Consider the following 122,392-nt stretch of genomic DNA (forward strand, 5'->3'; position numbering starts at 1 on the left):
ATATAAAAGTGGTAGCTTTCACCGCGGAAGCGGTCACGGCAGCCCTCGTCTGAAGCCTCCTCGTGTGAAGACCGACGAATGTAAAGACCATCGACTCTACCTGTGTGACTCCACCGAGCAAGAACACCGACAAGGCTCTTGAGTATTGCTGTTCTCCCCTTTCTTTACTTTTTGTATAGCTTGTTCTCCAATACTTATTTAGGTCACTTGTACTCACTATGTGCTTTCAGATCTCTACTATCACTACTAACACTCGGCGAGCACGCAATGTACGTCGAAGGAAAGCCTATCCAACAAATCTATGGCCTGTCCCTCTGACCTCTACTACTACGCTCTCTATTCCAGTTGGCCTCTGGAACTGCCAGTCTGCTGTTAACAAAGCAGACTTAATTTCTTCTATTGGTACTCATTCCGGTCTCAACCTCATGGCACTAACTGAGACTTGGATCAAACCTGAAGACACTGCCACTCCTGCAGCCCTCTCCACTTATTTCACTTGTTCCCACACTCTTCGTACGACTGGGAGGGGTGGAGGTACTGGTCTCCTAATATTTTGATCTTCAACCATCACCTACAGGTAACGGTTCATTTGAATCACATGCAATTACTGTAACCCACCCTGTTAAAATCCACTTTGTGGTCATTTATTGCCCCCTAGGTAAATTGGGAAACTTCTTGGAGGAGTTGGATGTGCTGCTATCAAACTTTCCAGAAGATGGTATTCCTCTGGTACTGCTTGGTGACTTCAACATCCACCTAGATAAACCCCAGGCTGCTTCAACACTCTGCTGGCCTCATTTGATCTCAAGCGAGTGTCTACTACAGCGACTCACAAATCAGGCAACCAACTGGACCTCATATTCACACGCTGTTGCCCCATGGACAACTCTTTAGTTGATCCACTGCACACCTCAGACCACTTCCTCATTACTGCTAACCTAGAACTTACTCCTGAAGCAGCACACACTCCAACGTAGGTTCCGTCGAAAGGTGACCTGCTCACTCTCTCCATCTCGCCTATTCTCTGTGGTTTCATCCTCACTTCCTTCACTCTCGCAGTTTTCAGCTCTGGACACGAACAGTGCTACTGACACTCTTTGCTCCACTGTAACCTCTTGCTTGGACAACTTTTGCCCACTGTCGTCTAGACCAGCACGCACCACCCCATCTGCCCCCTGGCTGTCCGAAGTTCTCCATGAACATCCCTCTAAACTCAGGGCTGCAGAGAGGAAATGGCATAAATCAAGACACTCTACCGACCTCAGTGTGTGTCAGTCTCTTCTCTCTTCCTTCTCTGCAAATGTCTTCACTGCTAAAACATCATACTACCACAACAAAATTAACAACTGTTGTGATGCTCGCACACTCTTCAAAACTTTCTCTTCTCTTCTTAATCCACCTCCACCTCCTCCTCCATCGACTCTTACCACTGACGACTTTGCAGTTTACAAATAAGACAAGAACCATCAGTGACCAATTCTCCACACCACAGACTGAAGATAACTTTACAACAACTAATGCACACTCTCTCTCCTCCTTCTCTCCACTCTCAGAGACAGATGTTTCCAAACTTATCCTGTCCAGTCATCCTACTACTAGTCCACTTGATCCGATCCCCACTCACCTCCTTCAAGCGATTTCTTCTTCAGCCATATCTTCACTTACTCACATTATCAACTCCTCTCTTCACTCTGGAAGATTTCCCTTAGCATTTAAGCAGGCTCGGGTAAGCCCACTGCTGAAGAAACCATCTCTAAATCCAGCACTTCTAGAAAACTACAGACCAGTATCCCTTCTTCCATTAATTGCAAAGACACTTGAACGAGTTGTGTTCAACCAACTCTCTATGTTTCTTGTACAGAACAACCTCCTGGACAGCAACCAATCTGGCTTCAAAAGTGGCCACTCAACTGAGACTGCCCTGCTCTCGGTTACTGAAGCCCTGCGACTGGCAAGAGCAGCTTCCAAATCCTCAGTACTCATCTTGCTGGACCTGTCCGCAGCTTTTGACACCATTAATCACCAGATTCTCCTGTCCACCCTCAGAAAGATGGGCATCTCTGGAACCACACTACTGTGGTTTAAGTCCTACCTTTCTGATAGATCCTTCAGGGTGTCTTGGAGGGGTGAAGTTTCTAAGTCACAACAACTTGCTACTGGGGTTCCTCAAGGCTCAATACTTGGACCACTTCTCTTCTCCATCTACATGACGTCATTAGGATCTTTCATTCAGAAGCATGGCTTTTCTTATCACTGCTACGCTGATGACACTCAACTCTACTTCTCATTCCAACCAGATGACCTGACGGTAGTTGCTCGCATTTCTGCCTGTCTGAGTGACATTTCTAGCTGGATGAATGACCATCACCTTCAGCTCAACCTTACTAAGATAGAACTACTGGTGGTTCCAACTAACCCATCGTTTCATCACAACTTCAGAGCAAGCCACCCAACTTCTTGTCCAAACTCTTGTTCTCTCCAGACTGGACTATTGTAATGCTCTCCTGGAGGGCCTTCCTGCATGTACTATCAAGCCTCTGCAACTGATCCAGAATGCAGCAGCGAGGGTTGTCTTCAATGAGCCAAAACCAGCTCATGTTACTCCTCTCCTCATCAGGTTACACTGGCTACCAGTAGCCGCTCGCATCAAATTCAAGGTACTGATGCTTGCCTACAAGACTACCATTGGCACGGCACCAACATACCTAAGCTCACTAGTTCAATCTTATGTGCCCTCCAGAAGTTTGCACTCTGCAAGTGAACGACGATTTGTGGTGCCATCCTAAAGAGGTTCAAAATCACCCTCACAGACCTTTTCCTGGACTGTGCCCAGCTGGTGGAATGACCTCCCGATCTCAATTCGAACAGCTGAGTCTTTACTCATTTTCAAAAAACATCTAAAGACTCATCTTTTTTGCCAGCACTTAACCAACTAATACTAGCACTTACCTTTTCTTTTCTTGTGTAGCATATTCTTAAAAATAAAAAAATTAAAAAAAAACCTGGCTATGTGTTCTGTACTAGACGAACTGAGACTTGTCATGGCACTTGTATACTGTTGTTGTTCTCTTGCTGGTCTGATTGCTTCTATTGTTCTCATTTGTAAGTCTGCTAAATGATTAAATGTAAATGTAAGGGACCAAGCAGGATGCCAGCCATTGCAGAATAGCCCAATACCTGTGTGACTCGTTATATACATAAAGAGAGTGAAGTTGCTTCGGCTACAATGTTCTTCCGTAAGACACATGCTGTTTTATTAACATAGAGCGCTAAAAGTTAAACAGTGTACCCTTAATGTGATGGATCATGTTCACAACCAGGCATAACATACTGCACTATAAAAAATTCTGGGTTGTTTTAACCCAACTTTGGGTCAAATACTAACCAAACTTTTGGGATAAAAAATTTTATTTAAAAATTTAACCCAACAGCTGGGTTAGTCCATATTTGGCCCAAAGTTGGGTGGAAACAACTCAGCATTTTTAGATTGTGTAACATTCTCATGTTTTAAGGGATAAGGAGAAACTACAATAAATTACTTGCCTTTATGCATCCTAATTTTTTAACTTTAGTTAATTACATAGAAATCTCAAAGAAACAGTGTTGGGTCAACTAGTCATGAGGAAACTTAAGCTCAGACATTGTAACAGTTAATAGATATGGGAAAAGTATGTCTGCAAATGTGATTTCAGACTAGATATGGTCTAAACGGGATCCAAAAAACAAACAAACAGAACAAAAAAAGTTTTTAATGAATTTAGTAATTGGTTTTATCATAATTCATTTTTGATATTAAGGTGTCAAAGCTTGTGGGAGAGGGAGGATCACAGGTGCGCTTTAGTAATTGCCTTGAGGTGTCAGTCAAAATAAAAATCCAAAGGTACGAATCAGATTAAACATCTTTACTGGGAATTCTTATTTGTCTGCAACACTTTATAATAACTTACATTAATAAATCATTCAGTATTGTATAATGCTTAACAGATCATTATTTATTAAAAATTCACATATCTAGAAAGATGAGATAATGTCTGCTTGGAAATGTTTACTGATGGTCTACTTATTCTTATTATTCTTAATATTTATAAATCATTAACTTTTTTTTCAGATTTTTGCAGTACCCAGTCTAAAGTTGAAACATTTCATCGTTTGTAAATGTTTATAAACATTTACTAATCTTTTATTATCTTTATGGGCATTGGACTTTTAGCTGCTGTAACAAAGTTTGTGTAAAAGGTGGTTAGTTAAGTTTAGCTAAATGCTTGCTAAAGACATAACACACATTGTAATTTGGGTGCAAAACATATTTTTATTGCCTTAACAATTATGTAAGTATACTAATGTATATCATTAAACAGGATATTCCTTGAATCATACATCAACAGGATTTTTCAAGAAAATACTTTATCAAAACAATTGAATATAATCAGATTGAACTGTGTTCACTTATAGTAGCTATAATCAAATTGACCCCTGTATACTTCTGACCACTTAACCAACCCTTAAACCTACCCATACCACCAAACCTGTCCCTAACCTTACCTGTATCACACCTCAATTGCAGCAAAAGCATTGTATATCAAAAGCTTTTAATCACTGTATAAAATAATTTGTAGATTTATCAAGAATGACTAAGCATTTTGAACAATGACACAAGGACTTCAGGACTTCATTCTGATGGCACCGATATGTTCACCGACACAAATACTTTTGAGAGATGAACTAAAGATTTTGAGTAAGTTACAAGCTTTTGTGGGAAATCCATTGTGTGGTGCTATTTGTATGAATTGTTTTGAGAAATGCACATACTTCTTTGCAAATATTAAGAACGATTCGAGAAATGCACCAAAGTGACTGAGGAAAAATAAATTCAGTTAGCTTGTCTTTCACAAAGAGTAAGAGCATGTTCTACTTCTTCTTTATTACAGTAACTCTGTTTATAAAACTCCCTTTCATCATTTGCAGTTATGTTACTGTAGTAACTGTGTGTGTGTTGGGCTTTATTATCTTCTCAAAGGTGCTCTGTTAGAAGAGGTCAAAGAGGAACAGAGAGTTTATGGCTCTTATGCACAAAAGTGCCTTTGATAGTTTTTCTGTGTTTTCCTTGTGGTCTCTTTTCTCACTGTCTTAACTTCCTCAAGGTGGCTAGTTTGAATGCTGTTGCCATGGCAGCGGATAGTAGAATTACCAGTTTGTCTTTAAGTCTGAGGTCAAGTCCAGTAGATAAGAGCTCAATCAAATCAAACACTAATTGTTTTATTCATTCTTCAGTAAGTGTCCTATTATTAAAGACTTTGGAGCAGATTTATTTTGGCAAAATCATGACTGATTACATAAAGCACAAATCTGACAACATTTCATCAACATCACAAGTGTCATCTTTTGAACAGAAGCCCATGCAGATTAAGTTTTAAAACTAGAACACTTCCAGTCTATTGAAAGTAGTCTAAATCATCTAATTTTCATCAAACATGAGGTTAGTCAAATGCTCTCATAAATCCTTTGATCTCCAGGTGAACTGCAACAAGTGAAGTTCATATGAACAGTGATTAATGTTTTCAGAAGGCCAGTCACTAAGATCTGGGTCAAATTCATGACATCAACAAACTCTGCCGATGAAAAGAAATAAAAAGGTAACTCATAAATCTAATATGCTCAAACTTGTAGATAAATGCAATAAAACAGTAATAAACCTGAATTGTAGTGACTCTGATTTTAATCAAAGATCATCTATCTGTCTATCTGTCTATCTGTCTGTCTGTCTGTCTGTCTGTCTGTCTGTCTGTCTGTGTGTCTATGTGTCTGTCTGGTACAATCTAAATTAAATCTAAATTTAAATGTAAATCATTGAATCAGCCTAAATACATTACAGTTTTTCTCAGTCACTTTAGTGCATATTTGCAAAGAAGTATGTACATTTCTCAAAACAATTCGTACAAACAGCACCACACAATGGATTACCTGCAAAAGCCTGTAACTTACTCAAAATCTTTAGTTCATCTCTCAAAAGTAAGTATTTGTGTCAATGAACATATCAGTGCCATCAGAATAAAAAGTCTTTGTGTCATTGTTCACAAACAAAATACTCAAAATGCTTAGTCATGTTGTCAATATAACGGTGCCTTTTGACTGTTTGTAGGCTATTGATTGAAAGAGACTGGATAGGATTCACAGTTACACTTTACTAGTGGTCTGACAAAAAACAAAAACAAAAAGCATTACAATGTCATTGTGATATAGAAAAGAAATATGGGCACAGAGGCGAAAATACAAAATTAGAAAAGCAAACACCCTTAGGCAGAACTTTGCTTTTGCGTGCAGCACTGTATGAGAAATTGTAGTACAGTCTGTCTACATCTCCTGACCATCAACCATCTCACAACTTCATGTATGTAGATGAGGCTGGCTTCAACCTGACCAAAAGCAGAAGGCGTGGTTGAAATGTCATCGGCCGCAGAGCTACTGTTGATTTACCAGGCCAATGGGGAGGAAATATCCATTGTCAGAATTTGTAACTTTTATGTTGTTCTCTGTCTATGCAGTATATGCTTTCCAATTGAAGGTCCATGAGATGCACCTTTGAGCTATTTCAGAGAACTGGTTTATCATTGATTTATCTACATTCTCTTCATTAGTGAAAGTCAAGATTCACCTGCACAATTCATGGCAAATTTACAAATGTCTAATAGAAATGTGTAGAAAATATGCTTGACAGTTTATGACAAAGATCAACCATTTTGCATTTAATGACTTGTATGATTAAACTAATGACTAGATGTTTTGAGGGGTAAGACTATTGCACAGAGAACTATTTAATACATTTTGAGCAACATGACATTATCAACTGATAATGTAGGAAACCGAAGACAAATGTACATAATCAATTGCATGAATGTACCAAAGCAATCACATACTTTCTTTAAATGTTTTTTGATGTGACTAGATGATGTGGAGGTTGAACAAGTAGTTTTGAGAATTTATTTCTGAACCGAGAAATGCACCAAAGCAACTGAGAAAAACTGTAATATATACCAACAAAAATAATTTATGTCTGTTTACAGTAATTGTGTAGAAATATCTTATTAATTGTCTCATATATATATATATATATATATATATATATATATATATATATATATATATATATATATATATATATATATATATATATACTGCAGAAGTATCACTGCAGAAAGGCAATTTTTTTGTTGGCTGTAGTCCACTCTGCCCTTTCAAAATGAAAGTATGTCCATTCCTTACTTCTCCTTCAGTGTCTAATTTTGTAGAACAAGACGAAATCCGCCCACTGTTAAATTCTACAAACTGTTCTGATCTGAAGAGGTGACATTTTCTTGTAAATAAGAGCCTCTAAGTGCAGTGCCTGTAAGAAATCACCCTCAAAACAACTCCCTTCAGTAGAGCTGATTTTTATTGTTGCCTTTAAAGCAGGAAGTGTGCTTGGAGTGAATTGATTGCATTTCCTGTTTTGCTGAGCATTCTTTGGCAGCTGAACAGTGATACCGTTCTTATCCCCCCCAACACCCCTCCTGCTAAGTTGTGAGGTGAGGCTGAGATGAAAGAGGTTTGTGTAACTGTTTCAGCCATAAATTGTGTGGGACTGTGAGGTTTTAATTAAGACATGTTTGATATGCTAACAAATCTGTTGTGGAGTTGCCAATATTTTCAGTGTATTTTTCACACACACACACACACACACACACACACACACACACACACACACACACACACACACACACACACACACACACACACACACACACACACACACACACACACACACACACACAGACACACACACACACACACACACACACACACACACACACACACTTACTTATGAACACGTTTTATTGGACTTTGGCCAGAAGCAACGGTTTCAAGTTAAATATGTCTTAATGATGGATTTGTTTCTTACAAACATGCAACTGTTCACTTCATAAGACATTAACTGATAGACTGGAGTCATGTGGATTACTTGTGGATTATTGTGATGTTGTTGCATTCTCGTTCTGATGGCATGGTGATGTGTTGCAAGTGTTGAAATGCTAAATTCCGCAAACAAGCTCATCTTAGATAGCCTGAGGGCAAGGACATTATATTCAACAAATATTCATTTTTGATTCATATTTACCTAATTGATTTAACAATAATGTTACATTAAAGATTATTTTTAATATATAAAAAAATGCATTACTGTTCAAATGGTTGATTTAAAAAATGACAAAGTAAGCATTAAGCTACTTTTATTTGGTCTGACCTGTAACAATTTTGTCTGTTTTAAATGGTATATAGGTATTGTTTATGATGTAGAATAAATAACAAAAGAACCTAAACAGCAGTTAATTAGGAAATTAACTAATTCAGCTGCAACGTAGAAACTAGAATTTCCATTATTTTGTTCATAAACTCACAATGTAGCTGAGTACAATCAGAACAGAAATTAAAAAAATAAAAAAATAAATAGATTAAGAGACATGCATACAGGGGAATCCATTTCAGTGCATACAAATAGTGTGTATATATGTATTCTGTCAAAACAAATTAATAAAACAATCTGACAATAATTTTAATGATAGATTAAATGGACATTTGAAGACTTTTTGCTCAGACAGAAACTCCAAAAGGAAATACCAATGTATTATGAGAGAATGACTAGTGAACTAATGAACTAGTGGACCCTCTCCAAAACCTCTACAGCAGTCTTTTCTTGCCCTCAGCACGGGTCAAATTTAAGACTCTTTTCTAGAGTTTTTCAACTTTTCTGGTTTCAAAAAAAATCTTCATAACATCCAGCTACTCTCGTTGGTCATGTGTCACTTTGGTTTCTGTTTATATCCTTACATGACTCGTACTTTATCTTGGTGAGCGAAGTATCAAAATAATATTTATACTGCCAGTAATTCAGGTCACCTGAAATCAGGTCAAAAGTTACACCCATACAATGTTAAAGGAAGGGTTGACAATCCTGTGGTTGACAGTTGTTGAGAAGTTTTATGGTTTTGTTTGTTTTTCTGACCATGTGTGAATCTTTTATTTCCAGACTGCACTGGGTGTGGTATGAGGTCAAATTCCCATCACTCATGACTTATTGAATGTAATTGTTAACCTCTTTCCTGGCCTTGCTTCTATGAGAGTATTTGCAAACTCATTCTAAAATATAAACCTATTTGTAACTCATTTTGTGGTACTAGAAAGCATTAAAAAGGAAGTTCCAAAACAACTCAGCATATTTAGTCCAGGCGCAGTCATTAAGTGTCCTGCTACAGGGCGTAATTATGATAAGGGATCTCATCCCGTTCATGAATTTTCCTCTCTGGGGTTTGAATTACTGAGCTATAGATCTTTCGCCACACCCCACATCTTTAACCACATTTTAAAGATATTATGAAAACATTGCATAAGTAACATTACAACATTAATCTAGATACATTATTTGGAGTGAGACTGACCAACTTTTCAACACCAATTTGTGTCTGTAGGGTTTTTTTTTTTTTTTTTTTTACAATAGACATGCTGAAAGCTGAGGCTCCATCTCTGGAAATGACTCATCCACATCTTCATGACATCACCATAATGTAATACTGATCTTTAAAGCACTTGAATATGGTATTATCAGAAGGCAAAGCATTATGTTACAGCTCTCTTCATAAAGCTGTTAAGTGCTTGGTAAGTCCCACTGAGCAAACTGGCAAAATGTATAAATATATATATACATAACAGTTGCAGGTTACCACTTTTTGCAAAACATATACTGGTTAGCTTTACTGACTACAGAAATTAATGTGGATTTAAAAAAAAAAAATTATAAAGTATTGGACTTATGAAGTATTTCTTATACTGACCTGCATTAAGTAACATTTTGGTTTATATCTAAATAAAATATATACTGTATATTAAATATTATAATATATTATATTAATCATATATTATATTATGGTAGGCCATGCATTAGCTGTATTGTTGTAGCTATAGAAATATCAAGTTAGATTAGAATGAAATCAGTTTGAATAGGGTGTGAAAAGGCTATTGAAAATGTGATCAGTCAGTGTTACATTCTTGGAGCTTCATTCAAATAAGCCTTTATTACTGCTGAAGTTAATTGTAGTTTTGTTTGCATCCATGTATCAAGAAGGTAATAGCAACTAATCAACATTTATAGCTTGCTTGTCTTAAAGATGATATGGCTATACATTGTTATGGGGATAAACATGATGATCTCACCCTTAAGAATTGCATATAGATTCTCTAACACACACAGAAAGTACTGCTGATAGGCTTTACTGCTTTCTTGCCTCATCCTGATTTGATCCTGTCATCACACAGTGAGATTGCATAAGTGTGTGTGTGTGTGTGTGTGTGTGTGTGTGTGTGTGTGTGTGTGTGCGTAATAGTGTTTTGCTGAAACAGGCAGAGGCAGAGCCTCCAGGCCCATCATTCCTGTTCTGCAGATCTTGACTAAGGTTGACATGATTTGGTTATGCAATAATCACAACAGATTCAAAAATCCTTGCAGGCTCATTTCACACACACACACACACACACACACACACACACCCCCCTCACACACCCACCCACCAAATACACAAGCTATTTCAAAACATATCAAACCACTTTCTAGCCCTAACTTACACCCAGAGGGGCAACTTTGCATTTGACAGCCTTTAAGAAAGTAAGAAAGAAAGAGAAAGAATTGTGACACCTGCAACACTTTTCACTTTTTGGTTATATGCCGTGTATTTTACGGATTTGTTGTTCACGTGACAATGTGTAATTAAAAATAAATACTCGCAAAACAGGTGTGTTATTGTAATTAATTAATTAATTAATTGATTGATTAATTTCCTTCATCACAAGACTGCAATTACCAAATTGCAAATACCAAACAGCAAGCTATTATAAAACATATCAAAGGACTTTCCAACCCTTTCAAAGAAACCCTGCAATAATAATTGTTACAATGCAAAACTTTAATGCACTCAAGAAACTTAAGTTCTTCTGAACAACCACCTTTATCAAGCAATGGATTTATTATTTATTATTCAGGCTTTATTATTTATTTATTTGTTTGCTTTATTTTATTTTATTATTTTATTTTTATTTGTGAAGAGCCCTGAACAGTAAAATAACAGCTCTGACATGCTAATATACTTGACATCAGATCCAAACGTTGACCTACTATATGTGGGATTATAAACACACTCAGGTAGGCTATAAATAACAGAGCTGTGTATTTGCTCATATATCCCATTAGATTGCTTTTAACATGTAACAACAGATCCAATAAATTAGTCTGCATTTGGTAATTTATGAATGCTGTAATTCCCCTAAAGAGAAGAGCAAGCAAAAACAAGTCTAATGGAAAGGTAGTTTTCTCTTGTCCAGGCTTGAGAATCCAGTTTTATGTGGAAGCTTTGGAAATATTATACATCTGTCGTTAAAGAGCACTAGAATCTTTACAGTCACAGGAAAGGAACTACCAGCCATATTCCATAATAATGATCAAAACCTCTGTGCAAAATCTCCCATTGTCTTTAGATTATTGTAAATGGAAGAAACAAGATGTTGTCTCCTTGCAAAAGTGCAGAAATAACATTTTTCTTACCTTTATTTATATAGCGCTTTAAACTAAAAAGATTGCATCAAAGCAACTGAACAACATTAATTAGGAAAACAGTGTGTCAATAATGCAAAATGACAAAGGCAGTTCATCATTGAATTCAGTGATGTCATCATGTAGCTCAGTTCAGTTTAAATCGTATCTGATTACGATTTAAACTGAACCAGAGGCGACAGCGGTAAGTACCCAAAACTCCATCTGTGACAGAATGGAGAAAAAACCTTGGGAGAAACCAGGCTCAGTCGGGGGGCCAGTTCTCCTCTGACCAGACGAAACCAGCAGTTCAATTCCAGGCTGCAGCAAAGTCACATTGTGCAGAAGAATCATCTGTTTCCTGTGGTCTTGTCCCAGTGGTCGTCTGAAACAAGGTCTTTACAGGGGATCTGTCTCTGGGGCTCTAGTTGTCCTGGTCTCCGCTGTCTTTCAGGGCTGTAGAGGTCCTTTCTAGGTGCTGATCCACCATCTGGGCTGGATACGTACTGGATCTAGTTGACTGCAGTGACCATCTGATCTGGATACAGACTGGATATGGTGGCTATGGTGACCTCAGAATAAGAGAGAAACAGACTAATATTAGCGTAGATGCCATTCTTCTAATGATGTTACAAGTACATCGGGTGTTATGGGAAGTGTTCCCGGTTCCGGTTTACCTAATTAATGCAGCCTAAAAATCCTTTAACGGATTTGGATATTAGAAGCGTATTATGTGTAAGCCAGGTTACAGAGATGGGTCTTTAATCTAGATTTAAACTGCAAGAGTGTGTCTGCCTCCCGAACAATGTTAGGTAGGTTATTCCAGAGTTTGGATGCTAAATAGGAAAATTCTGCCGCTCGCAGTTAATTTTGATATTCTAGGTATTATCAAATTGCCAGAGTTTTGAGAACGGAGCGGACGTGGAGGACTATAATGTAACAAGAGCTCGTTCAAATACTGGGGTGCTAAACCATTCAGGGCTTTATAAGTAACAAGCAAGATTTTAAAATCTATACGATGTTTGATAGGGAGCCAGTGCAGTGTTGACAGGACCGGGCTAATACGGTCATACTTCCTGGTTCTAGTAAGAACTCTAGCTGCTGCATTTTGGACTAACTGGAGTTTGTTTACTAAGCGTGCAGAACAACCACCAAATAAAGCATTACAATAATCTAAGCATTTATTATTTATGCATGTACAAATTAATCTTCCTTCTGTGGTTTAAGTGCCACATATCTGCAATATATTATGTAACCATGTAACAAGATATTTTGGTGCAAAATGTTTTGTACTTGCTAAATGTACTAGTACTTAGCACTTGTTTCGTACTTAAAATACTAAACACAGTGTAAGTTAAAACACGGAGGAAACTGCAGTGTGATAACGAGTGTGTCTATTCAAAGACTAACAAAAAACCCTTTAAAAGTCCTACACACTGATGCTCAGGAATCTACACCCACAAAAACTACACACAAATATGCTCAGACTTGTCCTTTGTAATCTCCCACTTTGTTTTGACATGCAAAAAATGCCAGCAATGCTGAGAGCTGTATGGGCCATAATACTGTACTGCAAAGACTGTCATAAGATCAGAACTGACGCATTAGACAAACATTATTCAGAATTAGGTGTATTTAGCCTGGGTTATGAGTGGATTAAGATTAATGCCTGTATAGTGGAATGAAATCCGTAGGAAGAAACCAGTGCATAGTCTGTGCAATCTGAAAATTAGAGATTTTGCTGTGAGTTTTTTTTCAGTGATGCTGTCACTGAATGCACTTCAAGTCACTTGGAAACACAGATTGAAATAATGTTTTGACCATAAGAAAAAAAATAAATAAATAAAATGTACTGCACTATTAATTTGTGAATAAATGCATAAACACTCACTTGTGCTTTTTCCTTCAAAGACATTATTTAAATAATGCAATGTAGAATGCAAATATACAAAAAATGCTTGTTATATGTGGTCAGTCTGTTTGTGATATGAATTTTAGTACTCCATGTATTGAGGTCTATAAGAATGATGTATGTTTTAAAACACTAAGATGTTCATCTTGTTCTGGCAGGCTTACCCAAAAACAACATACACAGATACACCCACTTTCCCTGAATTATCGCTGCTGACCTGACAAGCTGTTACTACGGCCTATAAACAGATCTTAAGCCATGGAGCTCATGCCAGAGTAAAAGAGCAGATGCTAGAGAAACTACTTGAAAAGTAGGAAGAAAAGAGGAAGAAAAACTACTTGGTGAATAAAATACTACACACCAAAATATCTTTATTCTTTATACGAAATATCCATCAACAACCATTTTACGTGCTGATGTCAAATTGACCAATAGGATGTTTGCAAGGAAATGTTTTCGTTACATATGCTGGAACACATTCTTAGAGGAACCACTGACATCCTCCCCAAATACTCCAATTCCTTGATCACAATCGTTTTGGCCAAAAAGATGCTGTGTGACACTTACTGCATGCAGGCTTGAAAGTTAAACCAACAGTCAAATCTGTGGTTACACAATAGAGGCCCCTAGATATCATGCAAAAAAACGTTCAAAATGTTCAAATCCAAAACAGAGCAGCAGCCAGAAGTGAGGTTAGAACCAGTGCTTGCTATAATTACAAACATTGCTCAAGTGAGTCCTATATATTAGAGACAGAGATTCCATTGACGTCCACTCTATTACCCTCTCTCTTGTTCTCACCCAGCAGTGTGTGAGTGGAGTCTTACAATCTTCTGCGCACTTATGTCACAAAACTGAGTCTCCAGCATAGTGTTATGCATGTTTATAGAGATTATGATCCAGTAATCCTTTCATTACAACAAAATGCCAGTAGAACTAGGTTGTAATTTTCAAACAAATATAGAGCCATTCACTGGAGTTTGTGATTAATCTTTATGTCCTGTAGGCGATTCTGCCCATATGCTTGTCTTTTCAAATGGAAATTTGTTGTCCTGTTTCTAAAGCCTTATGATTTTCCATCGCTTTCTACTTTTCCCTGCTGCTGTTCAGAAAACAGGAATGTTTTACAACAGGGTTGAATTCATTAGCATTGAATATCATGAACTTAAAATAATAATTAGATCATTTGTTAATCTAGGCTACTGCTAATTTATACATATACTATTTTCACTATTTTTCAAAACACACTTATAATTTAAAATTAACATAGATTAATAAATACTTTAAAAGTATTATTCATTGTAAGTTCATGATATCTAATGCATTAGCTAATGTTAACAACTTGAACTTGTTGTAAAGTGTTACCACCACTTGGTCACTCATTCAACAAAATGAATGCAAATTAAAGCAAAAGCTTAAATATAGCTGGCATCCCAATTCTGCCTTAATTAGCACTTGTATTTACAGTGCCACTTTCTGAAAATTAAAAAAAAAATAAAAAAAAAAAACATTCTCGTAAAACATGCAAACTTCAACATTTAGTGTGATGATTTTGGAAATAAATGTGAAAATGTATTTCTGTTCTCACTTAAGCACTTCCTTTTAAAATGTGAACATGTATATACCAGTTTTACCTTATTAATCCCTTCTGAAGAGTGAGAAATATTATGTGTGCAGTGAAATTACTGCTGCTTGATTGTTTTGACAGTATATTTAATATATATCAATTTAAAATACATACATTTGCATTTGGTGATCTTGTGATAACTAATGCATTAATTAATTTTAAGAAATTGAACCTTAGTGTAAAGTGTTACTGACAAAAGTTTAAAGTTTAAAGTTAGAAAATTCACATCTATATTTGTGAATTTCAAGGAGAGAGAGGGAGAAAGCAAGGTGTGAACAAGAAAAAAAAGAAAAGAAACTGACTGAAGAGAGCAGATGTCTATAAATGTCTTGGCAAAAATGCAAAGCTCCTTTTGGCGCCATCCTGGCAAACACAAAACTCAAAGTATGCAACAGATGGGCTATACACAGAGAACACACATTTAATAAATTCAGCTTCTCAGCGTTCTTTCAGCATTAACAATGCTGCTGGGGGCCCTGCGCTCCCTCAATGGTGAGACGTGAAAGTAGGAGAGCTAAAAATGGATTCCTGTCTGTGGGAGGTCCTCTTTGCCTGCTCATACAGTAACTTGCATGTTCACAAACAGTGACCTTACATTAGTAGTGTCTTTTCCTCATTGCTAGATCAGTACTTTATAAGGATGTGAGAAACCATGAAGTTTTTCTCATGCTGAAATTCCCCTATTCAGTCTTATCAAATGCACTCACGCAAATCTGCTGAAAACAAACCCCTATTGGTATTTCTCTACGTGACAGCTAGACACAAGTGTGCATTTGTGTATGTGTGTGTTTGCATGTTTGCTCAGCTCAAGAAACAGAATGTTATGTGTTTTGGTTGTGATTACAAAGTGAGATCATGGTCAAATCTAAGTCAGGCTCCTGAAAAACCACTCATACACAATGAGGTTTGTTGTCTGATCATTAGTTTTGAAGAGGATCTTCCACAGAATAGATCCTCTCACTGACTCATCCAAAACCACTGAATGTGTGTTAAGTTATGGAGCTTTTAATCATCAAAAGTAGCAAAACTCCATCAAAACTTCATCAGCTTTCTTACTATGCTTTCATTAATATAAGCAACACTACAGTATCACAGTATCTCTCAAACAATACTTAAATCAAAAGTTGAACAACTGGGGAGAAATATAAACTGGAGAAAAGCATTATGATGTTACAATGCTAATAATAGCATAATAATAGCTTATACACAGTGCATTAAAATCAGTAGTATGTAATTTTAAAGGGAAAAAAATCCAAACTAACTTACTAACTGACTCAAGCATTTGTCTTGTTTTTATTAAAAATGTGACTTCAGTAACAAAGATCGCTGGTATCATTTAGTCACACTGGTTATTTTCTCTTTGATTTCGGGCAGACCAGAGACATATTATTGCCACAGCCTATGAATATCATTAAGTTACTGCATGTAAAACAGTGTCAGTACTGTAACAGTGCAAGTTGAAGCAACAGAAGAGGAAGAAAGACACACAGTTCCACAAGAGTTCTTCTTCTACTGAGTCAAGTTCCCTACAGTCATAAGGTTTGCTGAGAGTCGAGCACTTCTCCAATCATCTCTTGTAAAAGGGAAGTGCAAGAGTATGTATACCATTGGCTAAACTGTTTCAGCACTGATATGAATAAAACCTATTTAAAATGGTTAAGAAGACAAGTGAAAAGAGGGACCTCTTTCACCCTCATTTAAATTATGATAATTTAGGCTTGATCTAAGTAAAGATCTCTAGCTGTTAAAATGAATGCACAATCAAGTTTTTATTTACTTGTTTTGGCATGTGTTTGTGCACATGGATAAAAATATGACTACAAATCTAGGTTTAATTAATGAAACTAATTCTAGCATTTTGTTTTACTTTCTTGGAGACATTCTTGTTTCTTTTAAACACTTTCATTTTATCTGTATAAATCTCTGTCTTTTTCCTTCATACATTCAAACAGGCACAGTAGAGGTCATGGCTGGTATTCTCATGATTCAGCCTCACCTTTATCAAAAACCATCTGTGGAATTTGGCCATGTATTTCTGCCCTGCTCCCATATGGAAAGCATCTCACTACATCAGCTAAACCTGACTTAAGGTGTTTTCCATTGTTTATATGAAAATGCACTGTTACAGTAATTTTGCATGTTCTCTGAAATGTTTGTGTAATGCAAGGTGTTTAATCAAAACTCCTAGAAATTACATAATCTCTCTTTCTTCCTGTTTGTTTCTTTCTCCCTTTTTTGTTCCTCCCATTTCCCACCCCCATTAACTGAAAGAAATTCAGGCAGGTCAACCAACAGAGAATCTGTTACTATGAAGGTGGAAAGAGTTACTTTCTCTAAAACTCTGCTAGACAATACATACATTATGATTTTTTATGTTTGTACATTTATTTGCATTTATTTGATCAAAAGTACAGTAAAAACAGCAGCCATGAAGCCTTTAGAAATTCTAATATGCTGATTTGCTGCTCAAGTAATGTTTCAGATTATTCTGAAAAAAATAAAAACACATTAAAAAAACCTTCACTACCAAACTTTAGAATATTTGACTTCTAAGATCCACATGATGACCTTTCACCTGATGATCTCATCTGGGATGATCCCATCCCTCACGTTCTTGTATTTTACAAGAACGACGTAAAGAGAGCATGCACAGCTGTTTATATTGCTGCGTGTATCCTGTGGAAGTAACAGTTAGCTGCAGCGAGGGGCTATAATATATATATTTTTTTCTATATAAATATATATATATTTATATAGTTGCTATACTAAATGATATGTCAATCAGTACTGCATTATTCATATAGTTTATTTATTTACAGGTGCATTTCAATAAATTATAATATCGTGGAAAAGTTCATTTATTTCAGTAATTCAACTCAAATTGTGAAACTTGTGTATTAAATAAATTCAGTGCACACAGACTGAAGTAGTTTTAGTCTTTGGTTCTTTTAATTGTGATGATTTTGGCACATTTAACAAAAACCCACCAATTCACTATCTCAACAAATTAGAATATGGTGACATGCTAATCAGCTAATCAACACAAAACACCTGCAAAGGTTTCCTGAGCCTTAAAAATGGTCTCTCAGTTTGGTTCACTAGGCTACACAATCATGGGGAAGACTGCTGATCTGACAGTTATCCAGAAGACAATCATTGACACCCTTCACAAGGAGGGTAAGCCACAAACATTCATTGCCAAAGAAGCTGGCTGTTCGCAGAGTGCTGTATCCAAGCATGTTAACAGAAAGTTGAGTGGAAGGAAAAAGTGTGGAAGAAAAAGATGCACAACCAACTGAGAGAACTGCAGCCTTATGAGGATTGTCAAGCAAAATCGATTCAAGAATTTGAGTGAACTTCACAAGGAATGGACTGAGACTGGGGTCAAGGCATCAAGTGTCACCACACACAGTCGTGTTAAGGAATTTGGCTACAGCTGTCGTATTCCTCTTGTTAAGCCACTCCTGAACCACAGACACCGTCAGAGGCTTCTTACCTGGGCTAAGGAGAAGAACTGGACTGTTGCCCAGAGGTCCAAAGTCCTCTTTTCAGATGAAAGCAAGTTTTGTATTTCATTTGGAAACCAAGGTCCTAGAGTCTGGAGGAAGGGTGGAGAAGCTCATAGCCCAAGTTGCTTGAAGTCCAGTGTTAAGTTTCCACAGTCTGTGATGATTTGGGGTGCAATGTCATCTGCTAGTGTTGGTCCATTGTGTTTTTTGAAAACCAAAGTCACTGCACCCGTTTTACCAAGAAATTTTGAAGCACTTCATGCTTCCTTCTGCTGACCAGCTTTTTGAAGATGCTGATTTCATTTTCCAGCAGGATTTGGCACCTGCCCACACTGCCAAACGCACCAAAAATAATCTATGGGATATTGTCAAGAGGAATAAAAAAAAATTAATTACACTTCCAATACAATATTCAGAAAGATGTTTTTTGTCATCAAAAGTAAAATGAGAAACAAGAGACCAAAAATTACAGATGAGCTGAAGGCCACTGTCAAAGAAACCTGGGCTTCCATACCACCTCAGCAGTGCCACAAACTGATCACCTCCATGCCACGCTGAATTGAGGCAGTAATTAAAGCAAAAGGAGCCCCTACCAGTATTGAGTACATGTACAGTAAATTAACATACTTCCAGAAGGCCAACAATTCACTAAAAATGTTTTTTTTTTTTTGGTCTTATGAAGTAATCTAATTTGTTGAGATGAATTAGTAGGTTTTTGTGAAATGTGAGCCAAAATCATCACAATTAAAAGAACCAAAGACTTCAGTCTGTGTGCATTGAATTTATTTAATACAGGAGTTTCACAATTTGAGTGGAATTACTAAAACTTTTCCACAACATTCTAATTTATTGAGATGCTGTTTTGTTTTATAGTACGGTGTCCTTGTGCATCTTGAAGGGTGCCTATAAATAAAAGGTATTATTATTATTATTATTATTATTATTATTATTATTATTATTATTATTACCTGGAGATAACTTGAAAAACACACATAAACCTTTTTTTTTTTTTTCAGAAACTCGAAGTAAATTACATATTTTGTTTGGTTGTCTGTTTTGTTTTCAGAATCGTGGGAGAATCATAGCTTAAAAATACATAGGCTAATATATGTGGCATCTAACTAATACCATTAGTACTGTTAATATTAACTTTTTTCTGCACCACACGCATCAGCAAGGATAAGCCATGTGCCCCTCCAAAGGTCTCTGCATGGCCCAGTGCATACAGTATAAACATATAAATATCTAGTCTCTCTCTCTCTCTCTCTCTCTCTCTCTCACACACACACACACACACACACACACACACACACACACACACACACACACACACACACTCTCTCATTAGAATGTTTCCTTCACACTCATAGCTGCACATTCTCTCACTGTCTCTCTTTCCTTTTCTCCCTATTTCACTCTTTTACTCTCAGAGCAGAGTAACTAATTCTGACATGTCTAATGACTCACTGATCAAACTAGATAAAGACGAGGGAGGGGAAAAGGAGACTTCCAGACTGTTGTGAAATCTTGAGGAGGCGGCGAGACATCGCCATGTTCTGAGAACAAAGTACAGTCAGAGAACATAAGATTTGCCACTTGTTGTTTTTTTGCCTTGTATTGAGTCAGAACCACTCGCAGTTTATTGTTAGAGTAATATTAAATAGTAATGAAATTCTGAAACATTATGAATAAATACAGAATCTAAAAAAAAAAAAAAAAAAAAAACAATTTAGACCAATATAAATAAAATTTTTATTCTGACCCAGAGCTTAAAAACAACCTCATTTTCTGAACTTTGCTATCAGTGCACATGTTTACAGTGTTTTACTACCAGGGTAAATAACCCAGTTCTAGAAACATTTTACTGTGTTTTGTAATTATTTGTTAGTGGAGGACTTTTTCATTTTGTGCATGATGTGTTTATGTGTGAGTGTTTAGTAATTTTATTTTTTGTATATGTTGAAAACTGTGTGTGGTTAGTCTGCACAGATTAAATGTTAAGATGATGTGTTTATGTACATAATAGCCATAAACAATAATTGTTTTACGTTATATAAATAACCTCATAAATAAATGAAGTACCTACACAAGGTGAGAAAGGTGAGAAACAATTCTAAAGATTACAGAACCTACTTAAAAATATGATTTTAGATGGAAGACCCCTGACAAAATGTAAACAAAATAAAAATGTACTTTTTCTACACTGACAGCCCTAAAAGAGAAATAATGGAAAACATGCTAAATAATGACAACAAGAGTGGGATTATCATGAAATATTTGCACCAAATTTCATTTCCCTATCAACCCTAAACAAGACTTTGTCTAGTCAAAATAAACAGGGTTATCCTTTGGTGTGGGTTTAGACTGGATGTTCATGTGGAAGTGTTTATGTTTTTTGCAGATGTTTCGTTTTTCTGCAGGGTAAACAGTATAGATAAGCATGGAAAATCATTTGAGACCTTTGTAGAGGGTGGAAAAAACATTATAAACCATACAACTGCAGATCTCGAGCTTACAGTAGCCTACAGAAATAATCATTGTCATAAACTAGGCTCAAAGCACGAGCAATGTGTTGAGTAACTTTCGGCAATGTCTCTTTCTTTTTTTTCTTTCACTCAAGGTCACACTCATAGCAGCAGGGCTTCAGCTCCCCCCTCTGCCTGTCTTACTATGTTTCTGCCTGTGAGAGTCTATCCTCATCTCACTCTGTCTGCCTGTAGGACCAGAAGCCTGTCTCACTGCATCTGCCTGTGGAGACTGAAACCTCATTGTCTTCCGTCTGGCCCTGTCTTGCTCTCACTTAAAGGGATAGTTCACCCAAAAATAAACATTCTCTCATAATTACATTTTTTTTCTCTTTCTTACAATTACACTTAATTTATTCATATGTTTTTCATTATATTTCATTTATTCATTACATGTTATTCTTTTTACAGTGTAATTACACAAATAAGTAATATTAATTAACATAATGTAAATAGGGTTAGAGTTTGGTTTAAGGTTAGCTGCTTGAAATGATGGATATTACTACTATAGTAAGTACATGTAATATGTGTAACATGGATGCAGTAAAATAACAAAAGAACATGTTTTGTGGAAGAAAAGAAGACATTTTGAAGAATTTTATTTACAAGTTCTTAATCACCCCAGTCCTTTTTATTAAAGCATTGTAAAGACATCACATTCATAAATGGATTAAGCTTACAGTAAGTGTACTTAGCTAAATATGTGATAAGTCTTGCGTATCGAGAAAGAGAAAGACTACAGTAGTAGACTGAAAAATGGGAGGACACTCAGTATGGTGGCAGTAGGAATACAGATTCTGTCTTCCAGTTAAATGAGCCAATCATTTCTGGACCAGCCAGAAAAATGGCATTTTAACATGATCTGGATAGACGGTTTTGCCATTTGGAATAGAAGCTGTGGATTGTCAGAGTTGTCAGAGTAACTGAATCTATCAGTTAAAGTGTGTATGCCTATTCCTGTTCTCACACTTATTACCATCATCATCAACAACAATGGATTTACCCATGTCTTAATCTGGGACAAAATATTGGGCTAACCACATGATAACCTAGTTAGATTGTCTTATCTAACTTAATAAGGCTAAAGTCCACAGCATTTTTCCACTACATAGATGTGTAAGCACACCCTTACAATCATTTGGAAACCCAATTACCTCCGGATGGGGCCATGAAATACAGAACTACTAATTTGTTATATGTGATGTCATATTTAAAATGATGATGACAGGACAAGGGTGGTGTTTACAATACAGTGGAATAAACACACTGATAATGTGAGAATCCAAGTAGTGCAAGTAGCCAGTGCACAATATACTGTAACAGAATAAATAACAAACAGCAGTGTTCTTACATTTCTCATAACACTTGTAGCTAATGTGTTTAAATATAATCCTAAAATGTATGTCAAAGACCCAGAGCTGGACTCAGGAGGAAATGAAAGTATTGTAAAAAAAAAAAAAAAAAAAAAACTACAGGAAATAAATGTTGTGCCATTCTGTGCACTGTTATCTGAACAGGCTGCGGAATGTTACTGAAGGGGAAAGGTCATGCAGTTTCATGCACTGACAAAAATGGTAAAATCTGAATGAACTTGTTTAATATTGTTGAATCAATCTACATTCATTCATTTATTTATTACACCAAATCTACTTTATATGGATTAAATGATGTAGAAATATCTCTTTAAAGTAACAGATGCAGGTTAGCACATTTTTCAGTGCAGCTGTATGACAATATGTCCTTCTGCAAGAGCCGGCATGTAGATACATGTTACACTTTGTAGTGGAATGAACAACAGCTTTGTTAACGTCTGAGTAAAATCTAGTTTGTAGACATCTGGTCGTAGATCAGTGCCTGTGAACCAATCTCCTACCACATGTGGGCAAGCCGGAAATGACAGTATTTGTTTTATTTCCTCATGGTCTGAAAACAGAACTATGAATTAAAAACTATGGTTGGATCCCCCTCTTGTGGTAATGTGAACTAAATAACAGTACAAAGCCCTGTAAATTTCCATTCAGTCTCAAAGTTGACAGTAAGCAAATAAATACCAACAACAGTGGGACCCCATTGAGAACCCAATATATATATATATAAACTCTTTGTAGGGAGAGCTGGAATACATGGGAGTTGGTGCAGCTCCACCCAAAAGTCTAAAGAGATGGAGCACTGAGTTGGAAGTAACAAAGAAAACAAGTTTGAAAGACTTAAAATTCTTTGTTTTAACGCATGGCACTCTCAGGTTACACCTGTTATAGAAAAAAAAAACAAGAATAGAATAGAACGTACTGTTCTATTATGTGAGGACCCATACAGCTACAATGAGCCATTCCGGATATGACAAAACCCCCTGTGAGAGTTTTCATTACTTTTTATTTCAAAATGGAAAATAGTGCACCTGTGTCTGTGCAAGAAAAAGTAAATATGAATGCATATATATAAGAAAAAGTATACATGAATGTATATATATATATATATATATATATATATATATATATATATATATATATATATATATATATATATATATACACAAACCCGATTCCAAAAAAGTTGGGACACTGTCCAAATTGTGAATAAAAATTCAATGAGAATGCAATGATGTGGAAGTTTCAAATTTCAATATTTTATTCAGAATACAACATATATGACATATCAAATGTTTAAACTGAGAAAATGTATCATTTTAAGGGAAAAATAAGTTGATTTTAAATTTCATGGCATCAACACATTTCAAAAAAGTTGGGACAAGGCCATGTTTTACCACTGTGTGGCATCCCCTCTTCTTTTTATAACAGTCTGCAAACGTCTGGGGACTGAGGAGACAAGTTGCTCAAGTTTAGGAATAGGAATGTTGTCCCATTCTTGTCTAATACAGGCTTCAAGTTGCTCAACTGTCTTAGGTCTTCTTTGTTGCATCTTCCTCTTTATGATGCGCCAAATGTTTTCTATGGGTGAAAGATCTGGACTGTTGGCCATTTCAGTACCCGGATCCTTCTTCTACACAGCCATGAAGTTGTAATTGATGCAGTATATGGTCTGGCATTGTCATGTTGGAAAATGCAAGGTCTTCCCTGAAAGAGACAACGTCTGGATGGGAGCATATGTTGTTCTAGAACTTGGATATACCTTTCAGCAATGATGGTGCCTTTCCAGATGTGTAAGCTGCCCATGCCACACGCACTCATGCAACCCCATACCATCAGAGATGCAGGCTTCTGAACTGAGCGCTGATAACAACTTGGGTTGTCCTTGTCCTCTTTAGTCCGGACGACATGGTGTCCCAGTTTTCCAAAAAGAACTTCAAATTTTGATTTGTCTGACCACAGAACAGTTTTCCACTTTGCCACAGTCCATTTTAAATGAGCCTTGGCCCAGAGAAAACGCCTGCACTTCTGGATCATGTTTAGATATGGCTTCTTTTTTGATAGAGTTTTAGCCGGCAACGGCAAATGGCACGGTGGATTGTGTTCACCGACAATGTTTTCTGGAAGTATTCCTGAGCCCATGTTGTGATTTCCATTACAGTAGCATCAGCCGTCTAAGGGCCCGAAGATCACAGGCATCCAGTATGGTTTTCCTGCCTTGACCCTTACGCACAGAGATTGTTCCAGATTTTCTGAATTTTGGATGATATTATGCACTGTAGATGATGATAACTTCAAACTCTTTGCAATTTTTCTCTGATCCACTATTTTTTGCCGCAGCATTGGGGGAATTGGTGATCCTCTGCCCATCTTGACTTCTGAGAGACACTGCCACTCTGAGAGGCTCTTTTTATACCCAATCATGTTGCCAATTGACCTAATAAGTTGCAAATTGGTCCTCCAGCTGTTCCTTATATCTACATTTAACTTTTCCGGCCTCTTATTGCTACCTGTCCCAACTTTTTTGGAATGTGTAACTCTCATGAAATCCAAAACGAGCCAATATTTGGCATGACATTTCAAAATGTCTCACTTTCAACATTTGATATGTTATCTATATTCTATTGTGAATAAAATATAAGTTTATGAGATTTATAAATTATTCCATTCCTTTTTTACTCACAATTTGTACAGTGTTCCAACTTTTTTGGAATCGGTTTTGTATATATATATATATATATATATATGCATTCATGTATACTTTTTCTTGCACAAACAGACACAGGTGCACTATTTTCCACTATTTTCTATATACACATGGAAAATAGTGCACCTATGTCTGTTTGTAAACTAAATAAAATAAATATGTGTGTGTGTGTGTGTGTGTGTGTGTGTGTGTGTGTATCAGGCTGACCTCAGTTATGAAACTAACTTTCATTTCAGTGTTGTTTTATTAACATGATTTCACGTTACATATACATACAAACCCCGCTGTAAGAGTTTTCATGTATGAATGAAACAGAGAGAGAGAGAGAGAGAGAGAGAGAGAGAGAGAGAGAGGAAAAAATAAAGATTGATTAGCTACTTTATAAGTTAATCTTCCTTAAACAAATGTTTAGACAAATGTAATTACATCGACAGTTAACAGAAGTTAACTATTATTACTTTTGAATTTAATAACTATGTTCATAATATAACACAAAGTAATGTTGTACATTATGATTTTTAGTGAAAATATATAAACGTTGCTAAGATGTTAATAGAAGACGCACTACGCCCTCTATAGGACGGATGTGCTATGTGTAAGCAATATGTAAAAGTATCAGACATTGCGGAAGGATTATCATTATCATAGACATGGCGAGTTATCTCTTTCATAAAGGGTTGTACTGTTGAATGTTTTAGCAAGAAGAGACGTCTTTGTTTGAAGGCAAAGGTGTTGTGTTAGTCTGCAATTTATAAATTATTTATTTTATTCATATTTTGCAGCCGTTTCTTTTCTCATAAATGCATGTCTGCATGGTTTGGCTGTAAACGCCGCTACAGCCAACGACAACATATTTTTTTCTTGGAAATGTTGGTTTAATGTTGAAGAGGTCATGAATACTAAAGAGATCATTCATTATGCTACAAATAGAAAAGCTGCAGCATGATGGCAGCTATGAAGATATTATATCATTGTTGACAGACCTGAACAAAACATGTCACATTAGAGCAGATGCAGACTACATTGTTAAGGTCCTTTATAAGCTACTTAAGTTCTTTCCAGGTCTGAGTGATAGAACAATACCAAAGGACTTGCTGTCAAAATGGGAAAAGATGTACAAGTTGTCATCTGTGCTGAAAAACAATAATAAAGACATGTAGGAGGACAAGGAACGATTCACACATGACCTGCCTGATGTTGAGGTGCCCTTGAAAATTCCATCTGTAACCAATGGATCTCAGCACTTAAATGAAAAGGGGAATGAGAATCAAGAATTTATATGCATCACAGAGCAACAAGAAAGAACAAAGTAAACTAGGACAAATGTGATGTATGCTCAAATAAGCAGTCTTCTGAAAGGCCTTGCCCAGAAAAAGAAGCTGCAGTATCTGTTCAATGTGAGAAAAAGATCTTCGCTCTAGCCTCAACATCACATAGCTCTGATACAGAGAAAGATTCTCAAACCTCAGTTCCTCAAAACACCAATCAGTCCAGCACTTCCTTTGATGCTATGGCATTGAGATCCAAATGTTTCAATCTGATTCTCCAGGCTCTTACTTTAAATCAGCAAATAGCTCTTCACGGACGAAACCAGCTGAAGTAAAAGTATCTGTATCAGGAGTAAGGTGGCCAACCTAAAGAACCCAAAGAACCCTCACCTGCACCATCAGGACACCTGACTCCAGATGCATTTGCCCGGATGTCTATGAAAGAATTTGCAGGGGATGAACTGCAACAGCTCAGGGAAGGTTACACCACTATGGGCATCAGTGAGCATCAGTTACCAGATGCGTTGGAAGGGACACCCACCAATAAAGTTTGCTGCAGCCGCTGTGAGGGTTTGGACTGCAGGGTAAAACAGATCTCACGAGAGACACTCTTCTTGCCATCCTGGGTACAGAGTGGCAGTGCAGATGATGATTCAATGATAACTGTAATAAAGATGAATAATTGTTCAGTACAATTCAACCTTTTTGTGCACTGTTAAACCACGTTAAGATTTTTCACTCAGTTGAACTTTCTTGTGGCCTTCAGTTTGGTAGAGTGTACCCTCACAATGCATATGGGTCCATTTTGACTCAGAAGAGATACATACTAAAATTAATTAGATACATACTTAAAATTAAGGGACATCCTATAAAAAATTTACTTGGTTTCTGGTTTTCCAAAAAAAAAAAAATACTTGAAACTTGAAACATGAAACTAATGAAAATGAAAATTACATGAAAAGTGTTGATTGCTGTAATAAATTTAAACTTGCACATGTCACATCACAATTTTTTACGCTTTTTACAGCGCTTCACATTATAACCAATTACACATGATTCTGTAGAGTTTATGAACACAATGAATCAATCAGAGGCATCCACATTAGTCATCGCTGAATTTATTTTGCATGCGCGTGCTAAAGCAATCTCGCAAATTTTCTCATTATAAGCAACAAAGTGCAGATGTATGAATTACGTAAGTAAGAGATTAATGTATCATACAGTGTATGGATAACTTAAATTGATTATAACAGGAATTTTGAGTGCTAAATCTCTGGCTGTCTGAAGTCAGTGATAATATTTTTTAATGCTAATGTTCTTTGCTTGCTTTCTCCATAATTTACTCGCTTTTTGAATAACTATATAAATTAAAGTTGTTATCATTTGTAACTTAAAATGTGTTTATTGAGTCATATTAAAATATTTCCTGACATCATATCAGGTACTTGTCTAAACAGGCGGGTTTACGATTTGTGTAGTTTATAGCCTACATTACACTAACATTAGGCAACTTTTAGCCTTACTCTGCAGTTGGTTGTCACACTGCCTATGGGTAGATATTTAATTCTTCTTTGCTTAATGATAGTTTGGTACACCAAATTAACAGATATTGAATAAGCTTTTGTCTTAGAACCGACAAACAGGTTGTTAGGTTTTTAACGAGGAAGAAAAAAAAAAGATTAATATTTAATTTAAACAAACCCAGAAATAAAAACATAAAAACGTGCTAAGTTTGCTATTACATTAATTTTTGTGGGGAAATATATAGTTTTTATTTCTTAATAATTTATTTCGTTATTTTTGAAGGGGGCATGGGGGGGTCTGGTTAGGGCGACCCCCCAAGAGGTTTGACACAATTCGAACACCACACTTTGCAAATGCCCCAGGACTATCAAAACACTTAATTTTTTTAAAAGAGATATAACTATTAAAAATGAGAGATCATTCAGGTTTATTTTAACCTGGGTATTACCTGAGGCTTTACACATGATGTTATGCAGATTTCTTTTTGATCTATGAGTTAGATTATCAAAAATACTTTTTTAAAATATATAGCTTCTTTTTTCATATCTTACAAGCACGCTTTTGGGACCAAATAATGTTGATTCAACATGAATTAAAATGCCTATTAATGAACCACTGCACGAAAAACGTATCATCTTTTTCATCTGAAAGTGAACATTTATGCAATTAAATGTATCTTGCTCTAGAACCATTCTAGAGTAATATTTATGATGTTGTCTTGTTAGAAAAATATTATGTATATTTTATAAATATATTAAATTTGTTTTGAGTAGTTGTGAGTTACATCAAGTTTAAAGCACAACCATTGCATATGACACAGTGCTGCCCACATGGCTATTGCTCCTATAACAGCTCATTTTTATCAGTTATTTTGTCTTTATCAGTTATTCTGTCTCTGTTCGTTCTAAATCAGATAATGTTACACATAAAGTAGCACAGTAAAGATTACATTCATATGAACGCATTAGTGAGAGCGATTACGTGCGTGAATTAATTCTACCTGTCAGCATCTCTCTACTAGTAGTGAAGCTGTGGAATTTAGTTATTAAGAAATAAATTATAGAACTTTTCAGTTTCTAAGCTATTTTATTGAGAAATCACAGAACAGTGTTGACAATACATTTCCGCGCTGAATGATTCTGTGTGGGCGCGATCTGTGCGTGATGTACCAGCTACTGTCTGTAGCCTATGTGTGTGCGTTACAGTGAAGCAGCGCATTAGATTACAACATAGACTGTATAAAAAGATTAGAATGGCGATTTACTTAGCTGTACAATAAGCGGTTTAAAACGTACATTCTCCCGTACAATTTCGAGCATCCAGTAATATAATCACACACGTCTTGTGGAGTGCTTTCGGAGTATGTATTTATTTGTAATTTTAACTGTTTGGAAACAGAGCATAAATGTGGAAGTCACAAAGAAGTCATAAATGTGACAAAGATTTTTTATCCTGTTGCGCCCTCTATAGGACCAGCGACTAGTCAACGTCAAGTTTAAAGCGTCACGGCAGCTCATTGAAGTCGACCAGTCGACTAATCGATTAGTTGGTGCAACCCCTACTCACAGTATGATAATAACTACTGTATTACTGGTAATTTCTAACTCCACATTCTCTGACATCTCTTTCAGAGATCATGAGTTTGGTTTTTGCTACTCTATTTATGACTCTGACCACAGTTTAAACTAAATGAATGCATGAGAACCAGTAATGTTACTTTCAGATCACCCAAAAATGGGGAAGCACAACCCATGCAGCATAAGCCAAATGTGATCTTTTGTCTAGGCTCAGCAAACATGTGACAGAAAGTGTGCCACATGCAGAGAGCATGTGACCTGGTAATCCGCCCAAAATGGGGTCCAAAGGCTGATTTCTTTGGATGCCTCAGTCCAAAGAATGTATTTTATGCACACAGATACTGTATCTCACTCAACAATGTTGAGCATGAACACATTTGTAATGAAAAAGACAGGTCTTCAATGTGGAATGGTCCACATGGGAAAATAAATTTTATGTCATGTTGTTATGACATATTATCTCTTGGTATGTTTAGAATAATTACAGGTTTAACCTCACCTTGAACCTTATGTTTGATTCAGTGCTTTCAGGCAAGCTATAGCCTACAAAAAAATACACTTAAACAGTTTTATTACTATGGTATTTGTATAGCTGCTCAAAACAACATTCCACGTTTTAGATATGATGAGGCAAACATTATTGTAATCTTTAAGATTACATTATGTCCTCTTGCACAAGTTCTAACAAGCATAAGCTTTATGATGTAATGACATGTTGATATAATCTTGTGTACACGAGAGAATTTGTGCAACCAGCAGGGAAAACATTTGGTTAGTGACTCGCTCATAATGGCATCCTCAGTCAGATACGGTTAATAATTAATATCAAATGGCAACCAAATATTAAGGGGAAAGACACTTAAAAGAGAACATATTTAATTTACAATGAACCTTTCAGCTATTGTTTTCTGTATCAGGCTGACCTAACTTCATTCATTTCAGTGTTGTTTTATTAACCTGATTTCACGTTACATGTCTTATATATGAGTATTGGGTCATAAGAGCTTCAGTAGCTGTTTGGCCAGCCCAGGGCGCCATGTCTTGGACACGCTCCATACGGGTTTAGATGCTTGCACTTTACGGAATGGCGCTGCTAGCAAAGCACTTCGATACTCATTGCGGAATTCTTAACGGTAATGTACTATTTTTAAGCTAGCGCAACAAACGTTTGACATGTACATAGCCTAATTCAATGTATAGAAATTACCTCTAAATATCTGCCGGTTTGATCATGTGATTGAATGGAATGCAGCCACTGAAGCCATGTCTTGCCACAACATTACATTTACATTTGACGATTTGCTTAACGACGAGAAAACAGTCGCATTGTAACAGTTGTTCAGCTTGTCATTGATTAACTATCAAGTAAAAATGGGCTCGTCTTCAGCCTACGTCGCACTCCAATATGTTTTCTGCTGTAATGGCATGAACAGCGCTGTCTGGTTGTTAAATGTTTGCTATAAAATAGCAGCCCAGGCTTACATTTCATCTAGCTTTACATCGTAAATCTATCATTTCCTACAGTTCTTAAACATGTTCGGACTGGCTCGTTGTCAGTGTGATTCTGTAGTGAAAATGTTAGGGGACGTAATAAGTCCAACTTTGATTACACTGTGATTGCTTAAATTGTAAGTTTTATTATTTATTATCATATACAAGTTATGAGGACAGGACGATCTGTCAAGATGTGTCTCACATGATCAGCGCTTCCGGCTCCAGTGAATGGACTCCTGTCACAGGACATTACTAAACACAATTATTACTATCTCTGTGATGAGCAATGTTTGGAGACAAAGGGTGTATCAGAACTCCATTATAAAGATACCAGTAACTTTAACCCGAGCCATGCTGATTTTATGTCACGCTGGCATTAAAAGGTATTTTAGGCTAGTAGGTTACTCTGAAAATCACCATGAGGCATATTTTCTAGAAACAGCCTCTTTTACCTCAGCGCTCACAAAAATCCTACTTTAACACTTTTCTATGGTTGGCCTACATTTAGTTCAATTCAAAGTGAATAGTCGTGCGTTTCAAAGCTTGTTAATTCTGTTTAATTTTCATTTCAGGTCTGTAGGTGAGGTAATCTATGAAAGTTCTTGATCATGACCACCAAGTCGTCTTTGTTAAAGGTGATTCTGCTGGGGGATGGTGGTGTGGGAAAGTCCTCCCTCATGAACCGGTATGTCTCCAACAAGTTTGATTCCCATCTATTCCACACGATTGGCGTAGAGTTCTTAAACAAAGAGCTGGAGGTGGATGGTCACACGGTCACTCTACAAATCTGGGACACAGCAGGCCAGGAGAGGTTCAGAAGTCTCCGAACGCCTTTTTACCGTGGTTCTGACTGCTGTCTGCTTACGTTTAGTGTGGATGATAATCAAAGTTTCTTGAACCTCAACAACTGGAAGAAAGAGTTTGCATTCTATGCAAATGTCAGGGACCCAGAGAAATTTCCGCTTGTCGTTCTAGGAAACAAAGTAGATGTGACAGAGCGTCAGGTGTCAATGGAAGATGCTCAAAGGTGGTGTCAAGAGAATGGTGGATATCCATACTTTGAAACAAGCGCAAAGGATGCCACGAATGTCTCAGCTGCATTTGAGGAAGCAGTTAGACGTGTGCTTTCATCTGAAGATCGTGCAGAACACCTGCTGCCCACAGACACTGTTGACTTGTGCAGGAAGCCACGGGCGAATGGCTCATGCTGTTGATGTTGTGTAGTGATATGAACACAACTGAAACACTCATTTGTTAGTGAAAAAAAAAAAGCAAACTCATAAGTTCTCAACAGCAGATGCCAGAAAAAGTTATTGTGTGCAGTGTGCAAATTTTGGTACATAATTTTTGTCATTGCAGAGTTACAACATCTCAGACACTTGCTCTGAACAATGAAAATGCAAGAGATCACTGAGATGCTTTAGTTTTAGCACTCTCACTAGTTTTAATGTTAACACAGTGGAGAAATAAAAGTCAGCTGTTACACTCATGAACACTAGAACATATTCAAATGTGTTTTGTCTCATTTTCTAATGTTGTGCTACTTTAAGTGCCTTTAGCACTGGTTTCTTTGTTTGCCTTATTTAACAACCTTGCATTATAAGATCATTTTTGGAATGTCTTTGAGTCATGAAGTGTGGTTTTGTAGCATATTTGTAAATATATTTTGTATTAATTACCACTTTAATTTCAACAGGCTTTGAATCCCTTATTGGGGTAACAGTTTATTTTTTAAATATATAAAAACTGAGTACTGAATTTATACCATTCTAAGACATTTAAGGGTTAATTTTATTTTACATGGACATAATTTCAGTGTCACAAAATGATTCTTATAATAATCCTGCATGCTAATCTGAAATTGCTACATTTGTTTGTATTAAATATTTAATTGAAATATTGCTGAATTAAAAGAATTTGATTATTAATTATCCTCTTCAATGTTTTTATTTATAGTTAAACTAACCACAATTTTATTTCGGTGCAATGAAAAGATAAATTTGCTGAAAAGATGTACTGTAGATGAGTTTGTTCATAGGAACAGATTTGGAGTTATTAAGCATTACAACTTCGGTGCATGTCTCCTTAATCAAAGAAACCTGATACAGCTCATCAGCTCATGATGGGGTGCCCAGTCCTGTACCTGGAGATATACCTTCCTGCAAAATTCCTGCAGGTAGGTATATCTCCAGGTACAGGATTATGCAGCCCTGCTCTGTCCATTATATTGCTTTATCCAGTGAAAATGTCTTGTCTGAATCAGGAGAGAAATATGCACAGATCAAGCACCGTTCACAAGTGAATACAGTCCAAAACATGTGAGAGGACAACAGGGACTGTTTCACTGGAGGAAGTGTTATTATGGATTAAGTACTATATTAGTCAGAAGCAACGAATTTTAAGTTAAAATGTCTTGATCAACACTGAACAATTCCTTTAAGGACAAAAATATGACATCATGTTCTCATTCCTACACCAGGTGGCGCAACTAGAAAAAAAAATACACATTTTAAATGCGCAAGCTGCAGAAGGATTCAAAATAGAAATGATGACGTTACCTTGCAGTGCAGTTAAGTTGTAAGTCCATATTGCCAAGATATGAAAATTAATCTCTTGCACAGGTGATTTTTAAAAAAATAATAATACATACAAAAGTCAATCAATCATATAGATCATAGAAAATATTTTACTAGAGAAGGTTACAAAAATCACTATACAGGATTCATAAAACATCTGACTTAAAATCGACTATGAAACATCTAAGAGTACAATTTCCAATAACATACAGTGGTTTGTTTGTTTTTCGGGGAGGTGGGACACTGTCAATTGTAGTTCATTAGAACAATGGACTACACATCACTTACAGTACTTTAAAACAAAATGAAATATCTCTCCTTCATGCAATAATCAATGAACAATAGAACATCCAGGCACACATCTTCTTTTCCAAAAACAAGGGTAATCAACATCTTACACATCCCTCTAAGCTCCTTTTAACAGAATTGAACATACAGCAAGAAACAGCATATAACTGGTATTAAACAATTGTATATGTGGACAATACTAACATGCTTATACAATATTTACAGAGACATTACAGAGAAGAATTATTTTAGTTAAAAGACAGATTAATAAAAAGTCATATTGTAAAAGTAGTAATAGAAAGAGAGAGAGACCAGTTAGGAAAAAGATACACTGCAAAAACAAGGCTGCATTATTTGACTGTAAATTCGAACCATTTTCAGTTTCACGTCCACATAGCAATGTCACAATCATCTCATTAAACTCGTGGTAAACATCAATCTTGCCATAAGAACAAATTCTAAAAGACTGAAAAATATCTAGATTTATCAACAAAACTGATGGAAAGTATAGCTTTGAAGGTAGTTTCTATTAGACATTATTAGTAGTAATTAATTTAGCATTAGATAATTTTTTTTCATTAAACATCTAAATTGTTCTGCCTTCATTGTTCAATTAAATTATTCAGATACTATTTTCAGAATATTATTTTGAAGGTTGAGTACTTGATAATACTTGACAGCTTTGAGAAAACGTCCTTCCACTGTATGTGCATATGTGTTTGTGTGTGTTAATATACCTGCTTATTATTACAAGATTAGTGCAATTCGTCAATAACCGGTTTTGTCCCCCACTCCCTCCAAAAATAAAGTAATAAAGAGAACTGGAAAAAGAGGTGAATTCAGACATCTAATATAGCCATAGAGACCAGAGAAAGGTTTTAGATAAACAGGCATTTTCAATACACAACCTGGCACCCATAAGAAAAAGAAAAAAAAAACATTCATTCACTTTCACACATTTCTATATATTTATATAGTATAAAACACCAAAAAAAGGAAGTTCCTGCAAAATGTCTGAGAAGTTAGTGCACAAAGTCTATCAAGTAAGCAGCGCTTCACCAAGACAATGCATCATAAAACCAAACATAACCTAGTTATAACCATGACTCTACACTGTACATACACTTTCTACCAATTCAAAAATACTTGCAAAATGACAGTACAATACTAGAATACATACACTTTTATACCAGTGGTAATTTCTACCAAGAAGTAGACGAGCAAAACACTTCATTAATTGCATGATTCCACTCATCATTTGTTACAGATGTTCAATAACTTGTCTGACATGTTTCATCATGATTATAACCAACTTATACCACTATTATGATGTATAGTCAGGATAGCGCAGCGCTTAGCAGTGTTAGTTTGCGTAGTGTTTCATTTGAGGGTGGCAGGTGTGTGTGTGTGGTCTAGAGCAGGTTAGATATACAGTAGGTGGGGTAGATCAGAATTGGGAGAACTGTTTATGAGTAGGAGGAGTTCAGACCCTCCTTGGAGCGTGACTGCACATCCTGCAGCTCTTGATCATCTCTGGTTTTGATGTCCTGGTAGGCATGAGTCTGCTGACACAGTCCCTTGAGATAGGCCCAGTTTGCTGCCAGGATCATCAGGTAGTGGATCTGTGGACCGCAGAGAAGGGGAGGAGACAGACAAAATAGACAGAGAGGGATAAAGACAGAGGAAGAAACAGTTGGAGGGAAGGATTAGTCATCAGTGGGTTAGTTAGCCAAAGCCAAGTATAAGAGTTAAGACAGTATTAATTAGTTATTATTTAGAATCACTAAAGAAACTAAATCTAAGTGAATTGTTATACCTGCACCACACAGAAATCAATATAAGTTGATCGGAATACATTGAAAAAAAATGGACCAACTTTATATTATTTATTTATTATTTATTTACATTTTAATTAAATAATATATATGGTTCACTGTATATCTTTAGACATAAGGTATAATATAATATTTATTGTGATGTCTTTTAAAAATATGCGTTATATGTTCTATTATAAACTTTTGTGTCTTAAACTTGAACTAAAACGATATGTGTATATATTAGGGGTGTAACGGTACACAAACATGATGGTTTGGTATGTACCTCGGTTTTGACGTCACGGTTTGCTATGGTTTCGGTACAGCAGGGGGAAAAAAACTAAACATAAAATTGCTTTAAAAAAAAAAAAAAAGTAAACAGTGGTTCAATAAAACAAAATTTAAATAGCTCTTTCTTTAAATAAATTCTATTATAATTAAAGTTTTCTTAGGGATAAAAATCTACCTTAGATTAACTATAGAGAGCTCTTTTACATTACTATAAGGTTAACTATAACAATTACTATAAGGTTACAATTACCAACAGAGCCCAAACTTTAGTTTAATTACTATTTATTTTTAAATATAATAATTAACACTCAACTTAAAAAAAATATATATGCAAACATGTAAATTGCACATAATGCAGTTTTTGAATTAAATTCTAAATTATAAAAATTGTATTTGTTGTTGAAATATACATAATATAAACAGTGGGTGTCTTGACTTGATTCATAATAAATTTATTTAAACATAAATAATTAAGACATCACTAACAGGTAAAATTAAATGAGTATATAGTCTAATATTTCACAAAATAAATAAAATAGATTTAATTTCTCTGGTGAACTAACGCGCTGTGGACACTGATGACTTGCCTGAGGTAAATGAAATGCTACGTAACATTTCGTTTACAAGCTGTTTTACTGAAGTCTTTCTGTGGTTAAAATACTGTAACATGTACTGTTACACCCCTATTATATTTTATATATAAAACCTTATTTTTTTATTTCAGCTAGTTGCCATAGGGCAATATTTCTCATTTTCATTTAGTTTATCTTGATGTACTAAAATAACTAAAATTAAACTGAAAAAAAAATGTATGAAAACTACATTTAAGAAAACAAACAAACAAGAAACCAAAACAAAAGAGCAATGACAACTAAGAAAAACACAAAACAAAATTACTAAAACTAATTAAAATACAGAAAATATATATATAAAAAAATTTAACTAATTCCAAGTATTAATTAAAAACTACAATAGTATCTCAATGACACCACAATAACCCTGGTGTCAAGCAAAAAAACTGTTTAAACAAAATAAATAAATAAATAAAAATAAAAATTCTACGCAAGTACTATTTGGTTTTATACAAACTGAACAAAAAAGGTTTTTTGATTTCTGATTAGAACAAGATAAAAATGTACGTTAAATTACATGGTCGTTGTACTTTTTTCAGTGTATCTGTCATCACATGAAATCTGGTTATTTCATAAATTAGCAAATAAAAGATGAAGTAAAAACTATTGATATCCAAAGGAATGTAAAAACTAAAAACTATCAAATAAAGAGAAACAAACTTCTCCACAATTATTTTTTTATTTCTGAAAACAGGAACTATACTGCACTGAGAATAATACAAAATGCAAAAACTATATGCTGTCTGTATATAATAGTATATTTAGTATATTCAATATTAAACAATATTAAACTAAATAGTAGTTGGACGTATCTAAAAACAAAGGCTCTGAAAGACAATGGCATTTTTAGAGTCAATTCTATTACTCCAAAACATCTCATAAGGAGTTAAAAAGTACAGTCACACCCTTCACAGGTACATGTAGCATAGAGTAAAAGTTTATGAGCACAAACACAACATTCCTAATATCCTTCATAACAGCAACAACTATGCCCTTCTCATCTACTGTACTTGACTTGCATTTTCTATCTGACTGGATTCTGGACTACGGGTGCCTCAGGGTGGATATGATCCAATGGAGAGACATCATTACCAAATAGTACTATTTTTATTTAATTTTAATCCTGTCCATTAGGTGTTGTTAGACTGTCAAAGAGTTACATTCTCACTACTAAAGTCATTTTCTGATAAACTGTAAATAAACTACATTATTCTGGATTGTGCATATGCTATACTTTATTTGAATTTGTACCTAGATAAAAAAGTATATAAAACACTGAGTATGATGTAATGTGCTTGTTTTGTTAAGAGATCACACCATGTCAAATTAGTACAGAAACACAAACATACAAATGATTTGAACATTAGACAATACAGTTAATATGCACTACACTGTCTATACATTAAGGCCCGTGCTATGAACTAATAGCTCTCAATTTATTTCTCTCCTTTGCCTATTTCTTGACCTCTTTCACTCACTCAGTTCATCCTTCTCTCACTTTCTCTCTCTGTCTCTGAGAGCAACAAAAGCTCAAAACTTAGTGGTGCCACTGTGGTCGTAGCTCTTAAACTTCAACACTGCAAAGTTATACGTTGTGGCCATCACATAGATGAGCTGAATGGAAGAGAGACAAACCAGTGGGTGAGACCAAACATAGATGTACAACCACATCTCTCGAAAACAGAAATTACAGTTGTTCAATCTGTGCCTAAAAAGAGTCTAAACTGATGACAGGATTTAAGAATATAGCATTATATTGTACCAATTTCTTTTCATAGAGCAATTCTTTCCTAAGCTAATTTTCAACATCAATGATTCTAGATATGAAATAGCTAAGAAAGCAATAATGAAATGAACAAGTGAACAAATGAACATCACAAACTCTTACCAGTGCAATCACAGTGGCTCCAGCTCCAGCACAAGCAACGATATAAAGATGGTAGGATAAATAGAACTGTAATGAAAAGAGTTTAAGAAGTCCGTTAAACATAACTAACACAGAGCTACACAACGTGCCTCACAAAAATGTAATATATTTCTCATTCAAAATAAAATGTACCTGTCATACCTTAAAAAAGTATATTTTCTGAAGTAAACATGTTTTACATTGCTCTGGTCTGTCAAGATTATACAAGTCAACGCTCCTTAAAAGTCTGTCTTTAACCCTAAAAAGCCTACTGTATCATAAGTGATACGCAGGGCATGATCAAAATTTGCTGTCAAAGCTGTTGCAAACAATCTAATACTTGCCTTCTGTTGTCTAACTGATAATTGATAATTGTACAAACATTCACTTACAGTTTTGTTTTCTTTTATATTAGCTGAGAAATCTTTACTATATTATCCATCAGCCTTCTGAGGAATGTTTAATCTTCACTGTATTGCATTGCCTTATATGTTTTGAAACTACAGAGCTTTGATTATTAAAAAACAAACAAACAAAAAAAAAATCATTCTTTCAGGCATATTATTGGATTTAGCATATAGAGACATCTGATATTCATATTTTTTAAATTTAAATAGTCTGCTATCAGTGTATCATACCATATGAGCCATAAAAGCCATTTTGTCCAACGTTTCAACAAACTGTTCCATAAAAAACTATTATTTCATGTGTCAGGCTTTACAGATATAAACATGAAAAATAATAGATCTTCCTGACAGTGCATATGTGGTGATCTTCAGGGACAAATGAGGTTTCTGTACCTCACTAGTATTGCAGATGTCGCTTAGCGTGGAGCCACAGGCTTTACCAGGAGTAGCGTTCCATGGGATGATTCCTGAAAATGATTATATGCATTTCATACATTAATCTAAAAGATACAAGGACTACTAAAGCAATGAATAATTACAGATTATTAAATCTATATACACATTCATTTTCCCACTAGTAGGGATTTCAGTAAATGCCAGAAAAGGAAACATCTGATTGTACTTGTAAAAGGAAGTGTACACTAGTTAGCTTTGACAGATTTATCTCAACAGCTACATTCCATTTGAATAACTCACTCCCTACACTGTAAAGTGATGTTAATTTTGCAACTAAATATAAACAAATATTATCCACTGGTTCACGATTAAAGATGGTCAAAATTTTTACCATACTGCCGCACATCAACACAGATGTTGTCCACAGAGGTGAGATTGGCAATAGGGGACTTCATGGCTCCACATGTGGTCCACATGTTATAAAACAGGAAAACGGGCACCGCAGAAAAGCCAAAAATGCCCAGCCATCCCAATCCCAGAATGTAGGTGAGGAACACGAACTTTAAAAAAAAAGAGAGAGAGACAGAAGGTTGTGGCAGTTAGCTCCTCATTCTCACATATCCATTCAATATCCATATCTCTAATTTCATGATGACTAGAATAATCCCGTAGTTTTTAAATCCTGCAGTGCATACAGTATGAATGTGACCCAGAATCATGACCTATTTACCGCCAGATCACCTTAGATGTGTTGCCACTTGATTATCACAGTCACTCTTGTGAACATATGTTTTTCCAGAATAACACATGACACATGCATATATGGCCTAAAGGCTTAAAAGATGGATGCTACTGGACAGCTGCAGCTATTAAAGCAATGAGGCACACAGCACTGATCGTGCCAGATCTGTCCTCAAGGGTTGGGGTTGGCCTATGTATGTGTAGTGGGCGTATGTGTGTGTGAATGTGCCAAGTGCCATGTTTATGGTTGGGAGGAAATGCATTTGCAGAGCATAAATGTTTATATAATTATGTGTAAGAGTATGTCAAACGCACTTGGGGTGATATTTCTGCAAATGCATTTTACAAGTTTCATTCGCAACAGTTCGCAAAGTGAGTGGCCCTAAAGAGCTTATGTTCAATCACATTTGAAAATAATGTACCATCTACACTAAACCCTACCGTAAATATAACTGCAAACGTGAGATAAAAACACATTTGCTGAAGCAATGATGTCATTTTAGCTTACTTCTACAAGTCTTTGAGCAGGATTCATAATTGAGCTCTATAAATCACAAGTACAAAGTCATACAAGTGATGCAAACATCAAAATGTGTTTTTACAAATCGTGCGTTATGGTAAAAATGTCTGAAGTCATAATAGCAGTACTGTGCAAGGAACTGTGTGAAAACAAGCGTTTATAAATCAGTAACCTACCATCATACTTTAATCATATTTTGTGTGAAAAGGAATAAAAGTTGTCTGTGTATTAATGCCTCTAGTGTCATTTTAGCTGGAAACTTGAACTGAAATGTATGTGTTGGTACGTTTTTGGAGTTGCAGAAACCTAGGTAGAGAAATTATTATATATATTTTTTTAAATAGCCTGGTGTATTTGTATGTCCATGCTTGTCTGTGCGCCCTGGCCTCACCATGGCACTGATGCAGCGTCCACACACAGTGGTCTTGAACTCGCTGTGCATCTCTTTGACAGCACTGGTTGTGTAGAAGCCCTCGGCCAACAGGATGATGCCGTACAAGAAGAAGAAACAGGCAATTCCATAGATGATGTACTGCAAAATCTGAACCCTGTATAACAAAACGTTTAGCTATAGTGAACATATTGATGTGAGAGATAGGCATAAATCTCTTAACATTATCCAATACTTCTATAGAGAAACAGAGATAATAACATTTTTGATTTTCTGATTCTTCTGGCTCTTGATCCTTTCAAATTCACATGCATGACAGGTCCAAGTTTAGATGAAATGATACCAAAGTAAAGTCATAGTTTATTTCAAAACAAATTTACCAGAGTTCATGCTCAGTAAACAATGGTGGTAGTGATTAATTTTAATTTTATGTGGGGATACAGATGTACTCCTGGCAGATTTTTACAGTGGTAATGTGTATATGGCACAGGGCCACTGACAGTAAAATGTACACAGGAAATAAAAGGTAATTTCCTAGTAAAGCTCCAGATGAAATGATGGAACAGAAAGTACTGCCACTTATTTGCTGGCCTTCTAGAGGTCATTACTCACCACATACTTATCCCTCGTACATGTCGTGGACAGAAAACGATTAACTCAAAATTAACTTTTTTCCCTTTCATCTCCAAAAGTATGCCTCTAATAATCATCGTAACTCACAGTAGTAATCTAAATAAAGAACAACTATCACTGGAAAGTTATTATTTATGGTATTTGGTGTATTTTAATGGCTGTTTATACAAACACACTTACACATCAGTGAGAGTAGCGTGGTCAGAGGTGATGCGAGAAAAGTGGTTTTCCACCATGGTCACAGTGCCTGTAAGTGCCACATGGCCACAGCCGCAGAACAGAGCCACACCCGAAAAGCACAAGATGGTGGCCACCAAAGAGGCGTAGGGGACGCCACCCAGACACTTGATGCAACACTCGAGGCAGCCTGTAGGGGGAGAAAGTAAGATTACATGTTTTGTCGTAATTCACTATAGTAACTGCTAGTTTCTCTTACTTTGATTTTTTAATTCTTTGATCACACACACACACACACACACACACACACACACACACATATATATATATATATATATATATATATATAAATATATATATATATATTTTTTTTTTTTTCATTACATGTCTGTTGGATTAAATAGATAAATCTGTCCTTCAATGCGCAGCAGTTCTCACTTTCCCTCACCAAAGATTGCATGATCATGTGAAGAACTGATACACACAAGGTTGGCTCAAAGTTTAATGGACATACATACAGTTCAAATGCTCTTCTTATCATGCCTATTCATATGTGACCCTGGAACACAAAACCAGTCAATTTAACCAAATAAGTCTCAATTTGTTGAGATTTATAGATCATCTGAAAGCTGAATAAATAAGCTTTCCATTAAGGTACAGTATGGTTTATTAGGATCGTAAATAATTTGGTCGAGATACAACTATTTGAATATCTGGAATCTGAGGGTGCAAAAAAATCTAAATACTGAGAAAATCGCCTTTGAATTTGCCCAAATTAATTCTTAACAATGCATATTACTAATCAAAAATTAAGTTTTTATATATTTACAGTAGAAATTTACAAAATATCTTCATGGAACATGATCTTTAACTTAATATCCTAATGATTTTTGGCATAAAAGAAAAATCTATAATTTTGATGAACAAAGACTTTCAAATTGAAATTCTTTTCTATGACTCCCTTAGACTCTCCCAAGGCCCGTTAACCTTGTGAAAGCAGTTACATTTGAAACATGACACATAGCTCATATCATAGGAGAGAGTTATTTCACAAACAGTTATCTAAGTCAAAGGAGAAATGCTGTGAAGAGATTGGAGTTACGGAGTACTGTACAGAAATCAATGGAACATGATCAACCAGGGCCCACAACAATAACCTGCACCGGGGCTCCGCATATCCTAGCTATGTCTATCTTTTATATTTACTTATATAATATCAACATGGATGGGTGTACATGCACATGACATATATCCAAAAATGTATTACACATACATACACATATTTGTATGGGCTGGAAATATATACGCTACTATATGAAATTGTTCCAATTTCTAATAGGGTTCATATATGTTTTACTTCATATGACAATATATTTCATATGTAATATATGTACATTTGTGTAAGGGTACTAGGACTTGTATTTGCAGTGCCACTTTCAGAAAAATAGAAAAAATGTCCTCCTTTATAAAATGCAAAATTCAACATTTAGAATAATTTGGAAATACTTGGGAAAACATATTTCTGTTCTCACTTAAGCACTTCCCTTTTAAAATGTGAACATGTCAATCCTAATATATACTTTATACATGCCTTCTATAAAGAATGAGGAATAGTCTGCGTGCAGTCATTTTGTTCTCTGCCTATTTATCTTCTTTCAGAGACATTAAACAACACCAACTCCCCCACATGCATGAATAATTCATATTAGATTGACTACAACTTATGATCTTATAAGACATCTATGGTACACAGAAAAAGAGTGTTGAATGTCTGTCTGATGAACTAGATTTTGATGTAACTACACAGTGATGGTACAGATGGTATTTTATTTTAATAATAAATAAATTATTTATTTATTTGTATAGAACAAGTATAATACTTTAATATATGGATTTTTACCAGATTAAATGTACCAAATGACCATGGTAGATACCCCCACCACCCCAAAAAACAAAAAAAAAAAAAAAAAACAATGGCAATAGCATTTTTTTGTGCTTGTTTTGCAAGTGTACTAAAGTTTGAGGGCTAAATGTGTTTGCAGCTGTTGGTTTGAGGCTTTTTGCACAATTTAAGAGCAACATTGGCCTCTTATATAATCCAAACAAGATGAATGTTTGTACGAGTAAAGATAACTGATGTAAGAAAACAGAAAAAGATTTTCACACCTTGATTTGCTTTATTGTTACTGCTTCCAAACTGTACATAGATTAAGAGTTAATAGTGATTTTGACTGAATAGGGGTCTTTGGAAAGTCATGCTAATAGAAGAGCACACCAGCAGGGTCATTTCTGACATCAGTGGGCCCTCTGACCCTCCTGTCACACACTCACATTAGCGATGCTAATTCATTTTTACAGTGAACAGAATTTCTCTGAATATACAAAACCATCTGTTCCGCACTGTCACTTACTACAACAGCTGCTGCTCAGTTCATAATAGACCATTTAAAAAGGTAAAATGGTTTCTCAACATGAAGAGGATGATTACAGCAGTTATCTGACAGCAATGTGAAATTTCATTTAATGTGTACCGTGACTGGTTAGATCAGGAGTGGTCGTAAAAGAACATATGGTTACTGCAGTTAAGCTTGGGAATGAAACATGGCAGGTTAAGATAGGGAAACATTTATTTTAGGTTATATTTCCCAGATTTATTCTTATAAGGGTGCCACTTGTGTCCTATTTGTGTTCACATAATGTACTGCTGATTTTGCAATCTAGTAAAAAAATAAAAGATGCTGAAACTTTTTATAGATTGATTTCAGTTTATGTAATGTAAAATACATTTATTTGATAAATTAAATAAAAGTATAGTAATTTCCGCTAATATGACATGACATAATGGAATAGAATTAATCACCATTATACTATTATACTGTGCCATTAAAAATATTGAATTACACCTAAATTTAGCTTTTGATTATGTTTTCAATGTAATTTATTTTTTCTGAAAATGTATCATTTGTCCATCACTTTGTTTAATAGTATTATGTTGTGACATTTCTACCCTTTAAAAGAATAGTTTAACAATGAGAATTACTATTTCTTAAAAGTACAGCAATTACCTTTTCAAAATGAATCTACAATACTAGAATAAAGAAACCTGACATTTTCAGGTATAAATGGCACTGTTTCCGGAGAATGGGCTGTTACACATGCAAGTTTAGTTGCATCACCAGAGATTTGGACATGTAATATTCTTCAACCAACCACATTTATTATTATTCTCAATGCTCATGCAAACTAATTTCCATGAGTGAACTGAATTAAACCAGTAGTGTTAGTCGTATGTCAGGCAAACCTGAAGAATAGAGACAATAGAGCGAGGGGAGATACATGCTGCTTGTGACATAGAGTGCTTATATAATGCTTGTTAAAAATAGCTTCAAACACATACACACACACAGACACACACACACACACACACACACACACACACACACACACACACACACACACAAAGAGGGTGTTGTTGTGATCCTTCTCATGCACATGTTAATATCCAAAAAAAGTACATCATAAAATTGCACACTCTTGCATGTACCACTGGTGTTTCCATGGCAACTTTGTGCAATTGGTCTCCTTAACACCTCATAATTGTACCCGTATGAATATCTTTGGGATATCTTACTGCTTTAGAAATGTTCTTCATAAAATAATGTGAGAAATGACTAAAGCATGATGCTGCTATTTGCTCTTGGGGAGTTAGTAAGACACTGTGAAGCGACACTTTTTCACATGACATTTTCTGCTTAGTACGGAGCCCCTAAGGGACCTTTGCAAAAATAGAAAATACAAGACTATTGTATGCTCACGAGAAACTATCATGTGCACACGAGAAATGTTTTGCGTGTGCACGTGGTTTCAATTTCCAGTGTAGGTATCTTATACTACATATAAAGTAAAGTATAGTAAAGTATAGTAACACTTTAGATTAGCGACCAATTCTCACTATCAACTAGTTGCTTATTGGCATGCATACTACTAACATATTGGCTGATTATTAGTACTTATAACGCCTTATTCTGCATGAGCATATTTTAGATCCCTTAATCCTACCCTTATATCTAAACTACTTTACTAACTATTAAAAAGCATCAAATTAGGAGTTTTAGGGAAAATACATAGTTAAAGGTGGGGTAAACTCAAAAATGCTTTAGAAAACTGATTCAGGCCAAGTAGCAAAACAAACTAGTAGCCAATCAGCAGTAAGGGCCGTATCTACTCGTGATGTGGAGGAGAGAGCATTTAGTGCACAGGACGGACATTATCTCAAGATAGAGGTGACGGATAAAAAAACAAAAGAGAAAAACATCTGCGGAACAAAAGAAGGCTTAAGGCAAGAAGTAGGACCGGTGTAAATATCAACTTTCCAGCGCTGGAGAGAACTCAAGGAGCGGAAGGCCTGCGATCTGGCGCTGAGGTTCCTTTGTTTCTTCTCGATAGGTGAGTAACACCGTGCCTGCGCCGCAACAGCTAAAGTCTGTCGAGTACACTGGACACGACAAAGTGACCGCTGAAAATCATTTTAAATTTGTGTCAATACGTCATAAGTAGAACGCAGCAGCAGTTTCTTTTCGGGGATTTGTGTCGTGCCGCGCTGCATCCAGTGTAGACCATAGATATGTGTATATATATATGGTGTAGACAACATCACTGATTATAATGAGCTCTATAGTATTTTGCCGCGTCACTTGCGTCAGGTGTAGACACAGTGTAAAATTGTTTTTGCTTTTGCACAGAACTAATCAATGCCTGGGTTGCGTACATATGTGTGGGGAGAGCTATCAAAATAGGGGCAAGACCCTTTTGGGGTAGGGGCGTGTTCGTTTTGGTGATTTCAAATGTCATGATTGGCTACCAGAAATCGCTTACCCCACCTTTAATAGTTTAGTTAATAGTCATAACTGGTCCCCAAACTAAAATCTGAATATATACACACACACACACACACACACACACACACACACACACAGAGAGAGAGAGAGAGAGAGAGAGAGAGAGAGAGAGAGAGAGAGAGAGAGAGAGAGAGACAGATTCATTATTACTGGTTATTATTACTGGTTGCAGAGCGTGTACACACACAAAATTGACTCTATAGTGATTTGTACATTGTCATCAAATGTACAAATGTAAATGCTCTGTTTTGACAGTCCAAACCAGGAAGCCCTGCAGAAATAGGTTGGACTGAAAATCTGAAATGTCAGGGAGCTCTGAAAGAGGAGATTAAGCTCTGAGAGAAGCAGCTGTGTGACTGTATTGCATAATAAATCTATCCCATTCATGTTAATTAGCTAATGAGGTTAAACCAGAGGTGTTAAGATGCTGCCTGATACTGTAGATACACGCTAGGTTACAGTAAATCTTAGTGGTCCTGGCAGAAAACTGAGTACAAATAAAGAAATGAAAAGTTAATGTACATTCTGATTTCATAATTCATTGGGTTAAAAAGTGCTTTCACTCAAAGCTTCCCGGTGCCTGTTAAGGACTTCCAATGGGCATCTGTGATGGTGCCTGAACAGTTCTCCATTTATCAACAGTGTTTAAGAGCTTTAATAGACTATAGACAGGCAAAACAGGGCAGCTCTCTTTTCAGCCATAAAGGAAATCAATGAGCTATTCATTAGTGTTGAATTTAGAATGCAAAGATTACACGGGTCATCTCTCTCAGTCTCTACACTCAACTGTCTCCCTCAGCTATTTAGCATCTGACAAAATACATTTTTCAACTACATACAGAAGTCATAAATGTATATATATAAAATTATGTTTTTTTTTTCTCTTTCTTTTTTCCTATTTCAACCTGTCCACTGTAACAGAAGGGGATTTGAGGTCTCTTCATTATTAAACTGGAAGCTCTAGGATGTTCTGTGGAATAAGCTCCATATTAAACAAGGCATTCTATTTGTTATAGCCAAATGTATAAATTAATAATTTATTTTTCAAATTATATTTATTGTTTGGTTCATACCTTCCATTTAGATTTTATATTAATCAAAAATACAAATTTTCACTTCACAATTTCACACGATAAAACTGAAAACATTTTGTTAGTCAAGGTTTACTGTACTTACTATTAATAAAGACATAAGCAAAAAACTGTAGAGATATTCCTAGAAGATTTATCCTGTATAATGTGGTATATAAAGCCATATAAATGATTATGGTATAAATTAATCTATTTAGGTTGATTCTATGATATTACATCATATTTTTGACCTAAATAAAACCAGTTAATTTAGATAATTTTTTCCATCTGTTCTGCATATTATCATTATCAAGCCAAAATACTATTTACTGTACTTTTTTTCCTAAAGGGTGTTGTTTGCTTTTAGACAAACTGAACATAACAGCTTTAAATTGATTTGATCAATAAAAAATCACTTTTTTTTCACAGACACAATACCAATTAAATATATGACTTCCATCTATTAAACATTGCTGTCAACAGTATAAAAATGCCAAATACCAAGTTCGAAATCTTGAAAACACTGAGCCATCAGCCTCTTGGGACTATAACAAGAAGACCAATAAAGAGGCCAATTGATCTGAAGCTCTGCTGACCGTTCCTGGTTCAGGATCATAGATCAGGTCAGCTTTCATCTTTGCTTGACATCCAACACTAAATGACCTAAAAGTGAGCACCAGTGTTCATTTAGCATTTGGCATTGCTGCATTTGGTAAGTCAGGTCAGATTATGCAATGTCGGTGAATCAGTGCATTTCGATGGAGAGAGAGAGAGAAAGAGAGGGAAAGGCAGGCAGGAGTTTTACGAGTTTAACAGACCCAGATGGGTAATGGTTTGGAATTGCTTTTGTCCACCCCCACCTCAGCGACCACTGCCAGATGCAGCTGCTATGCCTGGGATTTGTTATTTGAATTGATATATGTAGCTGGAAGGCAGCAACAGCTGTAAAAAAAAAAAAAATTTGACAATGGCTCTATAAAAGGCTTTAAATGTAAACCTTGCCAAACCTTGATGTTTATATCATCCAATAATATATCAATAAATTATTACAAAATAGCTTAGCTCTTTTTAAGCACACAAATGCATCAAACCCATGAAATATTGCAATAGGGAAAATAACCCATTAAAGTTTTACACACTTTTTTCCAGAAATTTCCAAGATGCAAATCTGATTTACAATAAAAGATAAAGCTCAAAAACGTTGATTCAGAATAAAACAAAAAGCCCTCTGCCCTGCAAAACATGTTTATGTAGGTGTACACTTTCTAAAGGTCTTCTGAATGGTTGCTGCTCCTCTGTGAGATGTTCTGCAGTGATAAGCAATCAGAGTGAGAGCTTCCCGGACAACCAGTGTTGGGGGTAACTAGTAAAGAAATTCATTACACTTAAATGTACAAGGAAATATCGGAAGTTAATTTTTCCCCCATTTATTGACTGACAGCTCTTCTGTCCCCATGTTGAGAGAAATCAGGAGTAAGTGCAGTTGTGACGTGATCAATACTGTAGTTCTATTTAGACTAAAGGACAACATGCATTTACTCATCTCACTTGCATTAAAACAGATTCAGTATTCCTGAATATCCAATATCCTTTATGTACTAATCAAATTTTGTTAACCAGTGTCTGTGCTGCTGACCTTAGAGGATCCAATTTAATCATACTACTGAGCAAAAAAGACTTAAGATAAACATTGCATTTGTGCTTATTTTTTTTTTATTGCTGAAGCGTGTTGAATCTCTTCTCCTGCATCCTATTCTTCATGCAATCCAGAATGGCACCACAGCTGAAAGGATTGTTTGAGCTGCGCCCTCTACTGTACAGACTTGAATTTACATTTCCTTCAGCCTGAGGATTATTCATTCCCTTTTGGTGTGAAAGGGCTTTTACTTTTGCCAAAAATAGAATGAAAAAGTGATAAAACGCATTACTTTTCATAATAAGTAACTAAGTAACGCAATTAGTTATTTTTTAAAGAGTGACGGAATATTGTAATGCATTACTTTTAAAGGGGACCTATTATGGCCCTTTTTACAATATGTAAAATAAGTCTCTGATGTCCCTAGAGTGTGTGTGTGTGAAGTTTTAGCTCAAAATGCGCCATTTTTGTCTTTCCCTTTAAATTCAAATAAGCTGGTGCTCGTGGAGAAGAGGGCAGAGCTTCAAGAGCTCAAGCTCTGCAGCAGACTCTTTTGCAAGCTCCAGCAAAACCAGTGCTAGCCTTTGCAAATAAACACTCCACTATTAGTACAAGCCTGTTATCTTTACAGAAAACAAACTCGGTTTAAAAGTAATTTAAAAATTGTACTGTGCATAAAAAAATGCACTTTATGAATTACACAGAAGGGAGCACGGCGTGATAAAAATAACTCATGGTGCCATACAAACTTTACAAGTCCCACTAGTGATTATGAGCTCGACTAATTCCAGCGATTGACTTCACATTGCTTTCATAAGCAATTTTAACTACCACATTCCTTTTCACGATCATTCTGGTAGCACGTGAAGGCAGCGTCAGTGAAAACAGACATACTGTACAATGGTAACTTTAGCAACATTAGCCTAGCCTGCCAAGAAACTCTTTCAGAAGGCAATTTGGAAATCTAACGCATGGTACTTCTTCTGGAGGTGTAGCTGGATCACGAACAGTTGTCACTGCTCCATCCTTCAGGAGCAACTTTTGTGCAAAACCTGCTTTATACTGACCCTCAAAGCAGTCCAGTGTAAAATGATTCGCGCAGACATAAACGAATTTCGGTAGAGTTGAGGGAGCATTTTCTTTGAATTTATGTCTTCAGCAGCTCAGATTAGTGATGGGATTTATGGCTCTTTGAGAGGATCCGGATCTTCGCGATCCGTTCCTTTCAAAAGAACGGCTCTTTTTAAATATTTAGTCAGTTTTAAGAAGCCAGCTTGGGGGCATCTCAGTTTATCCTGGAAATAATCACTGGGAGGAATGATGAGGCGAGATTTGTAGTCAAATAATTAAAACTCAGATATCACACACCAATATCTGAGTTTGAATTATTCTGAAATATTGATTATTACCTCATTTGTCATGTGTGGACTATATTCCATAGGGTTGCACAAATCCCTCTGCTTAGACAGTGACATCACTATTTTGGATTTACCTTTAGTACAAAGTGTGTGTGTGTGTGTGTGTGTGAGAGTGTGTGTGTGTGTGTGTGTGTGTGTGTGTGTGTGTGTGTGTGTGTGTGTGTGTGTGTGTGTGTAAAGCTACGTTGACTTATGTTATTCATACAATACCTACTCACAAATAAACATCCAAAAACAAAGCCGGCTGCAATGAATTTCTGTGCAAAACAGCTTTTACTACAAACACTTCCACACAAGAACATTGTTATCACACAAGAACATTTTGATAGAAAACAAAAAATATTTAAAGTAGATAAAATTAGAATAAATAAAATGGAAATGTCTACATACTACATACTATTACTACTGTAAACTTTGCAAATAGGACATCAGGAGTACTCACTGGAGTACTCACGTGAAGGATGCGTGCACAACTAATAACTCATATCATAACGCTATAAAGGGTTGGCCTGCGCTGGGTGCGCCCCTCCCCCTATAACTGTTCTGTCTCGCGGAGGCACTCATGTGTGTGCATCTGTGTGAAACACGCATAAAGAACGACAGAAAGAACGGCTCCCCTCCAGCCGCGACTCGGCTCCCATCGTTCATGTTTATGAGCCGTTCAAAAGAATCGGTTCGTTCGCGAACGTCACAACTCTAGCTCAGATTTTGGGAGTAATGAGAGAGCTATGTGGATTTATACATCCAGCTATAGAACACCTAAAGCGCTTGTGAGACATTTTTGTCAGTGCAGCAATGGTGGACTGTTTACAACTCACTGTGAACTCGCTCGGGGCGGTTCTATGTTATAACGGCAGTGTTTGTCAACATTTGTGGGTGGGGCCTGTGGCTAATGTGATGTCACATTAGCACCAGGTCAGAAAACAGGTAGTTGGCAGACATTGTTTTTTGTTTATGTTAAAATACTTGCAATGTTGGAAACTGCACAATGTGATATTTTTATAATGGAGATGAACGCTCATGTAAACTGTGCAATTGTTGAATAAAAAAAATAAAAAAAAAAAAAAAGGTAGTTGGCAGACACTGCTTATGATCTATGGGGATTAAAAGAAAAGGAGTGGGTGGATTTTTATCATTATAGGGTGGTTGTGTACACACACTGCCAACACACATTTATGTCCAAACACCATGCAAAAGTGAATTTTGCATAATAGATCCCCTTTAAAAGTAACTTCCCCCAACACACAACCTCTTTTCACAACTGTACAGTAGATACTCTGCTGCAGAGTTCAGCAAGGTTTTCTCAAATGAAAGAGAGCGAGAGAGACAGAGAGATGGAAGAGAGGAAAGAAAGAATGAACGCAGATTTTTTGGCCCAGGGGCTGGTGAAAAGTAGTTGCCATGGTAGCATTCTGCCCACGACCCAGTTGAGTGCACCCACGTCTGACTGTCTCCGCAATGCCATGGTTTCTACATGCTTCCCACTCATATACTATAGCCCAGGGGAAAGAAAGAGAGAGAGAGAGAGAGTGTGTGTGTGTGTGTGTGTGTGTGTGTGTGTAAACCTGACCTGAACTGTGATTACTTGAAGGACAGAGATATTGGTTTTGCAAGCTTTAGTCTATTATTAATCTTTACATTTATTGGTATAGTTCATTCAAAAATCTTTTTCATTCCAAACCTGATTTTCTTTTATCTGCAAAACATTCAATGTTTTAACTGTTTTTGTCCATATAATTAAAGTCAGAAGAGTAGTGCTGCATGATTATGACAAAAAATATAATTGTCAATTATTCCCTTGAAATTGTAACTGTGATTATTAATTACGATTATCACAATTTAAATTGAATGATGTTAATACCATTGTTTGAAGCAACTGCATGTCATATGAAAATAAGCTGCTTCATCACTGACGTGAACTCGCTTATGAAATTTACACAGTTATTGCACTGAATCAATACTGAGCTGAATAATGACTATTAAACTGTACTCTATTGTCATCTGTAGAGCTGCTTTACAACATAATTTGAATTTTGTCTCATTTGATGATGTTTGCATCATTGATTCTGTTTATTACTGAGAAGCCGCTTTGAAACGATCTACTTAATATGGGTTAAATCATTTAGAAATATCTCTAGCAACAATTGCAGGTCACCACTTTTTGCGGAGTATGGACAACATTTTTTCAAATTATACTTTTGTGTGTTCAATGGAAAAAAAAATCATACAAAATCATCAAAAATCAAAATCATTGGAACAACATGAGGGACAGTAATTCTGATGACATAATTTCCCCTGTAGGACAGTCCTCAGCAGGGTCACCCCTTCTCACTTCGTCTCCTTTTCTGCTAAATGTGAAATATATAAAAAGGTTATATTTGTATTCATTAACCTACAAAGTCACACAGATAGAGTCACGGTCCTATCAATGCACTGAATTGTATTAAAGAGTGCTTTCCAAGATTCAACATGCACTTCAAATAGCACTTAAATCTTTCAGTTAAAAGGAATCTTAATATTTAAGCATATTAATTAACAACACATTGTGTGAAAAAAAGTAGAACAAAAATCCAAACATTTTATTTAAGGACTGGTGAATATTTAAAGGGTCATGTGCATATATCTGCTATTTAGGAGTGGCATATTAATTTGTATGCCAATTTTCTGTGCACTCTGAGAAGAATTCTCTCTCAAGCGAGAAAAACACTGACATGATGTCAGTTTTGGTAGAGACGCAGCCAATCTGTTCAAGCTGTTGGAGCTCTGCCATCTCTCTATGCCCTTATGGTTCATTATACTTTTCTCTTTAATGTCTGCCACTGGCAAAATGTCCCATATTGGCCCTGTGCAAAGACTATATAATGTACGCCTGTATTCACTCACAGCACTAAAGAGCTTTAGATTGAATGATGCTCATTTAAAGCACCAGAGAAATTATCTATCATTTTATAGCCTGAATAACACTGAGCTCCAGGTTACAAATATTGCCAGCTCCTTTCATTCCTCCAGGTATTACATTTCAAGTGTAAAAAATGGTAACATCAAAATCCATCTAAATTAACTGGCTTTAAATAAAATATATCTACCCTTGCTCAATCAACCTAAATACATTAATCTATTCCACTAAAACTACTTTATATAGGTTAAATCATGTAGAAATATCTCTTCAAAGTAACAACTACGGGTTACCACTTTTGCAGTGTAGTTAAAAAAGGTTGTATTTACGAGTTTCAAGCACATGAATGTCCATAAAAATTACAACCGGAAATTTTAGATGATGTCCACGTTATTTTAGAAGGGTAATGAATGATTTAGCTAAGTAATTTTAACTTTCTGTGCTGTAATTTAGTAATATTAATGTGCTCTAAATAGATATTTCTACCTGATTTAACATGTAAAATGTAGCTTTATTGGTACATTATTTTATAGAGTGTAAAATACTGTGGAAAGTATGACTTCTTATAGCTGTATATTACTGCCATATGGGCATTACTTTGACATACTCATCTCTGACTGCTTATAGAATACTTCCTGCAACACTGAAACATCCATTTTCTGTAAAGCTGCTTTGAAACCTTATGTACTGTGAAAAGTGCTAATCAATTAAATAAACTTAATGCAACTTAAATGTAAAGTTAATTCCTTATTATAGGATGCAGTTTAAATTAAGCTTTTTTTGTGGCTGATCAGAGATCAGTTTGGCTATATCTTTTGATAGTTAAGCAATGTTTTTTGTAAGTAGAAACTTGTCATTGATCGGTGTGGTGGAGGTGAAATTTGACCGCTGTGAGAGCCTGCTGAGAGACAGACAGTGTTTAGTGTGAGTAAATGGCCATAATTAATTGGACAGCTTTTAAAGTTGTCCCTCCTCTCAGCAATGACTATGGTTAAATCATATAAATAGAGGAATACCTCTTTAAAATAACAATTGCAGGTTACCACTTTTACAGTGTATGTACAATTATATGGGCAAGCAACATTTACAAGAAATATATAACAGCTTGTCTATACCTGAGCTACTCTAACTTGTGCTCACAGCTACGTTTGGAACAGAAACCTTCCGGTGATTTAAGATAATGTTCCACTATCAAAACATACTGAGGGTGAAAAAGAAATGCACTGTTCGGTAATACTTTATTTTACAGTGGTTCATGTTACACACATTACTATAATTAGTTAAAATACTAATAACAAGAATTGTGTAATTACAAGCAGCTCCAAAAAACAATGGCACACCAGTTACATGGAGTCAGTTAGAATCACCCCATTATTACGAATGTAAATAAATGTTAACCTGAACTGTGAACTACTGTTCTTGTGCTAAAATGTAAACAACTTGAAATTACTTGAATTTACTTTAAATATAGGTGTGATGCTTGTTCAATTCAGTTAATTAAGTAAGGGATCATTTACATCCAGCTGTTTGTTTCGCAGAGCAACCCCCTTCATGGTGATACAAAATGGGTAAATCTGTGATAACTACCAGCTGGATGTACATTATCCCACTTATTACACGGCCACATAAGTAACAATTAGACACAAAATATTGATTTGAGTTGACATATTTAAATGAAAAGCTTCCGTGAATAAAGCAGTTTCTAGCAAACGGCAAATTCAAACTATGGACATTTAAGGGATATGGTGCGGTCATCCCACTTATTACGCAACATTTTACCATATAAATAATTATGGCGATAAAAGATATTGATTTAAGAAAAAACTGTTTTAAAATCTTACCAGTATGTTCGTTATCTTATAATCCATTACAGTGTACAAAACAATCGTGGCAAAATGGCAGCAGCTGCATTTGTATGAAACGAGAGAGCGAGTCTGCGATACAAGGATGACATAATTGTAATTGTACACATAATATTGAATTGTGTTTTAATTTCTTATTACCTAAACATATGCAAAGCTTCCACCAAGGAAAACTGTTCCTAGCAAGCGTATAGCGCTGACTTCAGTTACCCAGATGAGCCTGTGTTATCAGCTTTTACAGGTTGTTATCGAGGGATAACATACCTCAGAATGTTATGACTGACCAATCAGAATCAAGTATTCGCAGAGCCATGTAATAAAATTAGCTAATGCAATACAATTTTAAAACATTTAACGTTAGGAAATCTGTTTGACATAGTAAAATTTTTACTTTATCCATTTGCTTTGGGACTTTGTTCAAAACATTTTTTAGCCAGGATGCACTGATGTAACTGGATGTGAGCATTATTTTTTTTTTAATCTAAAATATATATTAAAAAGCTTTTTGTGTGTGTTTTTTTCATGGAAGATGGATTGTAATTGAATGTTAATGATTTCTTCATTTTAATTAAATCAAATTCACTGAATATTTTTATTTTTTCCTGTATATACTCTCGGTTCTGTCCAAGATTAAGCCTCTTCCCAGCTGAAAGATGGAACAGGTGGAACTCACACTGAAACACAGCAGGGATCATATCTTGAAGAATCAACCTGTCCTTGATCTTTTAAGATAAAAGATAGTGTTAAAAGGGCATTTGGAGCAAGTGGGAGGCATTTGTTGCATCCAGTGGGGACATAATTACTGATTATAATGACTTATACTGTCTTTTTACGCGTTGCGTTGTGTATTGTGCTGCGTAAACTTAAAACCATGTCTGCATTTGTGATCCGAGAAACAACAAGCCTACTCTACACTGCTCAAAACTCACATTTGAATCATCATTGGCAAATTATTTAAATATAAAAAACGTACCTACAGGCTGTGAGTCAGAAGCGCCAGACTGTCCTTGCAAAGTTTGAACTGCTCAACTTTATAGAAATAGCCTTTGTGCCACAGATGCACTGCAGGCTACTGGTTCAGGAAACAGTCCTCATCCTCCATAAAATGTGCTGCACACATCTGAATATTTGGTTTGAACTGTTGTGGAACAGTGTTGAAATACAACTTAACCACTGATTTCTAGTCTTGTCCTCTTTTGGAAGGCCAAACAAAGTTTCACTTCAACGAAACACACAGCGACTCCACAACATGGAAGCTGCGGCAACAGAGAGAATAAACATTATGCCTTCTTTCTTTACGTGAACATTTGGGCAGCGTTATGCAAATCTTCCCACATAGTGATGTAGACATGTGGGGGTGTGTTAGAACTAGCCATTTTAGGAGGGCGTGGTTGACCCTTAACTTTTATAAAGAATATCTATTTGGATTTGAGACTTTAGTCTTTGCAACTTTACAGATCTTCATTATGCACCAAGAGCTTGTTACACTCCAAAGAGAAAGGAAAAATTGAAATCGCATCATATGACCCCTTTGAGGATTGGCGCCTTATATTTTACTTCTTTTGGACTGAAGCATTGCAACACCCGCTGAGTGCCATTAAAGAGCTTGAAAGATCAAAGACAATTTTCTATATATATTGTATATTTAATAACTAACCCTTTAAAGTCATATTTGCAGGCTGCCACTTTTTGCAGTAGTTCATTGGCTTTAAATTTTCTCTAAAACTGGACAAAAGCTTCATGCATAAATTATAAATAAGGCATCACTATGAATACATATGTTTTCTTTCTCTGATAGAGAGATGGTAAAAAAGGGATCAGTGAACGGCAGATTGCGCACCAGTGGGCCGAGTGGAGAGGATCCATATACAGGAGGATGAATGGTATTATGCAGGAAAAAGACATGCTGTGCCAACCTGCCTTTTAGTGCTGTTCACTTCATACCTAAATACAACACAAATTTATACAAACACAGGCCAACATTCAAACACAGGTACATGTAAACACACAAAAACTTGCACAAGCACACTCATGGAAGCATTCACCCACACTCATTACACATACACAAAAGTGGCTAAACAGCCATGTGAGAACAGCATGCCCTGAGTGAGCTGTTCCAAATGAAAGACACATGAGGTTGTCTTTCCTCTCTATGATTACTCTCACATGCTCACAGTACTTGGCAATCTTGAGGAAAGGCTAGGCTGACCATATCAGCATTTGGGACAGAGAACCATTGGAACTGTTTCAGAGAAATTGTTTCACCTTTATTTATATAGAGCTTTATACAATACAGGTTGCGTCAAAGCAGCTTAACTGTCAAACTGTCATGTTCATTCAACAACACAGGAGAATCAAGCCATTTTATATAGCTCTGAATAGTGCCTGGAACCACAGTGACAGTGATTAAAGTAAAATCAAAGATACAAACTTACATAAAACTAAAGAATCACAATTTACTCAAAGTTATTTAATAAATGGGTTCAATCCAGATGCAAGTTCACCTGTAAAAACCCAAAACATCTCTGAATGGTTCGAATTCAAATTTTGACAGCATCCATCTAGACTACAAAACTATCCAAGTATAGGTATAAGCTCCGGTCAAAGACAGAGGCTGGATCTGAAGACTTTAAATAAAAAACTGCTCTGTCCATGTTAGCTGGTAACCCCAGATGAAACTACACACCACACACAAGATTATATTATGATTTTCACACTATGACATTATAGGGAAAATTATAGTAATATTCTGTACACACACACACACACACACACACACACACACACACACACACACACACACAAATAAAAAATAAATTAATTAATTAATAAATAAATGGTTTTAGGTCAAATAATAGCGTTCAATCAACCTAAATACATTATTATATACCACCAAGTAACAATTGCAGCATACCAGCAAGCTTAGGTTAACAGATTTTTTTCCCCCTCACAACATGTGAAAGTGAAACCTGAAAACGGAAAATCAGATAATTTCAGTTATAGACTGCAGCTGTCACACCTGTTTAAAACCAAATAGTGGGTAAATGTAACCATATATAGTACTCTGAAACTCTGAAACTGATACAGGGTAATGAAAAGCCCAGTGAATAAGACTATAGGCATACACAGCCCTCATACTCCACACTGGAAAATGGTAACCTAAAAATGTTAACATCTACATTATCTGGTTTTATTTAAGTCAAACCCTATTACTTAACATCACTGAATTAACCTAAATATATTAATTTACTAATAATCAAATCAGAAATAGCTCTTTAAGGTACCAATAGCAGGTTACCACTTTTTACAGTGCAGAAGAGAGATGTTAAAAACACTGATAAAAAAAGTAAAGAAAAATGATCTGATCAGTAAATGAACAGTAAATAAGTGAAAATGTAGCTTATTTTCATTTTAATTTAATTATGAAAAAGGTGTAGTTTTCTGCCAAAAGTTAGCTATTTAAGAAAATAGTTACTGTAATTTAATTACTTTTTTAGCATTAAAAAAGAATTGTAGACTCCTGTGTTTAGATTACAGTTACGGACCTTTAATTACATACTACTTGGTACACATATTTGTTAAATTTGTGCAAATATTTTGAATGTGTATTCATTCATTCACCTTTAATTACACTCATAAGAACTACTTCTCTTATATTACTCTGTTTGTATCTATTAGTACCTGCAGGTGTATAAGAAGACTAAGTAGGGTTTTAGAAAATTACTTGAAAAAAATCTGTAGTGAACTATTTTAAGTAACTTCCCCCACACTGCTATATTGAACACTAACAGCAAATAAATGCCAAGAAAATAAACACTGTACATAAACCTGAGAAAAATGTCTTTATCTCTATGTGCATCAATTCTTTCTTCTTTAGTATAGAGAAGTCCATCTTGACATGATCCAACCATGATCATCATCTGTTTCTGAACATCCACAAGTGTACCATAATGTCAACAATGTCAATATTGGTCTAATGGCTAAAAGCAGTCCACAAAAAAAAAAAAAAAAAAAAAATTATATTCTAATAAACTAGACAAAAAATTCTGAACAGTTATTTCCTGTGAGCCAATTCTTTATTGCTACCATTCTACATATTTCCTACAAGCAAAATCAGATTTTAAAGATACAATGACTCTTATGGTGATGAGAGATCATAGTCATTTTCTTTTTTATCTTTCCCATGTTTAGTATTACTACATGTCTCTCCCCTTTCATGTCACAAGAATGATGTAATCCCTTTGATGTCGAAGGTGCAAGAGTTATGTAAAAAGCGAAGCGTGTACATGCTGCCTCTTCTGCCCTCCTTCTGTGCATGTGAGAGAGAAAAAGAAAGTGCGCGAGAGAGAGAGAGAGAGAGAGAGAGAGAGAGAGAGAGAGAGAGAGAGACTCTATACTCTATCAATTCTCCCATCATTGGCGTGGGAGGCATAAACAAGTACCACAGTAAACTATTAGTCAAGAGCAATTGTATGGCACATCAGAAAGTACAATGAATTTGTCAAATGATATTGGTATGGGATTAATACTTAGAAAGATTTGACAAACATTGAACTACGTGTCCAAAGTAAGCCAATGATGGAAAAAATGCTATATAAACAAAAATACAAGCATATGAGCCTGCAGCAAATGAGGCTTAAGAACACGTTTATCTGGTCTCTGAACAATGTTGTAACCATCCAATCTATTGCATGTGTATTCTAAATTATCCAGCAATTATGAAATATGTAACAGTATGTTCTACTGTCTTATTTTTTTTACAGAAATTTCAGCAAGAAACAGTTGCACAGTGCAACTGTACTGCTAAGTATTTCTGTGTTTATAAATTATTAAACAAACTAATTTTATGGCATTAAAGTCAACATATAAAATTTCACTTCCATACACATTTCTGAGTCAAATGGATATAGGGCGTGATTTGATTTTATCCATTGGTTGTTGATTGGACTGTGATAAAAGGGGTGTACTGGAATGGAGGCAGATTTGAATGCGATTGGCTTAACTGCAACAGGGCTTTGCATATGCAGGCAGGGAGGACTTCATATACTGTATATGCATTATGCATGGATGAATTATTTACCATAAAGCCAACAACATGCATTAAGAAAATGAATCAATTCAAGTTCATTTTGATTTCATGTCAACTCTAAAATCAATCAGCCCGTCCAGGTTTTCTGTACTTTATTACTGAACAAAGCATCAAAGCATCTGTTTCAAAGTAACTGGTCCCTTAAAGGGGAACTTTTAATAAAATTGGCTGTCTATGCAGAAACATGGAAAACATCCATAATGCACTTTGATTTTACACCGCTACTCTAATCTGACTGTTTGTGGACAAGAATACAAAACTGCAAACTACTGCCTATTTACATACACTACCAACATTCTAACAATAGAAAGTTAGTTAAAAATAGACAAACTTATCCTTTAAGTGAACAAATTATGTGCCTGTAAAGCTCAATCTGGCAAAGAATGACCATAGAGAAAGCATCTACAGCAAGCTGACCTGATAGAAACCAGCAGTTCTTGCAAATACATACAATTTTCATAAAGACTATCTCTGCATATTTTAGTTGTGACACATATGGTACTATTAGGTCTCTCTCTCTCTATAATGTATTAATAATCATGCTGGTGGCAAAATTCTTCAAAATTTAATATGGAACAGAGGATAAGAACACAGTGGAAATAATAAGGGCATATATAATTATCTGCTTGAATGTCATGACAGTCATGATTTTATGAGCAGTAATTATTAACAATGATGGGTTACATCTCCAATGGTTCAAGGTATATAGTTATATGATGAAGCAAATGCACCAGTGGGTGGAGTGAAGGAGCATTCTCCTTGTTGCTTTGATGCTTGTGGAGAACTTGGACTTTATGGCACAATAGCACAGTTATCAAATCCATAAATCAGTCAACATAACAATATTACACAAATAGTCCAAAAGCATGAATAAAAAGTCTGTGGTGGGGAGGATCAAGAGGGGAGACCTTGAGCACTGCTTGTGTCATGATGGATTTTATTGTTACAGAAAACCTTGTTTAGATAATCCCGAACCAGAATCATCACTGAACTCAGAAATCACAAATAACCTAGCTGTATTTACAGACACACACGAGCGATTTTTGTAGTGCCCTGGTATACGGCGCTTCGAGGGCAGGTGTTCTTCTGTGCTGTAGGTTCCACTACAGTTGTCGGATACCATATCTGATACTTTTATTTTGCGAACGCGAAAAATGTATTAAATTATTTTGTCAAAAAATGTTTACATAGCGCGACGTTGAACAGCAAAGTAATTTATCACAACCAGAGGAATTCTTCCATCAGTTTAGCAGCGATGTAAACAACACCTTCAATACAATGCGACACCTCCACCTCATCACCATCGACACCAAGACAAAACAACATTTAGAATATGCTAAATATAGTGATACTATAGTATTTATTATTGACGCATCAATCAAAAAAAGTGTTTTTATTGCTGAAAGTAAATCACTCAGGTAACAGAAGCAGGGCTTATTTAAATCACCATCGCTCGCCGAGATGGAAACGATTCTCCAAAGACGCAGAGGAGAGATTTGACATCACCAGCATAAAGGTAGCATAAAACAAATGCGCATTCCCTAATCGAATAAACAACGTGAAAGAATTGTAATGTTAAGCGAATGACACGAGGAGGATCACAATCACATCAATCAATAAAATATTCGATTGATTCGCAAATGAACCAAATCCTCCGCAAATAGGTTAAGCCGCTCTCTAAACATCTAGAACGAGCAGAATAAATCCGAGTCGAAATACAAAACAGAACGATTACACACGGCTACAAACCTTTGCTTTCTTCCCTTTCATCCTGATTATCCTCAGCCGTCGTTTCTGGTTTCATCCCATCCATTTGGAAACGAGTATGTTGTTGGAAACTCTTCCTTTGCCTGGTTTCTCTCGCTCCCAATACAGGAGTAAATTTTAAAGGCCACCTCAAATATGTAGATGATTTGTCAGAACGGATTTCGCGTAGATAATTGGTTCATAAACGACACGAGCTCAGCCGAAGAGCGTCTCGCGTAAAGAAAGACTACAGCCTACAAGCATATACGCGGAGGAGAGAGAATCCGATAGAGGCGAGGAAAAACAGCTACTCCACTGCCAGTCAGGTTGACATAAAGAGATAGTCCCAGCTGTAAACAGTCACACATGCTCTCTCTCTCTCTCTGTCCCCCTCCCTCTCCGAATTGATGAGAGGACAGAAGAATAAACTACTTATTAGGACGGGGTCACAGATATGATGTAAAAGTGATGTGTGCTAATGAGACCAGTAGCTAACGGTACAAAGACTATTATTTTATTTTAAACATCCACATTTAAAAGAGGTTTTCTAATAATAAAACAATGGTCAAACAAAGAAATATCATCTGTCTGAAATCCTCTTAAGCATTATTAATTCTTATGCACGTGACCTTCTGCTGCATTCAGCTAAACAAAAGACTTTGCCTGCACTGGTAAAGTACAACTGTCCAGGAAAGAGAGCACACTAAATACCATCTCTGTCATTACCATTTAAGGAGCCTTAAAACCCAGAGGGTAAATATGAGGTCGTATTCCATCAGTCCCCCTGTTAAAAAGCAGACACTCATTAGGAGTGTCACATTAAATCCTGATCCTGAAATAGATGGCACCCTATAGTTTATAGGGTTAAGGAATGTATAGTATACTCAGACACAACTAATATTAATAACATGAACATCACACGACTAATAGCACAGCTAAAGTAATGTACACTTAGTGTGATTTTTAAATGTCTGGGTTTTAGCTTTGTTTTTTCTATTCTACCTGTTGTTTTCTAATTTTAGATCCCACCTTCTCACACACCACATCTGATTTGATTATGTACAATGCCTGCGTGCTTTTGGTCAAACTATTTTTCAATCATTACCGTCAGCAAAACAAAACCAAAACCCAGAAAAAAAGAGTGATGGACCTGCATTTGTTACCCTACAGATATTGCTACCTGTTTTAACCCATAACATTTAGTTTTGTTGGTATAATGTATTTGGTTGCTTCAACAATATAATATTCAACGATATAATAAACTTCTGTGATATACTAAGCAGACTTAATTGTATGATACATGGAAATGACCCAGAAAATTACTCAATAGTGATGGATCTTCATGTATCACCCAAGATTTTACACCAAATTGTCACCTATAATTATTATATAATTAACGGTTCTATCTGGTATTTTTGTCAAAACTGAGTGATTCACATATACTTATTCTGTGACAACATAATTACATTATGTGAGGTTTTTTTTTTTTTTTTTTTAAGTGTACATTATTTTACTAATGAAATGTCAAAGAGACTTGCTCCCCATATCCCATATAACTATACGGAATGCAAAAACTTAGAAGCTCAGTATCTCGAAACTGCTCAGAATACTGATAGAACCTTATAATTCCAAGGTGATGAATTGTGTTTGTTAAACATTTAATCTTCAGCTCATCATAATTATAATTTTTTTTTATAATTATTATTTTATAATAATTTTAGAATAATTTTTTATAATTATTCACTATAGTGGTTTATCACACAAAAATGGCAACATCTAAATTAAATGGTTCACTTTAAGTCAAAAATATAATTTCTTATTGTTTAATCAAATTAACTGATTTATAACAACAAAACTACTTGATATGGTTTATGGGTTATTATATGGGTTATATGATGTAGAAATATATCTTTAAAGTAACATTTGCAGGTTACCACTTTAAGCTGTGCATAAAAATACAAAAGTGGACTGAGAAAGGCGTAAGGAGATTTTTGTATGAATTTACATTTATTTGAAAGATATGTGCCCTAACATGAATTTGTTCCAATGACAGATTTCAGATAGGCAACAAATGAAAAATCTCAGAGGTGTCTCTTTTCTTTGTTTTTGGCGCTTTGTCATCACAAGTCACATTTAAGACTATTGGGGGGTGGAGCCAAAGACCACAGGATCCAATGGGACACACTGGAACTTGTCATGAGGCGGGGCTCTAGGACTGTTTTGCTCTGACACTTCAATAATCTGAAAATTTGTAGGTCACTGTCACAGATTAAGTGTTTGTCTGGTAGACGAGAAATGGTGTCTGGCACAGTTTATCTTCTCATCATTAAAAAAACAAAACAACAACAAAAAAAGTGCACATGCACACACACAAAGCTATTATTATTTGTATCAGAGCACTGCTTATTATTTTTTATATATCACGTGTTGCCACCACAACACATTTTTGGCCTGGTCCCGAACCCATTTTATTAAACACAAAATCATAAGATATTGGCCATGGTGTCAAGGTTACAAGCCATGGAAAAGGGAGTGGTTAATTTGTTTTCACTTTGACATGAAAGAACACATTTGCAGCCCACTAAATCAGTTGTGGTTTGGTGTTACAAACACACACACACACACACACACACACACACACACACACACACACACACACACACACACACACACACACACACAAATGTAGGAAATGTAGTCCTGCCAAGTTTTTACTGCAAAGCCTTGGAGCTTTTTAAGCCTTGAAGATTTTTTAGAGATACTCTCTTTCACAGGTCAATGTAAAACTGAGGCTCTCGGTCAAGAAGAAAAGTTTGTTTTATCTATTTGTCTATAAATGTGAAATTGTTCTCATACACCCTCAGAGCACAACAGCCCACTCTCCCTCAAAATAACTACATCATTTACTTTTTATTAACAGGGACAATAGCTACATTGAGGTCTACAGAGAAGCTCAGAGTAAGAGCCATTTAGCTGACAATAGAGAAAATAACGGATGAACATTGGCTACAATTTATGTTGCAGAACTAATAATGCCAACAAACTGTCAACCAATAAAAATCCTTCTATGAAAACGGTTTAGGACTAATCTGAGTTTAAGACCACATTAATCATTCATAACAGCAGAACCAGCTGTGGGTAAAAGAAAAGATAATATTGTGATTCTTCATAAGAAAAAAAAAATGTAGTGGGCAACTAATGATTTTCATGTAATGTTTAAATGACCACAGAAAAAAAAAAAAAAAAAAAAATTAGTATAGACAAAAAAGAAACTAGATGATAACTAGATGAAAGCACCAGAATAAAATGAAATGACTTGGTACACAATAAATTCTTAATATGATTTATGTTTTTATTTTTTATTTTAGTGTTTAGCACATGGTTTGAGTAAAGAGTTTTTATTCCTGTTGAACAAAGCAATATTTCCTTTTAGAAACGTACTTTATTACCCATTATAAAATTTTATTACATACGAGGGAGATGTCTTTCAAGTTTTTTCAAATAAGCAGCCATTGTTTAAAGGCTAAATTCAAAAGGAAATTATTAAAAAATCTAAATAAATAGCAGACGAATGGTCTTTTCACATTAAAAGCAGATTTGCACTGGAACACAACCCCAATGCACCTTGTAGATGGAAGTACAGAATGCAAGAGAAGAAAGTTCAAGACTCTAATTTCATTTATAACTCCAAGATGCGCTGTTTGATTTATTTATGAGAAAAAGAATTAAGAAAACAATCTCTAGCTTCACATCCATTTTTTAATGCTGTTACTTTAGCGTTTCAATTGGGTTAGCAAAAGACCTTTCAATACATTAGTGACACTGAATGCAAATACACATACTGTATCTGCAGTGGCTCAAGACATGTGACCCAAAGCTCAGATTCTGTTAGTGCATCTGGTTAGTGTGTTTTCATTGCCAGCCCATATGATCATTCACTCCCATATGATAGGTGGAGGTGTTCAACAAACGCACCTTCAAAAGGCCTAGCCAGTTCTCACTGATGAGAGAGGAAAAGAAATACAATGTAACTTGGGCTAAATAGCAAAAAATATGCAATGGATTCATATGGAATAAACCCATGTCTCAGTCTCCACTAAAAAACATTGGATTGTCGAGTGCAAATAGGTCTTTATAAAGCCCTGCCCTAAGCCCATGTGAAGCAGGATTTCCAGATGCATAATAAATACTGTATAGTTGCCTTTAAAAATATAGCCCCACTGAGGGTGAAGACATTTGTTAGCTTCTCAAATTCTCAGAGAAGAAGATTTGAAAACTAGGTCAGAATTCTACTTATGTTGCTGAACTTCTCATTTTTTTTCCCAACTGATCACAGCTAAATCAAATAAAACCAACATACTGCACACACAAATAGTTTTATTAAGGCCTGTTCACATTAAGAACAACAGCTACAAAGATAACTAAAACTATAACTGAATCAACACTGAACTGGCTAGAGGTACACAATCACACTATATGTTGTAGCTTCTTTACAGCAGAATTTGAATTTGTCTCATTTTTGAGGATTGTCTAATTAATTCTGTTATTTTCCTGTTTAATACTGTAAAGCTGCTTTGACACAATCTTGTATAAAGTGCAATAAAAAAATAAATGTGACTTAACTGTAATGATAATAGCATCCACACCAACACACAATAACATTGTTTATTATTCTGTTAAATATGTCTTCTGCTGCTTTAAATGCTCAAGCTCTTTAAAGCAGGATTCTGATTGGCTGTTAATGTTTTTATGGTTCATCAACTAAAAGAAAAAAAAAAGCATTCTGAAAGTGGTTCCAATGATATCATTCCTCTGTTGTTTTTGTTATGGTGTTGATGTCACTATTGTTATAGAATTAGATCAATTATTAAAACTTTATATTTATTGCTATAGTTATTGTCCTTGGTGTGAACGAGTCTATATTCTACCTCTTCACATATAGTTACATTATATTCCAAGTATGTCAAATTTGGAAATCCAGACATATGGTTGGTCTAGTCTAGTTAACTTGAGACAGAACAACCCAGTGGACACATCTCTCCAGTAATGAGCCCATTACGGTTCTTTTATGTGCCCTGACTAGAGAGTTAATGTGGAAATATGGGTTACAGCACACTACTTTCCTTTTGAAGTCCTGTAAACAAAAAAAGCAATTCAAGTTGACAGACATGGGCCTAGTATTATTTCACTTAATAGGGAGGTCTTCAGTGAGACCAGAATGATGTCACAGTTTAAAGATATGCAAAGTACAACAAAGAGATGGACTAACTTGTGAGATAAAAAGTTTGAGTATATTTGCGAGGAAGAGAGAGATGAAAGGTGAAGTGTGAAGCGTCAAGTTAAAGGTGAAGTGTGTCATTTGTCATTTGCTGTTAAAATATTCTAAACTATGTGACTGTTACACCACTGAGCAGCCTGACTTAGCAACACTGGCTTAACCAGTTATGGGGTTGAGAAGTAAATACTCCATTTACTATGAAATCAACATCAAAGAATCAACGAACATTTCAGCAGAACAACAAAAGGAAGACACAAGGCTCATATCTACCCCTAACTAAGCCCAGATTTTTATGCAAACAACTTGGCCAATTTAAGTATAAGTATTTTAGTCCTCATGACAAGTGTCTCTATAGCAACATGTTAGCACTGCTGAGAGACAAAAGTAGGAATGTTAGGAGAGGTTTTAAACTGCTATGAATCAACACTCGGGTATTGCATTCAGTATCTACATATTCCATATACAGTATCTGGTTTAATACCATTTATTTCTCATTTAACGATCATAACATTAGACAGTCACACTTGTTCAAGTGAGTAGTTTTACATTTGTTGGATTGCAGCTCCATTTTAAAATTGTATAGTCAAGCAGAATATTGGTTATCTGTATCAATCACAATAAGCTCTTAGTATCATGATTCTCTGATAAATAAAAAGTTCTACAGAACCGCATTTGTCTGAAATAGAAATCTTTTGTAACATTATAAAATGTCTTTCTTGTCACTTTTGTCCAATTTAATGTGTTCTTGCTGAATAAAAGTATATTTTTTTTAGCTATTATTTTTTAAATCTTACCCTAAACTTTTAATACCATTCTTAAAAATATGAAGCAGCACGACAAGAATAAGAAATTCTTGAGCAGCAAATCAGCACATTAGAATGATTTCTGTGGGATCACGTGACACTGAAGACTGGAGTAATAGCTGCTGAACATTTCAATTTGGATCAAAAATTACTAAAATTACTTTTCTATATCAATAATATCTCACAATTTTACTGTTTTCTTCTTATATATAAATAAAAATTGCATTATTCCAAACTTTTTACCAGTAGAGTATTAAATTCTATGTAATTCTCTTCACCCAAATAACACAAAAGCCTATCACTAACATATACAGAGAAACACTAGAAATAGAGTTTGTTGCTGATGGTTTAATCTAATCCAAGTGGTTCAAACAGGCTAAATAGGTTGACAGCTTGGGTGGGTTTTATTTCACAGAAGCATCCATGATTATGTGCAACTTTACAAGCTTATGTCATCAGCTGTCAGTTGTGGCTGTGTCTAAACCAAGTAGTGGGACACAGAGACAAAAGAGAACATGGCAGGTATATGAACTGGGGAACCATCTTCTGTTACACCAGCATGTAGAAAACATAATTTGGTTTATTCTGATATACAGTAGCTTTTAAAAAAAATTAACGTGGTAGTTTACCCAAAAATAAAAATTCTGTCATTCTGTCACCCCTTAAGTTGTTCCAAACCAAATCAAAAGAATACATTTTAAAGAATGTTGGAACCAAACAGTTGACATTAGCTATTGACCATAGTATTTTTGGAAGTCAATCATAACTGTAAACTGTTTGACTATCAACATTATTCAAAATATATTTTGTGCTCAACAGAAGAAAGATACTTATACAGATTTGGAACAACTTGAGGGCGAGTAGTCGATGACAGATTAAAATTTTTGGGTGAACTATCCATTTAACTTAATTATATTAATAAGTAAAACTGTTGCTGTTAAACGTTATGAAAACTACATATATCTCCAGCAGTTTACCGCAAAGTTGGTATTAACCTTTGCTGACAAAATATTTCAAACTGACAGTGCAGGTACAATAATTACAAAACACACACACACACACACACACACACACACACACACACACACACACACACACACACACACACACACACACACACACACACACCATACAACTAAACAGAGTGTCAAAGGACTCTTGATCGGATGTCCTTTAAACAGGCAAAATCTGCTCTGACAACTGCACAGTGAGAATTGAAGAGATCATGACGGTGCATCAAGAATGATGAGTATATATTATCTCATCATTCACCATCATTTATCTGTTCACCTAAAATAGCCCAAGAAAGGTGAAATATCTTTCTCTCCCCCTCTAAATGATCTGTGTTGTCATAGCTTTAAATCCCTCTTTGCAAACCCATAATCCTTTTGGCCCAGATTCTCTAGGGCGGGGACTTAGGATGACATCACAGCAGTGGGCAAGCTGTTAATTCCCAAAGTAAAACTCTGTTTTAAAATATCCGGAAGCAATGCATAATTTTAATCACCACTTTAGACAATAAAACTTTGCTTTTAAATATAAATAGAAATGGTTTATGTGTTGCATGTGCCTGCTTTCTTTCCATAGAGGTGCATGCCAATTATATGTAACAATTGTGATCATGGAAACTATATTTGAGGTTACTAGTTGTTACATAACAATAGTCATATCTATGAATTATAATTGTTGCTATGAAAACCTGTCATTATTTACTCACGCCTATGTCATTTGAAACCCCTTCCTTTCTCCCATGGAACACAAACGGCACATTTATTTCATATAATGAAAAAGATGTGTTGTATTTGGTTCTTATGCCATGTGACAAAAGTGTGCCCCCAAAAATGACTTACTGTCGGTGTGAGGAGATGCAGCTATATCAGCCAAGAAGAGTAGCAGATTTACACAGGATAGTATAGACCAGGGGTGCCCAAACTCGGTCCTGGAGGGCCGGTGTCCTGCAGAGTTTAGCTCCAACTTGCCTCAACACACCTACTGGGAAGTTTCTAGTATGCCTAGTAAGAGCTTGATTAGCTGGTTCAGGTGTGTTTAATTGGGGTTGGATCCAAACTCTGCAGGACACTGGCCCTCTAGGACCGAGTTTGGGCACCTGGTATAGACAATTCCAAACAAAAGAGTTATCAAACTGAGGGCATAAATACACAACGATCAACTACAGTAGACACAGGTGATACTAATAAGTAACCATGGAAACAAATGAACAAAGAAATTTCAAGACAGCAAAACAACACACAAACTAAACAAAAGAGCAGAGCTAAAACAGAATCTCACATTTGTCTAGTGTTGGAGGAAGATGAATGGGGGGGGGTGAAGTGCTCAAAAATTCTCACAATGGTTTGTCTAACAATGGCTGTATAACAGTCAAGTCAAGTCAAATTTATTTGTATAGAGCTTCTGACAATACATGATTTCAAAGCAGCTTTATAGAAATTCACAGTTATGCCTGTAATGCCTTAGTGCTTACAGAGCGAGTTTTAGTGCAGGACGACATGACAATATATAGCAAAGATAAGAATAAGATAAGGTATTCATTAAGATAAGGTATTAATGAAAAAAAAAATATAGTGAATTATGAAAATTAAAAAAATGTTTTCATTTATCTTGAAAAAAGCTTGGAGAAAATATAGTTTTGTTGTAATCATTCTCAATCTTAAACTTGGAAAAACAATTATCTTTATTTAAAATGTTTAAAGTCTTAATACTTTTCCTTTTGTTATACTGGGAGAAATCTACTGGGAGCCCTACATAGAAAATTCCACTGGAAAATATGAAAGTCTGATGCTAGAGCACATGCCTGAGTGTTCAAAAGTAATTATGGGATTTAGATAATGATTTTGTTGTAAGTGAGAGTTGCCGATTCTCAAAAAGCATCAATGAAGATATGATCCATTGTCTTAAGTGAAAAATAGTTGGTTGTTAAAGTATCTAATATGAGTTTAACATTTTCCAAATTTAACCAGTAGTTACTTAAATAACAATGTTGAGAAGTATAGCATATGGCTTTCGGTTCCCTTTCAGTCAGTCACTACGAGTCACGTCGTCACCGATGAGTTGGGATCTCACTTAGAGAGACCAATCAACTTCGAGTGTAAACTAAATGAGCCAATGGACATTGGCATGCGATGATTGCATCCAGCTGCCGCTGATCACATAAAAAGGTAGCAGGTGCAATGCATAGCAGCTTTTCGCTTCGGAGACAAGTGTTCATATCTTTTTGCTCCTGACTACTGAGAGGAAAAGACTGAACGAGAGCCCCCCCTCCTGGGTCTGTAGGTACTCGTCTGGTCTGTCCGGCGATGCTTATGTGGCCTATGGAGAAGCTGCCTCCACCTTACATGCCATGGCATTAAAGGCTAAAGCACTGACCTTGTGCTCTGATCGACGAAGGTCACTGCGAGTTCTCTGGGTTGTGCGATGTCCACACCTGTGCTCTAGGAGTGTCACCTCTGGCTGTGTCTGTCGTAAGGGATGCCGACAAGCTCGGGTTCCTCAGGGTCCCTGTGTCCCAGACTGGCCTCTACGGCGACGCAGTCGAGAACATGGCCCAGCAGTTCTCGGCTGTACAGGAGCAGACTGAGGTGATCTGACACATCCTGCCCCGGTTTTACAGCCCCTACTTCATTGTACTTAAGAATATGGTGGGTTATAACCGATCTTGGACCTGCATGTCTTGAGCCATTCAAGATGTTGATGCAGAAACACATATTCGGGTGCAAGATTGGTTTGCAGCGATCAACCTGAAGGATGCATACTTTTATGTGTCAATCCTTCCGCACCACAGATCATTGCTGCGGTTCACGTTTGAAGGACAAGCATATCAGTAACAGGTCCTGCCCTCAGGGCTGTCCCTGTCACCCCGTGTCTTCACGAAAGTTGTGGAGGCAGCCCTTGTTCCCCTGAAAGAGCAGGGCGTTCGCATTCTCGCTGGCTCATACTAACTCAGGATCTCAGGATCAGTTGTGTTAACACAGGGACTTGGTGCTCTCACACCTCAGCTGGTTGGGCCTTCGGGTCAACTGGGAAAAGAGCAAACTCTCCTCGATGCAGAGGATCTCTTTTCTCGGTATGGAGTTGGATTCAGTCAAAAGGACAGCACACCTCATGCAGGGATGTGCTCAGTCAGTGTTGAACTGCCTGAATATGTTCAAGAGCAGGATGGCGGTCCCACTGAACAGTTTCAGAGTCTCCTGGTGCATATGACAGCTGCAGCAGCAGTGTCACTGCTGGGGCTGCTTCATATGAGACCACTTCAACACTGGCTCCATGGCCGAGTCCTGAGGTGGGCGTAGCAACACGGCACTCACCGGGTCCAAGTCATACCGTCCTTGCCACCAAACCTTCACCTTCTGGAGTCAGAAGCATCTGAGGTCGCTTCGTGCCATTCACATTCCGGGCTTGCACAACCAGGCAGCCGACAAGCTGTCACGAGCTGCGCTCCCCGGGGAATGTAGACTCCATCGCCAGACGGTTGGAGACATTTCGGAGCCACTCAGGTAGACCTGTTTGCATCTCCAGAAACTTCTCACTGCCAGTTGTTTTACTCCCTGACCAAAGGAACACTCGGCACAGATGCACTGGAATATAGCTGGCCGCGGGGCCTTCACAAGTATGCGTTTCCCCCAGAGAGCCTTCTCACACAGACACTGTGTAAGATCAAGGAAGATGAGGATCAGGTCCTGCTCGTGGCACCTTATTGGAACACTCAAACCGGGATCCAGGAACTGATGCTCCTCGTGACATCCCCTCCTTGGCAGATTCCTCTGAGGAAGGATCTTCTGAAGATATAAGGTAGCAAGTACCAAATACATCTGTTTCAAATAAATGTTACACCATACTGCTGTTCCTGCTGTTGTTCTTTAAATAAGCATATTTAAAGGGTATACAATAAATGAAATGCCAAATGAACATACAATAATAAACCTTTGTCTTTATCAAAAGTAAATCATGACACCACATAAAATATAAAAAGGTGTAACAATTTATCCAGTTTAATAAAATAAATGAACACTAATAAAATAAATGACAAACTGACTCCAATATTTTTTTTTTCCACATCATGCTAAAGTTTTACAGACTACGAGACATTCACACTTCCCATAAAGAACTGATTATGGATCTTTTGTATTGCAAACATGATACTTGACTCTGAACTGCTGCTAATCATTATTCTTTTGTCTATAATATTCTGACCACTGGTGCCCGTCTCACACCTAGATTGCCTACACTTCGTCATTTCATCATTGTTGTGTTTAGGGTCGCAAGTTATGTTTACATTAATCTACACCCCGCCTCCAGCAGTGCGGGGGTGTCCGAATGTTCGAAAACAGTACACCTTCTCAAACCCCTTTCAAACCCCAAACTAAACCAAAAGAAAGAACGAAAACGAACTCCTTAAATCCTCCACGGCCTCCTCAATAACTACATCAGAACTCACTCAAGCCCTCACAGCAATACAACATGAACCATCTAACAATTAACACACATTCTAGCACAAGCCTCCATCAATGAAAACACAAGGTTCCCACTAACCCCCCAACATAAAGAAGGTAGGGGACCTGCATGCATTTTCGGTCGACGATTCATGCCTAGAATTTGGGCCGGCTGACTCCCAGGTATTCCTGATGCCCTGGCTCAGCTTTGTGCCCAAGGTTCCCAATACTCCCTTCTGGGATCAGGTGGTGAGCCTGCAAGTGCTGCCCCTGGAGGAGGCAGACCCAGCCCTAGCTTTGCTTTGTCCTGTCCGAGCCTAGAGATGCTATGTAGACAAAGCTTCAGGACCTTAGACCAGCTCTTTGTCTGCCACGGAGGGCAGCAGAAGGGGAATGCCATCTCTAACCAGAGGATGGCCCACTGTATAGTGGATGCCATCACCCTGGCCTATCAGGTACAGGGTGTGCCCTGCCCGTTCAGGTTGCGAGCTCACTCTACTAGAAGAGTTGCATCTTCCTGGGTGCTTGCTCGTGGCGCCTCGCTGGCTAGATTCTATAGCCTTCATGTGGAGCCGGTATCCTCCTGTGTTCTCACCTCAAACGGGTAGAAGCACTAAGAGGCCCTGGTTAGTGCTATAACTTGCTATAACTGCTCCAGATTGTTCATACTGTAGACCCTGTCGAGCTCCTCCAACTCCTTAGCAGCCAGATTTGGTGGAATGTCCGGTGCCAGGCCCTCACTCGATGAATCCGTGAGAACCTGTAGAGGGCTGGGTCCCATATGTAGAGACCTAATTGGATCCCATATGTGTAAAGTCCACGGTATAGCCTCAGAGCTGTGTTTCCCCAGCAGACTTCTGCCATTTCCAAGAGGATTACAATTACCTTGAATCTTCCATATGAAACTAAACGGTTCATATGTGTAACTGCTTCCGAAATCTCCTTCGGGAAGGATGGGGCTTCCGCAACACTCCAGTTCCAAGTAGAACGGGTATGTTTTCCCAGTGTTATCCAATCTCACTGAGTGGATAGTGCTATGTCAGTGGTGACTGATTTTCTTGTTGCGAGCCTCGGCCTACACCAAAAAGGGGGTGCAGGTTGCTCACACAGGACACTGGAAGGTGCAGCATCCATGGTGCTTTTGTAGGGATCCCAATTCGTCAGTCATGACGTGATTTGTAGTGACCGACTGAAAGGGAAAGTCTGTTATGCATTGCACCAGCTACCTTTTTATGCTCACGCTGTGATCAGCAGTAGCTGGATGCAATCATCACATGCCAGTGTCCATTGACTCATTTAGTTTACACTCAAAGTAAATTGGTCTCTCTAAGTGAGTTCCCAATTCGTCGGTCACAAAGTGATGTCTCCATTCTTTCCTTCAGGGAACAAGGGTTACATACGTAACCGAGACATTCAATTAGTACTGTCTCTGATTTCCGGCAGAATCTTAATGTCATTCCTTATTTTGGTGGAAAAAATAGTTATGTTTGGTACAATGCCATGATGATGATTGCCTTATGTATTTTATTTTCATTGCCTTATCTCTTTTTAATTAGTTTAATATATTAGTTTAATTTAAATATGTATAATGTTTTGTATAATGTTTATATAACAATGCCTGGATGATGATTAATTTTGATGATTACTTCAATACATGAAGTTGGCATTTTTTATAAGCATGGTTCTATTTTTTATAAGCATATGAAAAGCATATAACGCAGTGTAAGCATAAGTATGCATGGTCCAGGGTGCACATTTTTATGACAAGTTAACTTTTTTCCACTGTGTGTGAGAGCATTTTTCAATGCCGTTATTATACATCAAGACCCAAGAGTTCTTTTATGTAAGTTTAAACTACCTGAATCTACCAAATAAACATTAGACCTGACAACATCCTCGGATTAGTAAAAAAGGGCATTTCCAGCAAATAAAGTCTCTTATTCCTCTTGATAACTCTAAATGTCAGTGGATAAGTGATTTGATTTTCTGTTTTAAAATGAAGCTTATACTTGAAGACTGTGGTGTTATCTGCAGTGACCTTTTCTATTATGCTGCACAAAATGAGACTTTGAAATGGCTAGGAGCCTCAGATCTGTAGTTACGGCAGAAGTAGTGCTTTGCATAATGGACACAGAGGTGTTTCAGAGTGGATAAACAAGATTTCATTCATACAGAATGCAACAATGAGCTCTGCGGTGATGGCACAGGTTGTGAGGTCTGAGGTGGAATTATGTGAGTAGGATTATGCATAGAGAGATGCTGTTGCTTGGAAACAAATACTGCAAAGCAGCTAAATGAAAGGTGACATTACTCTCACTGACGACAAATGCTCTTTGAAGCTAAGCATTTCTGAATGTAAAGGCTCATTCACCAAGAATGATATGACAGTAAATATATTGGGATCGACACAAGCAGGTGATAATGTTCAGTTTATTATATAAGTGTGTGCTGCATTTTTGTTGTCTGCTTCTTTAAATGCTTCTGCTCTTTAAAGTGGATTCTGATCAGCTGTCAATGTTTATATTATTCATCAACTGGAAAAAATTGTTCTGAAAGTGATTTCAGCAATATCTTTCCTCAATGCAGTTATTGTTATTGCTGTGGTGTGGATAACCCTATTTTTATAGAATTAGAATGATTATTAGAACTTTCTAGTTATAGTTATAGTTATCTTCCTTGGCGTGAACAATAGTCTGAATAATAACAAGTCTGATGTTGTTTACAGACTAAAACTTTGGACAGCTGTATAGTACAATAAATGTAGTTTCTTTGTTCCATCCATTTATTGCAGCCTAAAAGCACAAACAAATTCTTCACTTAATTTAAACCATGTCACTTTTTGGTAGAAAAGGCAAGAATGTGATGGAAAAAGAGAAGAGAGTAAAAGTATTCACTCTAAACTTTAAAAAGAATTTTGGTTCTGTATATGAACCTAGAATTATGATATAAAACACATAAAACTCAGTTAACACAATCACAGAATCATTGTGAGTTATCGACCAATCAAAGACTCCTTTAGTGTCAGAATGAAATGTGCTTTCTGAAGAAAAGGTTTAAACTTTTTTTTTTAAAAGGTTTAAAAACTGACTTAAAGGAAACCTTGTTTTAATGAACACTTCCAATGCCATTTAAACAGTTAAGTCTGAGTTAACTTTTAAAGAGAATCCAAGGCCATAATCCAGTTTGGTTATACTGTAAATTAAAAAAACCTGGCCTACAAGGGCCTTGTGAAAGAGTTTGTGTGTTGCTTAAAGGGGTCATATGGCGTTGCTAAAAAGAACATTATTTGTGTATTAGGTGTAATGCAATGTGTTTATGAGGTTTAAGGTTAAAAAAACACATTATTTTCCACATAATGTACATTATTGTTTCTCCTCTATGCCCCACCTTTCTGAAACGCATCGATTTTTACAAAGCTCATCGTTCTGAAAAGCGAGGTGTACGCTGATTGGTCTGCTATCTAGTGCGTTGTGATTGGCTGAATACCTCAAGCGTGTGACGGAAATGTTACTCCCCATAACATACTGTAATGCCGCCTCCCGGCACGATGAGACAAAACCAATAAAACCCATTACAAACAAGGCATTTGTTTCATCCAGTGGGGACATAATTACTGATTATAATGACTTATTACTGTCTTTTTATGTGTTGCGTTGCGTATCGCGCTGCAAAAACATAAAACCATGTCTGCATTTGTGATCAGCAAGCGATACTCTACGCTGTTCAAAACTCGCATTTGAATCATCAGTGGCAAATTCTTTAAATATGTAAATGTACTTACAGGCTGTGAGTCAGAAGCCTCAGACTGTCCTTGCAAAGATGGAATTGCCCCACTTTATAGAAACAGCCTTTGTGCACAGAAGCATTGTAGGCTACTGGTTCAGGAAACAGTCCTCGTCCTCCGTAAAATGTGCTGCACACATCTGAATACTTGGGTCGAACTGTTCTGGAACAGTGTTGTAAATACAACTTGATTTCTAGTTGTGTCCTCTTTCGGAAGGCCAAACAAAGTAGTTTTGCTTTCACAATGAAACACACAGCGTCTTCACAACATGGCGGCGGCAACAGCGAGAATAAAAGTTATGACTTCTTTCTTTGCGTGAACATTTGGGCAGCGTTATGCAAATCTTCCCACATCATGATTTAGACATGTGGGGGCGTGTTAGAATGAGCCGTTTTACGAGTGAATGGTTGACTCTTAATTTTTATAAAAAATATCTCTTTGGATTTGAGACTTTAGTCTTTGCAACTTTACAGATCTTCTTTATGCACCAAGAGCTTGTAACACTCCAAAGAGACATGCCATTCTGTGGGAGTGCAATTATATTAGCAAATCTACTGGCTGAAGTTCAGTGACATCAATTTTCAACAATCTTCAATCATAAAACAAGTCATCCCTGGGAAAAGAGAGTATTTATTAAATGCCATATAAATGCCTCTATTAAGCAAATCATTGTCAAGTGTTACTTAATATATTATGTCTAACATCTACAGTAGATGATAGAGGGAAGCTTCCATAATTTTTTGCTGACTGAAAGATCTGAGACAGAGAAAGTGAGAATGGGAGACATTTGGATTCTGACTCATACAATAAGCACTTTCTTTAGTCCTGGTCCTCTCAAGAATGACATTCTCCCATCAAGGAATACAAACCTAATATCACTCTCTTTAGGGGAACTTGTAGAGCAGAGATGTGCCACTTAAGCGGCAGTCTCTGTAGATCCAGGCAGCTGGCAAAGAATGTGCTTTATAACTAACCATTCCAAGGACACAGCTGGGACAAATGAAAGAACGAATTCTTTCCCATGAATTAGCTCTATTTTGCATGCTGGATAAGTACAGGATAAACAAGCACCAAGATTCACAGATTCATAGCAACGCTCATGAATTACACTCCAATTGACTGATGCATACATAAATACATAAAGCAGAATTTGGAACGACTAAAATGAGATTAACATGGTTTTTCTAATGATTCTCTGTCTATTTATTACTATCTCAACTATATATATATATATATATATATATATATATATATATATATATATATATATATATATATATATCTAATACAAAGGGCTAACGAATATCTGTTGTCATTAAATGTAAGCCCGTTTTGGAGTGTAAAAGTGGCTTTTAAACACGTAAAACAAATGAAGAAAAAAGGTAATTTTGGAAACCTTAGCTGCACGCAACAAAAACATACGGCACATTAACCCTATCAAATGTTACATACATATTACACATTATTCACAGCTAGAGTGTGTCGAAAAACGCACACGCTTGCAGCTGCAAACTAAGATGCGTCTCAAAACGAACAGAAGAGAAAGAAACGTTATAAGAAAGGAGCAAACGCGCTTTTGAGGATGCACTGACCACCATGCACTCACCCATGTTGCGGTCTCTGTGTTCGGGGAATGTTAATGAAAGTTCGGCGGGTTTGGAGTGAAAAGTGTTTCGCTCAACTGAACAAATGTGCCGCTCCAGTTCGGGACCATCGCTGCGGTGACGTCACTGTTTGGGGTCCCCGGCCAGGGCTACTCTTTCCTCCATAAGCGCAATGATGGTAGAGAGCAGATCTTTGTATTGCTAGTACTACAATAAGTAGTCATTAGAAACATATGAGAGATAAACAAAGGACGATAAAACACTGTCATACTCGCTCATGGTAACGAAAAGTTTTGGGAAAATGTTGTTTTCTGTTTATTCATTATAAAAAAAAATCACCATTATGTAGGTTACACACCAAACAGACACGTTTTTTTCAGCATTTCATATTGTCGTAAACTTTGATACTGAATTTGTGGGGAGCCCAGAGAGTACAACAGAATATAAATTGCCTGATGCTCAGAGAAATCCACCATGGCAACCAGCTGGGAACTCTATTCAGTTTTGGCCATTTGGCATAATGCCAGCATGGCCTCACTAAGTGGACAAACAGAGAAGCTCCAAATTTCTCAGATCCTGATGCCTGTGGAGAAAATAATGTTGCAACACTACATCTCATATTTTAATGGCTTATCTGAATTGTCAGTTTTCCATTGGCTATTTAAGAAAAAGACAATAAGAGACTGTGTCTATGAGACAGATTGCACTTCAGTTCTTGACTAATAATTAGCATTACATAAAGTACATTTAATGCAAGTTCATCTTGACAAAATGAGCTAAACCTCTGCACATTTTAAATAAAGGAATAGTTCACCCAAAAAATAAATTTTAACTATTAAAATTAACTATTTTTTCAACTGTTTTAATTAATTTCGGAAGTAACCACTTTTTCCACTTTATCAACATGCAGTAACACACTGACCTAATAAGTAGTTTTTGTAGCCACAAAACCAGAGACTTGTCTTTTAAAATCTATTCACAAGCAGTCACAGGAGACATCACTAAAACAGTGATCTTTAATTGGATCTCCAGAGATGGATGTTCAAAATAAAATAATATCTATTTTTTTTTCCCATTGAAAAACTATAATCATATAGGATTATCATCTCTAAAGCATAATAAGCACTAAAAACATCATAGTAACTGCCACACCCACACAGATTTCAATGCAATACATTTATTAATCAATCAAATAACATTAATTAAACAATGACTTCTTTGCATTGAAAAAGGAGAAATGTCACTGTAAAAACTGCACCAGAGAATAAGCCGGGAAACACTGTCTCATGAACTCATATGAAATGCAAAAAGAGGAGACAGACAAAACACATTAACCAAAGACTGTGGGGGAGGCAATGACCTAGTTAGGGAGAAATGACTACATGAAAAGAACAACTCTGAAATCTACACAGCACTTCCATCATTTACATGATATGAGAAACTTTAAAAAGATAGAACTATGTTGTCTGTGGATGCCACTATATACAGACAAATGTAGATATCGCAAAAGAAAATGAGTGTTATTGGGGGATTACAGAAGTCATTTTCAGAGTTTTTACTGATCATACGGAACTGACTATTTATTAAATATAATCTCCATGTTTTATGTCTATTAGGACCTAACAAGTGTTTGTTCTATATATGCAAAAGGTCATTACTGTCTCTGTCAGCACTGTCAAGCCAGCACTTCATAAAACAGGTTCTTCATCCTGTGATTTTTGCCACTTTTACTAATGACGGAGTCTGATCGTCCTACGGGTTAAGGGGTATAACAGGCCAGTATTTGGGCAGTTTTTTGTCACAGCTGCAGTCAAAGGTGAGCTGCATGGCTGCTTCCATCCCCTGAATCTTTGCTGCATCTTTACCATACAGCTTCTTCATCTCTGCAGTCCTCCTTTCTCCAGGACACTCTGAAGGAGGCAGGCTGCTGCGCCAGGAAACTCTGTGCAAGACTTGGTCAGCTAGAACATACGAGTCCTGCTGCTCTGCCTCCATCTGCTGTTGTTTCTCTACATAGCAGAAAAATGAGTAATATCATGACTAGGAAAAGAGTTTCAAAAGTTCAAAATAAGTGTGTATTTTTTTTTTCAGATAAAAACACAAGATCAAGCTTGGTATTTTGGTGTTTGACCACATTAATGAGAAAAAAAAAATTCTGACATTTGTTAATGCTACCACCATGGCAACTCAAATAATACACTGTAATTCAAATATAAATGAATGGTCAAATAACATATTATAACCAGTTACATTTATCACATCTCCTATACCAGTGGATGACCACAGTTGTCACTTGAGGATGTGGATCATCAACTGAAACCAAACTCAATGTCTAAACAAGTGTAACCACTACCATAAACAATTTTGGTTTCTAAATGTTAACTTTTTATGCCAATAATTGTGGCTGGCACAAACCATGCTATTTTGAAAAACATTTATTTGATAGAATTAAAAAAGTATTTAATTTAATAAAAACATTATTTCGTTTATTATTTTCCAGAAAGAGGCCATGTCACACATGTTGGAATCAGTCCATCTCAACTGTTCCAAAAATGTTAAAGTTGGTTGCCAGGAAGGCAGACACACTATGTCAGTTTAAATCTAGATTAAAGACCCATTTATTTGACCTGGCATACACATAACACACAATAATTTTTCTATAATTCAAATACGTTAAAGTAGTGTTAGGCTGCATTAATTAGGTCAACTGGAACCAGAAACACTTCCCATAACACCTGATGTTTTCGTTACATCGTAAGAACGGCATCTACGCTAATATTAGTCTGTTTCATTCTTATTCTGAGGTCACCGTAGCCATTCGGATCGAGTCAGTTTCCAGATCAGATGGTGGATCAGCACCTAGAGACGACCACAATAGCCCTGAATGTCAGCGGAGACCATGAAAACTAGATGCGCCCCAGAGACAGATCGCCTGCGAAGACCTCGTTAGCCATCTGCACAAGATCACATGAACCAGATAAGTCCTCTGCTCAATCTGACTTGCTCTGCAGCCTGGAATTAAACCACACCATGCTGGTTTCGTCTGGCCAGAGGAGAACTGGCCGCCCGACTGAGCCTGGTTTCTCCCAAGGTTTTTTTCTCGATTTCTGTCACCGATGTTTTGGTTTCTTGCTACTGTCGCCTTTGGCTTGCTTAATTGGGGACAAAATTTCTGGAAACATTGTTGGCTTGACTGCACAGACACTTTGAAGAGAACTGAACTGAGATGAGCTGGGCAATGACATCACTGAATCAACAATGGACCGTTTTTTCTATTGTCCCCTTGCATTATCAGCACACATTTTTCCTGTTTAACACTGTAAAGCTGATTTGACACAATCTGTAAAGTGCTATATAAATAAAGGTGACTCGCCTTGGCTTGACCAATCATTCATTCATTCATTCATTCATTCAGGTGGCCTTATTCTCCCTTTCTTTTTCTCTACCTGTTGTTCTGTCTCTGTAACCATTCCTCCAGCTCTGCATTCCTCTCATCTGCATTCATTCATTCATGGGTGACTACCTCTACATAATAAATAGCCTAATTTTTAAACTTATTAGGTCCCTATTTAAAGTTTGCCAAGGCTCCTAGTGGTTCCCAGCCCCCTGCTTCAAAGCCAATGTTTTTTTTAAACACCTCCCTTATATTATCATGAATATAACATGCACTTCCTCACCACTAAAAAAAAAATTATTAAGAGAATTCTCAAACCTGAAATGCTGCATGTGCACCAAGTATTACCTAAAGAAAATTTAGGACTGAAATTAGAACTATTCCATTAGAAACATGGAGCTTTGCAAAATGTTTATACAGTTATATATTTTGAAATGTGCTCTAGAGCAGGGGTCTGGACCTCAAGGTCCAAATTTGTTTTACCAGTGTTGACAGAAACCTCAGCCACTCGAGCAGGGGTTCTCAACTCTGGTTTCCTGCAGAGCTTAGCTCCAACCCTGATTAAACACATGTAAACAAGCTAATCAAGAACTTCAGAATAACTAGAAAGTTACCGGTAAAAAAAAATTTAAAAAAATTTTGTTGCACATGCTCATAAGTCTTTCCACCCTGATGTCACAGCACAAAATACTATAGAAATTATCATTTGAATAATACTTTATATAAAAAATCTTTATATTAACTGACTTTCTATTAATGCAGTACAGGTAATCCCAGTGGTTTACATTATGCACAATTTAGCATTATTTGAATAATTAATCAGGTGTGTTTAATTAGGTTTGGAGCTGAACTCTGCAGGAAAGTAGATCTTGATGGCCACAGTTGAGAACCCCTGCTTGATATGCTTAGTTTTTTTATTATTATTATTTAAGATAGCTTTTTCCTTGCCATTAGTGATCATATCAGAAAATATTCCTGTACATGCTGAGAATCACTGTCCCACACTGTTGCCAACCAAGCCAATTCTTTTAAATATGAGATCACATACCATCAGGTCAGAATTCAACAATGAATGAATAATCCCAAGATGATTGCAGTGAATTATTAGAGTGCACCTCTCCTTTAAGCAGGAGGAGACTGCATGACTGCAGTGGGGACATTCTGGCATAATGAGTTTGGCACAGCACCACTGCTCCTTTCAAACTCTCATTCAACATTTCCCCACATAAAAGAACTAAGCAAATCAAATTGGAGAAGAGAAGATTTAGGTTTGTCTGTGTCTTCAGTATGCTTTTATTCTGATATTTCTGGTTCCTGGTTCTCGCTTCAACTCAGTTTTGTTTTTTGTTATTCTATTGTATAACATTTTTTTTTTTGCTTTGACTGAATTATGTATGTTTTTTCTGCTGTCCTCTGTTTATACTTACATCCTATTCTTTTGTTGTTTCCCTTTTCATTTTGTAAAGCGATCATGGGGTCCTGAAAGGTGGCATATAAAACTTTAGTGAATAAGAATTAGGCCTATTTTTATTATTATTTTTTATAAATTAGCTCGAAAGAGAGAACCCATACAATCACGATGTTCCAGAATTAAACAAAACCAAAATAAACCAAGTTGGTCTGAAAATAGTTTACAGCAACAGAAAAACTAAAAATATCTCTATAATAATAACAATAAAGTAAACTACGTGGTGGTCCTAATATGGACTGAAACCCAAAAAAGTGCAAGTTCTTGCTGCTGAAAGGTCAGTTTTTATAAAAGTTTCTACGTATGTTGTTAACCACTTACGGAGTTCCTGCCGGTGTCGCTCTGTCTGGGCAAAGTATTGTCGCAGCTCTTCTGAGATGTCCATGTTACTGACATCACACTCGATCTGGCTCTCATCCGAACTCTCCTCCTCAGTCTCACTGTCTGAATCAGTGGCTTCATTCTCCCTTTCTTCTTCTCTACCTGTCGTTCTGTCTCTGTGACCGTTCCTACAGCTCTCGTCTGCATGCCAACCTGAGTATCGCTGGGTGGCAGAGGGGTACATGGAATACAGTGCCTGGAAGTAGCCAACCTCCAAAGCTTTTCTGTACGCCCGCTTATGCCTCTGGTGCCAGCTCATGGCCTGCCAGTATCGGGTGTAAACTGGAAGGGCGTACCACGCCTCTCCATCACCCAGACTGGGCTGGAACAAAACATTTTGACGTTGACTAATCAGTAAAAAGTGTTTAAAATGATCAATCAATCAGAATCAATCATATAGCATTGAGTGGCTGTATAATATCGATGAAACACTAATCAATTACACAGTAAGATATTACCATTATGTAAGACTTACCATTATTAAGAGGCGACTAGTTAATGGAATCTATTTCTGTACCTGTTAGAAAGAAATGTATTAGCTTTATTTCAATTACCAGTAAACATTTATGTATGTACAGCGGTTGACAGTGGAGGCGAATAATTTTGCCATAATACAGGTAAACGAAGTTATCTAGTAACTTTGGGAATGCTCTTAAAACAACACAAGCGTACTATCAAGACTCCAGTAATTAAACATATTAGACATTAAACTTAAACTAGAATTGTTTAGTGGCACTTCTCACCACTCGTGCCTTTTCTTGCCATGAGAGTCAGTATAATCAGAGTTGTTTTAAGGAGGAGATGGCAATCTGTCGTTCAATGACTCGACCACGTGCTCCTTTTAAGCCAATCATTTAATGACTCTGACGTTATCGTTTTACTACAGCTGGCGTAAACGGAAAACTATTCCGATTGTAAAGGCATTCGATGTCTTTGTTTATTCCCCATAGACAGTGTATTTATTTATTTTTGTCTATAAATGGACTAGTTTATATATGGTTATGTTGTTCATAAATTTATTGTTAAAAAAAAACAAACAAACAAACAAAAAAACACTACAACAACAACTATACTGATAGTGCCGTAAATGAATCATACTCGGAATTTTCTAAATATAACATTGCAAACATACTGTGGATTAGCGGCAAAGACCCTGCTCTATCTGACAAACTGTTTCCACTCAAAACTACATTATTAAGCGTGCTGAGACATCTCTCCAGAGACTTCCATTAAAACAGAACAGCATCTCCCGTCCTGTCAGGATCTCGTCGTGTAGCATTGTTGAGCAAGACTGAAGGCTCCGCGTGTGAGGCTCTGGTAACATCTAAACACGCGTCCAGTAGGTGTTGAGAGAAAAATGACAGCAATTTGACGACTGCGGCAGATGGAAGGCTTCTGAAAAACGCTGAACAATAATAGTTCCCTCCTGCGATATCTACAGATAGAAGCGTGTGCGAGCTTGTGATGACGTAGATGGCAGATTCGCATCCGAGTTGGACCGTTCAAGATGGCGGAGTATCTTGCGTCTATTTTTGGTACAGAAAAAGACAAGTAAGCTACATTTATTTATTTTGTTCGAATGGTGCAGTATTAACTGATTTGTAGGCTAACACACCTGTCTGCTGAGCTTTTACATCCAACACAAAACAATGTTTTTGTGTGAGATATAAAGCTTCCGCATTGCTCATGCTGCAGGTTACAGGAGTGAAATCAGACACTGCCGCCAGTTTTATAAAACATTTTAAATATATATCTAATGTATTGACAACAGGAATTAATTTCTTTAGTTCAGTAGTTGGGATTTAAATACTCTGGCTTTGTCCGTTTAAAAAGTTAAAAGATCTGACACTTTGTATGATCTTGTGTCAAACTTGTGTCATTGTCGATCCGTGTACAGTACGTGCCACAGTTTTCATCTCTCGGAACTGTCTGTGTCCTGTTTGTTATTTCTAGGGTCAACTGCTCCTTTTATTTCAAAATTGGAGCTTGTCGTCATGGAGATCGCTGTTCTAGATTGCACAACAAACCAACTTTCAGTCAGGTATGTTTACATCTCAAACTTACACCCATAAGTTTTTATTTCCACCTCATTAAAATTGGTTTATTGATGTTTAAAGTGAAACCGATTTCATATGTTTGCAATGTAGAATTTTAGTAGGGAAGAAGTATATAATTGAATATATGTACATTTACATTTCAGTATTTCAATTGATCATATTGTCATATCTTGTCACACTTTTATTGCAGAGTATTTTTTTTTTTACATTATAAATGAAAGTAGGATTGTATTTGCATATTCACTTTTCCATGTATGTGTTATTCTTTAAAGTTTGATAACGCTGCCCTTTAATGTAAATTTTGTCACATATAACAAATTTTACTTTGCCCCTCAGTCACTTTAACACATTCACTTAACACGACATTTAGTGTACAGAGTAATTTGTAGTTCATCCGTAGTTTCAGAAGTGTTTAGGACCATTTTGTCTTAAAGGGTCATGAAACCCCCTGTTTCAGCACGGGTTAGTACACACGACAGTTTTAAAAAAGGCTAAAAAAGTGGGCGTGGTGCACAGCGGCGGAGGAGGAGGAGGAAGAAGAGGGGAGACAGACAGTTTCATTTCACTCCTATCAAGTTAAAAACACAAATAAATGCACAGCCATTTGCACTCTGCATCGAAAACATATATATGAACGCACTGTTGCACCTCTGAAAACTTTTAAGGCTTATTCTGTGGCGTTTATATAAGCCTTTTGACAGAAAAACGGTTATGCTCACCAAGTAAATGAATCGTGTTTGTGCCGAACTCTTATTACAGAACAAAAACAAACACTCTTCTTCAATCCATGAACGTTTCTCAGTTGATGTGTGCGATGTCATGTCACAGTATGAAACGTCTGTCATAGCGAATCAACACATGCGGTTGTGAATAATTAAGCGAAGCGTCTTCTCATAGCATAAGAAAACGCAGTCTCATGAATAATTTAATAGACACCGATGCATCATCGATGTACTGTAGTCCATTGCCACGACACAAATTGTGACCTCAACACAATGTACTGTAGGTTTTAAACCCGGAAGATGAAAATAGTGCAAAAAAGCTTAAAATTAACCAGTTTTCTCCAACAGTTAAAATTATCGGATGCCAACATTGTCTTCTATGAGGTGCAACATAAACACCTCTGCTAAAATCTCAGAAAAAGTAGTCTGGGGTTTCATGACCCTTTAAAGGATTAGTTCATCTCATCCAAGATGTTTATGTCTTTCTTTCTTCAGTCAAAAAGAAATTAAAGTTTTTGAGGAAAACCTTCCAAGATTTTTCTCCATATAGTGGACTTCAGCGGAGACCAATGGGTTAAAGGTCCAAAATTGCAGTTTCAGTGCAGCTTCAAAGGGCTCTACACGATCCCAACTGAGGAATAAGGGTTTTATCTAGCGAAATGATAGGTCATTTTCTAAAAAAAAAAAAAAAAACAATTCTATACTTTTTGACCACAAATGCTCATCTTTCACTAGCTCTGCGATGCACGTCTGCGACTTCACGCATTACGTAATCACATTGGACAGGTCAGGCGTGATGTAGTTGGAAGTACCGACCCAGTGTTTACTAAGTGATACGAAGACATATAAATATGTGTCATTCAAAATAAAACAGCTTTTGAACGGTTCTCCTTATCCACACTTGTAAACACTGGATCGGTTCTTCCGTACATCACGTGTGACCTTTCCAGTGAGATTAAGTAATGCGTGAAGTTGTGGACGTGCATCGCAGAGCTAGTGCAAGATGAGCATTTGTGGTTAAAAGTATCGAAATTTAAATTTTTTAAAAGAAAATTACCTATCATTTCGCTTGACAAGACCCTTATTCCTCTGCTGGGATCGTGCAGAGCCCTTTGAAGCTGCACTGAAACTGTAATTTGGACCTTCAACCCATTGGTCCCCGCTGAAGTCCACTATATGGAGAACAATACTGGAATGTTTTCCTCAAAAACTTAATTTCTTTGCGACTGAAGACAGAAAGACATGAATATCCTGGATGACATGGGGGTGACTAAACTATCAGGAAATGTTAATTTTGGAGTGAACTAATCCTTGAAAGCACCTGAGATCTGGGGCCTATACCATGAAGCCAGTTTAGCTGGCTAGTCAAGTAAGTTTCAGTTTAGTTTGTGCCATTCCTGGGTTTTTGGGCACCGAGAAAGGTGCTTGGCCTTTAAAGGGGTCATATGATGCTTTTTTTTAGAGATCATTATTTTGTGTATTTGGTGTAAAAGAATATGTTGACATGCTTTAATGTTCAAAAAACACATTATTTTTCAAATACTGTACATTATTATAGGTTCTCTATGCCATGCCTCTCTCAAATGCATAATTTGAGTCTGCTCTGATTGGCCAACTGACCCAGTGCATTGTGATTGGCCGATCACCGCAAATACTCGGAAATGCAATGCCCCTTTCCATAATCGTGAGCCTCATCTTTCAAAATAAATGTAAAGACAGTTAATAATATCCTTAGTTTTACCATCAGTTCAAGCCTGAAAGGGGAACAGAGTCGTGTGACAGACACAGTGATGATTCTCGTATGTGTTTGCAGTACACAAGCCACGAACTGTTAAGACAGCTGACTGCACTGTTTGACCATCTCTCTCTCTCTCTCTCTCTCTCTCTCTCTCTCTCTCACACACACACACGTGAAGCACAGATACTATTGGCAAAATGCCGTATTTGAACAGTCAATAGCAAATACTTAAACTAACAAAACATACTTACAGTAGTTGATTCAGAAGCGCCAGATTGTCGTAGCAAAGTCAGAATTACCTCCTCTCCTACAGAAGGTTCACGAAACAGTCATCCATAAAATGCGTTGCTGTTCTGTTGTAAGCAATCTTAACGATTCCTAAATGCATCTACTTTTGGAAGGCCAAATAAAGTGCTTTTGCCTAGATACACACAGCATCTCCCTGACATGGTTGCTTCAACACTAACTGTGATTACTGAAACCACGCCTTCTTTCTTTGCGTGAATATTTGGGTGGCATTACGCAAATATTTCCACATCATGACGTAGACATGCAGGGACCTGTTTGAACAAGGCATTTTAGGGGGGCGTGGCAGAGTCTTTACTTTGATAAAGAATATCACTATGGATTTGAGACTTTAGTCTTTGAAACTTTACAGATCTTTTTTATGCACCAAGAGCTTGTAACACTCAAAAGAGAAAGGAAAAATTGAAATCGCATCATATGACCCCTTTAATGGTGTTCATCGCCATAGTAACTTATGTTCCATGGCGAACCTGCTACGGGGGCAGGCTCTGCTGTGGATAAGAGATCTCAATCTGAAACAATCCATCAGCTGTGATCAAAGTGATACATCTCTGACACAATAAAGTCGGTCCCCCAGTTTCTCTTGCTTTTAATTAAAGGTCACTACATAGCAAAATATTTTTAAAGACAGAATCATCTGGCTTTTAGTGATGATTGATTGTAATATTGTAATTCTTTTATATGACTTATATATTATTCATATAATTATTGTACCCTTCATCCATTACACATTTTTAATTTAATAATTAAGCATTTAGTTTAAATTCATTTAAATACAACTGGTATATTAAATACAACCCCCCCAAATAATCACATTTTGTTGCTTTGCAGCCTGAAATGAAGATGGACAGTTTTTGTTTTATCCAGTTGCATTTATTCAGTGCAACATATAACATCCAAGTGAAAGATATAACAGCAACGTGTCAGACAAAAAAACAAAACAAAACAATCACTGAGTTGGAAAAAGGATCACCCCCCTTCTAAAAATGACTTGTAAATCACCTTCTGACAGACAAATCCATTTTAATTTCAGCTGTGGTCATTTTTATTAGCTCAGCATGAAAAGAGTTTTCCTGGAGCATTTCAGTTCTTGGTAGTGCAGCTGAAGTAAACAATCAACGATGGGTGGCAACAAGGCACTGTCAAAAGATCTCCGGGATAAAGTTGTGGACAGGCACAAGTCAGGAGATGGATACAGAAAATTTCAAAGACTTTATCAATGCCTAGAAGCACAGTGAAGTCTATCATTAAGAAGCGGAAGGTATTTGATACAAAACAGACCCTCCCTGGATCAGGACGTCGCTTCAAACTGGATGAAAGAGCAATCATCAAATTGACCGAGAGACCTGCAGCAACTCTGAAGCAGTTGCAGGAATCATAACAAAGAGTGATCACTGTGTGCATGAGACAACAATATCACAATTTTTCCACAAATGTGGCTGTTATGGGAGGGTTGCAAGAAAAAAAGCCACTCAAGCAAGGCCACATGCAGTCACGACTGAGCTTTGCCAAAACACACCTTGAAGATTCTGAGGTCAGATGAGACTAAAATTGAATTACTTGGCCTCAACACCAAACGATATGTCTGACAGAAATCCAATACAACTCACAATTTAAATGACAGCATTCCTACAGTAAAGCATGGAGGTGATAAGATCGTGTTATGGAGTGTTTCTCTGCAGCAGGGACTGGAACTCTTGTCAGGATAGAAGGAAAAATGAATGGAAAATACCATAAAATTCTTGAGGAAAACTGCTGTTGTCAGAAAGTTGTCAATGGGAAGAAGGTTTACCTTTCAACATGACAGTGACCCAAAGCACACAGCAAAACTGAGCACACAGAGGTTGAAGGAGAATAAGGTGAATGTCGTTGCATGTCCCAGCCAGAGCCCAGACTGAAACCCCATTGAAAACCTTTGGAATGACTTAAAGACTGCAGTCCACAAATGCTCACCGTCAAATTTAACTGAACTTGAGCAGTTCTGCAAAGAAGAGTGGACAAATATCGCAAAGTCTAGAAGTGCAATGTTAGTAGACATATCCCAACAGACTAAAAGGTGTAATTACAGCAAAAGGTGGTTCAGCAAAATACTGACACCAACTCAGTACATTGACAGTTATTCTTGTCTTAATAAGATGACTGTATCTTCTAAATCATGGGTGCCAAACTCAGTTCCTGGAGGGCCAGAGCTCTGTAGAATTTTGTTTTATCCTGCTCCAACACACATACCATGTAGTTTTCAAATAAGCCTGAAGGACTTGATTAGTTGGATCAGGTGTGTTTAATTAGGGTTGAATCTAAACTCTGCAGGGCTCCGGCCCTCCAGGAATTGAGTTTGATACCCCTGGTATAAATGGTCAGCTTTTTACCAGGCTTTTTCCGCAACAATTTCTAATACACAGATTGTCATGAGTAGGATTTATTTTTTATTTATTTTTTGGTGAAGTTTCCATCTTTTGGATACACAAAGACAACTGCCTCAGCAGCATTTGGAGCTTTTTTTTATAGCCAATTGAGAATTATTTATATACATATTTTAATTTCTCCCTTTGCAGACCATCTTGATTCAAAACATCTACCGTAACCCCCAAAACAGTGCACAGACAGCCGACGCATCTCGCTGTAAGTCCCTCTTTTCCATGAGATAATGCTAGCTTGTGGGGTGAGCAAGAAATCCCATTTGTGTCGCAGATAATTGAGATAAAACTCAAAGCCTCAGCACTGATACTCTGGACTGCCACTGTACTTCAGTACATTACACACATCAAGTAAAACATAATTGAAAACTTGCTGTTTCTAATAAATAGTAGAAGTGTTATGGATTTGTGTTTATGTAAAAGACCCATAATGTGAGATTGTCCGGGCAATTGTTTAATGCCCCTTTTCCACCGACATGATTCCTGAACCGTTTTACACAGTACAATGTTCCTACAAACGATTTATACAATGTCCATAGCACAAAAAGAATTTCTCAACGCATCCCACATTATAAATCACACTTCATCTTAAAATGAATTCAAGAGCAGTGTGAGCAAGTGCATCTACAAAATGCCCACAAATAGCTCTTTATGGTTAAGAAGTAGGATCAAACACGCTTATTTGTGTGTTTTATAAACCAATTACATCAGAATGTTTTGTAGTTTGGTAAAAATTTCAAACAACATTGAGTTTAACTAGCTACTCCATTGATGATTGCAGTAAAGAGCAGTTTCTAACTGTGCATGCAATAAATAAACCAAAAAATGCCTCTAAGAAAAGCATTCAACACTGATCTGCGTAGGCCATGTGGGCTACAAGGAAATTAGAGAGCTTGCAAAAGAAAGCAAAGAACTGCTGAATGCTGGCTTCATCTCCAGCCACATAACCAGTTATTTCACCATTCAGGCAGGCTCCTAGATTGCACGAATACTGGTACCATATTGATGGAAAAGGGGTATAAGAGGTGCTGGTTTTGTGTGGATTCCTGCCTAGAAAAGATAATTTGTTGTTTAATTTTAAGGTAAGTATGTGTGCAGATTCCAGTGCCACACAACTTTATTTCCCTCCAGTAAAGGACTCAGTACTTTGACGAAAGCAGGCATCTGTTTAAAATATTTACTGATCTGCATGAACATAGTTAAAGCCCTTGTTTAAAGAATATATGTTAACTAAGCTGTACATATTTACATTATTGTTTACAGAAGATACTTCTCTGTTTCATCAAAGCCCTGAGACCTTTACGTACCGGTTCTCTTGTCATCTTGGATGGATGTCTGACCTCTCCTGCTGACCCCACTCCCCCCAATTCACTTGTTTTCATGAATTGCCTAATTTATAATGTTGATATCTCATGTGGTCTGTAGACCTGGATGCTAAACAGTCTTAGAGTTTTTTTTGTTTTTTTTATTTTGTTGTTTTTTGTTTTTTTTTCACAAAGATGCACATTTTTTATTTCAGACCATTGTCCTCATGAACATATACCGTAACACTCAAAACACTGTAAGTTTCCCCGCTCTCGCTTGCAGGAGTCTGCAGCATTGAATGTTTCTTTATGAATCTTTATCCCATATTTTTATGAAAATACAACTTTTCACAAATACTGCATTGATTTAACCATGGCCATATTTTTGGCCACATATGGTGGGCCAGTTTATCTAAAACTTTATTATTTGCATGCTATGGGGGCTATATATCAAAATATTGCACTCTAATATACCTTTCTGTGTACTAATTATGTTTTAAAAATTGTTGCTAGGTGCTGTTAGTGATGTGGAAATGCAGGAACATTATGATGAGTTTTTTGAGGTGAGTTCTCATCAAGAATGAGTTTGTTTGTTTGTTTTCCCACTTCATGAGACATGTGGACCTGATTCAGAAATGACTTGGTATCCCAAGGGTCAGAATTCATTCTCAGAATTTCTGTCTTTCTGTAGTCTTTACAGTGCTAAATGGCTCAAATGTGCAAATCTGATCTGCTTAAAGTGAAGTTCCAAGAAGAACAAAGCTAATATTTACAGTGGGTATAGAATAGAATCATTTTGTTGCTTTGCAGCCTGACATGAAGACAGACATAGTTTTTGTTTTATCCAGCTGTATTTACTGAGTGCAACTTATAACATCCAAGTGAAAGATATAACCAACATTTCAGAAAAAAAACAAAAAAAAACAGATTGAAGTATCAGGTTCGAGTCTCAGGCTGCTCCTCGGGCACCACAACAATATGCCTGCCTACTGCTCCGGGTGTGTGTTCACTTGGATGGGTTAAATGCAGAGTATGGGTCACTTCACTTTTATTTTTTCAAAAAACTTTCACATAAAACATTTCTTTAGTGATCTCACCTTTCTTAATTTTTATTAAATTACTTTGCTTAATGAGAATCAGTAGTAAAATGAATGCGATGGTTCACCCAAAAATGAGGGGAAAAAAAGAGTAAAATGTAACATAACAGTAAAACATAAAAAAAAAAATCTTTCTTTGTTTACTCACCCTCATGTCATTGAAAACCAGTATGACTTTCTTTTCTTCTTTACTCGAACACAAAAAGAAGATATAATGATGAATGTTAGGGTCCAAACAACACTGAACCACATTAACTTGGTATGACAAAAAATAAAAAGAACAAAAAAAAAATCATACAGGTTTGAAACAACATGAGGGTCAGTAAATGATGCCAGAATTTTTTGGGTGAACTATTCCTTGAAGTTGTTACTTCTACATTTTGCAATGTATCAATTATGTCTGATCGATTATGTTTTCAACAGGAAGTCTTTACAGAAATGGAAGAGAAGTATGGAGATGTCGAGGAGATGAATGTGTGCGATAACCTTGGTGATCATTTGGTTGGAAATGTTTATGTGAAGGTAGTGTAGAATTTGAGTGTGTTTATTAAAGGGGTCATATGATGCTGCTAAAAAGAACATTATTTTATGTATTTGGTGTAATGCAATGTTTATGTGGTTTAAGGTTCAAAAGACACATTGTTTTCCACCTAATGTACATTATTGTTTCTCCTCTATGCCCTGCCTTCTGAAACGTGTCGATTTTACAAAGCTCATCATTCTGAAAAAGCGAGGTGTGCTCTGATTGGCCAGCTATCCAGTGCGTTGTGATTGCCCGAATGCCTCAAGAGTGTGACGGAAATGTTATGCCCCTTAACATACTATGCCCTCCCAGGCCAGCAGCAGCACAAGACTCAGTCCAGCTGCTCTGCTCGAGCACATCCCATCATCGGTTCTCTTTTAGCAGTTCAGTCAATGTACTGTTAGGAGTAACTGAATAACTCGGGATATTGGTTTATTTCACGTCAGAGGGAGTGTAAGGCACATTTATAAACCGAATAACTTAAGTAATTTGTGGATTAGTGCGTACTAGAGACATGAACCATTTCAAACGATTTAGTTCAATTTGGTGAACTGGTTCGCGATTTGTTTGCCATCCGGACATCACTAGACGAGACAAAACCAATAAAACCCATTACAAATGAGGCATTTGTTGCATCCAGTGGGGACATAATTACTTATTATAATGACTTATTACTGTATTTTTATGCGTTGCGTTGCGTATCGCACTGCGTAAACATAAAACCATGTCTGCATTTGTGATCTGAGAAACAACAAGCCTACTCTACGCTGCTCAAAACTCACATTTGAATCATCATTGGCAAATTATTTAAATATAAAATATGTACTTACAGGCTGTGAGTCAGAAGCGCCAGACTGTCCTTGCAAAATTTGAACTGCCCAACTTTATAGAAATAGCCTTTGTGCCACAGATGCACTGCAGGCTACTGGTTCAGGAAGCAGTCCTCATCCTCCATAAAATGCGCAGCACACATCTGAATATTTGGGTTGAACTGTTCTGGAACAGTGTTGAAATTCAACTCAACCACTGATTTCTAGTCTTGTCCTCTTTTAGAAGACCAAAGTAGTTTCACTTTCACAAGGAAACACACAGCAACTCCACGAAATGGAGCTGGCGGCAACAGCTAGAATAAAAGGTATGCCTTCTTTCTTTGCATTTGGGCGGAGTTATGCAAATATTCCCACACAGTAATGTAGAGATGTGTGGGCGTGTTTAAACGAGGCGTTTTAGGGGGGCGTGGACGAGTCTTTTATAAATAATATCTGATAATATTTGAGACTTTAGTCTTTGCAACTTTACAGATCTTCTTTATGCACCAAGAGCTTGTAACGCTCCAAAGAGAAAGGAAAAATTGAAATCGCATCATATGACCCCTTTAATGTTTTGTGCTTTTTGCTTGATTGAACAGACACATTTATGAAATATTTATTTCAAGATTTCAAACAATGTAGCTATAACAGCCTGCATTAGAATTCTGCTTGGAAATGTTTAATCATTTTTATTGTCTGAACAGTTTCGGAGGGAAGAGGATGCTGAAAAGGCTGTATTGGACTTAAATAATCGCTGGTTTAATAGCCAGCCAATACATGCTGAGCTCTCACCAGTTACAGACTTTAGAGAAGCCTGCTGTAGGCAGTATGAAATGGGGTCAGTGTCTCAAACTTCATTCATTCAGTTATTTCATTGAGAAACAATGATATTTTAATATGTCACTTTTTTAAGGATTGCAATCTGTTCAAGATGTTATTTGTGTCCACAGTTCTCATATACAAAACATTGTAAAGTTACCACAATAAATACTTTCCAAAGCAGACCTGAAAACTTCAGTTCTGCAGTTCTGACATTGAAATAGGCCAGTGAAGCGTTTTTTGTTTTAAAAGTTGGGCGGGTTTATAGTTATTGCTTATATTATAGTAATATAATTATAATATAGTACAACCATATAGTTTATACTATAGTAAGTAATATATTAAATATATTTTAAGATATATTAATGTATATCTAAAGTGAACTGACTGGTCTTCAGAAAAGTTGTGATGCCGTTTTTTTTTTTTTACCATCTCGTCTCATCACAGGGAGTGCACTAGAGGTGGTTTCTGTAATTTCATGCACTTAAAACCCATTTCCCGAGAGCTGAGGAGAGAGCTTTATGGACGTCGTAGAAAAAGGTACTGAAAACCTTTTTTATCAAAGGCCTGACTAGTGCCTTTCATTAGAGTTGACATTTTTGTTGTTGTAACATAAATTATCTTTCCATTAGACATCGTTCCCGGTCAAGATCTCGTGAAAGACACTCTCGCTCTCGTGACCGCAGCCGTGGAGTTCGTGAGAGGAGAAGATCAAGAGATCGTGAACGTTCTGGAAGATTTTGAGCCATCACAGTTTTGCTGCCTATGTTTCGTTGCTTAGTGTCATCAACCAATGACCAGCATTTGTGAGACTTAAGATGCCATGGTTTGCTTGAAACCCTTTTGTTTGTCACTTTATTTACTTTTTTAAGTGTACAGTTGAAAGATTTTTGTTTCTCAATAAAAGTGCAATTTTATAAATTGTCTGTGCCACAGGTTTATGTCTGGGGTTATTAAAATCTCAGTCATGATGAATCAGTCTTGCAGGCTTTCAGTAAGTGTTGTGAGTGTTGTAGGGGTGTGTCACACTGCATTTCAAATCATTGGTTATAATAATATGTATTGCTCTTAAAACACAGTGGTATCAGTTTGGAGGCAGATTCAGTTTTATAACACTACAAAAAGACCAGGAATTATGTATGCCTTCATAGTATGGGTAGGGATATTGTTATAAAATTCAGTCTTTCAGTGGTATGGTTAAAAATAGTATTTAAAAACACAAGTGTACATGAAAAATGTTTTTTTTTTATTATTATTATTGTATTATCTAAAAAAATCATAAAATCTGATTTCCAGTGCTTAAACCTTATCTATCAGTGTTGACGGTGTGGCTGATAAGCATTACATTTGGATAAAAATAGGTTTTCATTGTGAGAGAAATTTGCCGTAAAATGTAAGACGTCTTATATTTCAGCTTTTTCGAGTTGTAAGACAAATGTTTCAAGCAGATGTTTTTACCAATACCTAAATAAATTTGTTGGACAATTTCCAACTTCTGATAGGAAGGCGATCGGCAGACACCCTCGTTCCAGCCAATCAGATTGCGTGCCAACACACGACCATTTCCAAAATAAGTGATGAAACGTAAATGACGTGACAGGTACTTCTGTATGCACAGCTGTTAACGTGGACGGTCGGCGCTTATCCGCAAGGTAAATGTGTTGAATATCTGTAATGGACGATGCATTATGCGATCACCAATATATTTGAGACAGAAATATTTATATTTATTATATGAAAATATTTTGCTGCTTTGCATACTAAACGTCAATTCCATCAAAACCGCTGTAATTAACTGCAACTAAAATCGAATTCACAAAAAGTGACCGTTGATGACTGACTGACATAATCACATTTACAGGAGTCTAAAAGAGCACGAGGTTTGTGATTTGCAGGTACATGGATGGTTGCCTCGTGCTCGTACAGATTATTTAAAGAATGTTTCTGTAAGTCCTATACAAGTGTTTTACGGAGAAAAAAGATATACATGAAACTCTGCTTGGATGGGGTGTGAATAAGAGTTTTTAGATAGAAGTGTTGTTGGAGCACATGGCTCCACTTCCCCATACTTCTGGTAGCCCGACTCTTGCATTGACAGGGTTGCCAGGTGTATCAAATACAGCACAATATGTCCAATATTTGGATTTTGCACGTGGGTATTATAATCATAACCGCATCTGAATCATATTTCCATTAAAACACAGTATACAGTTTACCTAAAAACTGAATTTGAAAACTTGCTGAAAACTGAATACATTTAAATCTAATTTGTGTACTGTCAATTGTGGGGGATACTGCGGACTTGGCAACCCTGGTCCTGAAGAGTCACCACTCATGCAGTAGAATTCTATCTATCTATCTATCTATCTGTCTATCTATCTATCTATCTATCTATCTGGTATCATTTGCCTGCATGTAATATTTTGATATTTATTCCAATGAAAATACAAGAAGTGTGGCTTATTGGTTAAAATACCCAAATTACTGCAATTTTGTCTTTTGTGGGAATAAGTCAGTCTCAGTCATGTTATTTCTAGATACACATACCACATGAACTTGCATTGTATTGTGGTCATTTGACATTAAAGCAGTCAAGCATGTTTAATATGTTGGTGAGGTGCATAGTTTTAACATCTGGTGTGTTTTATGCTTGGCTTGTTGTTATCTATTAATGGCTCTCATACTCTGGAATTAACCTGATGGTTAAGGTTGGTGTATTTACGAGGTCAGATTTGGCATTTATACCACCTAAAGGCTGGAATTGTCATGGCTTCTCATGTTATTGTGTTGATGTTGAATTGAGACAGGAGTGCTGCGGACCTGTATGCAACCATTTTTAGCACTTCGGCTTCCATTGTCCTTAATTCAGTGGGTTTTTAAATTTGTTTTGGGTTAAATGCCTGTAATATCAAAAGTTCAAGATATTTTAACATTTTATTTGACAACATAAAATACATAAGTAATGCATCCTTATGATTTTATTTATTTTTTTCTGATAGGAGGGCGATTGGCAGACGCCCTCATTCCAGCCAATCAGATTGCGTGCCAACACATGGCCATTTCTCAAATAGGTAATGAAGCCCGTTCATGTAAATGACGTGACACAGGTAGCCTACTTCTTTATACACAGCTGCTAGTTACTAATAAGTGTCTAAATGGAACTACAACTAAACACATTAAATGTTATTTTATTTATAAATGTTATTCATCATCTACTCACTATTCATTTTTACAGCCTCATTGTGTTAATAATCAAACCTATTGTAACTCAAACATTCATGGAAAATGATTTTGGATAAAGACTGAAAGAGCTGATGAAGCTTAATGGTGGAAGCAGTGTGATTGTGATGTTGCATAAAGCCTACGTTTAGCTTTTTACTTGTATTTAGGTTTCAAAATTGATAAAAGTTATGTTCATTTGTGAAGATTATCATAAACTTTTGTTGGTCACAGAGCTTATTTTCTACAATAATTCAAAAGCCAATGGAAACGTCACTTTTGGGTTGCCCTACAAAATATATCTTAATTGTTGTATTGTTAATTCTGTGGATTTTACAGTTTATCATTGTGGGCTTTGATCTTTTAGTCATAGTTTTGGAATGAGTATAAAGACAGAGGCCTGGAAGTATTCCAGCTTCATAGTCTGTGGACATTTGTCTAAATGGGTGATGCTGTCCTATAATGCACAAGCCCCAAATTGACTTCTATTTCATGTCTTCTTGTGCATGAATGGACAAAATTGTGTCAAAATACATGTCTTGACAAGTATAATTGAAAACAGTCAGTTATGTCTCAGGTAAAGATACAACAGTTGAGAAAGAAATTGGATGTGTAGGCCTATAATTATATTGGATTCATGCATTATGTCTTAAAGTGATAGCAGTTTATTTACCAACTGCTGTTTGTCTTAAATGTTAATCCCAAAAAAAAAGAAAAAAAGACAAAATCACTAACTTTAATTATTCAATTTCTGAACACCTACAAATCTAATACCTGATTTATTCGTGCTATACTTTACAGAGATCTATAGAGAAAACATGCCTTCAGTTCCACCCAACAAAGAGAACGACAGTCCTGCCTGCCCTTTTGCTGGCAAGAAGACCACTGGTAGGTATGGTGTTGAGATGTTGGTTTCGGATGATGTAGACAGACCTCTGCAGCTAAATAGAGAAACTGGGATCACTGACCCAAAATGGATTCGTCCGGACCTGCCAAGTAGATGTACCTGGAAACCAGGAATGTCTCCTGAAAATTCCCCTCACAAATACTTCCCCAGGTGATAATTAATGATCATTTACTTTGCAATTCTGAAAAAAAATCACAAGATACTTTAAATCAAGTGACAGGGAAATGGCACGTGCTTAGAAAGCTGAGCCTACCAAAAGAGCACTTCTGTGTCTGTGACTTCTCAGGGATATGTCTTTATTTGGAAACTTGTCAGCAAGATTAACATGTTATACAATCATTGATCATCTGTAACGGACTTTGCAATATTAATATTATTTTGCTTAGTGCCAGACCTGTCACTCACATGACAATGCAGCAATAACAAGCAACAACCATCAAATGATCCAATCAATTCTTTGTTATTTTTATATAATTTTTTAATTTACACTGTCACAAAATTACCTTTGTATCTATATAACTATAATTGTAACTATACAGTATCTTTCTGTCCCCCAATATACTGTTATGAGTGTTTATTTTGTCCTCCTTTAACCACTGCAGGACAAAAGCTGAGAAGATTCTACCCAACATCCTGGACATGATTGGAGACACACCACTGGTGCGCATAAACAAGATCTCTAAGACTTTTGGACTAAAATGTGAACTTTGTAAGTGATTCATTCACATTTCTACTTTTGAACAGATTTAAATAAATTACACTGAAAGTCAATATCATTATGCCACAGAAGGTGCATTACAAATAAGATAGTCTTCCTTGAAAGACAAAAAATATATATTTAAAAGACAAAAAGAATTTGAAAGATAAAGCAAGTTTTGACCTTGAGTCCTTTGAAGTAGTTTTGGCCTGCTGTGTAGCTTTAATGTTATATATAAATCTATGAAATGGGTGAAAGAAAGGCATTTATATAAATGATCTCATGTTACGTAACAGTCAGTTAGTTTTGTTTGTATATGTGTCTGCAGTGGCCAAATGTGAGTTCTTTAATGCTGGTGGTAGTGTGAAGGACCGTATTAGTCTGCGTATGGTGGAGGATGCAGAAAGGGAAGGCATCCTCAAACCTGGAGACACTATTATAGAGCCCACCTCTGGAAATACAGGTAATCACACAGGACTGATGTTGACTCTGATTTTGTTGAGACTTTGTCTTACTTGTTTTCTACATTCTTATTTCATTGTTCATTGTTACAGTTTGTGTGTTCTTCTCAAAATCTTTAACACTAGTTCACATACTGCATAATGTTTAAAACCCAGTTCATAAATATGGTTAGAATCCCTCTAAATATGGTTAAAAGTGTATTGTAGTGGACATTTCTACACTGGAGATAAACAAGTGGGTAAATTCATTTTTGCACAGTGGGAAAAACAAAATGGTCTGAAGGGTTAAGTTATGTGCACTCTATGCAGGTATTGGTCTTGCACTGGCTGCAGCAGTGAAGGGATATCGCTGCATAATTGTTATGCCTGAGAAAATGAGCAAGGAAAAGGTAAGATTCATTCCAATTATATCAAATGGGATTTGATAGCCCATCAAGTAGGTTAAATAAGAGTCTCTTCATAGTAGAGATGTAACGGTATGAAAATTTCTCATCACGATTATAGTGACCTAAATTAGCATGGTTATCAGTATTATCACGTTTTGTTAAAATGTGCTGGAAATGTTCAAAAAGTACTGACACACAAATTGTGTTTTGTATTTAAAATCAACAAACACTGTATAAAATTACTTTTTGTTTGCATAAAAACTAAAACAATAACATTACCAGTGATGTCCGGATTTTAAATGACAACATGACTGCCAACAGTTTATCTAAAAGCATGTACGAAATGTTCAAATAAAGCTTTGAAAAAGTTTCATAAAATGGTAAACCTCACATTTCAGCCTTTAAATAAAGAAAAGGGTTACGTCAAAATGATAAATGATTAATAAATGATCATATGTATTTTATCTGCTCCATAATTCTAGATCCTTTATCCGAATTGTTTAAATGTGTAGAATCCACATAAGTTTGTTTTTCATCAACCAGTCAAAATTTATAGCAGGGCATGCAAATTCTGTCTGTTTTTTGGCCAGACAAAAACTGCACACAGGCTGAATGTAAATGTAACCTGCTGTAAATCCACTCTCTGACACTAGATGGCACTAATGGAACAGCTGAATTAGAGCTGTTTCCCGTAACCTCCGTGGACAAAGCTGCACTGCGATTAAGAACACTACTTTATTAGGTATTACATGGAGTGAAGATGAAAACAGAATACCATCGAATCTTTTCTGAAGATATTCACAACCTTCATAGTTACATTCATATAATTAATTCATTCATATATTAATTTGTATAATTACCTCAGCACTCTTTTAAAACCTCCCAGCTTTCCACCATGTTTTCACACAAAACGTAACTACTCTGTGTGCTGTGCACACATGCGACTGTTACTTAAAACTGTGCTTTATGCTGGACAGAATTTATTTATCCTGAGTTGTTTAAATCGCACTAATCAAATATGGTTTTAATGATAATTAAAATATGAAACTGTAATACTAACCGTGGGGAATTTTATCATGATTTATCGTCAAACCGGTAATCATTCCACCTCTACTCTATAGGTTGATGTCTTGAGAGCTTTGGGTGCTGAGATTGTCCGAACTCCCACCAGTGCACGGTTTGACTCCCCAGAGTCCCATGTGGGTGTAGCTTGGCGCTTGAAGAATGAGATTCCTAACTCACACATCCTGGACCAGTACCGTAATCCCAGCAACCCCCTGGCTCATTATGACACCACTGCTGAGGAGATTCTGGAGCAGTGTGATGGTAGTAATTGTGTTGTTTCTCTCTCACTTTCTCTCTTTGTCTTTGTTCTCCCATCTTTTTCTGATTTTGATCATCAAAGCATAGCTTCCTCTCAGTTTCAAAGCCTTTTGTTGTCAGTAACATATGATGGGTCATATGATGCGATTTCAAGTTTTCCTTTCTCTTTGGAGTGTTACAAGCTGTTCGTGAAATAAAATCCCTTATCTAGAAGTTGCAAAGACTGAAGTCTCAAACCCAAAGAAATATTCTTGATAAAACTCGTCCACGCCCTCCTAAAATGCCTCGTTTAAACACGCCCCCACATGTCTACGTCACTGTGTGGGAAGATTTACATAACACTGCCCAAATGTTCATGCAAAGAAAGAAGGCATAACTTTTATTCTTCCTGTAGCATTGTTCCTGCCGCCATGTCGTGGAGACGCTGTGTGTTTCGTTGTCAAAAGTGAAACTACATTGTGTGGCCTTCCAAAAGAGGACACAACTAGAAATCAGTGGTTAAGTTGTATTTACAACACTGTTCCAGAACAGTTCAAACCAAAATTCAGATGTGTGCAGCACATTTTACGGAGGACGAGGACTGTTTCTTGGGAGAGTAGCCTACAATGATGGTGTCCTGACAAATAATGCTGACTCACAGCCTGTAAGTACGTTTTCATATTTAAAGGATTTGCCACTGATGATTCAAACGCGAGTTTTGAGCAGTTTACACTATTCAATGCAATTCAACTATCAAAAAAAAAACTCATAAAAGATTTTATGTTTACGCAGTGCAATGTACAAGTCATTATAATCAGTATTTATGTCCCCACTGGATTCTACAAGTGTCTCGTTTGTAATGGTTTGTATTGGTTTTGTCTCGTCGCACCGGGACACAGCATCACAATATGTTAAGGGGCGTAACATTTCCGTCACACACTTGAGGTATCCGGGCAATCATAATGCACTGCATAGCTGGCCAATCAGAGAACACATTGCTTTTCAAAATGATGAGCTTTGTAAAAATCGATGCGTTTCAGAAAGGCGGGCATAGAGGAGAAACAATAATGTACAGTATGTGGAAAATAATGTTTTTTGAAACTTAAACTGCATAAACACATTTCATTATACCAAAAACAAAAAATAATGTTCTTTTTTTAACAACGTCATATGACCCCTTTAACAGAATAGTTGACCCAAAAATTTAAATTTGCTGAAAATGTACTCACCCTTAGCCATCCAAGATAGAGTTTTTATTCATGGGAACAGATTTGGAGAAATTTTGTGTTGCATCACTTGCTCACCAATAGATCCTCTGCAGTGAATGGGTGCAGTCAGAATGAGAGTTCAAACATCTGATAAAAACATTACAACAATCCACATGACTCCAGTCCATAAATTGACTATATGCATGGTTACTTCCTGCTTTTAAAAAGGCCAGTTCAGTAATTTCTGGTCAACTGTCAAAATCAGCTATGCTATAAGGGGAGCGCCCTTTCTATACATCAGTGCTTCCCAAACCTGTCCTGGAGGACCCCCTGCCCTGCACATTTTGTATGTCTCCCTAATCAGACACACCCAATTTAGTTCTTGCAGTCTCTACTAACAAGCTGATGAGTGAAATCAGGTGTGTTAGATAAGGGAGACATACAAAAGGTACAGGGCAGGGGATCCTCCAGGACAGGTTTGGGAAGCACTGCTATACATAATCCATTCAGAATTTGAAGAGAAGTTTTGTTTTCGAAGAGGACATTACTGGTGAGTCCGCTAAATTGTTCCATGAGTCATTGCTATGATTGACTGTAGCAATGGACAGAACAAACATCTGATGAGCCGATGTCAAAAATAAACCTGTGCATTAAGTGACTATATGTTGTTAAATAATATGAAACTGTATGTTAATGCCGCTTTCAGCATTTACAGCATTGCAATGATTTTGTTTCCCAGTTTCTGAAAAGAACAAGGCAGAAGAGGTTTCTGTGAGGGTCTCAAGAGTCTCTACCTATATATACCACAACATCAAATGACGTTTCACTGGAAGTTAACTTATCTCAATGCAGAAGTTCTAAAGAATGCTCTGTGCATATAGTCCAATAAAAGCTGTGCACTTTTTTTTAAAGATACAAATTCTTCAAGGCATTTTAACTTTAAACCATTGCTTCCATTTAAAATACAAGTCCATAATCCATAATAATGCTTCCTCCAGTGAAAAAGTCCTCTCACATCAAAATCCGCCCATATATTTGTTCAAAACTGTTTTGGACTGTTTTCACTTGAAACAGTGCTTCATCTGTGATCTCCTGATTCACTCGAGACAACTGGAGAAAGCCATTTTATTGCTGACTCTATCTAGCCAAAAGCAATGGTTTAAAGTTAAAACACTTTATCATAACTTTAATAATCTTTAACAAACATTATATAAGGTCTAACAGATCAGTTATGTAATATATCATTATGTAATGTCTAACAGATTACCTTACCTTAACCTTAATTCCACTGTCGCTGTTCAGTGCATAGGGTGGCAACCGTTCTCCAACCATCCTCGATCCTCATGACTTCGGCCTCATCCCGTGGAATGTCAACTGCTCACAGGCCTTCCATAAAGGTTCTTTGCCAGGTGATATTTGGTCATCCTTGTTTTCGTTTGCTTTGTGCTGGCTGCCAGAATATCGCCACCTTGAGTAGCCGATGGACAGGAAGGCGAAAGACGTGTCCGGCGAAACTAAATCAGCATTCAGTAACGGTCACGGAGAGGGGCCATGCGTAGGCGCAACGATATATTTTTGTTAACATTGTCCTTTTAAGTGATCTTGAGGATGCATCGCAGACATTGGAGATGGAAAATGTCCAACTCTCAAGTAATGGTTTCCATCATCTTCCAAGTTTCGCACATGTAGATTGCCATTGATACAACAATCGCAGCCAGGAACTGCAGTTTAATCTGCAGGGATAGGAAATGCGAGGTCAAGACTAGATTAAGCATTTGAAACATGGCAAATGCCTTGTTGATGCAGCAGATGTCGCTCTGTGTCACTGTCCGAGGTGATGACACTACCAAGATAAGTGAAGTTTGCCACTTCCTCCGCTTGTTGTCCATCAATGGAAATCGGGACTCTCGATTCAAATGACTTTGGTCTTCTGTCCACTAATTTTGGAATCCGGTGCTGGCCACTTGATTTTCTAAAGCCATAGTGAGATCTCGTAGAGCAGATTGGGATGGGCCGAAAACTACGATATCATCTGCAAAGTCGAGATTGGCAAGGAAGTGGTCGCCAACTGTCCAGGGTATGCCAATGTGTAGGTGGTCGACAAAGTTGATGACGAGGAGGAATAAAACACGCCACGTTGACATTCGATTAGATCACAAAGAAATATACTTGGTACAGGTTTTGAAAGATGTCAACAAATCGAGATGGAATTCTGTAAGCCCGTGATATCTTCCTTTGCATTTCTCGGAGCCAAAGGCCTTGATAAAGTCAATAAAGTTCAGTGAGATACATTGTTAGTATTCCAGTGATTGTTCAACCACTTGTCGCAAAACAAAAATCTGCTCGATGAAGGATCAGCCACTTTGGTAGCCCGCTTGTTGATCTGTAAGGCAGGCATCGACGGCTCATCAAATGTGGTTTAGAAGTACAATTGAAAATACCTTTCCAGGTACCATCAGGACAGCAAAACCTCGCCAGTTATCGCACTTGGAGAGATCACCTTTTTTCAGAAACGTGACGATCATACCTTGTTTCCATTCCTCGGGGACTGCTGAGTCTGCCCAGCAAGCTTTGAGCAGGTCCGTCAGGGCTTCAACAAGGTACTGGTCGCCAGATTTGAGTAGTTCAGGCGGGATCTCGTCCAGGCCTGCAGCCTTGCCATTCTTGAGTGCCCTGATTGCATTTTTCATTTCCACCACTATGATGGTGTCAAGGTTTACTAGCAGATTAAGTAAAGGGTCGAGGAAGCCGAGATCAAATGCTGTGGTTGGCGCTGGGTGGTTTAGGACTCCCTTGAAGTGCTTAACCCACCTATGGCAAGGTGTTCTTCTTGGGTAGGAAGGACCCTGCCATCCTGATCTTTGATTGGTGTGCCACTTCCAGATGGGGAGCTGGTGAGCTCTCGAATGATCCAACATAGCTTGTATGTATCATTTTGATTCGCAGCTACTTGTGCTTCTGTCCCTTCCTGATCGACCCACTTGCACTTGTCACGTCGCCAGCTTTGATTTACTTGTCAGTCCGAGTCCCTATACTTCATCTCTGCAGCTTGCCATTCCATCTCTACACGTGCTTGATCTCTGGCTTTCTTTGCATTATGCCGTTCATCAATCAACAACCATGATTGAGGTTGGATCCAACATTCTCTAAAGGCTTTCCACATAACTTTGTGGACCCGCTTGTGTAGAAATTACGGGTTCCCAACCGCAAGTACTTGTGCAGCACAAATAGTCAGGGGTTGCTAACTGTAGTAATTGGTTTCAGTCGTTGAAGCATGGGGGTCGATCACATCGACCACATGCCTTGCCTTGCTGATCTGAGTGTTGAGATCACCTGCAATGATGACAAGGTCATGGCGAGGGATATGGTTGAGCTCCAGTAGCAAGTCAAGTCACCTTTATTTGTATAGCGCTTTATACAATACTGATTGTGTCAAAGGAGCTTTATAGTGTCAAACTGGAAAAATAGCATGTCAATAATGCAAGACAATAACAAAGAGTCATCTCCTCTGGAAAAACAAAACTGGCATGGTGCGGTTAAATTCCAGGCTGCAACACAGGCGTAGAGGACTTGTCTGGTTCCTGTGGTCTTGTGCTGATGGTTGTTGAGGTGATGAGGTCTTCGCAGGGGATCTGTCTCTGGGGTGCATCTAGTTGACATGGTCTCCACTGACATTCAGGGCTATAGAGGTCATCTCTAGGTGCTGTTTCACCATCTGATCTGGATACAGACTGGATCTGCATGGCTATGGTGACCTCTGAATAAGAATGAAACAGATTAATATTAACATTCCATTCAACAATTCCATTCTTCTTACTATGTAACAAGTACATTGGATGTAATGGGAAGTGTTCCCAGTTCCGGTTGACCTAATTGATGCAGCCTAATAATCCTTTAAAGGGTTACTCCAACCCAAAATGAAAATTTTGTCATTAATCACTTACCCCTATGTCGTTCCAAACCAGTAAAAGCTTGGTTCATCTTCGGAACACAATTTAAGATATTTTGGATGAAAACTGGGAGTCTTGTGACTGTCCCATTGACTGCCAAGTAAATTGCACTGTCAAGGTCCAGAAAAGTATGAAAGACATCATCAGAATAGTCCATCTGCCACCAGTGGTTCTATCTGAATTTTATGAAGCAACGAGAATACATTTTGTAAGTGAAGAAAACAAAAATAAAATAATTTATTCAACAATTAGTCTCCTCTTTGTTTCTCCGAATCACTGTAGTGCCATTTTGGAGAGCACAAATTGTACGCAAACTGCGTACGCTACACTGTGTCAGCCGCGACACAAGGATACGTTTTCTACATGTATTTACACTTTGATTTGAACGAAAACAGCGCATCCGTGCAGCGCGGCTGACACAGAAGAGCGTACACTGCTGTCAGTGGGACAGTCACAAGCCTCCCGGTTTTCATCCAAAATATCTTCAATTGTGTTCCGAAGACGAACTAAGCTTTTACGGGTTTGGAATGACATGGGGGTAAGTGATTAATGACAAAATTTTCTTTTTGGGGTGGAGTATCCCTTTAATGGATTTGAATTATAGAACTGTGATAGAGTATTATGTGCTTGCCAGGTTAAAGGGGTCATGTGATGCAATTTAAATTTTTCCTTTCTCTTTGGAGTATAACAAGTTCTTGGTGCATAAAGAAGATCTGTAAAGTTGCAAAGACTAAAGTCTCAAATCCAAAGAGATATTCTTTATAAAATTTAAGAAGCAACCACGCCCTCCTAAAATGGCTCATTCTAACACACCCCCACATGTCTACGTCATGATGTGGGAAGATTTGCATAACACCGCCCAAATGTTCACGCAAAGAAAGAAGGTATAACTTTGCACATTTTGTATGTTTCTCTTATCGCTTCAGATGTTTGTTCTATTTGAATATATTTATTTACAGAGGTATATGATGTCACACTTGTCTGAAGTGAGGTTAACTTCAACAGATTTCCCCTGCTCAGGTAGTAGAGAGCAATGAACACTGTGTAGGGACCATGTCAATGGGAACACAGTTCATGCACGGAGCTCATTTCTAACAAGCTAATTATCTGAATCAGGTGTGTTAACTGAGAGACATGCAAAATATGCAGAGCTGGGGGGCGTGAGGACTGGAATTGAGAACCACTGGTATTGTCATTATGCAACAAATGCCTTGTTTATAATAGGTTTTAAAGTTTTTATCTCGCCGCTCCGGGACACAAGGCATCACAGTAAAGTAAGGGGCATAACATTTGCGTCACACACTTGAAGAATTCGGCCAATCACAACATACTGGACAGCTGGCCAATCATACCTCGCTTTTCAGAATGATGAACTTTATAAAAATCGACCCATTTCAGAAAGGCGGGACATAGAGGAGAAACAATAATGTACAGTATGTGGAAAATAATGTTTTTTGAAACTTAAACAGCATAAACCCATTTCATTACACCAAATACACAAAATAATGTTCTTTTTAGCAACATCATCTTAAAGCTTCAAAAGACACATTATTTTCCATATAATGTACATTATTGTTTCTCCTCTATGCCCCGCCTTTTTGAAATGCGTTGATTTTCACAAAGCTCATCGTTCTAAAAAAGCGAGGTGTGCTCGGATTGGCCAGTTATCCAGTGCGTTGTGATTGGCCAAATGCCTCAAGCGTGTGACAGAAATGTTACGCCCCTTAACATACTGTGATGCCGTCTCCCAGCAGGACGAGACTTAGTCCAGATGATCTGCTCGTGCACATACCATCATCGGTTCTCTTTTAGCAGTTCAGTCAGTGTACTGTTAGGAGTAACTGAATAACTCAGGATATTGGTTTATTTCGCATCAGAGGGAGTGATTTGTGGATGGGTGCGTACTGGAGACGCGATCTGTTTCAAACGAATGAGAATGAGCCATTTTAGGTAGGAGTGGTTGACTTAACTTTTATAAAGAATATCTCTTTGGATTTGAGACTTTAGTATTTGCAACTTTACAGATCTTCTTTATGCATCATATGACCACTTTAAACCACATAAACACATTGCATTACACCAAATACACAAACAATGTTCTTTTTAGCAGCGTCATGTGTCCCCTTTAAAGAGATGGGTCTTTAATCTAGATTTAAACTGACAGTGTGTGTCTGCCTCCTGAACAATGCTAGGTAGATTGTTCCAGAGTTTGGGCACTAAATAGGAAAAGGATCTGCCTTCTGCAGTTGATTTTGATATTCTAGATATTATCAAATGACCATAGTTTTGAGATCGCAGCGGACGTGAAGGACTATAATGCAAGAAGAGCTCGCTCAAGTATTGAGGAGCTTAACCATTCAGGGCTTCTTAAGTAATTAGCAAGATTTTAAAATTTATTGGCTGTTCAATAGCGAGCCAGTGCAGAGTTGACAGAACCAGGCTAATATGATCTTACTTCCTGGTTCTAGTAAGAACTCTTAGCTGCTGCATTTTGGACCAGCTGGAGTTTGTTTATTAAGCGCACAGAGCACATTGAGAGCATAGGTCGTAATTTAGATATATTTTTAAGATGGAAAAATGCGGTTTTACAAATGCTAGAAACCTAGATTCCTAACTGATGATGAAGAATTAACAGAGCAGCCATCAAGTGTTAGGCAGTGTTTTGGGTTATTACATGCGGAGGTTTTTGGTCCAATAATTAAAGGATTAGTTCACTTCCAGAATAAAAGTTTCCTGGTAATTTACTGTCCCTCATGTCATCCAAGGTGTAAATGTCTTTCATTCTTCAGTCACAAAGAAATTAAGGTTTTTGAGGAAAACGTTCCAGGATTTTTCTCCATATAATGGACTTCAGTGGGGACCAACAGGCTGAAGGTTCAAATTGCAGTTTCAGTGCAGCTTCAAAGGGCTCTGCAGCATCACAGCCAAGGAATAAGGGTCTTATCTAGAAAAACCATCTAAAAACCATTTAAAAAGTAAATTATCAGGAAATTTTTATTCTGGAAGTAAACTAATCTTTTAAAACCTCTGTTTTTTTTTTTTTTTTTTTTTTTTTTTCAGAATTTAGCACTAAGAAATTACCAGTCATCCAGTTTTTTTATATCAACTATCTATTCCGTAAGTTTTGAGAAATATAGAGATGAGTATCATCAGAATAACAGTGAAAGCTAACACCAAATTTCTTGACAAAATCTCCCAAAGGTATCATGTAAAGTGTGAAAAGCAATGGTCCTAGTACTGAGCCTTTTGGCACAACAAACTGTACTTGTGATCGATATGATATCTCATCATTCATTGCTACAAATTGATAATGGTCAGATAAGTAAAATTTGATCCATGACAATGCAATTCCACTAATGCCAACATAATTTTGTAGAATACTCAAAAGGATGTTGCGGTCGATAGTGTCGAATGCAGTGCTAAGATCCAGTAGCACTAATAGAGAAATACAACCACGATCGGATCATAAGAGCAAGTCATTTGTAACTCTTATGAGAGTAGTCTCAGTACTATGATATGGTCTAAATCCTGACTTGAAATATTCAAATTTTCAGATACCACTTTTGTCTAAGAAGGAACATAGGTGAGAGGATACTGCCTTTTCTAGTATTTTTGATAGAAAAGAGAGATTCGAGATCGGTCTGTAATTAACTAATTCTCTAGGATCAAGTCATGGTAGAAAGAGTCCTTATCCACGTCGGAGGCATCTTCTGTTGGCACATAGACATGATCGAAGGTCGGCTTCACATACGTGCTTTGCGGAGATGATTTTGTTGAGACAGTTCGCCATCGAAGTAGACTTATGCTGCTCGGTGGGAGAGGACAATCCCCACACCACGTGCATAGCTAGAATATATGAAGGTCTTATTGTCACTTATCAACTTCCCACCGGCTGTCCAACGGGCCTCACCAGTGCCGAGGATGTCAAGATGATAGTGATTAAATTCTCCCAGGAGCTGCACCAATTTGCCGGTTTGGTATAATGTTCAGACATTCCAGGTAGTGAATTGAATTGATGATTTGGCGTTGATCACGCACAAATACAGTACAAATGATTCATACACTGATGAACAGCTTCCTTATTAATAAGCATTTGAATGGTTGTTTAAACTGATTAAAATGGTTTATATAGTATATTAACCAACACACTTTTTACATTTACAAATGCTGTAAATATGTTAGCCATTCACGCATTCACTGCAGAGGATCCATTGGTGAGCAAGTGATGTAATCCTAAATATCTCCACATCTGTATGTAGAAACAAACGAATCTACATCTTAGATGGCCTGAGGGTGAGTACATTTTCATTATTTTGTTGACTATTTCTTTAACTCTCAACTCAACTAACCACAGGTAAATTGGATATGCTGGTGGCCGGAGCCGGCACAGGTGGCACTATTACCGGAGTTGCCCGCAAACTGAAGGAGAAATGCCCAAATATTAAGGTAGACACTGACTGTCCCTAAGATCTGATGCACAGCAATTTTGTGAAATTAAAACCTCAGATAACTGTTTTGTAACAAAAAACAGAGTACCACTTCATTTTAAAATGTCAGCCAGAAAGACAATAATGGAAGAATTAACAGGATATAATAACTGGAAGAATAAACCACATAATGTTGAATTGTAATAAAATTATATGTTGCAGTTGTATTAGTCACTCAGGCATTGAGTAACCAGGCAACACTGAAAATGAGTCTTGACTCATCTGAAGAATCTGTGTTTTGGTAGATTGTTGCGGTGGACCCAGAGGGCTCGATCCTCGCTGAGCCTGATGAGCTGAACCGGACAGATAAAACCCAGTATGAGGTGGAGGGCATCGGATATGACTTTATACCCACCGTCTTGGATAGATCTGTGAGTGACTCTACAAAAGTCTGCAGGTTGAAATATAAGTCTAATGTCCTTAATACATTGCATATGATAGGGCTCTTCAGGTGACACATTTGAACATTACTTTTCTAAAAAATGATGTTTGGATAATAAAGTAAACCTAAGTTCCTTCAGTACAGTAAGTGTTCATCTTGAAATTTTACTAACAATATCAAAGTTATTCTCATATTTACTTAAAAATAATCTGAAAATATTTCACAGAAAAAGACACATGAACCACAATCTGAGGGTGGACGTTTGTACAATTATATAAAAAAGGCCTTTTACTTGCTAAACAAAGTATAATCTAGCTATCAGACGACAGAAGGCATGTAGTAGATTGTGTGCAAGAGGTTTTTCAGCAAAGGTTTGATCATGTTGATCATTTAGAGGTTTTAGAAACTTGTGTATCAAATATGATAAAGTACGCTTAAAAAAAATTCTAAAATAAATTATACTATTAAGGATGTTTAGGTTTGGTTGTTTTGTTTTGTTTTTGTGCTGACTTTATTTGTAGTAAAAGTGCTAAGGTCAAATTTAATACTCTCCTCTCATGTTCATCTTGATATTTTGACCCCTGGAAGGGAGAGTCCTGCTTTATGAAATCCACCTGTTTGTTGCAATAGTCCACCCATTGGTGTTGCTATTTTGTTTTTTACCAGTAGATGGCAGTTGAAGTATAGTTTTAGTTTACAGTGTTCTACTGTTGGAAGACAGCGGGCAGTTCATGTACAAATCAAACACGTTGTGTTTTTATTTCAGATGGTTGACAAATGGTACAAATCCAAAGATGAGGAATCATTTGCTATGGCCCGAATGCTTATAAGAGATGAAGGGCTGTTATGTGGTAAGCACATTATTCTTTATTAACATGCACTCTAACTTAAATAATATCTATGAAACATACAGCATCTTAAATTGTGGCTTAATGTCTATGAAAAGTAATATCATGATTGTAGTAGATTTGTGTAAGTATATACCACATTGTTGTCTCTGCTGTCAGGTGGGAGCTCAGGTACTGCCATGGCGGCTGCAGTAAAGTTTGCCAAAGAGCTGAAGGAGGGGCAGCGCTGTGTCGTGATTCTGCCAGACTCCATTCGCAACTACATGTAAGGAGAAATCAGAGAGATGCACAAGATTTGGCTGCAAGCTTATTCAGCTTCAGGTTTTCCAGGGAACACAAAATAATAATATTTATTCTTTAATGCACCATAAGTCGCTTTACTTGAAAGCATCTGCCAAATGCATAAATATTAAATATTTTCTTACCCTTGATTTTGGCTATTTTCCACAAAGACAGCTGGCTTCACAAAAGCTTGGTTCAGTCTGAAGTAATGGATGTTAGTCATCATTTTGTGTTTTGAAATTTATTCTTTAATTTAATCCAAGTTCTTGAGTGACAAGTGGATGTTCCAGAAGGGCTTTCTGAGAGTGGAAGACATCATGGTGAATAAACCCTGGTGAGCAGATGATCATTTTGTCACTTAAGATTTAGTGTGTATACATGAGACTGGAACTATCTGTCACACTTTTATTGGTGATTTATTTATTTGGCATTTATTAAGGTACATTTAATTTTCGAAGTAAATTCTATGTAAGCATAAATCTTAAGAAAACATAATAACAGGACATGTTGTCACACTGTACACTCTTAAAAAGTTTGTTATTGGCATTGATGGTTCCATGAAGAACTTTTAACGTCCATATAATCTTTCCGATGTACAAAAGGTTCTATATAGTGGAAAATGACTCTTTGGATTAATAAAATATTCTTCATACTAAGTACTTTTTTAACTGATCGCTAAAAGGTTCCAAAATAGTTATTTTATGGCATCACTGTGAAACCCCCCTTTTGAAAATTTTAAGAGTGTATGGAGAAAGTTGTCACAATGCAGTCATTTTATAAACTATCCAGCTAAATTTAAACATTAAAACAATTATTGAAACTGCAAAACAATTCATGTAATAACACAACATTAAAGATGTATTCTACAAAAATATCAAACCATTACTCTGTTACGAAATAACATACACTGGGTGGTTGAAATTAATTAAAGCTAAGCATTTTAGATACTACCTATCCTGACCCTTGATTTATAATAAAAAAATAAAAAAAAACCACACACATTTCAACTCTTCATTTTATAGTTGACCCATATCTGAGGTTTTATTTTGATGATATTGTAATAAACAAAATTAATCTATTCTAAAAAAGTATTTAATTTTAAAAGGGTTTTTAGCTAGGTGTTTGAAACAACTCTATAGAAAATACTCTGTAGAAAAGTTCAAATAGGAAAATGTATTTGTACATTTTCATATTTGAACTTTTCACACATACTGTGAATATGAGAACCTCATGTGGTGAAAGCTAGCCCCATTTTCCTAATATTAAATGTATACTCGATTTATATTATTGAACATTAATACAATGTGTAGGTATTTAGAACATGGGCAGCCTCTCATTTTACGGTTCTGTGTTCATTTTTCATTTTTATTCATCCTTCATTCAATTTTTTCCAGGTGGTGGAATCTGAAATTACAAAGTCTAAACCTTTCTGCTCCACTAACTGTGCTGCCCACAGTCACATGCCAAAAAACCATCAAAATCTTGAAAGAAAAGGGCTTTGACCAGGCACCTGTTGTAGAGGAATCTGGGTGAGCAATACATGCAACAAAGAAAATTTTAATCAGCATTAAAACGGTGATAATTGTCATCAGCACTTACTGTATTAAAGATATATTTTCTTTGTAATTGAACATGATTAAAAGTGAGGAGTAGAATGCATTTGTTTTTGGCTTTCTCTCTGCAGGTTGATTCTGGGAATGGTGACCCTGGGAAACATGCTTGCCTCTGTACTTGCAGGAAAGGTCAAGCCCTCTGACCCTGTCAGCAAAGTGCTCTACAAACAGTTCAAGCAGGTGAGCCTAGTGCAGGTCTTTCAGAAAGGATAGTTTGAGCTCACTCACTCAATCTGACATTACTTCCTCCATTTTGCCTGTTTTAGATCCGTCTAACTGACAATCTGGGAAAGCTGTCTCGGATCTTAGAAACGGATCATTTTGCCCTTGTGGTCCATGAGCAGATTCAGTGTGAGTGTTAATTCTGACATATAGAAGCTCTTGACTGGATAATGTGCTCTGAATTGTTTTACTAAAGCACATTAGCTATGTATGCAAGGAAAACTGAAGTCCAAAAAACTTTTTTTTACGTTAATATTCTTATAAGAGCAATATCATACATGCTTTATTTATCTTTGAGGTCCACTTAGAATGGTTAGCATGGCACAAAGTTGACACCTAGAATTCAGTTTATAAATTCAGAGTTAATTTGAAAAGTGTGGTTTGATAACTTGTATGTTGTTGTGTGTTTCTCCTTCTTTTGGTCCTGTGTCTTGTTTACCGCCTTGTTTTCCCCCCTATGTATTTATAGCCCCTTAGTTTTCAGTTGTAGTTATCCATTCTTTTTTTTCTTTTTAACACATTTTAAAAGATAACTATATATAATAAAGCCCAAGATCTGCTCAGAGTCATAAGATAAGGAGATTTTCAAAAAGCTAAAGTAAATAAAAAAATAAATCAATCTATAAAATTACATAAAGAATACAAATTATGTGACAGAAAAGATAAACTTATGACCAAAACAAAATACAGATGAGTACATGTAGAACTTTAGATCTCAAAAGATCCAATAAAGTCACAACAAGGTCTGACCAAAATTGCATTGTCCTTCTGGTGGTGCTGTGCACTTTAGCCACGGAACACTCAAGAAGAGCAATATCCAACAGATACAGTAGGATCTGAACCAATCATATTTTCTTTCATACATTTTGAGAATTGCTTACTCTCATCAAGTCAGCATGATATGAAAATTCACCCAGTGTATTTTGTAAATTCCTATTAGAGATCTTAATGTGAATGATTCAACCATGTTTCATTAAAAAATAAAAACATTGTAATCTTTAATCAAGATAATTCCATTGAGAAAGATTTTGTTTCATTGTGACTTTTAATTATATTCAAACACTGTGGCTTGAGTTCAAGACACTGCCACTAATATATTTTATAAACAAAATGAATACAAGCTAGATTTATATTTGGAGGATCATTTATTACCAGGGGTCTCAAACCCTGCTCTTGGAGAGCTACTGTTCTGGGCTGCGTTTCCTGATAACGTTGTCTCTTAGCGTGCTACGAAGACTCTGAAGGTATGTCCTAACTTAAGGTATACCTGTTCTAGGCGTGTTCCATTAACTATGCCTTAGGAGGCTGCTTGAGATATACCTCCTTACATGTGACGTTACCAGATGATGTCCATGGAGGTGGTGCTGAATTGGTTGATATCGATGCCTCGAATCAATTATTCATTCTATGCATGGGCTGCTTCACTGCGTTATGTGAGAAAGCAGTGTTCTTTATAAAAGAAGTGTTGATTTTAAATAAAGACACCCAACGAACTTGCGTGAAACTTTTACTTTGCAACATACATCGTCAGGGAATAAAACCAAGAAAGAAAAATATATGCCCAGAGCACCTCCCAGTGGTCACCACATAAAATACAAGGAAAAAAACCTACAGGAGATACTGCTTAATAATTTAACAGCTTTTAACAGAAGAGAGAGAAGAAAAAAAAAAAACCTTGCGCTTACACTAGTCTAACAGAAAAACTTTCAGGTAAGAGTGCTCATTTACTCCACAACCAGAGTTGATTTACCAGCAGCCGCATCACATATTGGTGTAAATCACTAATTTATGTTATTGGATGAGCTACTCAATAAAAGCTCAATGCAGGAAACATATAATCACAGCTACTATGGGGGAGAAAAAAGAGAGAAAGGGGAGAGCCGCCAGCAGCTGAATTTCGGGGCTGAGGGGGTAGCTCCATCAAATTTGTCAGTTTTTTTTTTTTTTTTTTATAATTTATTTATCTTTATTTTTATTTATTTTTTAAGAATTGCAGCGTAATTGAACACTGAGGCCTGGTTTCACAGACGGGGCTTAGACTAAACCGGGATTAAATTATAGTTCAATTAAGAGGTTAAAGCAACTTTTATAAAAGTGCTTAGAAAAAAAAAACATTACTGGTGTGCATCTTGAGACAAAACAAAGGCATTGATATGTTTTAAGATCAGTCAATGCAAGTTTCTTTCAGTTGAAACCGCTCAGACTTACATTTTAGTCTAGGACTAGGCTTAAGCCTTGTATAAGAAACCGGGGATGGGTGTATTACTTCAGAATTACTCTCTAGCCCAAATCAACCATACCTGAAAGTCTTGAGGGTTACTTGATAATTGCAGGCAGGTGTGTTGGAGTAGGGTTGGAAATGAGGTCTGCAGGATGGTAGCTCTCCTGGAGCAGTGTTGGAGACCCCTGATTTATACCTTAGTTATGTATTCTCATATCACCCAGCCCTAAAACTAATTCTTTGAAGCACAAAGGCATTTTGAACAGTACATTATGACTTTATATAAACTTGCTTTGAAAACATGTGTAAGGTAAAAAGTACTATACAAGTAAAATTTATGTGCTGCAGGTTTGCTGTCAAGTCTGATACAGTTTTAACTGCTTTTTCCTTTTTATTATTTTTTAATTTTTTGTTTGTTTGTTTTCACAATTTTTATTTAAAATATCAATTTCACTAAGTTTTCAGAAATTATTATTATTATTATTATTATTATTTTGCATTTCTGAAGCTTAATTTTCATATATGCGGCACAGAAATATGTTTTGATATGTTTCCACTATACTACTAAATTATTATAACTGATTCCTCCTGATGTGATCCCTTTCAAAGAGTTTAATATTTAGTCTATTAAAAAAAAGCTTGTCTATTTGCTTTGACATAGGACTGTGAGTGCAGCCAGAGGCAGTTTTTAATCTTTGCATCTATCAGGTTTATCCTCCTTATCCCGTACACCCTTAGCAATGAAAGGATGATGAGATGTTTGCCTGAACTGCTGCTCTGTTTTTTTTTTCTTTTCAGATCTGACTGATGGATCTTCCACTCAAAAGCAAATGGTGTTTGGAGTGGTGACAGCCATCGATCTCCTCAACTTTGTGACAGCTCGAGAGAAAAGAGAGAGATCGATGTCAGAATCAACAGATGAATACTGAAGGCATTAGAGCACTTCCTGCCTCAATCTGAATGTCATGCACTACAAAAAATCATAACGTTGGAGTTATAGATACCATGTGGTTATTTCACCTAAATTTGGGAAGTAGGGTTGGGTGGCACTGCTTCTTAAAATTATATTTCTTGCTTATCTGATTTCATAGCCAATAATTATGTAAACATTTACAAATGTTGTTGACAATTATTAACTAATGTTAACAAATTTACAATGATGTTTAAAGGCATCAGAACAGGGTCTAAAATTAAGTTTTTACCAATAATTAACTTTACTGGATATAAATCATTACTGGCCATGGATGTGTATTTTGCTTTGTGTTATTCTAAAACTATTGGTTTTAGTCAATGTGACAATTATTGTGTTTTTTTTTCTTGAATATTTTGGACAAACAGTGCTGACAAAAAGTCAGTGGCTCACTGTATTCTGTGCTACAGCTATGTCTGTCACAAAGTGATTTTACTCTGTATTTTCATTTTGGTTGCTTAATGTGAGAAATATTTGACATGTATGTCACCACATGTAGTTGTAGGCACCTCTGATGGAAAATTTTCCTCTGAGGTAAAAGTTGTTACAAGCTGCAAAGCAAGGGTGTCCAATCCTCCTAGAGGGTCACTTTCTTTCAGAGGTTAGCTCCAATACAACTGCCTGGAAGTTTCTAGTGTTCTTTCTTAAAGACCTTGATAAGCTGGTTTAGGTGTGTTTAATTGGGGCTAGAGCTAAACTTTGCTTGAAGGTGGCCCTCCAGAAGCCGGTAATGTTTATAACCTTTCTTTTGAATCAATTTATTCACTTTTATCAGTAAGGGCCAGGTTGATCGATGTGATGTTGCAGGATCAACCCCAGTGAAGGCAAGTGGCCTTGGCACAAAATGTGTTAAACCAGATCGTTCAAGGTGGAGTAGATAGATAATGGTGTAGTTGATAAAAATTAGTTTACCTGCTTGACTGTTGAATGTTGTTTCTAAATTTGCTTTCATTACTCTAGCCTTCTTACTGTATTATATAAAAAAGTTGGTACATTACAAAGAATAAAGTAAATACCATTTTAAAATCCTTTCCTAATTGGATTTGTCGCAGTAAATGAATAAACAATGGAAGGGAGTCCATAAACAGTTATTGAAGATACTGATATATGCAAGATAATGAAGTTTGCATCTTCTCTTCCAGACTTGATATATAATATCCTTTCTTACCTCACACTCTTGTTACTTAATAGTTACATTCATGCTTCAGTCCACTGACAAAAAGCTTCCAACAAAAGCTGCTGACTGAGCTGAAACCTGGCCAAAGAATAAACCACCCATCCGGTGGCCTGGACACCCATCCTCACTCCACTGGCTGGGCTGGGGTCTGTTTGCCAAGGCCGTCGAGTCTGTGGTATGGAAAAAGGGCCTTGCTGGTGGTTTACAGTTAAGCCTCACCAGCGTGCCAGGTGAAGCCCCTAGGATTACCCTAATGCTGCCGCACGGACCAGAGAGGAAGTCATTACATCTGCCACTGGAATTATGGCTTCAGTCAGACTGATAGTAGATATGTTAAATACTCCACACAAAACCTTTGCTAAGCCATTTCACTGAACATATGTGTCAGTGCACTACTACAGTGGGGAAAAAAGCAGCAGTTTGCAATCTACCAAAAGCATATATAAAACATTCATATTAATTTTATTTATTAGCTTGATTCATTTATCTTTTTTCTTTCTTTATTTACTGACCCTCGTACCATGAGGGCATGATAAAGCCTACTGTATCATATTTGATATGACAAATTCCTATGGCATTTAAATGATCAACATGATAAAAACCTTGCTTAAAAAAAACCCTGTTGCACACAATCTACCACATGTCTTCTGTTGTCCGATTTGATTGTATCATTGTACAAACGTCCACCCATAAGGTTGTTGTTCATGTGTCTTTTTGCTGTGAAACTTTTACTATTATTTATATACTAAAAATAAGAATGACTGTAATTGATATTGTTAGTAATATTTCAAGATTAACACTTACTGGACTGAAGTAACTTTTATTTTATTATCCATATCACGTTAAAATGTGAGTATCAAATATGATCCATCAGGCTTTTGAGGAACATTATTTGTTCATCTCTCAATAATCATTGTATTGCATTGCATTACATGTTTTGATCATCTTTTAAACATTATATTACTAAGACATTACTGGGAGATATAGACTGACAACTCATTTATATAATTGTATGTAAGTAGTCCGCTATACTGTTATAAAGATCTCGTTGATTTACATTAAAAGCTATCAGAATTTCATCTTACATTTTGGCCATATAAACCATTTTGCACCAATTTTTTTGCTCAGTTTGGGTCTGTGAATAAAACTGAGCTGTTTCTTCCTCCATTTTCTCACTATATCATACTATATGATCCATAAAAGCCAGATGTTTCAAATATGATAAAATCAATCAACAAAAAACAGCTTTTTATGACTTATTTCATTTTTTAGAGGGTTAAAAATACATACATTGTACTGATGTCTAGGCTCAATCTGTAAATCATGCGAATTTCACTCATGTGCTACATTCCCAAGACTAATCCCTCTCTTTATGTGGTCCATGATTTGTATTCTGTAGTAACATGCCATCAAAAATGTTTATTTATTTATTTATTTTTTTTGCATCAGCTTCTAAAGAATTTTGCAGATTAACTTTTAAAATGAACTTTTTAGTAAAGCTTCAATTCTGAGGAGGAAATATGCTTCTAAAGACCTGTACTTATAAAGTAGTCAGGACTAAGAAACATCTGGTGAAACAAGTGGCTATAACACACCATTAG

General features: G+C 36.6%; 5 protein-coding genes and 1 pseudogene across 14 annotated transcripts; 4 read left to right on the forward strand and 2 right to left on the reverse strand.

Annotated features, from left to right (window-relative positions):
• Window positions 1–25,880: 25,880 nt before the first annotated feature.
• On the forward strand, window positions 25,881–27,453 carry LOC122148781 (annotated as a pseudogene).
• A 3,024-nt stretch (window positions 27,454–30,477) lies between these two features.
• On the forward strand, window positions 30,478–33,049 carry LOC109093927 (ras-related protein Rab-9A-like). Its single transcript, XM_042756601.1, has 2 exons — window positions 30,478–30,760; window positions 31,694–33,049. Exon 2 carries the CDS (start codon window positions 31,730–31,732, stop codon window positions 32,333–32,335), a length of 606 nt encoding a protein of 201 aa, XP_042612535.1. The 5' UTR covers window positions 30,478–30,760; window positions 31,694–31,729; the 3' UTR covers window positions 32,336–33,049.
• Window positions 33,050–33,784: 735 nt separating this feature from the next.
• On the reverse strand, window positions 33,785–79,588 carry LOC109093936 (neuronal membrane glycoprotein M6-b-like). 3 transcript variants are annotated; one of them, XM_019107606.2, is made up of 7 exons: window positions 79,427–79,588; window positions 41,897–42,083; window positions 41,084–41,240; window positions 39,823–39,991; window positions 39,429–39,502; window positions 38,611–38,676; window positions 33,785–35,607 (listed from the first exon to the last, which is right to left on the reverse strand). In XM_019107606.2, exons 1-7 carry the CDS (start codon window positions 79,428–79,430, stop codon window positions 35,452–35,454), a joined length of 813 nt encoding a protein of 270 aa, XP_018963151.1. In that variant the 5' UTR covers window positions 79,431–79,588; the 3' UTR covers window positions 33,785–35,451. The 3 variants fall into 3 exon arrangements, with proteins under 3 accessions (XP_018963151.1, XP_018963145.1, XP_018963158.1); XM_019107600.2 differs by lacking the exon at window positions 79,427–79,588 and adding an exon at window positions 62,512–62,855; XM_019107613.2 differs by lacking the exons at window positions 33,785–35,607; window positions 79,427–79,588 and adding exons at window positions 37,531–38,336; window positions 62,512–62,856.
• Window positions 79,589–80,880: 1,292 nt separating this feature from the next.
• Window positions 80,881–85,964, reverse strand: gemin8 (gem (nuclear organelle) associated protein 8). Of its 3 annotated transcripts, none has more exons than XM_042756591.1 (4): window positions 85,872–85,964; window positions 85,143–85,184; window positions 84,608–84,989; window positions 80,881–81,433 (listed from the first exon to the last, which is right to left on the reverse strand). In XM_042756591.1, the coding sequence occupies exons 2-4, from the start codon at window positions 85,143–85,145 to the stop codon at window positions 81,177–81,179; spliced, it is 642 nt and encodes a 213-aa protein (XP_042612525.1). In that variant the 5' UTR covers window positions 85,146–85,184; window positions 85,872–85,964; the 3' UTR covers window positions 80,881–81,176. The 3 variants fall into 3 exon arrangements, with proteins under 3 accessions (XP_042612525.1, XP_018963203.1, XP_018963197.1); XM_019107658.2 differs by having other exon boundaries at window positions 85,800–85,932; XM_019107652.2 differs by lacking the exon at window positions 85,872–85,964 and adding an exon at window positions 85,411–85,655.
• A 144-nt stretch (window positions 85,965–86,108) lies between these two features.
• On the forward strand, window positions 86,109–97,380 carry LOC109093954 (splicing factor U2AF 35 kDa subunit-like). Of its 5 annotated transcripts, XM_042756556.1 has the most exons (9): window positions 86,109–86,218; window positions 86,621–86,708; window positions 92,046–92,112; window positions 93,171–93,468; window positions 93,725–93,774; window positions 94,732–94,830; window positions 96,345–96,478; window positions 96,907–96,999; window positions 97,092–97,380. In XM_042756556.1, the coding sequence occupies exons 5-9, from the start codon at window positions 93,745–93,747 to the stop codon at window positions 97,201–97,203; spliced, it is 468 nt and encodes a 155-aa protein (XP_042612490.1). In that variant the 5' UTR covers window positions 86,109–86,218; window positions 86,621–86,708; window positions 92,046–92,112; window positions 93,171–93,468; window positions 93,725–93,744; the 3' UTR covers window positions 97,204–97,380. The 5 variants fall into 5 exon arrangements, with proteins under 5 accessions (XP_042612490.1, XP_018963169.1, XP_042612485.1 ...); XM_019107624.2 differs by lacking the exon at window positions 93,171–93,468; XM_042756563.1 differs by lacking the exon at window positions 86,621–86,708 and having other exon boundaries at window positions 86,196–86,218.
• Window positions 97,381–97,961: 581 nt separating this feature from the next.
• LOC109048102 (cystathionine beta-synthase-like protein) lies at window positions 97,962–120,640 on the forward strand. Of its 2 annotated transcripts, XM_042756500.1 has the most exons (16): window positions 98,029–98,111; window positions 99,459–99,530; window positions 100,480–100,735; window positions 101,188–101,294; window positions 101,611–101,745; window positions 102,053–102,132; window positions 103,251–103,455; window positions 112,944–113,035; window positions 113,322–113,447; window positions 114,225–114,309; window positions 114,466–114,572; window positions 114,846–114,922; window positions 115,983–116,117; window positions 116,273–116,381; window positions 116,468–116,552; window positions 119,443–120,640. In XM_042756500.1, the coding sequence occupies exons 2-16, from the start codon at window positions 99,512–99,514 to the stop codon at window positions 119,571–119,573; spliced, it is 1,749 nt and encodes a 582-aa protein (XP_042612434.1). In that variant the 5' UTR covers window positions 98,029–98,111; window positions 99,459–99,511; the 3' UTR covers window positions 119,574–120,640. The 2 variants fall into 2 exon arrangements, with proteins under 2 accessions (XP_042612442.1, XP_042612434.1); XM_042756508.1 differs by lacking the exon at window positions 99,459–99,530 and having other exon boundaries at window positions 97,962–98,111.
• The last annotated feature ends 1,752 nt before the right edge of the window (window positions 120,641–122,392 follow it).

Source organism: Cyprinus carpio, chromosome A1 (assembly GCF_018340385.1).
Source record: "Cyprinus carpio isolate SPL01 chromosome A1, ASM1834038v1, whole genome shotgun sequence".
Classification (NCBI taxonomy): Eukaryota; Metazoa; Chordata; class Actinopteri; order Cypriniformes; family Cyprinidae; genus Cyprinus; species Cyprinus carpio.

Bases quoted from the DNA above. Each gene is read 5' to 3' on its own strand.
- LOC109093927 (XM_042756601.1), top strand. From the start codon at position 31,730: ATGACCACCAAGTCGTCTTTGTTAAAGGTGATTCTGCTGGGGGATGGT.
- LOC109093936 (XM_019107600.2), bottom strand. From the start codon at position 62,575: ATGGATGGGATGAAACCAGAAACGACGGCTGAGGATAATCAGGATGAA. The intron at 42,084-62,511 runs GTTTGTAGCCGT...CTCCCCCTACAG, and splicing joins TGAAAGGGAAGAAAGCAAAG to GCTGCCTCGAGTGTTGCATC. The intron at 41,241-41,896 runs GTAAGTGTGTTT...TTTGTTATACAG, and splicing joins CACGCTACTCTCACTGATGT to GGTTCAGATTTTGCAGTACA.
- gemin8 (XM_042756591.1), bottom strand. The intron at 81,434-84,607 runs GTAAGTGGTTAA...TCTGCTATGTAG, and splicing joins GCGACACCGGCAGGAACTCC to AGAAACAACAGCAGATGGAG.
- LOC109093954 (XM_019107624.2), top strand. From the start codon at position 86,175: ATGGCGGAGTATCTTGCGTCTATTTTTGGTACAGAAAAAGACAA. The intron at 86,709-92,045 runs GTATGTTTACAT...CTCCCTTTGCAG, and splicing joins ACAAACCAACTTTCAGTCAG to ACCATCTTGATTCAAAACAT. The intron at 93,775-94,731 runs GTGAGTTCTCAT...TGTTTTCAACAG, and splicing joins ATTATGATGAGTTTTTTGAG to GAAGTCTTTACAGAAATGGA.
- LOC109048102 (XM_042756500.1), top strand. The intron at 114,573-114,845 runs TAAGGAGAAATC...TCTTTAATTTAA, and splicing joins ACTCCATTCGCAACTACATG to TCCAAGTTCTTGAGTGACAA. The intron at 116,382-116,467 runs GTGAGCCTAGTG...TGCCTGTTTTAG, and splicing joins TCTACAAACAGTTCAAGCAG to ATCCGTCTAACTGACAATCT.